Source organism: Panthera onca, chromosome E1 (assembly GCF_046562875.1).
Source record: "Panthera onca isolate mPanOnc1 chromosome E1, mPanOnc1 haplotype 2, whole genome shotgun sequence".
Classification (NCBI taxonomy): Eukaryota; Metazoa; Chordata; class Mammalia; order Carnivora; family Felidae; genus Panthera; species Panthera onca.
Genome location: NC_138352.1, coordinates 52083542 through 52221937, shown reverse-complemented (window position 1 = coordinate 52221937; position 138396 = coordinate 52083542). Strand labels below are relative to the sequence as shown.

Below are 138396 nucleotides of genomic sequence, written 5' to 3'. Positions count from 1 at the left end.
ACTGTTTAAACAGATCTTGATTACCTGGCTGATGCAGTGTTTATCAGGTTTCTCTAATGTCACCCTTTCATCCTTTTCCATACTGTACTATTTGGAAGAAAGTCGCCATGCCCAGCCGGCACATAAGGAGTGGGGAGCTAGGCTGACCTTGAGAACAGAGTATCTACATAAATTATCTAGGATTCTTCTGCCTGGGAGATTTGTTAAGAATAGTTTTGGGGCGCCTGGGGGGCTCAGTTGGTTGAGCGTCCGATTTTGGCTCAGGTCATGATCTCACGGTTCCTGGGTTCAGGCCCTGTGTCGGGCTCTGTGCTAACAGTCCAGAGCCTGCTTCAGATTCTGTGTCTCCCTCTCTCTCTGCCCCTAACCGCTTCCCGCCCCCACCTTTCCTCCCCACCTCGCCCCCGGCTCACACTGTCTCTCTCTCTCAAGAATAAACATTAAAAAAATTTTTATAATGAAAAATAAAAAAATAAAAAAAGAACAGTTTTTACATTTTTCAAAGGCTGAAGAAGTCAAAAGAATAATAACATTTTATGATATATGAAAACGGTTTGAAATTCAGATTTCAGAGTCCACAAATAAAGTTTTGTTGGAACACAGCTATGCTCACTCATTTACACATTGTCTGTGGCTGCTCTTATATGACAACAGTAGAGTTGATTAGTTGCGACAGAGGCTGTATGACCTTTGACATCTAAGATAGTCACTATTTGGCCCTTTACGTGAAAATTTTGCCACCATGAGAGACAGAGAGTGAATCCCCAGCAGGCAGTGCTCAGCTCAGAGCCTCCTTTGGGGCTCAGTCCCACGAACTGTGAGATCATGACCTGAGCCGAATTCAAGAGGTAGATGCTTAACCGAGTGAGACGTCCAGGCGCCCCACATTTTATTCTTTTTGATTTAAGTAGTCAATTACCTATTAAACAAATTTTTAATGGAGAAGAATATTTTTTACATTTAACCCCATATTTTCCATTTGAGGTTCTATTCATTCCTCTGTGTAGATCCCAATTTCCATCCGGCATCACGTCCCTTCTGCTTAAAAAAACGTTAACATTTGTTATAGTGCAGGTTGACTAACGATAAATCCCTTTATTTTTGTGAGTGTGGAAAAAAATCTTCTTTCGCTTTAATTTTTAATCTATTTTCACTAAGCTGGGGAGCCTGGGTGGCTCAGTCAGGTTAAGTGTCTAATTCTTGATTTCCGCTCAGGTCATGCTCTCACAGTTCCTGAGTTCGAGCCCTGCGTCGGGCTTTGCGCTGACAGCGCGGAGCCTGTTTGGGATTCTCTGTCTCCCTCTCTCTCTGGCCCTCCTGTGCTCTCTCTCTCTCTCTCTCTCAAAAACTAAATAAATAAAACTTTAAGGAAAAGAGATATTTTCACTAAGCTTACAGATCTAGGTTGATAGTACCTCATTTACTCACAACTTAAAAAAGTGTGTTCTATTTTCTTCCGGCTGTATAGTCTCTGACAGTAAGGCTGTGATCATTTTATCTTTGTAACAAAATGTCCCTTTCCCCCCTCTAGCTTCCTTTAAGATCTTCTCATTGTCACAGGCTTTCAGCAATTTGATTATAATGAACCTCGCTTTCATTTTGTGGTGAGTGTTGAGATTCTTGGATCTTTGGTTTCCTAGTTTTGGTCAAATTTGGGAAATGTTGAGTCCCTATTTTTCTGATCTCCCTCTCTTCCTGGACTTAACACTACAAGGGTGTTAGGGTACTTGATATCTTGTCATAGGTCGCTGGTTCTCTTATGTTTTCGGTGTGCTTCTTTTCAGAAACGTTCTGCTGATACGTCCTCAGATAGCTTCCAGTCCACTGATGGCCTCTTCTGCAATGTCTAAAATGCTGCTAATCCTATCTATTCAAGTCACATTTAGATTTTGCATATTTTTCATCTCTTCAGTGTGTCAGTCATAGGGCTGTTTCTTTGAAGCGATGCGCTTCTTAAGATTTGTCTCTGTTTTTAATTTTTAGCGGTTTAACTACAATGTGCCTAAGTATGGTTTTCTTGTAATTACCCTATTTATCTTGATTCTTATGTCAAGTATAGAAAACTTGGGGCTAGTAATATTGTTTCTGCCCCATTATCTCTCCTCTTCTCCTTTTTTGGCCTCCAGAAACAGATGTTAGACCTTTTATTGTGTTGCATGTAACCGTAGCGCCATTTTCTGTGTTCTCCATCTTTTTTCTTTCTTTTCCTGTCTGTGTTTCAATCTAGGTATTTCCTACTGAATTCTTTTCCGGTTCCCTAATTCTCACTTCTGCTCCGTCTGTCCTGCCTTTAGATCTGCGTAATAAATTCTTCATTTTAGTTATTGTATTTTTCCCATCCTAGGATTCCATTTGATCCGTTATTGTTCATTAAGCCCCCTTCTTTTATGAAACTCTACAGCTTTTCATCTGTTTTGTTATACGGTATGATCTTAGTTATTTTCAAACTGTGTCTTCATGGAAACAGCCAAGTTTGAGCATCAGAAGACCTTCCAGTCTACCTAATGCATGACCACTGTAGTTTTGAGAAGCGAATGTATAAAGTAATTTAAAACAATGAGGCTTATGTCTGTGGTGTGTGTGTGTGTGTGTGTGTGTGTGTGTGTTTATTAAGGTGACAGTGGATAACTGAGTACTTGCTGATGGATGAATGACATTGGGTGGGTGCTGATGGATGAATGACAATGAAGATGTGTGTATATAAAGGCTAATCAATTCTGAACAATGATGAAAAGATTTTACAGTTGGGGCACCTGTCTGTTCAGTTGGCAGAACATGTGACTCTTGATCTTGGGGTTGTGAGTTCGAGCGCCGGGTGCAGCAATTACTTAAAATTAAAATCTTGGGGAAAAAAAGAAGAAAAGGTTTTACAACTGACCTTTCTAACTACGAAGGTTTCTACATTTGATCTGAGTTTAAAACCGGAAAGAAAAAAAACCCAGATAACTCCAATATCTGGATCTCCTGGGAGATTGTATTTTATGTGATCTGTTTCTCTCTTAGGTTTTAGGCATTAGTTCAGTTTCTTCGCATACATGATAATTAATTTTATTTAATGTGAAGCAATCTCAAATTTTTAGCATGGTCCCAAATATAGTACAAAAACCCATTTTCCTGACTCAGCTGAGGTGTTGCCACCATCGCCCAAACGCTTCAACTCATGATTCCCATGAACAAAGACATCCTCCTGGATGACCACAATGCCATCATCAAAATCAGGAAATTACCATTGGAACATTACTCCCATCTAACCCACACCCTCCATTCACTTTTCACCAGTGATTCCAATAATGCCCTTGCAGCAAAACCATCCAGTACAGGATCACATGTTACACTTGGCTGTCAGATATCTCTAGTCTCCTTCAATATGGAACAGTGTTTCAGCCTTTTCTTAACTTTGAGGACACTCTTGTAGATTATAGGCCAGTTATTTTGTAGACGTTCCCTTAAGTTGGACTTGTCCAATGTTTCCTCATGACTAGATTCGGTTTGTGCGCTTTATGTAGCGATATCACAGAAGCGATGCTCTGTGTCTCTCTCATTGCCTCCTATCGGGTAGTGCACGATTGTAAGTTGTCCTATTACTGCGATGTTTATTTTGACCTCTTGATTAAGTTGGTGTCTGCCGGCCTTCTCCACTGTAAAGTTACCCTTCTCCCTTTGCAATTGATAAATATTTTGTAGGAAAGCACTTTGAGATTATGTCAATATCCCATTCCACAACAAACTTTCCGTATTTGCATTCAGTGTATCGGTATGGAGTCATGGATTCCCATTTTACTCGGTAAGTTATAATGTATTAATATCATTATTTATTTGGATGTTCCAAATAACCAGATGCTGCCAATGGAAGTCCCTTCCAGCTGGCTTCTGTATTCCTTTGACATGTCTCCATCATTCTTTGGATGCTTATTTTTAGAACAGCTTTATTGAGTGTAATTCACATACCATACAATTCACCCATTTAAAGTGTACAATTCAGTGGTTTTTGGTACATTCACAGATGTGTGCGACCATTGCCGCAGTCAATTTTAGAACAGTTTCATTGTCTCAAAAATAAACCTTGTAATCTTTAGCTATCATCCTCGTATCCTCCTGTCCCCACTTTAGCCCTAGGCAACCACTAATCTACTTTCCGTCTCTATACGTCTCCCTAATCTGGAACTTCATGTGAATGGGATCATATAACAGGTGGTGTTTGCTGGCTTTTTTTCACTCAGCATAATGTTTTCAAGGCTCATCCAAGCGGTAGCATATAGAATTTCGGTAAAACGTTGGATTGTGAGTAACTTGTTTGGCCGGTGCTCCGCAAGGCGAGCAAACCTTTCTAATACATTTCAACTTGATAAACGAGCGACGTCTCGCAATACGAGTAGCACGTGACACCAAATGTCACAACTGAGCCAGTGGTTCTACTCTCTCTCTCTCTCTCTCTCTGTCTGTGGGATTGTGGGTGATCGTCTCCCATGCTCAGATGCTCAGGTCTCAGGCCCAGGTGACCACCGACAAGCTGATGGATCTGCACCGTGAGCAAAAAGCTCAAGAGGTTACAGAGGACTGCAGAGGAGGAGGGGAAAGGTGGAGGAATCCCTCACTTCAAATGAGATTAGGGAGATGTGTAAAATGTGGGCAACAGTGCAAAATTTTGTAGAAGATCACCACCCGAATAAGGCTGTAACAGTGCGAGCGATGAATCTGTTTAACGACAACGCAACGTCACATTTCTGTGAAATCCTCAAAAGGGGGCAAAAGCAAGTGTCATTGGATAGGTTCCTTGTTAAATTTCAGGAAAAGAGAAAGATTCCATGGAGCCCACAGATAGCAGTGATTCCGTGAGTGATAGTGAACGTCATCCTCCACAATAACCTTCCTCTCCCTTGTCTCCCTCGCACCAGCCACGAAGGTTTTCAAAGGTAAGTGTGGGTGAATTTGTTTCTTTTTCTTTATATTTTGTATTTTCTTTTTTTTTTCAATATATGAAATTTATTGTCAAATTGGTTTCCATACAACACCCAGTGCTCATCCCAAAAGGTGCCCTCCTCAGTACCCATCACCCACCCTCCCCTCCCTCCCACCCCCCATCAACCCTAAGTTTGTTCTCAGTTTTTAAGAGTTTCTTATGCTTTGGCTCTCTCCCACTCTAACCTCTTTTTTTTTTTCCTTCCCCTCCCCCATGGGTTTCTGTTAAGTTTCTCAGGATCCACATAAGAGTGAAAACATATGGTATCTGTCTTCCTCTGTATGGCTTATTTCTATATTTTGTATTTTCATCATTATTTTGTATTACATTACAGTATTGTAATCATTTTTTATATGAATATTTTTGGGTTGTGGAACGAATCATCTGAGTTTCCATTATTTCTTATTGGGAAATTTGCTTTGATATACAAGTGCTTTGGATTACAAGCATGTTTCCGGAACAAACTATGCTCACAAACCAAGGTTTTAGTGTACTTCGTCCCTCTTTATGGCTGAATAATATTCCATTTTATGGATATACCACATTTTGTTTGTTTTCATCAGTTCATGGGCATTTGAGTTGTTTCCACCTTTTGACTATTATGAACGGTGTCGTTATAAACATTCCGGCACAAGTCTTTGTGTGGATATGTGTTTTTATTTCTCTTGGGTATGCTTAGAAATAGAATTGCTGGGGGGCACCTGGGTGGCTCAGTCAGTTGACCGACTTCAGCTCAGGTCATGATCTCACGGTTTGTGAGTTCGAGCCCTGCGTCGGGCTCTGTGCCGACAGCTCAGAGCCTGGAGCCTGCTTCGGATTCTCTGTCTCCCTCTCTCTCTGCCCCTCCCCCACTCATGCTCTGTCTCTCTGTGTCTCAGAAATAAATACACATTAAAAAAATTTTAAAAAAGAAATAGGATTGCTGGATCATATGGTAACTCTATTTAATCATTTCTGAGTATTTTCTGCACAAGATAAGTCAGGCTTGTCTTGTACTTTCCCTGCCCCAGCCCTGTAATCAGCCATTTCTCCAAGAAGTCCTGGTTTCTTCTGGCAGACAGTGGTATTTAGAAATCAAGACTTCAGCATAGCATAAGGTTTAGAGTTATCAAATCACTGTGTTGTAAGCCTGAAGCTAATGTTCACATTGTGTGTCAACTACACTTCAATTTAAAAAAAAAGAAGAAAGAAAGAAAGAAAGAAAGAAAGAAAGAAAGAAAGAAAGAAAGAAAGAAAAGGGGCACCTGGGTGGCTCAGTCTGTTAAGCATCCGATTCTTGATAGAGGCTCAGGTCATGATCTCACGGTTCGATTCATGAGATCAAGCCCTGGGTCAGGCTCAGTGCTGACAGTGTGGAGCCTGCTTGGGATTCTCTCCCTCCCTCTCCCTCTGCTTCTCCCTCACTTGCTCTCTCTCTCTCTCTCTCTCAAATAAACATTAAAAAAAAAAAAGAAATCAAGACTTGGTGCTAGCTATGCTCGTTATCATTAAGATGTCACTGCTCCCCAAGCCCTCGCAGTAGATGAAGCTAGGAAATATACGCACGTATGTACATAAATGTGCAGACATCGACACATACGCACAACATAAACACATATACACATTTGCATCAACAATTATTTTTATATCTACTTACTTTGAAAATCACGAGATCTCACCAATACCTCCAATTGCAGTCTAACACCGTAGGGTTCATTCCAGTTTTCTTCCCTTCCATATTTGCAACACCCTTTGCCAACATGGAGAAACCTGCTTCATTCCCTCCACATATGTATTTACCGGATCGCTCCCACTGTGGGTAACCATGGCCCATTGCCACTGCTTGCCATGCAGACCCCTCCTCGGCCCTCCTGGGCTCCCACACCTGCCTCAGGCCACCCCCACCGCCCCTTCTCCCATCTGGACATGTTTTTCACCTCCACAGGCTCTGACATCCAAGGCTTTGGATGCCCTGCCCCTCTCCAGCCCACCCCTGCAGATGCCCTTCTCATCCCCTGCGGACTCCACTTCCCAGTGCTTGGCCACTACCTTGGTCCAGTGCCCCCTTCACGGCCTCAAGGTCCAACCAATCTCCCTCACTGAGCTGGCTCCATGTGGATATCTTCCTTATCTCGTATGGGCTTTGACATCCCACAGCAGTGCCTTTTTCCTTGGATGCCCTCCTTTGTCTGCTTGAGCTCTGACATTCAGGAGAGGCCATCTGCTTACATGACTGAGCTTTGACTGTCTCCTCTCTCTCTCTTTCTCTCTCTCTCTCTGCACTCCCACCCCCAACACCCACCTGTTCTGCTCTGGCTGTCCCCCCAAGCAGGAAAGCCCTCCTTACTTCACTTGAGCTCTGAAACCATTGCCGGACACACACCCCCCCCACCCCCCACCAAGGGACATTCACCTTGGTCCACTTACCTAAAGGCTTCTGGACTGAACTGTGCTTAAAGGGAAGGGAATAGAAGGGAAGAGGAAAAGAAAGAGAGGGGCGAGGAGGAGGAGGAGGAGGAGGAGGAGGAGGAAGACAGCTGCCTGGCAAAATTTTTTTTTTTTTAATTGAAAGGTGGACGTTGTGTGTGACAGGTGGTGGAGGGTCTGGTTGATGGCCTCTTCTCCCACAGAGAACTTCACTTCCTTCTCCAGACAGAGTCCCTTCCAGGGTCCCAACGGTAAGCCAGATCAGAGCAGGCTGAAGAGTGAGCCCAATGGCAGCGAAGACAGCCTTTGTAAGAAGTGTGCCCGGAAGGGAAGAGAGCGCCAGGAAGGTGATGTGGGGGCTCGGGAGTGCAGGGTGGTGAGACACACCAGCACGCATATGTGGGCATATGTGGGCATATGTGGGCGGATGGGAAGGAGGCTCCACCATGGGATGTGTGGGCAGCCAGCCCCGGGAGAACCGGGGTGGGGAGCTGGGGCAGGAGTGCAGGGCCCCGAGCCCGGGGAGGCGGGCTTTGGCCAGGATGGGGTACCAACCGCCTCATAGGGTGAGGGGAGGAAACGCTAGCTCGGGCCTGCCAGGTGTATGGGACTTTGGCTGGGTCTCCGCCTGCATCTGTGTGCGTCTCCATGCAGCTCTTTCCCGGACTGGCTGAGGTGAGCTCACCGCAGAGAAGGGTAGCCCAGGGTGGGGGGGGGAAGGAGGGAGAGGGAACCGGATGCAGTGGGGAGGGGGGGATATCGACCTAGCGTGGGGGGGTCAGTGAGGGCGGGGGAGTGTGGCGGCAGGGGGGAGCTCCAGGAGGGGAAGGACCTGGGGGGGGGCGTTATTAATTGGAAGGGGACTTGGAGGTCCCATCTCTTTGTCTAGACAGGGAGCACCTGAGAACAGTGACTGTCCCTTCCCCTCTGATAATGGTCCCAGCGCAGAGCCTCCCTGTAGGAAGTGAAGAGGCAGCCTCTTTTCTCATTTTTTTTCCAGGGCGGGGGGAGGGGAGCAGTGTGAGCCCCAGATTTGCTGCTTCATGGCGGGTGTGGGGAAGTGAGGGTCCCTCCCCTCTGCCTCCCTCCCCTCCCCAGTTAGGCCTTTTGCCCCCCCAGGGATACTGGAGCAGACCAGTGTTCTGGGTAGGGGGTGAGAGAGGGGGTAGGGAAGGGGCTGGGGGCTTTCTCTCCCTCTCCCTCCATCCACCACGGGTCAGGCAGGGGTGGGGCGGGGGTGGGGGGGACCAGCAGCCCCAGGCTGGATTTGTTTCTCATTTTGCTCTTGGCTCTTCTGGTGGAAAAATCGAAGCTCTCCCTTTGGTACAGCTGAGGCCGAGAGGAGAAAGGCGAGCGTGGCTGGGAGGCTGTCCTGGCGGGGAAGTTGAGGGGCAGGCGGGGCCTGGCTGGGAGAGACTGTCCCCCCTTCTCAGCCCCCTCTGCTTCTACGTGGCTCTCCAGGCCCAGGCGTCAGTCCTGCAAGGCTGAGGTGGAGGGGGCAGGGCCTGGGAGGAGGCCAGCACTGGCTTGGGTTCAGCCTCAGGCCCATAGCACCCTCTCCCCGGCTTGTCTCCAAAGCCACCCTCCAAAGGGTGACTTCAAGTCCCCTTGGTGTCCTAGAAGGAACCACTGGGAAGCTGCAGCAAAAGGGAGCTGAGTCAGGCTAGAACAGGGCTTTTTCCTAAAGGGGAGGCAAGCTGTGTGCTCAGAGTGTTCCCCAGACAACCACCGGGCCCTTCCTGAACACTTGAGGACACGGGAAGCCTCTCTGTGCATTATCCAGGTCACGTTCACAGACACCCTAAGCAGCAACAGCCATCCCCATTTTACAGGGGGAGGAAACTGAGGCTCTGAGAGGCCAAGGTTTGCAGAGCCTCTCAGTGGCAGAGTCAGGATTTGAACCCACTTGTGCCTGGCGCATTGGATGGTGTTCTTTCCTGGAAACACTGGCAAGCCTTCCTCCCCCGGGGCCCGGAGCCCCCTGAACGGCTCTTGGTGAGCTGCCCCATCAGGGAAAGAACCTTCAGGAATCTGAGAGGTGCTTGGAGCCATGCCCTTGCCTCAGCCCTGCCCCGCAGTCTCTCCCACTGTCCCCAGCACCTTCTTTGGCAGAGAGGACCCTGGGGAGATCTCCCACCCACCCCCACTCCATTTTTCCAGCCACTCCAGTCCCTCACCCAGGCCCCCTTTCCAGCCTGATGGAAAGAGGAGCCCAGAGAGGAGCCCAACCACTTTCCCTCTGGAATCTGCTGCCTCGGCTTTCGGATGGAGAAACCATCTGGAGTGTATTACGGGCGGTGGAGAAAGCCGAGAGCAGGAAAATGTGAGTTGGCCCCCGAGACTCCCGTCTGCAGGAAGAAGGGGCTCAGTGCTCTTCAGAGGATGGGCCAGCAGCTGCCCCCACTTCCCCAGTCCCCGGGGGGGCAGATAAGAGATGTGCCCCGGGGAGAGGGTGGCCTGGGGAGGACCGTGCCCAGGCCTCTGGACACCTCTGTGGAGCCCTGCTTGAACCTGCTTCTCTTACCTACCCTCCCATTTCACAGATGAAACGGAGGTCCAGAGAGGGATAGTAACTTCCCCCAGGATCACACAGCAAGTCAGGAGGAAGCAGATCAGAGGGGTGAGGGCCCTCTAGGCTCTTCCTGGGGGGGGTGGGGGGGGCAGGAGCCCCTCCCCTGCACAGCCCCAGCTCCAGACGTGGCAGGGCCAGCAGGAGTGAGGTTTCTCTGCTCCCTCCCAAGTGCCGTGCTGGCGGCTCCCGAAATAAAAATCAAATGTGGGCTTGGCAGAGCGAGCGGGGTGGGAGAGCAGCCGGCAGCGAGTGGCGGCAACGCTGGGTTTCATTCTTTCCATTGTAACTTCACCTCCTAACCTCTGGCATTTTAATTATTCTCCTACCCGCTTGCTGCTGCTGCTGCTGCTGGGGCCAGAGGGTGAGCTCACCCTTTCCTCCGGCCAGGGAGGGGGCGGCCGCTGCCCGGACCCCCAGCCTCCAGCCTGCTCCCGGGAAGCTGGGGGGCGGTGGGAGGGGGCGGCGCCGGGCAGGGGCCACAGGCCTAGAGGCTTCCTTCTGCCTCTGCCGTCCCCGACGGCGGGGTGGGGGGTGCCCAGAAAGGGCCAGGCTCCCAGACATCCAGCCTGGCACCTAAGGTTCCATGTGTGAATCATTAGGTCCTCACATCCACTGCTCCATTTAACGGTGGCCACCGTCTTCGGCCAACGCGTTACAGGCCCACCGCCCACTTTGTGTGCCGCAGCCATGCTCAGTGTGTGCAGAGCGGGGCCTAGGACCCGGGGCCCCGGGGCTCCCGGTCTGTGCTCTTGCCAGACCCGGGAAGAGGGCAAGAACAGCTCAGGCCTGATCATTTGCCTCATCGCCCCAGAGTGTGCATCCCCCCCCTCCCCTGATGGTAAGTGATTTAAAGCATTTTTTCATATTAAAACATGCAAGGGCATAGTAGGGGGTAGGAAGCAAAGTGGCCTGTGAACGTTTTTTACAAGTTCCCAGGAGAGATCGCCACTTGGGGCTGCCCCCGGATGCCAGGGAACAGCATCCTCCCCCACCCCCCCGGGCCTGGCCGTGAAGTGGGATGACACATTGGGCTTATCTGTGTGTGGCTCGTTTAGTTGGGGCCCCTGGCTGCTGCTGAAGATGCTGGTGGGTGACGGTGGGCAGCCTGGGCCCATCCCAGGCTGCAGAGGCCCGGAGCTGGAGCCCTTTGCTGATTCTTGTGCCTCCCGGGGAGGTCGGTTTCCACGGGACACGTAGCACAGGCCCAGGGAAGCCTCCACTTGGAGCCCCAGGGCCCACCGAGGCCTCCTGCTTGGCCACCAGCTCCCGGAACCTTCCCCACCCCACCACCTCCCTGCCTAGCCCTGGGAGGAAGCCCTCTGTCTTCCTCTTCCTTGCCCTGTCAGTCTCCCCTGAATGCATGTTCCATCAACGAGCAGCTCCTGGGCACCTACCCTGCCTGTGCCGCGCCTCGTCATGGGCAGTTAGGGTCTCTGCCCCAGTAGAGTTTCCAGAAGCAAGGAGCAAAGTGCAGTGCCCTCGGTGCAAACGTGAGCGTCGTGGTGGGGGCGCGCAAGGCTGCGGCAGCCCTGGGAAGGAAATTCCTGACCCAAGCTTGCTGAGCGGAGCATCAGGAAACGCGTCCCAGATTGAGTGCTAACTGGGGGGAGCCCCCGGGAAGAGCGTGGCTGGCCTCGGGAGCATCCCTGCGAAGGCCCAGTGATGAGAGAGAACCCAGTACGGAAGCTGCAGGTGTAGCAGAAGCTGCAGGTGTAGAGGCTGACAGGGGGCGGTGGGGGGGAGGGGTGGGGGAGGGGGAGATGCAGGGGCACCTACGGTGGGGGGTGGGCAGGTAGGATGACGCCATCAAATGGGTGCTTTGGGAAGATTTCTGGGTGACATGTGGAGGACTGGCTGGAGAGCCGTCAGAATGGAGGTGGGGAGGCCGCTCAGGAGGCTGCCACAGAGGTCCTGGTGGGAGGTGACAGTGGCCAGACCCAGGCCAGTGGCAGCAGGGTGGCAAGGGGTAGGTAGCCAGACTGGGCTTCAGGAGGCAGAAGTCACAGGACTTGGTGACAGATTGGCAGAGGGATAAGGGCTGGCGCCTGGGTTTCTGGTTTGACCATCTCGCCAGGGGCTTTATTGCCGAACGTGGTGACTTTGATACACCTGTGCAGCATCCGAGTGGATGGTTCCGGGTGGGCTGGATGCATGAAGGGTCCCTGGAGACAGTGCAGAGAGAAGAGACCAGGCCCACACCCGAGGGAAGACAGAGGAGACAGAGCCCGCTAAGGAGCTGGAGAAGGAGTAGGACAAAGAGGCAGGCGGGAAACTGGGACAGGAAGGGGCCGCCAAAGCCTCCGAAGGAGGAGGCTTTCTAGAAGGCCAATGGCCAGAGGTGAAGCTGGCTGAGGCCCGAGAAGGGACATACGGTCTAGGGACCAAGAAGCCTTTGCCTTTTCCCTGACCCCAGCCTCCCCCAACTCTCTGTTCCACAGCACCCCCATCCTAAACCCCACCACCCTCACCCTTCAATGCCCCTCCCTCTTCCCCATGTGCCCTCTTTCCCCTCACTCTTCCTCTCTGACCCGAGGCTCAACATCTTTCTCAGAGAAACTCCACGCCACCCTTACCCCACTTGGGGCCTGGCTGCCCTCCCTGGCTCCCGAAATCACCCGCCACCCCCACCATCACCACCAACAACATACACCATCACATTCACTTCTCACCAGAGAGTCACCCCGATCCAGAAGCTGGGGCAGAGAGGAGCACACATCCCAATCTGACCTCCTGGGTAGCTCATAGCCTCCTCGATTGAGCCCTAGGGTCAGGCTCCAGGCCAGCTCCAGGCCAGCCTGGCGCTCAGGGGCCTACAGCCTAAAGGAGAGAGAAGCAAGGGCCTGACAGGCCCGTGCCGATTGAGAGGAGAGGCCCAGAGAACAAGCTGTGGCTGTCTGGACCCAGCAGAGGGGCCCTCGTGGACTTCATGGAAAAGGTGACTCTGCCTGGGACCTTGAAGAACTAGCAGGATTTGGTCGAATGGCCATGGAGCAGAAGGAGCCACAGGAGGAGGGAAGGGTGAGAAAGGGTGTGCAGGTGGAAAGGGGTCCACATGTGCACAGCAGCCCGTAGCTCAGGGTGGCTGGTGGCCCCAAAGCGGGGAGGGGGGGCAGGAGGCTTCAAGGTGAAGAGGCCAGATCACAGGGGCCTGGAGTGCCAAGGGAGAAGCCGTCAGACTTTGCTGCCTCTTGACCCGGGGCTTACCGATCTGGTGCTGTTTCCCTACTCATTCATTCATTCATTCATTCACTCGTTCAGGAAATATCTGAGATCCTACTCCATGCTAGGCAAGTGCTGAAGATACTGTGAGGGACAGAACAAAGTCCCTGACATCCCAGAGTTTAAATAAATTCCAGGAAGAGACACAGACTATAATGCCATAAACAAATTAAGACTAAAAATTAAGATCATGATAGGGGTTGTGAGGAACATAATGACTGGCCAGTCTTTGAGGGTAGAGACTGTGACCGAGGGCTCCCTGTGGGCAGAGCCCGCGTCTCCTCCATCGGACTGGGAGCCCTGCGCCTCTGGGGAAGGACAGAGAACGGAGCATCCGGGAACAAAAGCTGAGATTCTCAGTTCCCAGGAATGGCTGCTTCCCCAGCCCAAGGACCCTGCAGCAGGGCCCTCTGTGGCAGTGCCCACATGCTGACCATACCCCCACACCCCAGCCATCACAGTCCCTCTTCTTGGTGCCTGGTGGCATAAGGAGGGCTGAGACCCATGAGCCGGAGCCCAGGCTATAGGAAGCAGGTGCAGCGGGTCCGGGAAGGTCTCTGCAGACGGACTCGGGATCCGAGGGTGGCGGCAATCTTGGAAAGGAACCCCCCTTCCCAGCCAGGCCTGAGGGGGAGGGCTTCCCTCCCCCCTCCCCTCAAACTCCCACCCCATTAAACCCTTAAATTAACCTCAGCCCCACCCGAGCTGGAGAGAGTGCCCCAAAATAAATCTTAAATTACATGCTGCCTGGGGGCAACCACAGCTCTCCTTCCTCCCTCTCCAGCAAGCAGGCCCGCCCCACACAATGCTGGGGGGGGCCTCCCCCCCAAATGGCTATTTATACAGCTCCCCTTTTTGCTGTCTGGCCTGGTTGCCTTTGGGTGGGTGAGGCCCAAGCAGGCTACACGGCTCTCCCGGGAGGGTGAAGTGGGTGGGGGAGGCTGTGAGACCCTCCAGGGTCTGACCGGGCATGGGGACATCATTTATGGGCCCCATCAGGATACTCTGGGGCGCGACTAACAGTTACACCCAGGCAGTGGCATATAGCTGGATCGTGGGCACAGCGGGCATCTGGTCACCTAGCAAAGGGGCCCAGACTGCAGCCTCCCAGAGCACGGCTTTCTCACGAATGAGAGAGAGAGAGAGAGGTGTCCTTGCTCCCTAGCTGCCCACTGAGCAGTTCTGAGGATGGGCACCCCTTCCTCCCCCACCCGGCAAGGACAAGGCTGCTCTGGCCCCAAGGACCCCAAGCAGAGGGGGAGCCTGGTGGGGGTGCTTGGCAAAGAGAGTGGGAAGCTGGATGCGGTCATTTTGAGACCCCAGGCCTAGGCCAAGGACCTCCCTGGAAAAGTCACCTTCCATTCTGGGAACCCGGTCCCAAACTGGGGCCGCTCCCCTCGCAGAGTACAGAGGAGGGAGGGGAGGGCAGAGGCAAGAGAGAAGGAACTGGAGAAGACAGTGGGAGACAGAGACTTGCACACACAGAGGAACAGAAATAAGGAAAGAGACAGACGCAGAAGTGCTGAGGTTTGGGACAACACGGAGGTTGGGAAGACATGGCCTCTCCTGGGTGGCGCCCGTGGGCCTGGACCCCTGTCCCCTGTCCCCTGGCTCCTGCTCTCCGGGAGGGCAGGTGTAGGGCCTCCAGGCCACCCTAGGAGAGAGACTCTCCCGCTGCTCCTCCATGCCCCATCCCTGCCCACACCCCCTCCCCCCCACCCCTACAACCTGCCCCTCAAGGGGCTTCGAGGGGGCTGAGGCTTCTCCTCCCTCTCCATTGCCCTGCGGGAGGGGGCAGCAGTGAGGTCAGAAGGCGGACAGGTAAACAGGTGGCCCCTCTTACTGGGGACTCAGCCCCAGAGGAGGGGAGGGGAGAGTTGCAGAGGAAGGGGGCGGAGGAGGGGTAAAGGAGCAGGAGAACCGGCCGGCGGAGGAGCTAGCTTCCAGGCCTGAGTTCTAGGAGGAGAGAGTGACATGGCCCAGGGATCCGGCAGTGGGTGTGGTACTACTGTGTCCGGAGGACAGGGGGAGGGGATAGAGGATCCCACCAAGGCTGCCGGGGACAGATGAGGACCCCTGCAGCACGGAGGGCAGCGAGTTACAACAGCCCTCCGCCCATACAGGTGGTGACGCGTCGCCTCCCTATTAAACTGGGTTATCCGTCCGTTTACCGGGTCCCCAGGCCCGAAAACACAGTTTTTGGGGGGGGCCCGGGGCGTCAGACCTGCCATTTAGCTGGAGGAGGCCACCCAAACCACCGCAGAGCCTCGAGTGGAGAAGCAGTGCCCAGCTCGCGGCAGGCACCGGCTCAGACACTTAGTGCTCTGTTTACCCTGGCACGGGCAGCTGGCACAGGTGGGGCTCTCCAGGGAGCGGCCAGAGGCGCGGCCAGCAGACGCACCTGGAGGCCAAAAACGGAGGCGAGGACTGCGGGGCTCGGGGAGAGGTGCCTGGAGGGACGTCTAGCCCAGCTGCAAACCTGGGTCTCGCTCTGCTCCCCCCCCCCCAAAGCTCAGCGGCCTCTCAGCTGTCCTGCGAGAGACCATCACGCGGGGCCAGGCCAGGTGTGAGCGGCGGGAGAAACAGCAGCTCTGAGGATTCTGGAAGTCCCCTCCCAACCCGTCCCCAGGAAGCGGGGAGGCTGGAGGAGGTGGAGGAAGCCCCAGGACTTCAGAGCCCCGGGCTAGCGTGCCTGGACACCTCTAGGCTCCCCAGGTTCAAGGCACCACTGACCCTCCACACCCAAAGGCACATGTGGTTTCCCAAGCTTGAGAACACTGTCACAGCCTCCCGCCCTGCCGATCACTACACAGACCCAGTGTCCACATTCTTTCTCCACCGCACAGACCATACCCCCCCCCCAGCCCAACACACCCAACACACACGGAATCTTCTACGACTCAGCTCACAAATACAGCTTATAGGTGTCAGACACACGATGCTCACCCCGACACCCCCTACCCCACATATAACCTACATTCCAGCAGCAAAGTCACATGCACACACACACACACACACACACACATACACACACCCTCCTCCCAGTGCCACGCCCCCAGGTGAACCAAGAGGGGTCTAACATTTCAGTCCCGTTCCCCCCCCATCTCTATCCCCCTCCCACCTCCCTTCCCCACTCCCTCCGCACTCACTGCGTCCCCCCCCCCCCACCTTCTGTCTCTGCCTGTCTCTGGGCGACCTCCTAGCTGGGCCCCTGGCCCTGGGACCTCACTTCTCTCCTCTCCCCCATCTGCACACGGGCTGCACATCTGGGCAGCTCCCTGCGGCTACCACTCCACCAGCCCGGTCTGGGGGCTCCAAAGGAAGGGGAACAGCAGCTGGCGGTGGCTCAGGGGGCCTCACTTCCCCCTGCTTGTCATCCACCGCCCCCCCCCATGGACCGCCCACCCCTCCCCATTCCAGGCTGAGTCATCCCCACATCTGGAGCCTCAGCACATCTGGAAGAGCTGAAGCCTGTGCAGCCAGCTCCACGTGGACACCCCTCCCCCAAACTGCATTTCACTCCCCCCCCCCCCGCCCCCAACAGAAGCTGGGGTCCAGCCCCTCCATCCCCGCCCGGGGCCAGGGCCCAGATCACCTAGCAGGCAGGCCAGCACTCCAGTGCCAGCCTCTGCAACAGGACGTCCACTGACCACAGGACCTCTCCCAGGTGACGGTAACTTTGGCCACTTGGTGCCCACCCCACTGAGGGGGCAGAACAGCGCTGGCCTTGGGGGAGGCCAAGCCCCAGGCCGGGGGAGGCAGGCGAGCCAGGCAGTGAAGGAGGCAGTGGTTTGGCCCAGCAGGCAGAGGGAGTTTATCCTGGCTCGGGGCCCCTAAGCCAAACATCCTTCACTAACCTCGCAGACACATCAAAGCCGGCCAGGAAGGGGCCCTTCAGTAGAGGAAACCTGCAGTCCTGGCGGCCTAACAGCCTGGCTCCAGGCACAGGACCACCCTGTCCCACTCGGCAGCCCAGGCGCAGGTTGGGCACAGCGGTCCCAGAGCCAGGGGGCAGAAGACATTTCTACCCCCCCACCCCACCCCCAGCCCCGCCAGGGCTGCAGACAGGGTGGTGATTTGCCCTGGTGACGGTGGCACAACTGGCACCAGGACTTAGCTTCGGCCCCAGACTTGCCCCCTCCCATCCTCGGGGCAGGAGAGGCCGGTGGGCACACTGTGGCCCGTAGCCTGGAGGGGGAGGGCGTGCTCAACTGTAGGGGCTCTGACTTCATCCCCCAGCCTCCCTTGTTCAGGAAAGGACCTCTCCGCGTGGATGAGGGAGGCCAGAGAGGGCAGGGGGCTTCGGCGCTGGGAGGAGAAGGAAGCTTCGGGAAAATAGAAGACCGAGTGGGAAGAAGAGAACTGGGCTGCCGGCCACGGGGCCTCTCTCCAGGGACAACAGGGGCTGGAGGCGGAAGGGGGGCTGGGAGGCGCTAACAAGGGAGGGAGGAGGTGCTAACAGGGCCACTGGGGTGAAGGGATCCTGGAGGCCGCCCCCTAAAGGCTGGCCTGGTGATAAGGCAGCGGCCGGGAGAGGGGGGTGAGTGGGGGGCCGCCGCATGAGCAGGGGAAGCCGGGAGGTGTGCATCCCCGTGTGCACGTGTATGTACACACAGGCAGGCCCACCGCGCGCGCCCACACGTGGGCGCGTGCACACAAGTGGGGGCCCAGTCTGTCCTTGGCTGGGGGCCGGATGATGTGGCTGCTTAGAGGGTCTGCGGAAGAATGTGATCGCTGCCCACCTCACTTCTCCCGCCCCTCCGCTCTCCCTCATTCTTTGCCTGACCCCACGTCCCAAAGAAGCGATTCGCTTCAGGGATGTCTCAGGCTGTGCCTTCTCCCCCGCTGTAGTCTAAGGCCCCAGACCCATTAGAGGCCCTCCTCTCCATGCGGCCAGCCCGCCGGAGCAGTTCTTCTCTCCCGCACCCCCCACCCCCCTCCACCGGCCACCCAGAACTCCCGGCTTCTTTGGGACTGGGAAGTTCTTCTGAAGTCTGCCTACAATGACCGGCAACATCTGGATCTGAGACAGAGGCAGCCACCAGCCGGTGCAGGAGAGCCCTCTTTCAACCGGCCAACCAGAGCAGAGTTAGAAAGTGGGAGATAGGAGGGGATCCCCAACCCCTCGCTTCTCTCTGGCGGCAGGGTCCCGTGGAAAACAGTCAACACAGAGTGTGGGTGGCAGTGGGGCTGCAGGGAAGGGGAGGGGCAGGGAAGCCCTGGGGAGAAGGAACCCTAGAGGGAGGGGACCAGAGCTGGGGTAGGGGGGTCTTATGACCTTCACCCTGGTCTTGCCTCGTCCCCTCCCACCTGGGGCTTGGTGGCTCTGCTCAGTCTGCACCCCAGACAGCCACAGCTCACTGGCTCAACCTTCACCCTGACTCCACCCCACCACTTGAAGGTGTTTCTCTCTCCACCCACCCCTGGCTGTGCCCCGGAAACCTACACTTTGGAAGGATAATGGCTCCCAAATGCCGTTTTTGTCTCGCTAAGCCTCCGGGCAGGTGAGTGTTAGTGGAGCTCCTCAAGCCGCTCATTAGGATAATAAGCTCCCTGCACCGTTAATTGTCAGGTGGCACGCCTCCCTCCACCCGCCTGGCCCCCAGCTTGGTGGCTCAGACGCGAGGTCAACTCTAGAAGTCATCTCCCCACCCTGGGCGCGTGAGGGACGGCTGGACTTCAGTTTCCAAAGGAATGCTGGGAAGGAGGCTCAGATCCTGGTTCCATGGCCAAGCATTCCTGTTGGCGACCCAACGTGCATCCTGCCTCCTCCTGGAAGGTGGGCAGCGAGCCAGGCCCTCCTTGCAGCGCACCCTGTGGGAGTTGCTTGATCCCTAGGGAGCCGTCTTACCCACTTAAGAGGGTATGTGGACACTTGGTGGGGCGGGGGGCGGGAAGCAGAAGTGGATTCCCGAAAACACGCAGCCACTGAAGATGAGAAGCCAGGCAGCCTGGGACAGGACCCCCCCGCCCCCGCCGCCCCAAAATGAGAGCCCCCTACCAAGGGTTGGGGACTTCATTCCCTATCCCCTTAGAGAAATCTGGCCCCTGACCCGGGGAGGCCCCCAACCAGCTTCAGTTCAGTGACAACAGCACCAGTGTTTACTTGGAACAAAGCACCATGGGGAAATGAAAGATGAATCAGAACTGGGCCAGCCCCCACGGACTGGTGGGAACATTAGAACATGTATACACATCTTCTAGGGAGAATGGCCAGGGGCCAGCAGAGAGGCCCAGAGAAAAGGCCTGGCTGGTAAGATCCAAGTCCTGGGAGACTTACAGGAGGAGGTCGTATTTGAGCTGAGCCTTGAAAAATAGGTGAGAATCTGTGAGGTTTCAGGGAGGGGGTCTGGGAACAGGTGTTTCTAGGTGGAGAGAACTGGCCGCAACCAGTCCCCTGTGAGTCTCCAGGAGACTCTCTAGGTCTCTCTCTGAGGTAGGTCACGGGCCCCGCGCTCTCTTCCTTGGCCCAGACTCACTTGACCAGCAGCAGAGGGGGCTAGGAGCCGGGTGTTCTGGGGGGGACCGTAGCTGGACTTTGGTGGCCCATCCAGAGGGGACCGAGAGAGGTTCTCAGAGAGGAGCAAGACCCTTCGTTCCTTGGTACCTCACTCTGCCTCCAGGGGAAATGGAGAGAAGGAGTTTGGGGCCCCTTTGCTCTGCCGGGAGTTAAACATTTATTGCTCGTTATGATTAAGCTAACATTTATTTACCATCACGGTATGCTGACAGCGAGCGGTTTACATCATCCTCACGGTGACCCCATGTGACGAAGGAGGCCCTGTCTGCCGCCCCCATGCCCCTCCACAGGGTTCACAGAGGCAAAGAGAAGGTTAGAAGCTTCTTGACGAGGATCACACGGCACACGGCAGTGGCAGACTTACCGACGCAGCATCATACTGTCTGTCCCTGCCGGCAGAGCTGGGCTAGAACAGAATGTTCTGCAGGCTTTGAAAAGAAGGATCCCAGCCCAATGCCATAAGCCATTATGGGTGTCCGTGGCCATCACAGGACAGGGGAGGGGCTGAGACGATCAGAACTCCAGCCAGGCTCTTCCCTCTCACCCAGGGCTGGGCAAGCCTTCCCACCCCAACCACCCCCCCTGTCAGGAGTTCAACCGGAGAAGCGGGCCCCCCGGGCAGCTTCTTGCTCGGGGGCTGCCTCTGGGTGTGGGGGTGTCGAGACCTGCCTGGTTCTGGTCCTGACTCAGCCCAACAGCCCGTGTGGCTTGGCCTTCCCGGCCCTCGGGGCTCCGGTTGGCTTCCCCGAGAAGGGAGCCGGTGGACCAGCTGACCTCCAAGACCCTTGCAGCTGGGCGTTTGTAGGATGTAGACAATCAGCTCGTTCTTTGGTGAATGGGCCGAGGAGGCAGCTAGCGAGTATGAAGACATTTCGACTCGGCCGCTCTTGGGAAACCCCACATGGAATTTGGCCTGGAATCTAGAGGGACCCACAGACTGCCTGAGGTCTCCGGGCCTCCCTGCCCTCCTGGCCCTGCGTGCCTGAGCATACACGTGCACGCATGTACACGCTCCCCACCCCCCCACCCCCCCATTGCCAGATTAAGCGTTGAACAGATGTTGTCCTTGTGCCAGACGGTCCTGCCTCTAGACAAGAAAGCCCCCTGTCTGCTCAGGCTGGGGCCCCGTTGCGCCCCCACCACCACCCGACCTCACCCACCAAGAATGCTGGGGCCCTTGGGAGCCATGATGGATGTTGACATCAGGGCTTGGTGTTCTTGGCCTGACTGAGCTGGGACCACCCGCCTCCAGTTCCCTTGCCCTGTCCCCAACCGCAGGAAGGCACGCAGAAAGGCAGTTTGGTGTCATGAAAAAAAAAAAATGCGTACCCAAGGGGCAGGTGCCAGATGCCCTCGGGACCCCGCCCCATGAGCCTCACTTTCCCACTGGGGAGATGTGGGGCAGGGGGTGGGTGGAGTAGCCATTCTCAGATGTCTGTCCCTATGACATTTTAGCAAGATGGGTAGGGTTGCCAGGTTTGGCAAATAAAAATGCGGGACATCTAGTTACATTTGAATTTCAGAGAAGCGACAAACAGATTTTGGCATAAGTATGTTCCAGATATTGCATAGGAATATTTAGTATATTCGTACTAAAGAAATTATTCAGTTTGTCCGAAACTCAAATTTCACTGGGCATCCTGTATTTTGTCTGGCAACCCTAGATCTGTGTCAGGTGGATGCCAGAGAGCCAGAGGGGAGCCATGCCAGCCTCCTGCCCTCCTCCTGCCCCTCCTCAGGGCACTGGTGCCTGACTGGCCCCTTCACCTAGTCAGTCCTCACAGCCTCTCACGTCTACCCCTCCAAGTCTTCTGTCCCCTTCTCAGCCCTGCCATTCTCTGCCCACCCCCCAACCCCACCAAGATGCCCTCCTCCCTTAAGCTCACCCATCTTTCTCTCCCCTAAAGGACACGACTCTGTAGGTCTCCAAGCCTGGGCAGAGTGGCAGGGGACCCAGCGAAACACCCTAGGCGAGGTGTGTTGGTGCGACAGGGCAAGGGCAGGGGCAGGAGGGAAGCCCAAGTGAGCAACAACCCCACTAAGGAGGCAGCAGTAGGGGTGCTGCTGGGAGAAGGTTCCAGCACTCCCTGGACTTGTTAGAGGGGCTAGCTGGGGCCAGAGCCAACTGCATGGGTAGGAGAGAAGAGGTGCGCCTGCCCAGGACCTTCTCCAAGTTCAGAATCACCAGGAACTGGAAATAGAGGGCATTTTCTGGGGCCAGACCCTAATTCCACCAGGATCAGGAGACTGGAAGGTTCTGTCCTTAGAGGCAAAAAAGGGCCAAGAGATAATGAGAAACAGAGACAGGGAAGGAGGGACAGACAGAGTCCAGGAGAGTGAGTGAGAAACACAGTCAGGGAGACACAGGACCAAATCAGAGACAAAAGAAAGAAACACACACACACAGAGAAACAGACTCCAAAAGAGACAAGCGGTGATTAACAAACAGAGGAGAACAGAGATGGGAAAACAAGCGGAAATGTAGACAAACCGCGTGGAGACAGTGATGGGCAGAAACAAACAGGAGGACAGAGAGAGAGAGAGAGAGAGAGAGAGAGAGAGAGATGGGGAGCCACAAGGAGAGGTTAAAGACAGAGATGGGAGCCAGAGATAAAGAGAAAGCGGTGAGAGAAAAAGAAAGGACAGTCCGAGGAGGAAGTCTGTCCGTCCCTACTAAGTTGGGGATAGTTTGCAGTGGCAAAGTCCGACTTGAGACCCAGCAGGAGACGCCTAAGCACCCGGGAACCGAGCTTCTCCGGGAGCCCTCCGCGTCTCCCCAGGCCGGGAGCAGCACCCACCCATCATCTCCCCTTCGCCCTCTCCCCAGGGGGCGGGCTCCATCTCTCCGATTCCTGCACGGTGTCCCCAAGTCTCATCCGCCTTTGGGTGTCTGGCTCTCACCCTGCGCCCAACGCCCATCGAGGCGTCCCCGCATGCCGCCCGCTAGCCAGCTCTCTCCCTCGGGGAGACCCGGCCCCAGGTCCCAGCCGCACGCTGTGGGGCTCCGTGGGAATCCCTCGTTGGGCGATGCTGCCACCTGCCGGCCGGAGCCGGGAAGCACAGGACGCCTGGAGGGCCGGGGCGCGGCCGCCGAGGGTCGGAATCCGGCGCTCTCAGCCGGGACAGCCTCCGCGGGGTCTTTCCAAGGAATCCGGATGGGCCTGCTTCGCCGCGCCCCTGCTCGCCTGGCTTCCGCTTGGCCCCAGCGGCCGCGGCTCTTAACCCTGGGCCTTAATTTCCCCCAAGTCAAATGGAGGAAGTGTGTCCCCACATCCTCCCAGGATTGCAGGGGACGCCGGGGGACGCGAGTGTACTAGCGCTGTGCTCCTGAAATCAACCAGGCCGCCTCTCCCTCCTTCTTGGCCAAAAATGAAGGTGACACATCCCCACCCCCCACCCCACCCCATACAATGCCCTCAATCCACTCCCGAGCCGCCTCCTCCCTCTCCCGCAACCACTGCCCCCCGCAAACCCAGGTGGAAAGGGACTTACAGCGGGCGGGTCGCTTCGCCGGCATCCTCCCCCGCCCCGCCGCCAACCCCCTCACCCCCCATCCCGGCCCCGGGCCAGGCGCAGCACTGTCCCTCTCAAGCCGGGGCTCACTTAGGGGTGGAGGAGCGGGGATTGGCAAGGAGTGGCTCTGCAGTCTAGCACTGACCCCACAATTTTTTTTTTTTTTTTTTTTCCCAGTTAACCTCTTCTACCTCCTAAAACCCAACCCAGATTTCTTCCCCTCCCCCGCCCTGTCCCACGACCGGCCCTTCGCGGGTGCCTAAGCTCCGCCCCTGCCCGAGGCGGGGCCCCATAGGTGGAGAGACGTGGGAGAGGTCGTGGCCCCGCCTCTCCCCTCCTCCCCCCTACACACACGGAAGCTCTGTGGCCCCCACGCCAGGATGTCCGACACCTGGGTCCCAGGCCTCGTACCCACCTTGCTGCTCAGCCTGCTGGCTGGCCCCCAACAGGTGAGCGCTTGGGAGGTAAGCTACAGAACTTCCAGGGCCCTGAACTTTGTGGGTCAGGGGTCTACCTCTGGAGCGCCGTCACCACCTTCCTTTGTCAGGATTCCCTGGTGACCGTACACAGTTAGCAACTTCCTTTCTCTTTTTGGCTGGGAGGTGGAGGTGAGGGCAGCGGAGGAAGGCCCTGAGAAAGCCTGGGTTCCTTCGCCTGTGGGGGGACCGTGTAGAGGGCCCTGGACCCCGCCCACCACCATCTGACACCTAGCGCCTGTCTGTGAGTGGGGACTTTGACCCTCATATTAGCCTGGGCTCATCCTTCCCGCTTCCTCCCGCTAGTCCGAAAGCGGGCACTAGCCGGGACTGAGGTGTGGACGCCCGGCCAGCCCGTCTCCCTAACTGTCTTGTTCCTCTAGTGCTGGGTGACCTTGGGAGAAGCTCTGGCCCTCTCTGGGACTGTGTCTCTGCCTGTGCCTTAGGGGAGAGAAGGCTCCTTCCACCCCTTCTAGGAGCCGCGGGTAGGATTCTAGTCTGTGCAGGACTTGAGCTGGTTGCCTGACCCAAGGCTGCGTTGACCTCTGGAATCAGTGATTCTGAGCCTGAGGCAGGGATTAAGCACCCTCTCCTTCCTCCCATTCCTCCGTTGAACTCTGAAAATGATGCAGGAAATCTGTCCATTCCTGGGATGGCAGATTATCGTGGCAACTGACATGGGTCTAAAACAGGGATTTCTCACTTCTGTTTACAAATGCCTGCGACAGGGGTGCCTGCGTGGCTCAGTCCGTTGGGCGTCCGACTTCTGCTTGGGGCATGATCCAGCCCCGCCTCCTGGGTTCGAGCCCTGCGTAGGGCTATGTGCTGACAGCTCAGAGCCTGGAGCCGGCTTGGGATTCTGTGTCTCCCTCTTTCTGCCCTTCCCCTGCTGGTGCTCTATCTCTCTCAAAAATAAATAAACATTAAGAAAAAGAAAGAGAGAGAATGCCAGGACATCCCAGGCCCCCTCCCCAGAACAGGGCACGTTCACACAACTGTGCAGACTCTCCTGGCTCTGCCCCCGAAGCCTTCGAGCTCCTTCTCCACCTAGTCTAGGCAAGCCCTTTGTACCAACACTAAGCTGAGCATCCTCTTGATTTCTCCCAGCAGCCCCAGGGGGCAGGTGCTGATAATATCCACGCTGCACATGTACGGAAGCTGAGGTTCTTTACAACCACAGTGACGCTCGAAAAAAACTCAGATTGAGCCACCCCAGACAAGACCTGCCCCAGGTTAAAGGGGGGGGGGGGGCGGGGAGAGAATCTGGGAGATCTGCCCTCCCCAACAGCAACTCTTGATTGAACCTTTTTGTGTTCTGTCCCTCTTCGTTGGGAGCCAGAAAAGCCCCAGGAAAGTGGGGTCCGGAATCTGAGGGGGAAGAGGGTCCCACTGAGTGCCTGGACCCCCTTGGTCTGTCCCCAGCTCTGCAGTTGCCCCTGTGTGCTGTGAAGATCTCACCCTCTCTGGGCCAGACATTGGGGAGCGAGGGGGGTGGGGGAGTGGGGGTGGGGGAGTATTCATTCATGATTCCAGCTCCAGTCCCCAGGGGGCAAGGTTTGGGGTGGGGGGAGGCTTCCGCCTGGCCTGCGGCTGAGCCCAGAAAAGGGGAATCAGCCCAACAGTCATTAGTTGTCACTGGTTTTCTTGGCTTTACTGTTGTTAGCAACTGAGATGTGATTGAATTATTTCGAGTAAAGGTACAAAGACACGGTAGTCTGACCAAAGTTGGCTTCTTATGCTCGTGTTGTGGCTGTTTGTCCCCAGAGGCTAGGGTAGAGTGACAGATAACCTCTCCTCCGCTAAGGAGTTCCCACCCCTGAATCCCCCCTCACCCCCGCCATCTCTCACCAACCCCCCCCCCCCCAAGTTGAGGAGCAGCAAGGAGGAAAGGAAACCAGGTCGTCTGAAAAGGCTCTTTTTCGTTCATTCTGCCAATATTGTGGCTGTTGGGTTTTTCAACAGTGATGACAGACAAAAATCCCTGCCCTCTTGGAGTTTACATTCTTCTGACCAGACAATGAACAAGCTAAAAGGAACTGTGTAGTATGTTGGATGTGGGTAAGGACTGTGAGAGAAAACTGAAGTTCGGTGAGGGGAAAGGAGTGCCTTGGGGGAGTGGACGTAATTTTTATTTTTTTATTTTTTTATTTTTTTAATGTTTATTCATTTTTTTGAGAGAGAGAGAGAGAGAGAGAGACAGAGTGTAAGCAGGGAAGGGACAGAGAGAGAGGGAGACACAAAATCCGAAGCAGGCTCCAGGCTCCGAGCTGTCAGCACAGAGCCCGACGCGGGGCTCGAACTCACGAACCATGAGATCTGACCTGAGCCGAAGTCGGGCACTTAACCAACTGAGCCACCCAGGTGTCCCTAATTTTTAAGTAAGAGGGGCAGAAAGGGGGTGCTGGAGCTAGGATACCTGGGGGAAAGAATGCTCCAGGCAGGGCTTATACACATAATTGCTATTAATCCGGTTACATTCTGAAACTGGAGCCTGGATGGGTATAGTTCTGGTGCAGAAGAGAAACGGAGAGAGAGAAACCCGGCCCACAGAGGAGGATCTGGGTGGCTTCAAAGACCGAGGAACCCCCCCCCCCTTCCCTCCACCCCCTGCCAGGCAGGGATCCGAAAGATGAATGCAGATCATGAAGGCACGAGGAAGGTGGTCTGCCTTTACACGCAAGTGTCAAACAGCCAGGCGTGTGCAGGGGACTCCCAGTGGTTGCGGATGTGTGGGCAAGGGGGCAAGGGGGCAGCAGCTGATCGCCGGGCGTCCTGGCACAGGGAGCCACTGAAGGGAGCGTCCAGGAAGGTTTTGGGCGATCGGATTTGCTGGAGACGAACCTGCCTGCAGTGTGGGGAGTGATTCGGGGAGGGGGGTGCTGCGGAGGAGAGCTGCTGGTGCCCTGGACCGCCGTGGTCACACGGAAAGGAGATGGAAAGGAGATAGATCGGAGGGGTGGCGGGAAGGCGCCAGCTGACAGACCTGGGCGTGAGTGGAGGTGTTGTGGGGGTGTGGCGAGGAGAGAAAGGAGGGCTGGGGCCGCAGGTGTCAGCTGGGGCTCCAGCCCTAGACCTGGAGTGAGGTGGAGAGCAGGAAGGGGTTGACCCAATGCGAACCTGCGGCAGCCTCTGCACCTGGGCAGCGGGTGGGTAGAGATGAGCTCCCCAGTTCACGGCCCCTAACCTCTGCCTCTTTTCTTCCGCAGGCTGCAGCCAAATGTGGTCTCTTCTTGTAAGTCTGGGCTTTGGGCTGTAACTTCCTGTCTGAGGAAGAGACACCCCAAATCCTGCCCTGTCTGCCTTCATGGGTTGGGGGGGGACAGAAAAGCATCTCATCCATCATCCTCACCCACTGCCCTTCTAGCCTGAACGCATTTCCCACTCCCCCCCCCACCCCCACCAATGCGTTTCCCATCCCACCCCTGCCCCGCCCTCCTTCTCCAGCCAAGCAGCTTCTGCCTGTGGGCGGGTCTAAAGCCTAATCCCCACCCCTCTCTCTGCTGTCTCTTCTCTGAGGGCTCCCCCCGCCCCACCCCATCACCCTGGGTGGGGCGGGCAAACCATCTGTGCCAACTTTAATATATAAATGCCAAAAAGCCTGAGCACAATGAGGAGGGGGTGGTCCCTGAGCAGATGAATGTTCCCATCAACTCAACCCTGGGTGTTCCGGGAACACCCTGTCCTTCCCACCTCGTAGTCCATGGGCACCGGCAAAGGCTCCTCGAGTTAGCTCAGGGACAGTCGCCCCTGCTCCCCTCCCCAGCCATCTCCTTAGAGTGCCCTGGCACCCACTGCCACATGCTCCCCCACCCCTGCTCAGTGAGGTTGACAGAACATTCATTACACCCACTTTATGGATGAGGAAAAGTGAGACCCAGAAAGGAGCGGAACTTGGCACAAGTAGTGAGATGAGCCTAGAAGCCAGATCCTGGGTCCCGACGCCAGGTGTCCTCCCGCTGGGCCCCGCAGCTAGGGCGTGGCTTGGGCCCCAGGAAATGGGTGAGTTTTGGGGAGGCCGGGATCTTCCTGCCACCTTGGGACCAGCAGCGTCTCTTTGCTCCCCCAGCACCTGCCCCAGAGGATTCAAATGCTGTGGTGACAGCTGCTGCCAGGAGTATGAGCTCTTCTCCAGTCCCCTGAGGTGAGCCCAGGGCCAGCTCCTCGGGCGCAGTCCTCAGGGCACCTGGCCTTCCCGCCCACGGGGGTGGGGGGCGGGGGGCGGGGGTCCGGGACAGCCCAGACACTCAGGGAGATGTTGATGGTTCCTTGCCCTAGGATCTTCGTCATCACCTTCCTCATCATCCTCCCCCTCCTGTGCATCTGCTGTCTCGCTAAGCGGTTCTGTCGCAGCTGCAGAGAACAGGAGCAGGACCCCCCAGCGGATCACCAGGGGCCCCCGGAGCCGCCCTCCATCGCCCCCCCAGAGAGGGTCAGGACGTCCACCTCTGAGCCCCCACCCCCCTACAGCGAGGTAGGTGTCTCTGCCCCACTCCTTGCTCGGTTCCTCAGCTGGCCATACCTCCCTATTGTCCAGGTTACAGGGAGGCCCTCCTTACCCCAGGCCTCTGGACCTAGAGAGGGCCCTGCAGCCACCATTGGGTCCCCCCTCCCCCTGGCGAACACGCACGGCCGGCACTTGGCGGGTGCCGGCCGCTGCCGGGCCCTGAGAAGACTCTGTGTTCCCTCTTTCCCCTGCAGATTATTCTGAAGCCCGTCCTGCCCCCCATGGAGCCGCCCCCTCCCTACAGTGCCAGGCCTGAAGAATATTCTGGGATGCCCAGGGGCATCGACAACCCAGCCTTCTGAGCCACCTCCTGCCTGGAGCTACGACATCATCGGCCACCTCCTCCCCAGTGCTTCCTGGATCAAGCCAGAGACTCTTGGGACCCCCGTGATGCCCCCATCCGTCCTGCCATGTCTCTTGCTGTTCTTGGTTTTAACTTATTGCTTTTCCCGCTCCACCACCAGCCGCCTCTGTTGTCCTGAGTGCCGGTCAGAAGTGTCAGCGGCCACCCCCCCACCCCCATCCCAAGTGAGAGGCTGCCAGGAGGAACATGTCAATGCTTGGAGGTGCCTGACAATAGAATGGGCCACTCTGGGGAGCGGAGAGAACCCCATTTCTGGGGGGTATACAAATCCTGGCTGGGCAGCCAGCTCCGAGATATTATAGAGGGCACTCCTGTTTCGTGCGCGATTGGACTGCGTGGGCTCTGAGCCACCCCCGGGTCTACCTGAATAGGGAAGACCCCATTGCCCCCTACCCCCAAACGTGTACTCACTAAATCTGAGCTGATCGTCACTGAGAGTCTGCCTCTGGCTGTGGGGGGTGGTGACTGGGGAGTGAGCCCAGACACTGCGGGGGTGGGGGGGGATGGTGGGGGGTGGTCCCCACACCCCCAAATCCCACCATTGATGTATTGATGATGAGCCAGGGCGGACAGAACATCTGTGAACCACCCTCTGGTAAAGGATCTTTGGAGATGCTCTGACCCAGCACCCAGGTCTCAGGGTGCTAAGGAGGACAGGAAGTTGGGGACCACATGGGAGTAGCTGTTCTTTTCTTCCCCATCCCGTCCTCCCACTGCTCTCCTCAGGAGATGTAACGCTCAGCTCCCTGCCTTTCTCGCCGTGGGGGTGGGGAGGGGGCAAAGGAGAGGGGTGTGGGGCAGGGTCTCTGGAGATCTCCATCTGCCCCACCCTGGAATCTCCTGGAAAGAGGAGACTGAAAGGGTAGGTTCACCCTTCTCTTCCAGCCCGGTGTGGTTCCCAGGTGCTCCCACTTGAGCTTGTCTGCAGGGTTAACCCCTAAGAGGAAAGAAGCATTCACCACCTCGGCTCAAGAGAAGAGTCTTCGTGGGGCATTAGTCACCATGGGACCTCCGGCAAAGTGTGGAGCTGGGGGACTAGCATTGGGCAAGGCAGAGTGAGAGACACCTTCCATGCCAGTGTCTCGGGGCTCAGGCGGGGCATGGCTCCTCCACCGTGATCCTGCCTTTGCGCTGCTCCCCTGCAGCCCATGAATGCTGGCCTTCCTCCCCAGACGGAGGGCACAGCGGCAAGACTGGCTGAAACTCCTGGGAGGATTGGAGGTAGCACCCTGCTGTAAGCCTCCTCCAGGGCTCTCGATAATACCCATCCTTTGGTGGGGTGGGGGTGGGGGGGGGGTGGTCATGACCCAGGCAGGTGGCAGGGCCAGAAGCAGGGACACGGCACAGCCAGCTCCAAAGACGCTAGGGCTGGGGCTGGGGCCAGAGGTCCAAAGGGAGAACAGTAGTTAGGGCCGAGGAGCAGAGTCGGGTTGGCGGTTAGGAGAATGCGCGCGGCCATGAGATGTTTCCCTTCAATTTCAGGGATTGGTTAGGGGAGCAGAAGGAAGAAGGAAGATCTGTCTGCCTGATGTAAATGAGGCTAGCCCCAGTTAGAGAAGTCTCAGAGCTGATGCCCTCACTGGGTAAGCACCCACCCAGGTGGGAGGATGGTAAGCAATGAGATTTACAGACCTGGAGGAGGAGGTCACCTTCTGCTACGTTCTTTTCATCAAAGATGACACGAGAGCCCTTAGATCCTCCCCCAGCAGCAGGAGAGCGGCCTGGAGGGTAGTAGGCCTCCTGAAGCCCAACCTTGCTGGGACCTGGTGGCAGAAACGGCCAGTTCTAGGTCTCTGTTGTATTGTTGGTGGGAGGGAAAATAGTGTGACCCTGGAGGGCAATCTAGCAGCATCCTTTGATGGCACAGATAGTTACAAATCTCCTACTATGTGTCCGGCACCTGGTATCCATTAACATTTTATTTTATTTTATTTTTTTAATGTTTATTTGTTTCTGAGAGAGAGCACAAGACAGAGGGCGAGCAGGGGAGGGGCAGAGAGAGACAGGGAGACACAGAATCCGAAGCAGGCTCCGGGCTCTGAGCTGTCAGCACAGAACCTGACACAGGGCCTGAACCCAGGAACAGTGAGATCATGACCTGAGCCGGAGTCGGACGCTTAACCGACTGAACCACCCAGGTGCCTCCCCATTAGAATTTTAAATGCTCATGACCCAGCAAGTCTGCTTCTGAGAATGAGCCTTCAGAAAGGCTCCTACAGGGGCTCCTGGGTGGCTCAGTCAGTTAAGTGTCCAACTCTTGTTCTCAGCTCAGGTCTTGATCTCAGGGTCCTGAGTTCAAGCCCCACACTGGGCTCTGAGATGGGCATGAAGCCTACGTAAAAAGGAAGGGAGGGAGGGAGGGAGGAAGGAAGGAAGGAAGGAAGGAAAGAAGGAACAAAAGAGGGAAGAAATGCTCATACAGAAGAGCTCAGAATGATGTGCATTGCAGGCATCGTAACGGGGGGTAAACAAAAACACCCTCAATATTCACTGACAGGAGCCAGTTAAATATACCAGATCCATCCATATTGTGAGTGCAATGCATCCTTTAGAGGGGATGAAGGAGATCTGAAGCACTGACCCGGCAGAATGTTCCTCATTTCATCATCAGAGAGAAAAGACAAGTTGCAGAAGAATAGTCAATGATCTCAATTTGTAAATATACACTCAATCGTGCATTTTGTATGTATATATGTGTGTATATATGTATATGTGTGTGTGTGTGTGTGTATACATTTTTTTTCCTTTGCAAATGTACAGAAAAGATCCAGAAGGATACGAACCGTGCCACAGTCACTCCGTCATTCCCCACACTTAACAGTGGTTGGCACCGTGGGATGGAGGGACGGAGGGAGCCAATTATAAGGGAGCTCTCTTACTTTGTATGCTTTGTCACGGGTTGTATTTTTTACAATAAGCAAGCATTGCTCTCAGATTTAAAAAAAAAAAAAACCTCTAATGAAAATATAGGCAGCTTTAGAAGTTTATGAAGACTTGCCTTGTGGACTTTGATCGACAGCAATTCACATATTATCAGCTCTGCTATGAGGAAGAGGCTAGAAGAACAGACATTTGGCACACACATGACATGCTTGCAACCAGGGAATAGATCATCAGTGGACACGGGAAAGCCTGGACGCCTGCCAGACATTTGAGGGACATGTGACGCCCATATGTTAACCCTGTGCAGATCTGCGACTGGCAGGCGCTCGGTATGTGTCGGATGTCTGGCTGGTTGGTTGCGTGGGTGAGCAAATTTCACAGGGACAGAATTCATTCCTTGCACTTGGCTTAACAGCTCAAACCTAATGAATGAATATCGAAAGGTAGAATCACTGAGTGAATGAACAGACGAACGACTGAAATGACTGAGTGGGCATTGGAATGAGCGAACAAATGGGCAGATCTGCCACCGGACGTTTGTAAGGACACGTGTGGCATGGTTAATAAGAAGGCGCTCCTTGTGGCTGTGGGTTTCGGTCTGCAGGAGACGCCCCAGAGGCTGGAGAGTACGGGGAAAGCTGTGGAGCTGGGGCGGGAGGGAGGTGAGGGAGGGGGCGGGGCTGGGGAGGGGGCGGGGCTGGGGGCGGGGCATGGGGAGACACCAACAAGAATCTCGCCTCACTCTGGGGCTGGGAATCAGAACTTCGGCTTCCGACATTGTAGTTTCTGCAGGTCTCAGTTTCTCTGTTGGTACAGTGAAGAGCTTTACCCCTTCCAGCTCTGGCAGGATGTAGCTCTCAGGCCGCCATGTTGGGAGGGGTTAAGAAGGTAAGAGAATCCAGGGGTCCTCCTGGGACGGCGACCGCCTTGTCTCCACCCCACCTCAGCCACGCACTCCAGTCCTGTCATCCCTGGTAACCTCAAGCCTGAACCCCTGAACGCGACCTCCTCTGCTTCCAGGTCAGGCCCTGCATTAGCCCCATCGCAGCAATGCTCTGAGCTCACGGAGGCCCCCAAGCCACTGGCCTGAGCCCCTTGGAAGGGTCACCCGCCACGTCCCCACTGTCCTCCATGTCCAGCCCAGAGGCCTTGATCCAGCCCGATGGGCCCTGCCCTGCCTCCAACCCCTTAACCCCCTTTTCCATCCATCGCGCTCACAGGGCAAAACCCCAAACTCAGGTTGGGTCCAGATTTTGCTCAAGAACAAGCACACCTGTGCAGCTGGACCCGCTTTAGAATCAAAACGGCAGATCTCAGGCAGGTCCTCGACTCCTCCAACGCGCCTTAGAAGCTTCCCATCCTGGGGGCGCCTGGGTGGCTCGGTCAGTCAAGTGTCCGACTCTGGATTTCGGCTCAGGTCATGATCTCCTGGTTTGTGGGTGCGAGACCCACCTCAGTCTCCGTGATGAGCGCGCAGAGTCTGCTTGAGATTCTCTCTCTCCCCCCCCCCCTTTCTCTGCTTCTCTCCCTCAAAAATAAGTAAGTAAACAAACAAAAAAGCTTCCCTTCCTCATTCTTGAGATGACGTCATTATTGCTTCTGCTCTCTTTGAGTTTCCCACACTCCCAGCCTCAATTTCAGATGGTGGTGACACCACAGACTTCGGAGACAAAAATGGACACGGTGACAGGAGAACCACCTAACACAACCTCACCTCTGGTGACATCCCCTCATACCCTCTCAGGGGTGAGCTCCTGCAGTTATGAAACATCAGCCGTTTCTCCCTCATTAGCGGACCCTTGTCATTATCCCCTGGCCATAAGTATGCCTCATCGCCGACCTTCGAGAAGCCCTGCCCTGATACCCTCATCCCTCTGTGTCTGCTGTTCCATGCCCTTCCCCCACCTCCCCACCCCCTCCCCATCCGCATTCCATCCTGCTCCAGCCAGCCCTTTGTCCCCATCGTGACAGGCAGTGGCTCTTGTCCATATATCACCAGTAACCTGCATCTTTCCGAAGCCAAAAGTCAATTCTCTAGCCTCATTTTCTCAGTCTGTCGGTGGCATTTGACACACTTAGTCACTTCCTCCTTCTGGAAAAGCTTTCTTGTCTGGACTTCTTTGACTCCACTCTCCCGGGTTTTCCTCCTATACTCAACCCGCAGCTCCTTCTCAGGCTCCTTAGCTCTCCTCTCCTCCTCCACCATCTCTGAATGATAGTTGACCTGAGGGACCCGAGTCGACTTTGACTCTGTCTTTATCTTCATTCCCTCCCCCGTAGTGGCTCTCATCTGGGTCTGAGGCTTCAGAGACCGTCTACTGTCTGATGATCTCGAATCTTTGTCTCCGGCCAAGGACTCTCCCTTGAACTGCAGACTTCTGTCCTTAACAACTATTTAACTACCTACACCTCCACTTAGACCCTGAACGAACACACCACAGCCCAAACTAGGGTCTCACTTCCCTCCACCCCGCCCCAAAGCCAAGTCCTTTCCCAGTTGTCCCATTCTATGTAGATGGCAGCCGGCCAGCTGATCAGGCCAAAAATAACCCAGGGATTGTGATTTCCCTCCGGGTTTTACCCTCTCATCCGGCCTCCAGATTAGACCGATGTTACGTTTCACCATTTCACTGTTCAAGCCCTGGACCAAGACGCGGTCAAGTGTAGCCCGTGCCATCCCTAATGACATTCTACCCGGTTTCCTGCCTCTGTTCTTGTGTCCACCTTGGTGCTGCTGTTCATCCGACACGCTAAAGTCAGGGAGAGCTTCCTAAAGCATAAATAAGACACGCCATTGCCCCACTTGGAAGCCTCTGATGGTTGCCTATTGCGGTCACAATGAACGCCAACCCCCTGACTGCAGCCTGCGGGACTTACAAGGCGTGGGGCCTCCCATCCCCTCCAAAATCATCTCTTACCTCTCCCCTCCCTCCTCACTGCCTTCCAGCCACAGTGGCCTTCTCTCTGAGCCTTGACTGTCCCCCGTCAGCCTGGCTCAGGGCCTCTGATGGCCTTTCTGCTTGGAATCGTCCCCTCCCCTCAACTTCTGCCAGAGTCTTCACATGGCTGCCATGTTTTCATCATCCTGGTTCCAGCGCCGAGCTGTCGCCTTCTCCAAGAAGGCTTCCCTGACCACCCTACTCTATTACACGAACCTATTTTATTTTCTTGATAGCGCTCCCCAGTACTGGGAGTCATCTTCTTTATTTACGTGGTTATGTCTTTCCCCCGCCTCTGGGCCCAACCTCCTCAGGGACAGTGATTTGCCAAGTTCGCTGTCCCATCCAAAGTCTAGAAAAATGCCTAGCACGTGGTAGGTGTCAACCAGTCTTTGCGGACTGACTCATCCCGTGGCCACCTTGAAAGCAAAGCCCCAGAGTTCCTGCAGGAGAAACACCCACGTAAGGGGCTCCTCGGCCGTACTTTACTTCACCATATTCCTTCCCATAATCCCCGCGGAACTTCAAGATCCCATCGGCCTATGGACGTTTGAGGGAAATGCTGATGTAGTTCAGCCTCATCTTACTATAGGTGAGATGACCAAAATCCTGATAAGAGAAGTGACTTGTCCAAGGTCGCACAGCTGGCAGGGCCAAGCGCTGGATTTAAAACAGGATCCTCGAGATGATAGAGACGGAGAATGAATCAGCGGGTGCCTGTAGTCAGGGGTGACGTGGGGGGTCGGGTGCGGGGAACGGAGTGGGTGTAGCTATAAAGGGGTGGCAGAAGGGACATCTTTGCGGTGGTGGGACGGCTCCGTACCTCGACTGCAGCGGGAGTAACAGATCCACACAGCTGATAAAATGACAAACAACACACTCAGTGTCAGTTTCCCGAGTTTGATGCCGTGGATAAGATGGAACCACCGGGAGAAACCGGGCAAAGGGAACCTGGGACCTCTTCGTACTATCTCTGCCACTTCCCGTGACTCTGCAATGATTTCGGAATACAAAGCTTGTAAAAAAAAAAAAAAAAAAAAAAATCCGTTTCCTGCCTCCACATGCAAGAGCTTTTTACGTAAAGATCATCAGGGCAAATTTCGGTTCAGTTTATGTGCCCAAAACAAAGCCCCGTTTATTGCTTTTTATAATTTGCGGTTCATTCAAACTGGTGATTTGGGTGTAGAGAGACTCGCGGACTCTCTCTTGCAGTGGCAAATGCCAAGTTCAGGGGATCTTCTCCCTCCTTCACACCTGACCATGACTTTCTTGTAGCCAAGTGTGTATGGTTCCTGCTCACACCGAGACACAGAGGCCAGAGGAAGAAGACCTCAACTTGAGGGAAGTTTCCTGGTCATCTGGGTGCACTTCCGTGGGACACGATTTATGTATCTTATAGATTTGTCCGTATACATCATCTGCTGACTTCTGAACTAAAACGTAATAGAAGTCAGTCTTATTCCTCCATCTCTCACGCCCTACCCGGCTTGCTTGTGCTGTTGGTTGTTTTTGTTGCGGTCTTTCTTCTCCCATTTCACTTCCAGTTTCCTCTATTGTGGCAAAATATGCAGAACATGAAATTTCCCGTCGCCATTTTCACGTGTACAGGCCAGTGGTATCAGAGGCATTTGTGATGTGGTACGGCCATCGCCACATCCCTGTGGTGACCCCTTCCATCTCCGTAGCTTCTTTCATCCGATAGTAACTCTCCCTTCCCGGACCGCCCCGCCCCTGCCCCTGCCCCGTCCCTGGCAACCACCTCCCTGCTTTCTGCCTCCATGACTTTGACTACCCCCATATGACTAACGTTACCTCGTCTGAGTGGAATCATACCGTATTTGTCTGTTGGGTCTGGCTTGTTTCACTCAGCATAACACACTCGAGGTTCATCCGTGTTGTAGCATGTGTTGGAACCTCCGTCCTTTTTATGGCTGAACAATCCTCCATTGTATGCATATGCCACATTTTGCTTATGCATTCATGTGTTGATGGAACTTGGGTTGCTTCCACACTTTAGCTGTTGTGAATAATGCTGCTATGAAGGTGCGGTACACGGAGCTCTTCAAGAGCCTGCTTTCAATTCTTTTGGGTATCTGCCCACGGATCATCTGGTAATGCTATGTTGCGTTTTTTGAAGAACCTCTAGATCGTGTTCCACCATTTTACATTCCCTCCCATGGGGCACAAGGCTTTTAATTTCTTTTATATATATTTTTTAATTTCTTTTTTATGTTTTATTTATTTTTGAGAGCAAGAGAGAGAGAGAGAGAGAGAGAGAGACCATGTGTGGGGGAGGGGCAGAGAGAGAGGGAGACACAGAATGTGAAGCAGGCTCCAGGCTCTGAGCCGTCAGCCCAGAGCCTGATGAGGGGCTCGAACCCACAAACTGTGAGATCATGACCGGAGCCGAAGTTGGACGCTCAACTGACTGAGCCACCCAGGCACCCCTCAAACCCAACTGGTTTAATAAAACCATTTGCCGTTAAAAGGAACCAAAGCATCACACTTAATTTTAGGATGGAACTATAAATGCAAAGTCAATTCTGTGTTTGTGACATCACCACCCCATGCTTCAGTATAAAGAAAGCCCCAATGTAACAGTGGTTGATTTTGTACTCTTAATCTGTTTTACCCATTCCCCCCACCCGTCTCCACTCTGGCAACACCACTTTGTTCTCTTTGTATATAGGTTTTTGTTTGTCTCTTTTTTTCTTTGTTCATTTGTTTTGTTTCTTAAAGTCATCTACGAGTGAAATCATATGGCATTTGCCTTTCTCTCACTGACATTTCCCTTAGCATCATACCTTCTAGATCCATCCATGTGGTTGCAAATGGCAAGGTTTCATTCTTTTTATGGCTGAATAATATTCCACTGTATATATATACCACATCTTCCTTATCCATTCATCTATGGATGGACACTTGGGTTGCCTCCATAATTTGGCTATTGTAAATAGTCCTACAACAAACACAGGGGTACATATATCCTTTTGAATAGTGTTCTTGTATTTTTTGAGTAAATACCCAGTAGCAGAATTATTGGGTCATATGGTAATTTTATTTTTAATTTTTTTTTTCGATTTGATCCCTTTTTTTTTTAATTTTTTTTTAACGTTTTTATTTATTTTTGAGACAGAGAGAGACAGAGCATGAACGGGGGAGGGGCAGAGAGAGAGGGAGACACAGAATCGGAGGCAGGCTCCAGGCTCCGAGCCATCAGACCAGAGCCCAACGCGGGGCTCGAACTCACGGACCGCGAGATCGTGACCTGAGCTGAAGTCGGACGCCTAACCGACTGAGCCACCCAGGCGCCCCTATTTTTAATTTTTTAAAGAGCTTCCATACTGTTTTCCACAGTGGCTGCACCAGTTTACATTCCCACCAACAGTGCATGAGGGTTCCTTTTTCTCCGCATCCTTTTTGTTTTTTCTTGTGTTTTTTAATTTTTATTTTATTTTATTTTTTAATTTTTTTTAACATTTATTTATTTTTGAGACAGAGACAGAGCATGAATGGGGGAGGGTCAGAGAGAGAGGGAGACACAGAATCCGAAGCAGGCTCCAGGCTCTGAGCAGCCAGCACAGAGCCCGACGCGGGGCTCGAACTCACGAACCGCGAGATCGTGACCTGAACGGAAGTCGGACGTTTAACCGACTGAGCCACCCAGGCGCCCCTCTTGTGTTTTTTATTTCAGCCATTCTGACAGGTGTGAGGTGATATCTCATTGTGGTTTTGATTTGCATTTCCCTGATGGTTAGTGATGGTAAGCATCATTTTGTGTTTGTTAGCCATCTGTATGTCTTCTTCGGAGAAATGTCTATTCGTGTCCTCTGCCCACTTTTTAATTGGATTTTTTGTGGGGTTTTTTTGGTGATGAATTGTATAAGTTCTTTATACATTTTGGTTACTAATCCCTTACTGGCTATGTCATTTGCAAATATCTTCTTCCATTCAGTAGGTTGTCTTTTTGTTTTGTTGATTGCTTCCTTTGTTGTGCAGAAACTTTTATTTTTTTTAATTAAAAAAAATTTTTTTTAATCTATTTTTGAGACAGAGAGAGACAGAGCATGAGCAGGGGAGGGGCAGAGAGTGAGGGAGACACAGAATCCTAAGCAGGCTCCAGGCTCTGAGCTGTCAGCCCAGAGCCTGATGAGGGGCTCGAACCCACAAACCGTGAGATCATGCCCTGAGCCGAAATTGGACGCCCAACCGACTGAGCCACCCAGGTACCCCCAGAAACTTTTAATTTTGATGTAATCCCAATAGTTTATTTTTGGTCTTGTTTCCCTTGCCTTAGGAAACGTATCCAGAAAAATGTTGCTCCAGCTGATGTCAGAGAAATTGCTGCCTGTGCTCTCTTCTAGGATATTTATGATGTCGGGTCTCACATTTAGGTCTTTAATCCATTTGGAGTTTATTTTTGTGTATGGTGTAAGAAAGTGGTCCACATTCTTTTGCATGTAGCTTGTCCAGTTTTCCCAGCACCATTTGTCAAAGAGACTGTCTTTTTCCCATTGCATATTCTTACCTCCTTTGTCAAAGATTAATCAACCATACAATCATGGGTTTATTTCTGGGCTTTCTATCCTGTTCCACTGATCTAGGTGTCTCTTTTTCTGCCAACACCATATTGTTTTGATTACTACAGCTTTCTAGTGTATCTTGAAATCTGGGATTGTGACACCACCAGTTTTACTCTTCTTTTTCAAGATTGCTTTGGCTATTTGGGGTCTTTTGTGGTTCCAAACAAATTTCAGGATGATTTGTTCTTGTTCTGTGAATCCCTGTGGGTTTTTAATGTATAGCTTTTATTATGTTGAGGTAGTTTCCGTCTAATCCTAGTTTGTTGAGGGTTTTTATCATGAAATACGGTTGAATTTTGTCAAATTCTTTTTCCGCATCAACAGAGATCATCATGTGTGTTTTTTCCCTTCATTCTGTCAGTGTGGTGTATTACATCAATTGATCTTTATATGTTGAAGCATCCTTGCATTCCAGGAATAAATCCCACTTGGTCACAGTGTGTAATCTTTTTCATATACTTCTCAATTAGGTTTGCTAGTATTTCGTTGAGGATTTTGGCATCAATGTCCAAAAAGGATGTTGGTCTGTAGTTTTCTTGTAGTGTCTCTGTCTGGCTTTGGTATGAGGGCAACGCTGGCTTCCTAGAATGACCTAGGAAGATAATGTCCCCGTCATGATTTTTGGAAATTTTTGAGAAGAATTGGTATTAGTTCTTCTCTAAGTATTGGGTAGAATTCACCAATGAAGCTCTCAGGTCCAGGGCTTTTTTTTGTCTGAAGATTTTTGATTACCGATTGTCTCCTTACTAGTCATTGATCTATTCAAATTTTCTACTTCTTCATGATTTCATCTTGGTGCGTTTTGTGTTACTAAGAGGGGCCCTCCTCTGTGTGCCTCTGAGATCAGAAGCAGCAAACAGCAGTCAGAGCACAGATCCCTGATATTTGTAAGTCAGGGTCCTTTTGGCAGACCTGGGTTCCCACATGTGGTGTGCAAGCTGCTCCAGGAACACATGCACAGCTGTCTGCCACCTGGCTGGGGGTGGGGGGTGGGGGGTGGGCAGGTGCTACTGCGCTAAGAGCTGAAATCGACTGAAATTAACTGCAATTTACTGCCCAAGACTTCCCCTGGAACTTGCAAGCCTCTAACAGACTCCAGAGTTCCAAAATAGTTACATCAGACTGCCAGCAATCAGCTGTCTAGGTGAGGAGAGAGATTCTGGTTGCTTCCTGCACCATTATCTTCCCAGAATCCTCTCAGCTGGATTATTTTTTAATTGTGTCCATTTGGGAAAATCAGCTGTGTGAGCTGAGATTTGACCAATAATTTCTTCAAAACTTGCTTTAATTTCCTGCCAACGTTTTCTCAGAACAAAGGATGTTAAGACCTTTGATCAGAGACTCGAGAAGATAATTTTGTGTTTTGACACAGCCACAGCAGAACTTTCATGAACAATCAACCCCCAAATGTGTTATTTTGCACATTTTCCCGTATGTCCAGTCCCCTAGATTTTCTTGGATCTGTCTCCACCTGCAACACCCATCCCCATTCACGTAATCACCGTGGGACTGGGGAGCAGCCACTTTTTGCTAAGTGGCTATGCCTCTCTGGCCACAGCTGACTGGTTCAGGACAGGCACAGATCCAGTCTGGGCCCGTCAGAGCCCTTCCACGAGAATTCTGGATTAGGAAGTCAGCACAGTCTGTCTCATCTCCGGATGGTCAGGTCACAAAGCTGTTAGATGGAGCAGCTAAAGCCACTGGACCCATGTTAGCCACTACATGAAGAAGCCTGTAGTGAGAACAAAAGAGGCCAACATTAAAAAAAAAAAAAAAAAAGAGGTGCCTGAGTGGGTCAGTCGGTTAAGCGTCCGACTTCGGCTCAGGTCGTGATCCTGCGGTTTGCGAGTTCAAGCCCCGCATCGGGCTCTGTGCTGACAGCTCAGAGCCTGGAGCCTGCCTCGGATTCTGTGTCTCCCTCTCTCTCTGCCCCTCCCCCGCTCATGCTCTCTCTCTCTCTCTCTCTCTCTGTCTCAAAAATAAATAAAACATTAAAAAAATTTTTTAACAAAAAAAAATAATAAAGTGGGGACAGAAGACAGAGAGGAAGTCCTGACGACCATCAAATGCCTGGCCCTGTTTGTTCCTGAGGTCCTGCTGCCTTCCCACAGCCTGGCCACTTCACTCGTCTTTGGCAACCAATTGCCAATAGTTCCTCATTTTGCTCAAGCTAGTGTGAGTTGGTTTATTGTTATTTGCAACCCCAAGAGCCCAGAGTTACCTACTGGACCCACTCCCTCACTTTACAGATGCAGAAATGGATTCCCAGAAAGGCTGTGACTTCCCTGAGGCTATGAGGTTGCTGAGGGTCTAGGCTGGAACTGGACCTTGAGTTTCCAGACTGTAGCTCCCACGTGTTTCTGCACAGCTTCTGCCACTGCAGTGTGCCATGTGACATTTCTAAAGCCCATTGGAGATTTCCAAAACCCTCAGTTGGAAGGAAATGCATCTGTACCTCCTTCTATCCACGAAACAAAAGGGAAAGGATAAAAATAGGAGACCACCAAAACATAACTGGAGGCCTAGAACCTGGAGGGTCGGCACAGGAAATTGAGAGTGGGAAGAACAAAGCCGGGCGTGTTAGAGGGGGAAACTAAAAGGACATCACACTATTTGTGGCTGAGCTCTCACACAAGGAAGGCGGGATCAAAGGAGATCTTTCCCTCTTTGCAAAACTCTCATGCAGGATTCAGATGAAACCGAGCGGATAAATATCCTCCTCACCAAGGCTAAAAGAGAGATGACTGATAGACTCACTCAAGGGTCGACTGCCCGCGGGTCCCAAGCCTCCCGGCCTTCTGAGGTCTCCCTTATAAAATCAGGTGGCTTGAGGGGGGAGGCCCAGATGCTTCTCTCTGCATAGTTGCGCAGCCTGGCTGGCCCCCGTTTGGTCCTGTAGTTCGTGATCTCCTCCTGTTCCCCCACCCCACCTAAGACAGGCGTCCTTCCTGCCTCCCACCTCCCAAGCGCCAATGACAAGGTCGCACGTATGTGACTTTCCCTGAAGGTTTGGGTTAACAAGGGTGATGGGCCCCGGCGGGTCACATGATATATGCAGGAACAGAGTGGTCACTGCTAAATAGAGGGCCTAACAGCCTGGACTGGAAATGTGTGGCAAGACGATGTGTGTAGACAACCAAGAACTTCAGTTTGATCCCAGCGACCTTGCTAGAAGCAGCTTCTGCAGCACCGCGAGGCAATTATGCAAGGGTTTCAGGAAGAAGCGGCTGGGAGGACAGGTTGTTTGGCGACACCCCACCCCCTGCTCCTAAAGCTACATAGGACACGGCAGGTCTCTACCCAGGACGGGCAGAATCCCTTGGCCAACACTCCAGTAATCCGGGGCGACCCAAGAAGCCACAATCCCTGTCGCCTCTGAGCCTGGTACAAATAGTACTTCAGTGTGTTCCTGGGGCAGACGGCAAGTTTTGGGCAGGCCCGAACCCCACCTTCTGCAGAACCTGTCCAGCGGACTACATTTCAAGCACGTACATGATGTGTATCAATCATCGCTGACCTCGAGACACCAGCCCTCCTACCTCAGGTATTCCTGGGGTTTCCCCGGGGCCCTGCCTGCAGCTGGGTTTCTCCTTTTCCCCTTGTGATCCCCAAAGAACCCCAAACTGCAGCCGGCAGCCCACTCCGGCATTTTAACTCTTTTTTTTTTTTTAACGTTTATTTATTTTTGAGACAGAGAGAGACAGAGCATGAACGGGGGAGGGGCAGAGAGAGAGGGAGACACAGAATCGGAAGCAGGCTCCAGGCTCTGGGCCATCAGCCCAGAGCCCGACGCGGGGCTTGAACTCATGGACCGTGAGATCGTGACCTGAGCTGAAGTCGGACGCTTAACCGACTGAGCCACCCAGGTGCCCCCATTTTAACTCTTTTTATCGAAGACTTTGCATTACTCCGAGGTCTTGCGTTCCATGAACAAAAATGTTAGTCGAGGTGCCTTTCCCCATCCCAGGAGTAAAAGTGATTCTCTGTAAAAGTGATTCTGCCTGATTCTGGACCAACAGATACAATACACAGGTCCCAGCAAAGCACACGTCCCCCCATCTCCAAAACATTAACCTGGTCCACGTGTGTGGTTACAGCATTTCCCATACCCAAAAGTGGGACACATATTCTGATGCTGGCCTAGAAATCTGCACCATCAGAATACCCTAGAAAATCCAGGATGTACTGTCTTACCTATTTTGCCATGTATCTACCACTCACACCAACAATGGAAACACTATCAATTGTATGACTCCCCCTTAACCTTGGAAATATCGGGACCCCTCGGGGTAGCTTCTCAGTCTCAGACACAGGAGACAGCCTCGGGGAGCCTCTAGAATCCTGATAAGCCGTGGGAATCAGACAGGTTTAATTTCAAGGTGCTTGGCAGTCCCCCGGAACCCCTCAATGCTGGTGACCTGCTCCAGCCAGGTTCCTCGGAGCACCCAGAGCACCTGCCAGGCTGGCCACATTGCTCCTTGGGCTTCCCCCTCTTTTTTTAAGCTCCTACTTGAGGCCAGTTCCGCCAGGCCCTCTGCACGAGAACCCACAAGATTCACGGAGGACTCCAGCTCCGTCTCCGTGGGGAACCCTTGAGAATCCTGGCCACGAGGGGTAGGACAGCCCCCCCACCCCCCGCTGCCACTGGCTTTGGCCTCCTGCAGTGAGCAGTGCCCAGACAGCTCATGAGCAGATGGCATTGTGAGTGTGTTAAAATACCTATACTCAGAACTACTTTAAGATCAAGTTAGTTATTAGACTCACTACTAGATCTCTCTGTTTAGTGTTTTCATAAAGAAGCACGTGCATCATTGTATCACAATGTTTTCAAAATATTTGCATCATTACATTTGAACACAACTGTTTTTTTTTTTTTTTTTTGTTCCAAAGTATTTTGCTTTATACATCTAAAGTGCATTTACGTATTTTTCTGGAAAGGGGCCCATAGACTTCAGATTGCCAAACAGACCGAGGGCAAAAACAAGATAGAAATTGGGGTGCCTGACTGGTTCAGTCGGAAGAGCGTGTGACTCTTGATCTCGGGGTCATGAGTTCGAGCCTCACATCGGGCATAGAGATTACTTAAATAAAAACTTTATTTCTAAAAAAAATTTTTTTAACGTTTACTTATTTTTTGAGAGAGAGAAAGACAGAGTATGAGTGGGGGAAGGGCAGAGACCCAGAATCTGAAGCAGGCTCCAGGCTCCAAGCCGCCAGCACAGAGCCCGATGCCGGGCTCGAACCCACAAAACCGTGAGATCACCACCCGAGCCGAAGTCCGACGCCCAACCAACTGAGCCACCCAGGCGTCCCACTTAATTAAAAACTTTAAAAAAATAAAACACAATAAAATAAAAATTATGTCTGTCTGAACTCTGGGAAGAGGGTCCCGCCATAAGATACTTCGCAGGGGGGACATTCTATGTTTTTAAGAGAAAATAAGAGTTGTATGTTTGGGAAGGGCATCTGTTTACGCAAGATAATGAAGAAGGCCCAGGAGGTTGGGGCAGTAGCATTATTATGGTCAACATGGTCAGCATATAAATAAATGAATAGGTCTAACACCTGAATCAATAATATAGTATGCTACCAGGTGATGCATGCTGGGAAAACACAGGGCAGGGTAAGAGAGATCCGGGTTGGGGCGCAGAGCGGATGCAACTGTAAATCGAGAGGTCAGGGTAGGCGCCTTGAAGACTCATTTGGGGCAGAGACTTGAAGGAGGGGTTGACATGAGCCTTGATGTTATCAAGGAACCGTGTTCCAGGGAGAAGGACAGCAGGTGCAAAGGCCTGGGGGTAGGAGTATGTTTGGTATGTTGGAGGATGTCAAGGAGGCCAGTGTGGCCAGAGTGGAGGAAATCATTAGGAAACAATAGGACTGAACCAGTTTCGCTCCCGTCTCCAGGAAGTTTGCTCTCTACCCTCCACCCCTGGCACAGTGTGCCACACACCCACCTGCTCTGGGGCCTGCGCAACTATTGTGGAAACCACGGCCCATTGTGGTCCCGGCTCATTTGGCACACTCTGATGTGTTTAAGCTCAAGGGGTAAAGACAAAAAACCTTCTCTCTGCCAACAGGTGGGTATGGCCGCTGGACCAGAAAATAAAAGTCGTGTTTGTCACCGGAGGGAGACGGAAGGATGCAAGGGGGAGGTCCCAGCTCTGCCACTTAACAAGCTGAGGGGCAGCGGTCACCATGCTCGCTTCGTTGAATCTGTTGCCACGTATGTAAACTGAGGTAACAACCCCTGGGAATGCAAACAGTAGCCGCCGGGTCCCAGCCTGGCTGTAGCTGGCCACGCGGTCACCCCCTCCAATCCTGGCCTGGAAGGCCCCTGTGCTTCTCCTTTGACCTCACCTCCCTTGAAAGTCAACACCAACTTGAGGACCCGAGGGTCGGCTCCGGTGCAAGGTAAGATCTCCGCATGGCCTCTGTTCTATTTTTAATCCTGAAGTCTCCCACGTCATTTAATGCTTGAAGTCTTTTTAGGGGGAAAAGCCTAAATCCTAAATAAATAAAAATGTGAATTAGGTGGGGCGCCTGGGTGGCTCAGTCGGTTAAGCGTCCGACCTCGGCTCAGGTCATGATCTCCAGGTTCGTCGGGTCAAGTGCCGCATTGGGTCTCCGTGCTGACAGCTCAGAGCCTGGAGCCTGTTTCATTTCTGTGTCTCCCTCTCTCTTTGCGCCTTCCCCTCTTGCACTCTCTGTCTCTCTCTCTCTGTGTCTGTAAAATAAATAAAACATTTTTTTTTATAATAAATAAATAAATATGTGAATCAGAACTGGCACAGTCTTGTAATCATTTGAAAGACGTTGGCCAGAGCTCACCCTCTGGGACTCCTTGTCCTCTGCTGCCATCGTCTGGAAGGAGGTGGGACTGCAGGGACATGGAGGGACAGAGACCCACAGGGCAAGGTGTTGGGGGCAGGGGGCGGGGCGGGGCGGCGGTGTGGGACCACAGGGACTGAGCCCCCTTCCAACTGACTAGGAGACACAGGCCTTCTCCGGAGAGACAGCAGTGCACCTCACAGGAAGAGGCAGGAAGCGTGGCTTGAAAAACTGGTTTCTAGGTCCATTTCAGGGCCCCCGAGAGGGCCCAAGGTCAGAGGAGGGAGCTCCAACAAGGACAGGTGCACTCCTCTTTCCTTCTACAAAAGAGGAAACCAAAACCAAGGCAGCTATGTAGTTTTCTCCATGCTGAACTACACCTTAGGGACAGAGTCAGCATTCGAGCCCGGAGCGCTGAGCTAAATCCGGGGTCGCTTTAGAGCCTGGCTCCTCGGAGCGTAGTCCTTGGACCAGCAGTCCCCGCGTCACATCAGAACTTGTGAGAATAATGCAGGACCTCAGGCCCCACTGGAAACTCACTGAATCCGGCTCAGCATTTTAACACGTCCCCCTGAACGACCGCTACGCGTGTCGCAGTGTGTCAGAGATTTCCCAGGAAGCTGCATTAACATATTCCTATTTCCCCAAGTTCTACACATTCACTGTAGAGAAATTCAGACAATACAGGAAAATTTAAGGCGGAAAGCAATAAACACTGTGGTGTATAAATATCCTTCTGAGTATTTTCCGTGCACACACACACACGTTTTCATAAAAAGCAGATCGTATCCTCCATACTACCCTGTATCTTTTGCTTTTTACTTAAGATTCTTAAGTATGATTTCTGTTCCGAAAGAGTGGCTGTTAGAGAAATAGCTGCTAAATGAAAAAATTGCCTTAAACAATAGTCAGGGGTGTGTTTGTTATCTAGTGCTGCGTTCAAAATGACTCCCGAACTTAGCAGTTTAAACCAACAAATATTTATCATCTGACAGTGTTTCCAAGACTCAGGATCTGGTGGGTAACTGGGGCTCAGAGTCTCTCACAACATCGCCGTCAACGTGTTGACCAGGTACAGCCACCTGAAGGCTATGACGCCTGGTCTAAGCCAGCACGGCCACTTGCCTGACCTCATACGGTTGCCATTTTGTCCTTACAGGGTTCCCTGCATCTGCCCCGACACTGCTCTCAACCATCCATTCATTCACCAGCCAGGGTGAGCTTGAAAAAAGGCAAATCCAGCCTTGCTGCCCCCTGCTGAAAATCCACCCAGGGCTTCTCATGGCTCTTAGAATAGAGTATAAAAAATAAAACAGGGGCGCCTGGGTGGCGCAGTCGGTTAAGTGTCCGACTTCAGCCAGGTCACGATCTCGCGGTCCGTGAGTTCGAGCCCCGTGTCAGGCTCTGGGCTGATGGCTCGGAGCCTGGAGCCTGTTTCCGATTCTGTGTCTCCCTCTCTCTCTGCCCCTCCCCCGTTCATGCTCTGTCTCTCTCTGTCCCAAAAATAAAAAAAAATAATAATAATAATAAAAAAAATTAAAAAAAAATAAAACAAAGGTCTACAGGGCCCCGGGGGTCTGGCCCCTGATGAAGGCCCCCTCTGTCCCCTCCTGGCTTTATCCCTTCCATGTGTATGGTCCAGCCCCTCCTGTGTGCCAAACTCCGTCCCATCTGGACTTCCTCCGACCGGGACTCCCTCCACACACCCCCACCACACACACATTTACAGAGGTGCGTGAGCACACACAAGACAACTTCACAACTGTGCTCCGGCCTTAGTTCTGTGTCCCGATGCCCAGCGAGCGGTAGGCGCTCAATAAATATTTGCTGAACACACTATCTTTGTGGCAAATGCTTTCCCCGGGTTGTGGTTTGCCTTTAACGCATTGTTTCCCTAACCTTCCGAAGTTTAACATTTGATGTAGTCAAATCGGTCCGTCTTTCTTTTGGGATTTCTCTGTTGCTTTGTGCACAGAACATTCCAGAGTTTTGTCAGAAGGGCAGATGCCTGAACAAGGGCCCACGTTTGAGGAATTCAGATTAGAAGGAACAGGAAGCTGACCCCCTTGATGGAAACTGACGGAGGGAGCTACGTCGGGTGGGCCAGACCAAGTTCATGACCGCACCGGCGGGGTTAAGCATGTCCTGCGCACGGTGTTCTTGGCCCACCGTGTCTTTGTGGCGCTCACCAAGTCCCTCCCTAATGGGCTGGGAAAGTGTTAACACCCCAGGACATGTCCAGGGAAAGCAGATCACAGCCTAGCATTTGCTGGGCATTGACTTGTAAAGTAAGAATAGGAAGGACTGAGGAGTCGTCCGTTAGGGACAGGCTCTGAGTGCGTGTGCATGTGTGTGTGCGCATGTGTTCACAGGCAGAAATGTGTCTAGGAGAGGTTTCAGACAGAGAACAGTATCTTTGAAGAGCCCAAGTTGGTTTGTGCTCAGATGGTCTTCGTTAGGTCCCCAAAGCGACTGCAGTCACCTGCTGTCTCATCCAAAACCCGCCAATGGGACAGGGAGAGGGTGTTACTGGTCAAGAAGTACGGCCGTGTTCTTCAGGGCCTCGGTTTCCACAGAGGACAGGACCACCCAGCTCCGGCCCCACCCTGCTTCTCCACACCCCTGATGAAAATCATGGGCAAAACCATCAGTGCAACACCGCAATTGTCCGTGGGAAGCCCTTGTCCACAGGCATCCCCGGCTCCTGGCTGGCTGTCTCATCCTTGGCCGTGAGAAGGGGCTGCCTTCCGGTGTCCAGAAAAACACCTGTAAACCGCAGCCATCTGGGGACAAGGGGCAGCATTTAACCTAATGGGGTGGGAATGTCAATAAAGGTGCAGCTCAGGCCTGCCCAGCCCTCAGCCCCAGGCGACATGGGGAGGGGAGTCTCTGGCACTGCCTGCTGGGGACCGGTCAGAATAAAATGGTGACCTTATGACTCACAGTTGTTGGCAGAAGCCAGGGCTTGTACTAAAACCTTAGGGAAGTAGGTGTGACCCTTATCCCTACCTTACAGATAAGAACCGGAGGCTCAAAGAGGTTCTGTGATTTGTCCAAGGTCATTCAGGAAGATCAGGACCCAGGTTGCCTGGTTCTAGAGCCCATGAGGGGAACCCGGGTGCCCTGTGCTCTCCCAGAACCTTGTGGAGGGAAGGTCCCCATGGACTGGGGCTGGGCACACACGAGGGAGGACCAGGACCTCAGTGTCTGGCACCTGGAGTAGGAGCCTGATGCTGGGGGAGGGACTTCGATTCCAAAAGGGAAGAGCTTCTTGGGGACGTAGGGATGCTATTCAGACATTTCTTTGAAGACAAGTACCTCCTCGAGGCGCCTGGGTGACCCGGTCGGTTAAGTTTCGGCACAGGTCATGGTCGCGGAGTCCCTGGGCTCGAGCCCCACGTCGGACGCCACACTGACAGCTCAGAGCCTGGCGTCTGCTTCAGATTCTGTGTCTCCCTCTCTCTCTGCCCCTCCCTCGCTCGCGATCTGTCTCTCTCTCAGTAATAAATAAACATTAAAAATTGTTTTGAGAAAGAAAAGACAGTAGTCCTCTGCCCCATCGCAGAGCTGGAAGATTATTTTAGTAGAAGCAGAACTGTGTGGGCCCCCAACGGCTGGCAGGGAGCCGGCTAAGCCAGGTATGGACAGAGCTGGGAAACACTGAAACGGCACTTGTTAGAACATCACGTTACCCGCAAGGAAGGCTGGTGGGGTTTGGGCTGCGCAACAGCTGGAGGCAGGAGGCCACCCCCCCCCCCCCAGGGGGACACAGGACAAAGCGCCAATCCGGGCTGTGAGAGGCACAAGGCTGCTGATGGAGAACAGAGAGGGGCTGCCTCCTCTTGGAGCAGGACCCCTGTTGCCTGCCTGGAGGAGGGGGGCCTTGCAGTGAGGGCTGGCAGCAAGTGGGGAAAACAGAGGGGTGACGCAGCTTGAAGGGAGAGACCTGGGAGGGCGGCCAGCACCCCAGACCCGCTCTCTGGTGATCCACCCCTCCCCATTCCAGAAAGCCTGTCGAAATGGCCCCTCACTGAGAAGCGCAAAAGAGTGCGACTCCAGAAAGAGTGTGTGCGTCTGTGTGTCTGTGTGTCTGTGTGTCTGTGTGTCTGTGTGTGTCTATAAACTTCCCCACTTCCAAGCTGGAAACGAGACTTACCCGGCAGAGAACGTCATCTTGGGGAAGGAGAAAGACCGCCCAGAAACAGGTGGAGTCGTTTCTCAGAGCTCCGCAGAGGACTTATTTGTCCAAGGCTCTGGTATCTTTCAAAGATAAATAATGGAATTATTGAAACTGAAAATGTATGGTTGCACAACCTTTGAGAGGATCGGAGCGTGTGAGTCCGGGGTCTGCGTCAGCTAAAGCTTGTGCCTAGATAGCTGGCTTTAAGCGTGATAAAAACCAGGGCTTACGTCATTTGTTTCTGTGCGTTGAACGGTTTTCTTTGCAGAAAACAGCCATGTGTTGTGAGCGTTCATTGGAAGGGATTAGAGATATGTCCTTGTATTAATAGATTTGTTTTGTTTTCATTGATAGATTTCATTCTTTGAGAACAGTTTTAGGTTTCCAGAAATATTCAACGGCAAGTGTAGAGTTCCCACATACCTCCCTTCCCCCCACACTCAGTTTCCCCTATCATTAATATCTCGCATTACTGTGGTATGTTTGTCATAGCTGAGCCGATACTGATGCATTATTATTAACTAAAGTCCACATTTACATTAGAGATCGCTCTGAGTATCGTACGTTCCGTGAGTTTTGGCAAACGCATAGTGACCTCAATCCACCATCACAGTGTCAAACAGAATAATTTTACTGCCCTAAAATTCCCCTGTGCTGCCCCTATTATCAATAGATTGCTTGAAGGAAGATTTTAGATTTAAGTGATTCCCCCCCCCCCACTTTCTTCTAGAAAGTAGAGGTTATATTGTGTCCCTTCCCTCCTCACGTCCACCCCCTCTCCATTCCAGAAAGCTGGACCCAATGGTTGGTGCTGACAACCCCAGAAGAGGTGGCCAGCACATGCGAGTGCAGGGTGGCCATGCATCAGGCCCCTGAGGAATTGAGGGGACGGTCACACGATCGTCTCCCAACATTGTAGTGGGACGTACTTACCCACAGTCCCAGCTCAGAAGCGCCCGGACGGACTCCATTCCCTTCGTCCACCTGCCGGCGGTTGCTTCTGGTTGGTCTGGTCGCTCTGTCTCTCTCTGTCTCAAAAATAAATAAACGTTTAAAAAAAATTTTTTTTTAATTTTTTTTAATGTTTTTATTTATTTTTGAGACAGAGCATGAGCAGGGGAGGAGCAGAGAGAGAGGGAGATACAGAATCCGAAGCCGGCTCCAGGCTCTGAGCCATCAGCACAGAGCCCGACGCAGGGCTCGAACCCACGGACTGTGAGATCGTGCCCTGAGCCGAAGTCAGACACCCAACCGACTGGGCCACCCAGGCGCCCCCGGTTGTCCTTTCTCCAGCCCCTTCAAGTCACAAATCGTTGTCACATTAGTCACTAAACATCTAATTCTGCAAAATAGTGGAAATCATCCATCTTCCTTTTGAGGAGATTGCTCTCCAAGCTGGGGCCCAGACGTAGAGAGAGCTGTGACTGGACAAAGGCCGGCCACCAGTTTCTTCTGGCTTCCGGCAGGGACTTCCGGCCCAGTGGCTGGGAGCGCCGTCATTTCTCTCAGCGGCTGCCTCCCCAGCAGCCCGTCCCCACATCCAGTGACTGGCCACAGGCCCACTGGGAGACGTCACAGGTCACCTGGCCCCTCTGTGCACTCCTGCTCCTGCCCTTCCTTTATTCAGGCATCTTTCCCCATAAACTGCCCTGAGAAATGTCCTGCAGGCCAAACTCCCCCACAGCGTCTGCTTCCAGAGAAGCCAGGCTGAGAAGCCCTTCTAGCCTCTCCCTTTCTGCTGGCAGAAGTTTCGGACGGTCCAGGGCCAAGCAAAGTCAAGGAGCAAAGCTGCCGTCATGCTGATCCAGCCTCTGTGCTCTCCGGAACTGGGATGCATCTCAGGACAACCCCCTGGCTGGTACTTAGCATGGGTTTGCAGGGGTGAGGCTCTACCCTCTCCCCATCTAGAAGAATCTCCCGTATTTGCTGATGAGACAAAGCTCAGCTTACTGCTCACTGTGGTTGGTCGTCATAAGCAGGTCACCGCCTTGCAAAGCCCAGTAGTGTCTCACAGAAGGAAAGCTAAGGTCGGGAGGTACCGAGAATAGTAAGCTTGGGACAAATCAGGCCTGGGGGGTGCTAGATTAAGATTGGGTAAGAATCGTGATACAACAGTCCAGGATTGGTGGGGGTGGCCAGGCTAGGATTTTGAGCCACGGAATCTTAGGCCCCAAAGTTGATGCTTCCCATTGGAGAGCTGGTCAGTTTTTCTGGAAGCCCCTCTACTGAATCAACTATTTGCTTGGGCAAGACAATCCCAGGAGAGCAAAGAAACGCAAATGAAGGCAGTGGCCAGCCATGTCTTGTTAATGGGGATGATGAGGCATGCTTTCCCTTCTTGGCGTCCCTTCCCTCCAAGTGTGGAGGAGAGAGTTTTGGGTTACAATTAGCTCCCTCAACAAGCCAAATGCATCGCAAGCCCCAGCCCTGGGCCTTTGGCTCTACCGCTAGCTTCTCTCTGCCAAGATGTGTTTGCCACTCTTGGACTGGACTGCAGTGACCCCTCACGAGCACTTTCATCCGATCCACGGGAAGCACTCACCCTTCCTTTCCCCCAGCAAACCCTAGAAGCATGGGCCCTGCAAGCCGCACCTCTTCTCAGGCCCAACCCTTATGTCCTCCATCCAGGAGTCAGGCGCCCTGGGCTCTGAATGCCAGCGGACACATACTGAGCATTCAAAGCGGTTGGCCTCTAAGCTTAGGGTAAGAGGCAGGGGGTGTGAGGAGAGGGGCACTCGTGGCATACCAAAGCTTTCTCGAACATGCCTTTCTCACCCAGCTTCCAACCCTTCCATATCTACCCTTAGGAATCACGCCGCCATGTTGGTATCTTGGCCGAACACCTAACTCTGAAGTGAAGTATCTATTAACTCCATGCTTCAACCAGAACTCTCTCTCAATATCCTTTTTTTTTTTAAATTTTTTTTTAATGTTTATTTATTTTTGAGACAGAGAGAGACAGAGCATGAACGGGGGAGGGGCAGAGAGAGAGGGAGACACAGAACCGGAAGCAGGCTCCAGGCTCTGAGCTGTCAGCCCAGAGCCCGACGCGGGGCTCGAACTCACGAAGTGTGAGATCGTGACCTGAGCTGAAGTCGGACGCTTAACCGACTGAGCCACCCAGGCGCCCCTCTCAATATCCTTTTAATGGCATCAGGACCTCATGCCTAAATGGCATTAAACTCACACCAACATCGTTACTCTGGGTGTTCTCGAAGGACTCTCAGCCCAACGACGATAACACCTGCTCTCAGCCCTCCGTCACCCAGATGCCCGCCTTCCGAGAACCCCTGGAAGCAGGATCCAGAGGTAGATTCATAACGTCTACAATTCTGGTGGTAATATCTACCATTTAGCAAGACATTATGCTAGTCTTTTTATAAGTGTCATTTCAAATAGTCCTCATAGCAACTCTGTGAGACAGGTGTTCTTATCATTCTCTTTTCACAGGAGAGGAAACAGGAAACTCTGAGAGGTTAAGTGACCTGCCCAAGATCACACAGCCAGTGATTGGGAGGTTAGGATAGGAAGCAGGTCCATGGGACTCTTGTGGACATGCTTCCTAGTGTCTATTCCCCTCTTCTTCCAGCCCCAGTGCCTGTGTTCATTTTGGGACCCATCCCCCCTCCCCGGACAGCCCTCATGGTCCTGGTGGGCATCGCCACCGGCCATAGAGGAGGAGCACGAGACCAGCAAGGTGCACTCACCAGAATTCAATCATTGGTCCAGGAGACAGATAGGTCTGAGGCCAGAGAATCGGCAACGCACAGGATGCAGCTATTTTCAGCAGGACTTGAACTTAACAGTATCAGGTCTCACTGCTCCCGGCAGCCACCTGCCTGAGAATGTTGTCAGCACAGGAGACAGAAGCAGAGTGATGAGAAGAGGGGCGCTGGCCCCCACCAAGCTCCTGTGCCCCTGTGTTCAGCTCCCCCACACACACACTGGACAGACACAGCCCACACTCTCCTTCTCCGACTAAACCCAAAGGAGCGAAGTTTTCTCCTCTCAAGCACAAATGAGTAATCTTGAGGACCTAACACAGAAGCCCAGGCAAGATCTGAGAAGCTCTCCGGCTACCTCTCTGGAGCAAATAAAAGCCCAACAGAAGAGGAAGTCTAACATCCAAAATGCTGCTGTGTTACCTCCGTGTTTCTCGATCTCGGCACTACTGACATTTTGGAACAGATAACTCTTTGGGGAGAAGGGGGCGCTGTCCTGTCATTGGAAGAAATTTATTTACCGTGTCCCTAGCACCTGACCACCCCCACTGCCAATCATGACCGCCATAAATGTCTCCAGACATTGCCAGCTGTCCCCTGGGGATGGAACTGCCCCCGGTTAAGAACCCCTGTGTTGGGGTGCCTGGGTGGCTCAGTCGGTTAAGTGTCGGACTCTTGAGGTCAGCTCAGGTCATGATCTTATGGTTCAAAAGTTTGAGCCTTGCATCGGGCTGCGTGCTGACAGCACAGAGCCTGCTTGGGATTCTCTCTCTCTCTCTCTCTCTCTCTCTCTCTCTGCCCCTTCCCCCCACTCTCTCGCTCTCAAAATAAATAAACTTTTTTAAAAATTTTTTTTAATGTTTATTTATTTTTGAGACAGAGGGAGACAGAGCATGAATGGGGGAGGGTCACAGAGAGGAAGACAGAATCGGAAGCAGGCTCCAGGCTCTGAGACATCAGCCCAGAGCCTGACGCGGGGCTCGAACTCACGGACCTCGAGATCATGACCTGAGCCGAAGTCGGACGCTTAACCGACTGAGCCACCCAGGCGCCCCATAAATAAACTTTTTTAAAAAAATTATTAAAAAAAGAACCCCCGTGGTAACTGACCACAAAGAAGAAGAAGAACCATCCTAGATGCTCCAGCCTTAAGAGCAAGGGGAATGCACTGAGATTGGAAAGGCAGGCCACGGGGGGGCAAGAGGGGAGTGAAGATGTCTATCCCAGAGATACTTGTGGAGGCCGGGAGTTGGCGGGCGATGTAGGGGTCCCCAGCTCATGGAGTGAAGAGAAATAAATGTGGTGAGTACATGCTGAGTCAGGCAGGGTGCGGATCCAACAGGGCAGCCGGGGGGACTTCGGTGATGGAATCGTGTACAAGGTACGGGCAGCATCCGGAGATACCAACGAGCGACAGCCAAGCATCATCAGATTGGCATCTGCCAGGAGCTGTCACCTCCCTGGTGACTGAAGGAGCGACGGCAGGAAGAGGCCTCTGGACATGAGCGGTGGCCTGTTGCCGTGGGTAAAGGAATTCAGCCACTGCTCCCCCAGCCCATCAGACCAAATAAACATCCCGGCCTCATCCCCTGCCTACTGTCTCATCTCCTGATGACGCTTCCTGAAGCCCAAATTCAACTGGCAGCCGGAAGATAAGAGAACCCGATAGCTACAGCTCATAGAGTTTCGCTTCCCAGAGCACTGAGCAAGGTGGAAAGTGGGTCTGGGAGTAAGTGGCAGGTGCCCAGCACACACACCACGGAGAACTTTGCAGGGTTAGAAGCAATGGGTTGGGGTGGGGGGGGGGCGCCTGGGTGGCCCAGTCGTTTAAGCGTCTGACTTCAGCTCAGGTCGTGATCTCACGGTTCGTGAGTTCCAGCCCCGCATCGGGCTCTGTGCTGATGGCTCAGAGCCTGGAGCCTGCTTCAGATTCTGTGTCTCCCTCTCTCTCTGTCCCTCTCCTGCTCACACTCTGTCTCTCTGTCTCTAAAATCACAAAATACAAAATACAAAGCAGCAAGACTCTTTTTACAAGGACACCTACAAAGAAAAGATTCATTTGCGGGAGTATTTGCCTATGGCAGGAGAGGAGCTACAGAATGGCAAAGGGGAATGCGGATAACAGAGAATAAACTATCACAAACAAAAGAGGGGTCTTGCGTGGACTAGAGATAACAGAACCACATGAACTAGGCATGTGATTAACTCAAATTTCTGCACAGAACGCTGAAACGGTATGGGGCGCGGGGACATAAAAGCAAAGGAGGGAGGAAGGAGGACAGGAAGGAAGCAAGCTGATCCAGGAAGGGAGCAGGTGGGTGTGAGCAGGAGCTTCCCAAGGGCGCCCCCCTCCCTGGTCCACAGGGGCCCCAGCCCAGATGGGGAAACGGTTGTTTCAGGGGGCCTCTCGGCACCTTCTCCATGTTTCTCTGAAAATGGAAGACACGTCAAGAGATTGTACAACGTCCTCATTTCCCAAAATGATTCCAGAATTTTAAGGCCACTAAGCTTGACACCTTTGATTTTGGAATGAATTCAAGTCCCAAGACCCAAATCGAGCCTCGACTTTGCAACCAGCCAGGCGTAAATCAGCCAACAGATGGTGGGTGTGCATTTAGAAATGAGCCTGGTGAGCCCTGGGAGCTAGAGAGGCTCCCAAGACGAGGCCTGCCAAGCTCAGCCTCTTCTGCGAGGGGCTGAGGGACCAGGGGCCGTGTGGGTCCCACTCTTTCAGGCTGCTGGGAGTTGTGGCAGTGGGGGTGGGGGGGGGGGTGGCGTCTGTCTCTCAGGGCCTTCCCTAGCATCTCTTTTTGTCTGCTTCTCACCTCCAACCTTCCCAAGGAGAGAGGGTTTCAGTGGATAGCCCGGTCACCATCCAACATGGAGACTCTTGATTGGGAAGCTTCAATTGGCTCGGCCATTGTTAGCTCATCTGGGGCAAACTGGTTCTCTTGAAGCACAGGGCTATTTTCTCTGCATGGCTGGGTGGCACCGAGGCTTTGCACCTGCCCAGAGACGCGTAATAGAGACCGTGGGTCTCAGTTTCGTAAGCGTCACTGCATTCGTTGTCCTGTGCCACATGCTGGGACACCACATAACTGATGTTGCCCAGGCCGCTCCTCTGGAGGTCTGGTTAGTACAGCTGACCCTTAAACAGCACCCATATGTACTGTGGGGGTTCACTTCCATGTGGATGCTTTTATAGTCCAGCGCCGGAAATGTGTTTTATCTTCCGTCTGATTTTCTTAAGAGCACTTTCTTCTTTCTAGCTGGCTTTCCTGTTGAGAACACAGTATGCAACCCATATAACAATCAAAATACGTGCTAATCATCTGTTTATGCTATCGGTTAGGCTTCCGGTCAAGAGTAGGCTATTAGCAGCAGTTAAGTTTTGGGGGAGTCAAAAGTTATAGGCAGATTTTTGACTGTATGGGAGGGAGGTGGCACCCCTAACCCCCACATTGTTCAAGGGTCATCTGTACAAGGTAAATGGAAGCCCCTGGCTCTAGGGTTCGTCCCCACCAACATGGCCACGCGCCATCACCTCCTGCCTTTGGCGCCATCCTCAGCGAGGAAGGCTCACAGGTTCCTCCTGGTCCATGCTTGGGGGCAGAGTTTAGTGGCCAGGACCTTCTACTTTGATCCCCTCTAGACTGAACCAGACTGTTCCATCTAATGTTTCTTATTAGTAAAGCTTCAGGCTTTATGGATTCCCACCCTCTAAGCCCCCACGGGAAGAATAAGATCCAGACATCAGTGATGGTGACAGTTTTGCCCAACGATGTCCAGAATAACTTGGCCAGCAGTGACCTTCTGACTGGGTCTCTCAGGTGGGTTCAAGCATGGAAACAAAAGGCAGACCTTCCCCAGAGAGGCACGGGGCTCATGAGGCTTTCCAACCCTACCCACTGCGTCGTCCTCTTCAAGGCAAAGAAAAGGACCTCCGGAACCAGATCAAATAATAACAGTGCAAATGTCTCCTTTCGATATGGCCTTGCCCGCAGGTTTTCAACGGATGAGATTTAGAAGGTTTAGAAAGGAGCCTTCTGCCCCGAATAGCCAAAGTAATTTTGAAGAAGAAGACCAAAGCAGGAGGCATCACAATCCCAGACTTTAGCCTCTACTACAAAGCTGTCATCATCAAGACAGCATGGTATTGGCATAAAAACAGACACATAGACCAATGGAATAGAATAGAAACCCCAGCACTAGACCCACAAACGTATGGCCAACTCATCTTTGACAAAGCAGGAAAGAACATCCAATGGAAAAAAGACAGTCTCTTTAACAAATGGTGCTGGGAGAACTGGACAGCAACATGCAGAAGGTTGAAACTAGACCACTTTCTCACACCATTCACAAAAATAAACTCAAAATGGATAAAGGACCTGAATGTGAGACAGGAAACCATCAAAACCTTAGAGGAGAAAGCAGGAAAAGACCTCTCTGACCTCAGCCGTAGCAATCTCTTACTCGGCACATCCCCAAAGGCAAGGGAATTAAAAGCAAAAGTGAATTACTGGGACCTTATGAAGATAAAAAGCTTCTGCACAGCAAAGGAAACAACCAACAAAACTAAAAGGCAACCAACGGAATGGGAAAAGATATTTGCAAATGACACATCGGACAAAGGGCTAGTATCCAAAATCTATAAAGAGCTCATCAAACTCCACACCCGAAAAACAAATAACCCAGTGAAGAAATGGGCAGAAAACATGAATAGACACTTCTCTAAAGAAGACATCCGGATGGCCAACAGGCACATGAAAAGATGTTCAACGTCGCTCCTTATCAGGGAAATACAAATCAAAACCACACTCAGATACCACCTCACGCCAGTCAGAGTGGCCAAAATGAAGAAATCAGGAGACTTTAGATGCTGGAGAGGATGTGGAGAAACAGGAACCCTCTTGCACTGTTGGTGGGAATGCAAATTGGTGCAGCCGCTCTGGAAAGCAGTGTGGAGGTTCCTCAGAAAATTAAAAATAGACCTACCCTATGACCCAGCAATAGCACTGCTAGGAATTTATCCAAGGGATACAGGAGTACTGATGCATAGGGGCACCTGTACCCCAATGTTTATAGCGGCACTCTCAACAATAGCCAAATTATGGAAAGAGCCTAAATGTCCATCAACTGATGAATGGATAAAGAAATTGTGGTTTATATACACAATGGAATACTACGTGGCAATGAGAAAAAATGAAATATGGCCTTTTGTAGCAACATGGATGGAACTGGAGAGGGTGATGCTAAGTGAAATAAGCCATACAGAGAAAGACAGATACCATATGGTTTCACTCTTATGGATCCTGAGAAACATAACAGAAACCCATGGGGGAGGGGAAGGAAAAAAAAAAAAAAAAAAGAGGTTAGAGTGGGAGAGAGCCAAAGCATTAGAGACTGTTAAAAACTGAGAACAAACTGAGGGTTGATGGGGGGTGGGAGGGAGGGCAGGGTGGGAGGGAGGGCAGGGTGGGAGGGAGGGCAGGGTGGGTGATGGGTATTGAGGAGGGCACTTTTTGGGATGAGCACTGGGTGTTGTATGGAAACCAATTTGACAGTAAATTTCATATATTAAAAAATAAAAAAATAAAAAAATAAATAACAGTAAAAAAAAAATAAATAAAAAAAATAAATAAAAAGGAAAAAAAAAAAAAAAAAAGAAAGGAGCCTTCTGTTCTTATTTTGTGAGTGTTAGAGGTCACTGCAGAGCCATCCGCTGTCCTTGAAAGCAATCTCTGTTGTTCCCCCATGCCAATCTTGCGTGCTCTGGCATGAATCAGCAATGTGGATTTTACTATTTCACGGAGAAAACTGAGCAGGGTGGGGGTTTACAACACTCCCTGGATGGCAAACTCTTCAGATTCCTTGTCGCCCATGTCTTCTTCCCAGTATCTGGTCAGTGGGTCCTTGGGGCTCTTTTCTGACCCTCCCCATGCAGCCCCTGGCATTGTTCAGCACCCCCACCTCCTGCTTCCTGGGCCCTTGCTTGTTTGTTTGTTTATCTAATCTTTATTAAACCTGGGTCTTCATGTTGATCAGTCTGACCAGGGGCGTGCCAGGGGCCCACCTTGCCCTTGGCCCTTTCTGAGGCTCTTGTCCCACAAGGAGAGAAACCTGGGACAGAGACAGCATCACCCAGCCTTCCTGATGCCTCCCTGGGAGTCCCGCCCTCCTCGTCCTTCCACGCTCTCCACCCCCACCCTCCCAATTACCTCGCTGACACTTTTCCTGCCACTCCTGACTCTTCCCATGGACCTCCCCCTTCAGTGCTCTCCTTCCTTTTGTGGAATGGGTTGGCTCCTCTCTGGGCTTCTAACCACATTCCTACCTACTTCCCTTTCCGTGACCTTGCTCAGGAAACTCCACTTACCAAGAACAGCGTTGAGACCCAGCCCTCAGGCCTTCAGAGGAGAAGCCTCTGATTGGCCAGTATTTGTCACGTGTCCACCTCTTGGCCCAATCACTGTCTCCAGGAAGATGTACGGCCAAGTTAGGGGCAGCCGGAGGCACGAGCCCACCCTGCCTGCAGGAGTGGGAGGGGCCCAGTGATTGACAGCACCCCCACGGTGCCGACAGGGCGTCAGGTGTATTTCCTCCAAAACAAAGGGGATGCTGTTAGCCGGAGAAGGTCGATGTGCACGCAAAACCAATAGTTATCCCGACTTGGGGATCCCCTTGGAAGTGGAAGTAGGCTATGGGAGAGGGGGAGGAGAGATTCCCCTTCTTACTTTGCAACAGAACATTTTGGTTACTTTAATCGCCCCATCACCCTCTCTGCTGGATTTCTACCACTTGCCATCAAAAGAATCTATACTTTCACAGCAGCATTGCAGGGGGGAAAAATACCAGTTTTCGCGCTTCTTTTTAATATCCGCTTGGCGAAAAAGTGCTTTTAAGAATTTTAAACTATTTTGGGGCGCCTGGGTGGCTCAGTCGGTTGGGCGTCCGACTTCGGCTCAGGTCACGATCTCGCGGTCCGTGAGTTCGAGCCCCGCGTCGGGCTCTGGGCTGATGGCTCAGAGCCTGGAGCCTGCTTCCAATTCTGTGTCTCCCTCTCTCTCTGCCCCTCCCCCGTTCATGCTCTGTCTCTCTCTGTCTCAAAAATAAAAAAAAACGTTAAAAAAATTAAAAAAAAAAGAATTTTAAACTATTTTAAAGTTTGTTTTGAAATTCCACAGCTTCCTTCTTGACACGCGTTTAAAGATGGGCTTCTGGTGGTTTATCCTCTCTTATCTTCCGCATAAAACTTTTGAATTACTTATGACTAAATACGGCTTAACTTGGTGGTTTCTCAGGAAGTAGACGGAGCGTGACAGCCTGTCAACGGGAAGATGGGCCACCTGAAGAATTCAGGTCCTCGCCTTCCTGACAAACATGTCTCGCCCCAGTTCCCACAAGAACACTTCTTGCTTCAGCTGATGACCTTGCTTCTTTAGTTTTATTTGAGCTTCAAGCACTTGTCGGAGCAAGCCTGTTTTTTTCATGGGTGGCTGCAGACCCTTTATGAAGAGGAACACTAAGCAAGAGTTAATGACAGAAAGCACTGTCAAAATCCAAGACGTGAATATAATTAAAATCACATGGTGTTCCCTGTTGGCTGCCGCGGCACACATTAAGAAAGTCTTATCTTCAAGAGTACATTTAGGACGCCCTGTCATAGAAAATTAGTTTAAAATGATAGCTCAGAAAAAGAAATGTAAAAAGCTCTCCTGCCATTTATTATTAATGTGATTTATGTTAAGTCTCTCAGCGGAATGTGAAAATGTGCCAATAAATTCGTTCAAGAAATGGTGTGAAATTAAATATTAATGAAGGGCGCAAACAAGCGCCAATTATACCACAGTGTAAGTTTGTAAACATTTCCATAGGTAATTCACACCCCATGTTCAGGTAACCCAACAGTCAAAAACAAAACAAAACAAAACAATCCTCATTAAATTTATACCGAAACCTTTGTGCATTTTCCAATTCACAAATTTAATCTTGGCCTCTGGTTTTGAAAACGGGAATAAAGCGTTGGCGCTCCCACGCGGATCCACGGATCGTGGACGGTCTTTGGGTCGCAAGGGACAGAAAGCCCAACTCACGTGGCCTCAGCGTAAAGGAGAATTTGCATGTTTAACTGAAAAGTACGAAGGAAATGTGACTTCAGGCAAGGTTTCACGCAGCAGCTCAAGGATGTCACCAAGAACCTGGCATCTTCCAGCCTCACTCTTCCCGAGGGGGGAGGGGGGAGGCCTGTGATATCCGAGAACCTTTCCTCTCCCTCCACTTCGGGATCAGGGCTCTCACGCCCCCAGCGGTCAGGTGGCTTGACTGTTGATGGCTCACCGCTTGAGGCATTATTTCATATTAGTGAGCGCTCAGATATTCCCATCCAAATACTCCTCTGCCTCGCCCCAGGTTATGTGGCCTCCTGATGCGCGGTACAATGGCAAGTCCTCTTGCCTAAATTTGAGACCGCTGAAGGGCCAACTTAGCCCCAGGGCTCCCTGCGGGACCAGCTAAGGCCTCTGCTACAACCAGTTGGCGGTTCACCTTGTTACTCTGCAGATTCTGTGTCTCCCTCTTTCTCTGACCCTCCCCTGTTCATGCTCTCTCTCTGTCTCAAAAATAAATGTTAAAATGTTTTTAATAAAAAAAATTAAAAATTAAAAAAATTTTGTTTTAACATTTTATTTATTTTTGAGAGAGAGAGAGAGAGAGAGAGAGAGCGCGCGCGCGCGCGCGCGCGCGCGCGCACAAGTGGGGGAGGGGCGGAGAGCAAGGGAGACACAGAATCCGAAGCAGGCTCCAGGCTCTGAGCGGTCAGCACAGAGCCAGACAAAGGGCTCCAACTCACAAACCGGGAGATCATGACCCGAGCCTAAGTCGGACAGGAAGCAGACTTCTAAAACCAGTTTGGAGCTGGAAGGTCAGGAGCTGGGAGGCCCTGGCACTCTGGACCTGGTGCAATTGTTAAAACTTTCACTGGGGATGCCCTGGGTTGGGAAACCTTGGAAGGAAGGCACTGGTGGAGGCCAATCCCCAGGCGTTTCAGAAGTTGGAGGGAAATAGGACTGCAAGGACTGTGGGGTCACATGGCTGGAGGCTATCAATGCTTAAAGAAAGGCAATGAAAGGCTGAGGACTTAATCATCAATTTAAGGCAAAGTGTAAAAGTCTCCTTGGCAGCAAGTAGAGAGAGAGACTCTTATCTTCTGCAGCTGGAGGGCAGAAAAAGCTAAGAATCGGGTCTGGGAATTCACTAGAATAATGGCGCAGTCACAGGGGAGACAAGATGGCGGATGGTTACCCTTCTCACCCACCCCTTCAGGACTCGTCGCCTTCCTCAGCGATGCCTGGGCCAAGGAGCCAGTGCTGACCCCGGGCCTTCACCACAGGGGGCCTCACTATAATTCTGCGCCCCCCCCCCCCCACCAAGTACGCCATCCTGATCCACCAGGCCACACCCTACCACTACCCAGTGCCCCTCTGAAGTGATGGGAACATACCCGACACGCCCAGCCACCCCAGGACCCCCAGGGCCCAAGTTTGGACAGGCTACAGAAACTGTGAGCATCTCTGTCGACAAGGAGGAGGCCTCCTCTGTGGCCCCCAATAGCAGTGTGAAAACCGACCCCAGCGGAGAAAGAGAAGAATGGAGATCCAGAGAAGATCAAATTCTCAACCGAAGACAAGTCTGTTCTACCAAGGTCATGTCCCAGTAGACAAGGATTAGGACTCAGAGACTTGGCATGGAAGCATCTGGGTCAATGCACTCAAACAGCTCGAGTATCCGGGTTCCACTGAACCCCCTGCCCCTGAGGAAGTGCTCCACCCACCCTGTTAAGGGCTAAAGCCCCCCTCCCCCTCCCAGCTTATAGATGGTGCGGGGTCCCTGCCAGGCAGCATGGCATGCATGCCCTCGCCCGGCCCCCAGACAAAGAACACGAGTCAAGTCGCAACAAAACCCAGCCTGTGAAGGGGAGGAAGAAGCCCATACCGTACCCTGGAGGCGCTACCGGAATGTCCTGCCAACAAGTCCTGGCAGGAGTCCGGAGAGTGGATCTGAGGCTGGGCCCCAAGAACGAGGGCCCCGGGGGCAGAACATAAGGTCTGATTGGAGAAGATTTTTGTTTTAAGTGTATTTTTTTAATTTATTTATTTTGAGGGAGAGAGAGAGAGAGAGAAAGAAAATGCAAGTGGGGGAAGGGCAGAGAGAGAAAGGGAGAAAGAGAATCCCAAGCAGGCTCTGCTCTGTCAGCGCAGAGCCCCAATGTGGGGCTCGAACTTCACGAACCATGAGATCATGCCCTGAGCTGGAATCAAGAGTCAGACACTTAACCGACTGAGCCATCCAGGGACTCCTGCTTAGAGAAGATTTAATAATATGGGAGCACGTTGCTGTGATACAGGATTCCGCCAGGATGGCTTGGGTGGGCCTGGACACAGCAGTGGCACAAAGTAAGTGAAGCAGAAAAGCCAGAACTGTGGTGGCAGGTGGTAGAAGGAAGGATCGAACGGCTTACAGGACAGGGCCTGCTAGGCCGGATTATCCTACAGAAGGCCTGAAGAACCCCCAGCTGGCTCTTCTCCAGAGACCCCACAGGACACGCTGACCTTCTGGAAGAAGTTCATTGTTGACCGTTTCTGCCACTGGCCGGGGCTGCGGGTGGGAGATGCTATTCCAGAGCAGACTCCCTGAGAGCAGCGGGGATGAGAAGAACCTATAATGACAGAGACCACGTGGTAGCACTTGACTGCTGCAAAGTGGGCACAATTCTCATGGGAGCAGCAAGGTCACAGAAGCAGCCGGAGGTCCGGACTCCCAGGGGGCCATGGAAATGGTTAAGAGCACATGATATTCCTCGAGGCAAGATACGCAGACAGACAGAAAGAGCATTGCTTGGGGCGGCTGGGTGGCTCGGTTGGTTGGGCCTCTGACTCTTGATTTCGGCTCAGGTCACGTTCCCAGGGTCACAGGAAAGAGCTCCACGTTGGGCTCTGCGCTGGGCATGAAGCTTGAGATTCTCTCTCCCTCTCTCTGCCCCTCCCCCGCTTGCATGCGCGCTCTCTCTCTTTCTGTCTCTCTAAAAAACAAAAGAAAGAAAAAAGAACATTGCTTATTTAAAAACGATCAGCCACCCCAATAAAAAGTCATGATCCCTTGCCAGCTCCCAGCCTAAGGTAAGACCTAGAACCTACTGAATAAAGAAGGCCTTATATCATCTGGCAAACGTATAGGGTGAGGTTTCCCCACGCTTTTCCATAGGAAGAAATTGGGTACTTGAGAATCATACACTGGGGAAAGGGGACTACACAGACATTTTGGAAACTGTTGGACCCAAAGTCCAAGTAGACATTATTGCCCAGGCACCCGAAATGTCATTGTGGCCCCTTCCCAAAGGGAGAGCATGAAGGTCAGGTAGTAAGCGTAGTCCAAGTTCATGACCTGCTTTACAGTGGGTCCCCCAGGTCCACAGAACCACCTGGCAGTCATTTTTCTGGCCTCTCCATATATAATTGGGATAGACGGAGCTGATTTGGATCCTCGTCCTATGGGGTAAGGGCCACAAGGATGAGGCAGGAGAAGGGGAAGCTTCTGGAACTGCCTCCCACCCCAGCCAACCAATAATCCTGTCTCTTCGGGGCAATGGCAGAAATGAGTGCTGTCCTTAAAGGACAACCTCGTCATTTCTCCCATTCAGTCCCTCAGTCTGACCCTCTGCCATCCACCGCCATGGGATCCGCACCTCCCGCCTTGGCCGCATCTATAGCCACCTTGGGATGGAGGGATTGGGCTCACAACCAGCTAGCTGGTGGGAGAAGAAAAAGACAACGTTTGGTTCACGGATCAGTTGGCTGGGCATGTGGGGGAAAGCCACAAAGGACTACAGCTGCCCTATAGTCTTCTCAGGGGCGGTCCTGGAACTGTAGGCAGGAGAAAACTGTCCCCCGTGGGCAGAGCTTCAGGTCCTACATCTGGTCATCTGCTTTGTGCACAAAGAGAAATGGCCTGAATTGGGGATGTGCGTGGATTTGAGGGGGAGTGGTAAATAGTTTGGCTGGTCAGTCAGGGACCTAGGAGTAGCATTCGAAGATTAGGAAAAAGGCGGTCTGGAGAAAGGCGTGTGGACAGACTCCTGGGAGGAGGCACAAGGTGTGAACATTTTCTATCACTCGTTAATGTGATCATTGAGCCCCGCATGGGGGCTGGGGTTGAAGCCAATCCCTCTCGGGCCAGAGAGAAGGGATAAAGGGCAGAGGGGGACAGAAACAGTAGATGCCTACTACCATGACAGATTTGTTTGGGGAACAAGTCGCCAAGAAAAATGTGCCTAGATTCTTCTAGGACAGAGCAGAGAGATCATCGCGTCCAAGCTCTCACCAAAAAGGTAATTAACCAGCCTCCGCTTGAACACTTTCAGACAGCACGTTCGTTACCTCTCCCGGGAACCTGCTTCTCTTGAGGACGTTTGTGGTTTTGCCTTACGTGGCCAGTTGGGGTTTTCCTCTTCCTGTCCGCCAAGGAGGTGCGCCCCCTCCCCCTCTGTAGGTCCCATGCCGAGCAAGGACCTACAAGAAAGTATTTGGGTAAAATGGAGAGAAGTGAAAGATACTTTGTTAGCAGAAAAACTCCACGAAGTCGCCTGCAAGAAGTGACCCATTTTAGCCAGAGAAAGAATTGTTTCACTGGTCAGTGTTTCACTCAGAGGGAACTAAAACCCTCTCCCTCAAACACAAACCACCTCTGCTTCCATGGAGAGAAAACCCAGAAAGAACCATTTGACTAAGGGCCTGGAATGTAGCACATGGGATAAAATGGCCCCAGGACTAGCTGTTTGGGGGGGGGGGGGGGTGTGCGGGGAGGCGGGGTAGGGGGCAGAGGAGAGAATAAGGACAAACCAGAGAGGGAGCTTTCAGATGTCTGCTGGTCTGAGCTCAACAAAAAATAGGGTGAAATTTTCTGTACCATTCTTGAGGCTCAGACTCAAGGATTGGTTGTCTAATGATAAGGGTTTACTTTTAAATTTGAAGGGTTATTCTTTCCTTTAGCTTAAACTGGTACCAATTCTTTCTCTCTCTCTCTTTTTTTTAAGTTTATTTTTATTTTGAGAGAGAGAGAGAGAGAGAGTGCAAGTGGGGAAGAGGCAGAGAGAGAGGAGAGAGCGAGAATCCCAAGCAGGTTCCTCACCGTCAGCGCGGGGCCGGATGCGGGGCTCGAACCCACAAACCGTGAGATGGTGACTTGAGCCAAAATCAAGAGGACTGGCACTATTTCTGAGTATAACCAATGTCTCTTGATAGGGCCAGTTTAGGAGGAAGGCCAGCATGGCAGCTGCCTGCTGGGAGGAGAACCCTTGACCCTAATCAGAAAAGCGGTCCCAGCTAACTCAGGTTTCCACATGTGACTCTGTACCTTAGAGGCAGGATATAAATGACCCCCACTCTTGCCAGAGGGGGCAATGCCTGTGGTGCAAATTTTAAAATAGTGTTCATCGGCCCCCAAACAGTTTCTGTTGAGTATTTCCTCTGACGTGGAAATCACAAGGTGCAGCCATGGTCATGACAGGGGCCCTAAGCCAGCCGGCTCTGAGGAACTTCCCTAAAGACCGCAGCTGCAGTCAGCTGAAATTATGAAACCAAATCACACCAGGGGAAGACTGCTTACCCAGAAGGCAAGATTTATTTTATTGTCTAATATTTAAACAGTTTAATATGCCTCCCAGTACATTGTCTGAATGGTTCAAAAGAGACCCTATAACAAATATATGCAGTAAGTCCCTCATTTTTTTATTAAAAAAATTTTTTTTAACCTTTTAGTTTATTTTTGAGAGACAGAGAGACAGAACATGAGTGGAGAAAGGGCAGAAGAAAGGGAGACACAGAATCCGAAGCAGGCTCCAGGCTCTGAGCCATCAGCACAGAGCCCGACGCGGGGCTCAAACTCACGAACCGAGAGATCACGACCTGAGCCGAAGTCGGTCGCCCAACCAACTGAGCCACCCAGGTGCCCCTATTAAAAAAAATTTTTTAACATATTTATTTATTTTTGAGAGAGAGAGACAAGCATGAGTGGAGGAAGGGCAGAGAGAAAGGGAGATACAGAATCCGAAGCAGGCTCCAGGCTCTGAGCTGTCAGCACAGAGCCCGACATGGGGTTCGAACCCAACAATTGTGAGATCATGACCTGTGCCGAAGTTGGACGCTCAACCAACTGAGCCACCCAGGCGCCCCAATAAGTCCCTCATTTTTAACGTAAAGGAATTTATATACAGGTTTTATTGACAGAGCACCTGTTTCTCCCCATCTACAACTAATGTGTTTGGGGAATGTCGGTTTCAAGGGGCACCTAGGTCTCTCAGTCCCCCTGGCCCCTGGCCTCAATAGCCTGTGGGTCCAAGTGAGGACAGACACATCATCATTAATGCCCCAAACACAAAAGCTCTTTGCTCTGGCCTGCAGCACCCCAGATGGCCGGCCACCCCCTCCACAGCATGTCCGAATGAGGGACCTCTCTGTGCCCTAGGACAAGCCTCCCCGTCTGAGCCTCTTCCCCAGCCAGCCACTGCCCGCATGTCTCCTCGAAGACGGTTCCAGCACCGTCTCTGCTCCGGGAGCTTTGCAGCGACCAAGGCCTCTCCTGATGCCTGCTAGTCTTTGCTGGGACACCCAGAGCCCTCCCGCTGGGAAGCTGCTGACGCCTGCCCGTGGAGACCTGGAAGGGGAAGGGGAGAGGGAGGACGGCCCCTCCGCAGCTCCACACCGCATCCTGTCACCTGGGCTCCAGAGGGACAGGGGCGTGTGCAGTCTCCCCACATCCTTCAGCTTCTGGCCCCCCGCACCTGTCACCGTGGAGGTTCTAAACCAGTTTTGCAGGCTGGGCCAGGAGGCATGGGCCATTCCATTCCTTCCCTTCTCCACTCTCACTTCCTCCCTCTCCTGGATCTCCTTCCACACGCTGTGCATGTGTGTGTGTGCACACGTGCACACATATGCATACGCACACAGACACACACACACGTGAATGTAAGCTCCATGAGCGCAGGTATTTTTTTTGCCCGTGTTCTTCACCATCGGCTCTTCAGTGCTCGGAACAGTGCTTAGCGCCTAACGGATGCTCAAGAAACTCTGTAGATAGAACAAGAAAAAAAAGTGAATCCCTCCTGCCTCCTCCTTCAGCACAAGAGCCCATGCCCCCATGTGTATCATTTCAGACAGAAGAGCCCACAGGGCCCCCAGTTCCTCCAATCCTGCAGCTCAGCGAGGCTCAGTGAGGATCCCCAGCCCTCAGGGTTATTGGCAGGCCCTGGCCTCAGCAGCCTGGGCTCCCGCTCCCCTCCCATCAGCTGTGGGACACCCGGCCTTTCCCAGCCTTCTGCCCCTACCATGGCTCTGCTTTCGCCACCCATCCCCTGCCCACTGTGTCACAGCCCATCCCCGGCCCCCCGTCAGGGTGACCCTCCTCATCCCCAGGACTGGCCCAGGTGCTCCCGGGAGTTTGACGCGATAATAGGAGACTGGGTTCTACCTTGTAAAGACCCTGCTGCAAGTGTGAGGGGAGAGGAGGCCAGCAGAAGAGAGACACTTTCTAAATAGTTCTTTTAATGTTTATTTTTGAGAGAGACACAGACAGAGTGCGAGCAGGGGAGGGGCAGAGAGAGAGGGAGACACAGAATCCGAAGCAGGCTCCAGGCTCTGAGCCGTCAGCCCAGAGCCTGACGCGGGGCTCGAACCCACAAACCGTGAGATCATGACCTGAGCCAGAGTCAGACGCTTAACCGACTGGGGCACCCGGTCATCACTTAGGGTTGAAGACCGCTGTCCGAGACACCAGCAGTCTGGTCAGAATTAAGTCCTGCCAGATCCAGGCCAGATTCTTTTAAGTCAGAGTCCATCAGGGTCAGGCCTGTGTGAGTTTCCCCAGAGTTTCAGGGCCCCTGATCCATGAGTGTATGAACACACACACACACACACACACACACACACACACAGGCGACACAGACCATTGAAATCCGTTCTGAGAAGCTTCTGAGTCTGTAAACCGAGGTCCAGTTCTGCACAAACGCACCGCATTGACATTTGGAAGCAGACCGCTCGCATTGTGCTCGGGGTCGGTGTGGTCAGTGACTCAAGGGTCCTCCCCAGGAGGGACAAGTGGGAACCTGCGGGTCAGCCAAGTAACTCGTGTCTCCTGGTGTTTGGCCCAGAATAAGAACGAGCCTTGGAGCAAGGGGAATTCGAATGTCCTCCACAACTGCTTCTAATTTGCAGACGGCGGTTTTTTTCCCCCAGGCCCAGCCAGCAAGGTTTCGGGAGGCTTCCAGCCTTCCACGCCACCCACCACAGCACCGCCCTCCCTGTCCCTAAAGTGCACCTCACTTGCGTTATCTCCTCTGCGGCACAAATACCCAGGAGGCTTGGTTCACAGGGAATGGCTTTAGCTGTACCAGCCTCTCCCTGAGAACATTTAAAATGTTAAAAGCTCAGAAGATGACTCCTTTAAGTGCTTTTGCAATCAGAAATCAAAGGGGAGGAGGAAACCTTTTGAAATCAGAACAGGCCTGGGGGCACCTGGGTGGTTCAGTCTGTTAAGCTTCAGACAGCGCTCAGGTCACGATCGATCTCGAGGGTTGGTGAGTTTGAGCCCCGCATTCAGCTCTCTGCTGACAGCTCGGAGCCTGGAGCCTGCTTTAGATTCTGTCTCTCTCTCTCTGCCCCTCCCCTGCTTGCACCCTGCCTCTCTATCTCCCCAAAATAAATAAACACTGAAACATTTTTTTAACTAAATAAAAGATAATAATCAGAATAGGCCAGGAGTGGACCACATGCCCCCCAAAATGCATGAGCACACACTGATGGGAGGGGATACGTGCACGGGGTTTGGGGTGCGGGGGAACATGTGGCCACTTCTGCTTGGGGAAGGAGGAGGGCCCAGGAAGAGAAGGACAGAAGGAGAACTTTAAACGGCACTTAAGGGGCGCCTGGGTGGCTCTGTCGGTTGAGCGTCCGACTTCGGCTCAGGTCATGATCTCGCGGTCCGTGAGTTCGAGCCCCGCCTCAGGCTCTGTGCTGACTGCTCAGAGCCTGGAGCCTGTTTCAGATTCTGTGTCTCCCTCTCTCTGACCCTCCCCCGTTCATGTTCTGTCTCTCTGTCTCAAAAATAAATTTAAAAAAAAAGTTTTTAAACGGCACTTAAAGATGACGTGGCGTTCACCAGGTCACAGCCAGCCAGCTGTCCAGGGGCCAACCAGGCCTCTGTCCTCAGTGCCTGTGCGCATGAAAAAATCCCATCACCGTCAGGGGGAAGGGATCCAAACCCCCGAAACATCGAATGTTAAGAGTGAGAAAACATGGAGGTTTCTTGTTTTCAAATGTTCAAACAGATCTAAGAATTGTGAGGAAGTGAGTAAAACTTGGCCGGGAATTCCTGGCAGGAGGGTGGCGTGGACACTGCTCCCGGGATATCGCTCTCAGCCTTCCCTCCTCCCGTCCCGACAGAACACTCCCGAAATGGCCACCAGAGAAAGGGGAAGATGTGCGTCGGCCCCGGGAACCAGCCATCTGCGCGGAGGAAACCAGAACTTTCTGTCAGGGCCAAATAGAAGGCATCTTGAGAGAAGGCAGGCTGCTACCCCATTGGACAGAGGCCACGTGTCCAGGACAAAGTAGGGGACGCTGGCCACCCAGGAAGTGCCCTCACTCAGCAGGCAGGGTGGCCCGAGAGGTGGGGGGCAGAGGGTCACCCCTAAGCTTCCCTCCTACCTCTGCACGCCTGCAGCTTTCTGACCACCCCGAGTGTACTTTGCGTGCCTGGGCTGGTCGCACCTGGGCACAGCCACGGAGAAGCCCTGAGAAGCTACTGGTAGTTCTCCGAAGCAGAAAAGCCTCCTTTTCTGTTCCTTTTCTTCCTGTTGCCAGGAATTCCCCCAAACCTTTGATGAACTCATTTGCAATGGTTAATGGCTTCTTGAGAATTTAAAAATAATACCAGCCCATTTTTTTCCCCCTTTTCTGAGAATGCATCCATAGAGGTGGCACAAACTCAACCAGAAGTGGCCGCTTACCTCCTTTCTCTCACACCTCCTGGGCTGCACCATGTCCGACATGATCATTCCCCCTCTGTTCTATTTTCCTCAATTCCTGTGGCCTGAACCTGGTGACCCTCTGAGAGAGATTCAGGCAGGAACTCTTACCAACCTCCCACTGAATGTGTCCTGGTTCCTTGACTTGAGTCATTGTTGGATAGGCCAAAAAAAAAAAAAAAAAAAGGTATCCCTTTCTTTCCCTCCCCTCATTGGAGACAAAGGTTACAGGAATTAGACAACTGAAGATCAAAACCCCAGGTTTATCACTGACGAAGGGGACTACAGAGTGTGGCTTTGGCTCCTTAGACACATAGGCTCCCTAGTCATTGACACTTGACCTGGACGGACTTGGCAGGCAGCCCCTGACACTGCCCCCTGCAGGGCTAAGCCTGCTATTGCAGGCACAGAGCAGCCCAGGAAACACTGAGAAGGAGCTGAGCCGCAGTCACCAATCAAAGAAGACACTCCTCTGAAGAATGGGACAGACGCCTCCCCTTGTCACCACCCCTAATCTCACCCCCACGTGGAAAATGAAACTGGGGAATAAGTATTCTACCCTGACATCCATACCGGGCAGACTTCCCTCTGTGAAGATGAGGCAAATGAAAGCTCATAGGATCTGGGAAGTTTCTGCAACTCAAAAGATAAATATCCCCGGAAGGGTTCTGTAGAAGCTGCCTCCCTGGGGGAAAATTTTTTTACTGCAGCACAGGTTCAAAAATATATATATCTGAAAAAGAGAAAAAATAATAAAAAATCAAAAAATATATCTGAATATCTGATTTGAATTTTCAATAAGATTCCAGGGCTGGGCACCTGGGTGGCTCAGTCAGTTAAGTGTCGGACTTCGGCTCAGGTCGTGATCTCCCAGTGGGTGAGTTCAAGCCCTGCATCGGGCTCTGTGCTGACAGCTCAGAGCCTGGAACCTGCTTCGGACTCTGTGTCTCCCTCTCTCTCTGCCCCTCCCCTGCTCGCACTCTGTCTCTCTCTCTCTCTCTTAAGAATAAATAAACATTAAAGAAATAAAAATAAAAAAAGATTATGGGGGCTCTGGAAAAGATCTAGAAACTAGAAAAGGTCATAATAACGAGGCAGAAATCTAAGAGCAGGAAGTAAAGCAGGGAGACAGAAACCACAATAGCTGGGTTAAAACCCGTGATGGAGGCTGTAAATAGATGAGACACCGGAGACAATACAATTAACATGGTCCAGGGTCAGACGATAAAGAGATGAAAAGGAAAGGGGCAAACAGTCAGGCACAGGGGATACAACCTGGAATAATAGGAATTCTGGAGAGAAAAGAATGCGTACAACAAAAGTAGTGATCAAAGACCTGGCAGGAGAAAACGTTGCTGATATACAGAAAGAACTCAGTTGGAAGCTGAGCATATGTTCGGAGTCCCGAGCAAAGTTGACAAGAAGAAGAAGGCCACATTTAGACACACTATGGTGGCATTCTCAAAGTGAAAAATAAAAGTTAAAATTTCTAGAACACAGGCACACGCACACCGCCCTTGGAATGAAATTAAAGACAGATTTTACTTTTCTTCTGAGAATCCGTTGTTCTGGGGTATGTTGTGTGTGTGTGGGGGGGGGGGGCGGTTTAAAAAACACCACATGCAGGGATGCCCGGGTGGTTCAGTCAGTTAAGCGTCTGACTTCAGCTCAGATCATGGTCTCGTGGTCTGTGAGTTCGAGCCCCGCGTCAGGCTCTGTGCCGACAGCTCAGAGCCTGGATCCTGCTTCGGATGCTGTGTCTCCCTCTCTCTCTGCCCCTCCCCCACTCTCACTCTGTCTCTCTTTCTTTCTCAAAAATAAAACAAACATCAAAAAAAGCTTAAGAAACACCACATGCATGTATTTCTTTTATATTTTAAAAAATAAGCTTAGATGGGGGAGGGGCAATAAATTAGGATCTTACAGACAAAAGGGGAGAAGAAAAAATAAAAGCCTAAATTACAATGATCTCAAAGTTCTCACGTCATCCAGAGAAGTAAATGTCAATATCTTTTCTTACCTAAACTCATTGCTAGAAATACAGTTTTTACTTTTGGGGGGCCTGGGTAGCTCAGTCGATTAGGTGTCCAACTTTGGCTCAGGTCATGACCTCGGGGTTTGTGAGCTCGAGCCCTGCCTGCGTCGGCCTCTGTGCTGACAGCTCAGAGCCTGGAGCCTGCTTCGGATTCTGTGTCTTCCTCTCTCTCTGCCCCTCCCCCACTCATGCTCCTCTCCCCCCCCCTTCTCTCTCTTTCAAAAAAAATATGAAAAAAGAAATACATTGTGCTTTGTAAACCATAGATAAGTATGGACAAAAGATACAAAAATTCTGAATCTACCTCTTACTTAGATCTTCAGACATTCATGATGCAAAAGTTACCTTCAGTGCACTTCAATATTTTCTATTCTTGTCTCTGTCCTTCTATGCTTTTTCAAATGCCATCGCAATGTATTAAGTTGAGTGCGTTGTGACCCGGGTTGGAAATCCACTGATGTAGAAAACCTAAAGGAAAAGCCATGCTGTCATTCATGAATGAAGGCCAACAGAAAGACCTTCTTAGGTGCGGAAGTTGTTTAAAAAATAATCCCTCCCGAGTACTTTCCTTGAATAAATCAAAAACTCCTCTTGAAAATGTCTGGTAGGAAACTACAGGAAAAAATCAGATGCAGGAACTCGTGAATGAGAAAAAAAATCCACCTGGAAGCCCTTGCTTCGAGGTCTAGGGAAAGGACAACTTTCATATGTTCTCTCAGAAGGATTCAGATACTGCAATCTTCTGGTAATGTCTTTTTTTTCAAAAATTGAAATGTACACACTCATTTCACTCTTGCAAATCTATATACAAAATTAAAGACAGCAGTATAGGAGGAAAGATGAATTAAGATGGTTCTTAGAGCAATGTGTGTAACTGCAAAGTAATTAGCAATGATCAACATGTCCAATAGCTAGTTCATGGTTTAATAAGTGACGGTATATCCATACTAAAGTAGTATACATCGCGTAGCTGTTTGTAATAAATTAGCTATGTACACATTAACCTGGAAGAGTGTCTGTGATGAAATAAACCTAGAATAGTGTCTGGGATACAATGATGTTAACAAGCAAGGAGTTGAATCATTTCTGCGTGATCCCATTTCTGTAAAACGTAGAGGGGGACCTATTCAGGGCTTACATCTGCATGTATTTACAAGAGCAGAGAGAAAAATGTGGAGGGAAGAAAACAAACTGTCAAAGCTGGTTAATTCTATATTATTCAGCCATAAAAAAAAAAAAAAAAAAAGAAAGAAATCTTGCCGTTTGCAACTACGTGAATGGAGTCAGAGGGTATCATGCTAAGCAAAATAACTCAGAGAAAGACAAATACCATATGATTCTGCTCATATGTGGAATTTAAGAAAGAAAACAAATGAGCAGAGGGGAAAAAAGAGAGAGAAACCAAGAAACAGACTCTTAAACATTGAGAACAAACTGATGGTTACGAGAGGGGAGGTGGGTGGGGGGGATGGGTGAACTAGGTGATGCGGATTAAGGAAGGCACCTGTCGGGATGAGCACCTGAGCACCAGGTGATGGATGTACATGTTGAATCACTATATTGTACACCTGAAACTAATGTAATACTGCACGTTAACTAACTGAAATTTTAAACAAATAAACAAGGGGTGCCTGGGTGGCTCATTCAATGAAGGCTCTGACTCTTGATTTTGGCTCAGGTCATGATCTCAGGGTTGTAAGATCCAGCCCCGAGGCTGGCTCCTCGCTGGCAGTGCAGAGCCTGCTTGGGATTCCCTCTCCCTCTCTCTCTAAGTTTTTTTAAACTTAAAAAAAAAAAAAAAAGAAAGAAAAGAGGGGCGCCTGGGTAATTCAGTTGGTTGAGCATCTGACTTCAGCTCAGGTCACAAACTCATGGTTCATGAGTTCAAGCTCCGCATCGGGCTGTGTGCTGACAGCTCGGAGCCTGGAGCCTGCTTCCGATTCTGTGTCTCCCTCTCTCTCTGTCCCTCCCCAACTCATACTGTCTCCCCCTCTCAAAAATAAATAAACATTTAAAAAAAAAAGAAAAGAAAGAAAGAAGAAAAGGTGGGAGTGAATGGGGGCAAACTGATTTTCCACAACAGGGAGTTAAAATCATAGTTCCCTACAGACAATGATCATTAAATATCACATCCACAACATCTGAAAACCTTCAAGGTAAACGCAAGTAGAATGAACAAAGAACTCTAATTCTTTCCTTCTAAATTATTGAGCATTACAGTAAACAGTCTACACAGCACTAGAAAGGAAATTAACAACAATTTTAAGCGCTGTTTTGGCATGTGGTGAAATGAGGAGGACCTTGAATGGCTTGACTGCCGAGTTCCCCTCCCCACTTTGCTCCTCAAATAATGTCCCCCAGCCAAAGAACTCTCCTTATCAGGGGTACCAAGAGCAGGTGCGGCTTATTCCTGAGGAACAAGTTTCAGTTCCCTGCTAGCCTGCATAATTATTCAAACAAGCCAATAATGTTCTCCCATGAAAACCAGGGGTTATCACACCCCTTTGATAGTGTAAAGCCTGCCTTGCACGGCCTGTTGGTACACTCTGTTCCTGAACACAAACCTCCTATGACCCTGCACAGTGTACTGTTTCCCCCTCCCCTGGGCAGTGAGTATATGTGACTAACAAACTGCCCAGAATTGGGCATCATGTGTTCGGCCATCCCAATAACCCTAGGGAAGGAATCCCTCCTTCACCAAAGAGGTGAATAGAAGGCAATTAAAACACAAGAAGATATAAAAACAAACAAACAAAAAAAACCCAGAAAGCTCAAATAAGTTGACAAAAACAATATCAATCCTGGTACTGCTAGGAGAGAAAAGGAAAATAGACTTTCTCAATTCAAAAGAAGGTAGGAAAGGAGGAAAAAAATGTGGAGAAAATGGAAGGTGAGGAGAAAATATAGCATAATAACGGAAGAAAGTTCAAATAAATCACTCACAGCAATACATATGAATGGATTAAACACACTTAGGAAGATATGGCTTATGAGATTGGATAAAAAATAAAATCTCTATTGTATGTTACGAGTTTTTTTCTCCAACTCTGGAATAATCTCAGCTATCAAACCTTCAATACTATTTCCCTGCCATTTTCTTCATTCTTTTCCTTTGTAAATCCTATTAGAGGCTCTAGATCTATTCTCCTGTTCTTTGAACTCTTTTCTTTTGAATCTCTCTATTTCTTCTTGCTGAATTCTATGTATATCCTTCCAAACTATCATCCAATTCACTAATTTTATTGTTAGCTATATCCAGTCTAAAATTCATCCCATCTTTTGAGATATTTTTTTTGTTTCATGACTAAATTTTATCTCTGAGTTTTTTTTGTTGTTTTTGTTTATTTTTTTATTTTTTAAAATTTACATCCAAATTAGCATATAGTGCAACAATGATTTCAGGAGTAGATTCCTTAGTGCCCCTTACCCATTTAGCCTGTCCCCTCTCCCACAACCCCTCCAGTAACGCTCATGTTTTGTTGTTTAAGAGAGAGAAAGAGCGGGGCGCCTGGGTGGCTCAGTCAGTTAGGTGTCCAACTTCAACTCAGGTCACCATCTCGCGGTCTGTGAGTTCGAGCCCCGCGTCGGGCTCTGGGCTGACTGCTCAGAGCCTGGAGCCTGCTTCCGATTCTGTGTCTCCCTCTCTCTCTGCCCCTCCCCCGTTCATGCTCTGTCTCTCTCTGTCTCAAAAATAAATAAACGTTAAAAAAAAATTTCTTTTAAAAAGAGAGAGAAAGAGAGAGTGAAAGCAAGCAGGCAAGAGGGGCAAAGGGAGAGAGAGAATCTAACCATGGGATCATGACCTGAGCCAAAATCAACCAACTGAGCCACCCAGGTGCCCCTATTTCTGAGACTTATAGTTGCTTATATTTCATTTCATTTTTTTTTTTTTAGGATTTTTTTAGGTAACCTCTACTCAATGTGGGGCTTGAACTTACAACCCCAAGGTCAAGAGTCACGTAGTCTCCCGACTGAGCCAGCCAGGTGCCCCACTTATATTTCATTTCTGTATGTTCAGTTTATTTTCATCTGCATTGTTTCATAATTTCTTGTTTGTCAAATGATGTCCTCATTTATCTCTCTGAGCATCCTTATTTTCAAGTCTTTGCCAGATTAGTCCGAAAATGAATCTCATCTGTGAGTGCATATTTCAGTTGTTGAGTTGGCTGGTTTATTTAGCATTTGATTTCTTCATGTGCTTTGGAATTTTAGTTTATAGGCTCATTATGGCTGGGAGTTTTTGCTTTGACTTTATGCTATGTTTTTCTCTCTCTCTTCTTTCTTGTCTGGTGGTTTTAGTTTTGTGACTGCATCCACAAGATGATTCCAGAACTGGTCTTGTGACGGCAGCTGCGAACTTGTGCTTTTCACTGACTTGGGGGTCTTGCAAACTCAGTCATGGGCTTAGGGGAGGGCTTACCCAATTATTGGCCCGCCGTGAAGCTGTCTTTGCTATGCTGCTTCCTCAGGCCCGCAGTTTCCGCCAAAGCCCCTAAGAGCTGGTCAGTTGCCATCCTTTTCTTTTTTTTTTTTAATGTGTTTATCTATTTTTGAGACAGAGAGAGACAGAGCGTGAGCAGGAGAGGGGCAGAGAGGGAGGGAGACACAGAATCAGAAGCAGGCTCCAGGCTCCGAACTGTCAGCACAGAGCCCGATGCGGGGCTCAAACCCACGGACTGCGAGATCATGACCTGAGCTGAAGTCAGACGCTCCACGGACTGAGCCACCCAGGCGCCCCAGTTGCCATCCTTTTTTTTTTTTTTTTTTTTTTTTTTTTTTTTTTTTTTTTAAAGAGAGAGAGTGTGCACAAGCCGGGGAGAGGGGGCAGAGGGAGAGAGAGAGACAGACAGAGAGACTTAAATAGGCTCCACGCTCAGTGGGGAGCCTGACTCGGGGTTCTTTCCTATGACCCTAGGGTCATCATCTGAGCTGAAATCAAGATTCAGATGCTCAACCACCCAGGCGCCCCAGTTGCCATACTTTTCAGCTGCTTTTTCACAAATCAGGGGCCTTACTCCAGTCCCTGGCTTTAGCCAGAGAGTCTGGCTTTATCCTCTATTTAATGTGCAACATTTTAGCTTCCATTACTCCGTAGGCCCTTGACTTTGGCTCTACTTGCCATCTTGGTTTCCAGTGAGATGTTTATCCTGGTGTTTTGTTTTGTTTTTGTTGGTTTGTTTGTGTTAGTCTGTTTATCCTTTTTGTCTCTTGCATGCGTTTGGAACATAGAGCGTATGTCAAAGCATGAACTCTCCAACGTTCCTCCTGTTAACATTTTTGTTTAAGTCACTTGGAGATGGAGTTTCTGCTTCTCACAGTGAAAACGTGCTGGCAGGTAGCGTTTGGGGATTAAAGAGATGGGTGTTGAAACCACAACCGTGGAAGTACAAGTAATGGGCTTTCGTGTGGGTTTAGTGGGCTGGGCAGGGCTGTGGGTCAAACTAGGAAAAGCCCTTCTGGGCACCTTTTAATTACTGACCAGCTTCGTACAGCGCCTCCACGTGGCAGCAAAATGATTTGCGGGAGCAGAAGGTTCCAACCAAAGTGCTCTCCTGTTTGGGGGGGAAACCCAGCTGCCCACCCCCCCCCTCCTTTTGTGAACTGCATGTGCCCAGCACGGGCTTTTTAGACAACTCAGAAGACCAAGAAAAAGCTAATCCTGCATATGGGCCCTCAACTGGTTAAACAGAAAGATAAGCGATCTGACCCTTTCATTTTTGGAACAATTCATACCGTTGACATACACTATAAACAAAATAACTGAGAACGAAAAACAAAAGAGACATAGTGGAGTGTTTAAATCCTTCTCCAGAAAAGAGATTCACGAATTTCAGGACCGGCCCAAAATTTCAGCACAAAATTCTGAACAGACCAATAACCAAGAGGTGGGAAATAAAGAAGTTATCAGAGAATTAGCTCCTTGAAGACTCTTGGTTTACATGGTTTTTTTGGGTGTTTTTTTTTTTTTTTTTTTTTTCTGACAAGGCTTTTCTAACATTTAAGGAACAGCAGTGTCTATTGTTGTATAAATTATTTCAAACACAGAATAAGGAAAGAATGTTCCTCGATTTGTGTTGTAAACTGATCTAACTCTCAGATTTACCAAAAAATAAAAAGAACAAAGAAAACCATCGACTAGGGTTTTCAAATACAAGTGTCTATAAGCCAGAAAGGAGTATAAATGGGTGAAGTTGCTTAGGTGTGAAATGACAGGGGAAAGTGGGGGGTGCTGGAACTAGAGAGAAATTCAAATCCAGACACCTCAGGGGCACCTGGCTGGCTCGGTCGGAAGAGCGTATGACCCTTCATCTCAGGGTCGTGAGTTCGAGCCCCGCGTTGGGTGTAGAAATGACTTAAATAAATAAACAAACTCAAAAAAGAAATTCAAAGCCCTGGGCTGCTGAAACAAACAAGTCCCATGAATCACCAGTCTGCAGCCTCTGGTGTAGGTCGGGCTACGTTGTAACCACAGATGCCAAAATTCTAAAATCAAATACTAGCAAATCCAATTCAACCTATACTACAATTAAAAAAAAAAAAAATCTGATAAGACCAAGTTACATTTACCCTAAGAGATGTAAAAAAATGTTTTAATATGTGGAAATTGTTTTTTGTTTTTTAAATAACCCATTATCTCAACAGGTCGCCTAAGAAAAACCCACAGGATCATTTCAATAGATGCTGGAACTTATTTCCTGACAAGCAGAAGCCCCGGGACCCAGAGCTGCATTGGCCGTGGGTTGGCAGAAGGTGTCCCAAAGGTAGCATCGCGGGATGAAGCCAGCACCGGGCCCAACAGACAGCCCAGTGAAGTGTCCATCCAAGAGAACCAGACAGAGAAGTGGAAACCAGAAGAAGGCCAGAAGACAGAGCTTGGGGAGATGCTGGGAGGCACAGCCTCCAGGCTTCACTGCAGGGCCCTGCACACCCTCTGGTCCTGAGCCAAGTTTGGACGCTAGCTGTTGAAAATGCATTTGAAAACATTCAGCACCCAGGTCTTTTTTTTTTTTTTTTTTTTTTTTTCAACGTTTTTTATTTATTTTTGGGACAGAGAGAGACAGAGCATGAACGGGGGAGGGGCAGAGAGAGAGGGAGACACAGAATCGGAAACAGGCTCCAGGCTCCGAGCCATCTGCCCAGAGCCTGACGCGGGGCTCGAACTCACGGACCGCGAGATCGTGACCTGGGTGAAGTCGGACGCTTAACCGACTGCGCCACCCAGGCGCCCCCAGCACCCAGGTCTTATAAATAGCTCCTAAAACCGAGACTAAGGAGAAAGCCTTCACACAAGAAAGACTATGTCATACAAGCAGTCCACTTAAAATGTAAAAAATGTTTTAAAAAAACAAACGTAAAAAATGTTTTTCCTGTTCTGAGTTTTAAGGAGCCATTTTGTATTTTCAAGAATTCTCTACAATAAAAGGAAAAATAAAAGGATGGAAGTTATAGGGGAACTGGAAGAAACGAGGAGACCGTGGGGAACAACGAACCTCGCATTTTCTATGGTCAAATCTAAATCAATCTATGCATATTATAGCTCAGTAGCAAGTGTCTTAGAAAAATTAGTAAAATCTAAACGGGTATTGAGAGAGTAACCGAAAAGAAAAGCTAAATAAAGACTTCTGCACCTCTGCCTCATACCATAACACAAAACAAATTCCAGGTGGGTTAGGACGTAAATGTAAAAATGTAAGATAAAAATCGGAGGAGAAAATGTATGACACCGAATTCCTCATGAAGGACAGGAGACATCTGCTACACCAGAACGGAAAACGAGAAGCCATAAAACGAGAGAAACATACTTGATCCTCCAAAAAGTTAAATATTTTTAGAAAGGTCTGAAGAAGTCCAAGTGCTGTGATAAATTGAGGGACACTTTCAATTTTTAAAATGATGAAAACCCCTTAAAATGGATAAGAAAAAGGTAAATAATGCAATTGCAATAGATAAACTCAGGGAGACGGTGAAGAGGCTGTTTTGGGAGGAGCAAACCCAAACAGTCAAGAAACCAATTAATACGCATCCCCGCAGCAGAGAACTGAAAATTAAAAAAACCAAGGAGGTCACTTCTCAGTTATCAGATTAGCAAAAATTAAAAACAGAGCTCCTGGGTGGCTCAGTCAGTTAAGTGTCTGACTCAGCTCAGGTCATGATCTCACGGTGCCATGAGTTTGAACCTTGCATGGGACTCCCTGCTGTCAGCATGGAGGCTGCTTCAGATCCTCTGTCTCCCTCTCTCTCTGCCCCTCCCCTCCCTCTCAAAAATAAAGAAACATTAAAAAAAAGATAAAAGTCTGCCGCTGAAAGGAAAATTAACACTCTCGGACAGTGCTGTTGGAAATGTGAATTGTCACAGCATTTGGGGAAAGCAAGTTGGCAATGCTATTAAGATTTTAAATTCTTGGGGTGCCTGGGTGGCTCAGTCGGTTAAGCGTCTGACTTCAGCTCAGGTCACGATCTCGTGGTTTGTGGGTTCGAGCCCCCCATCGGGCTCTGTGCTGAGAGCTTGGAGCCTAGAGCCTGCTTCAGATTCTCTCTCTCTCTGCTCCTCCCCTGCTCTCTCTCTCTTGAAAATGAATAAACATTAAAAAAAAAAAAAAAGATTTAAAATTCCTTCCCCCCTCCCCCCCACCCAAGCCATTTCTGGGAAACTCTACCATAGAAATAAAAGCATCAATGCATAGGGATATGCATAGAACCAGGTTTACCAAAGCCTTGTTGGTAGTGGTAAAAGCTATAAACCAAGTGAATGCCCATTCAAGAAGCGATGGAGGTAAGATAAAGGCGCCTGGGTGGCTCAGTCGGTTAAGCATCCGACTTCGACTCAGATCTGATCTCACCATTCACGCGTTCAAGCCTCGCATGGGCTCTGTGCTGACAGCTCAGAGCCTGGAGCCTGCTTCAAATTCTGTGTCTCCCTCTCTCTACCCCTCCCCCACGTGCACTCTGTGTGTCTGTCTCTCTTAAAAATAAACGTTCAAAAATTTAAAAAAAGGGGGAGGGGCGGATGGAGGGGTGCCTTGGTGGCTCAGTTGGTTGAGTGTCTGCCTCTTGGTTTTGGTTCAGATCATGATCTTGCAGTCAGCGCATCGATCCCTGAGCTGGGCTCTGCACTGAACCTGAAGCCTGCTTGGGATTCTCTGTCTCTCTCTGCCCCTCCCTTGCTCACACTCTCTCCATCTCTCTCAAAAATAAATAAACTTAAAAAAAAAAAAAAGATGGCCCTTAAAAAAAAAAAAAAAAAAAAAGAAGGGATGGGATATTATGTAGTCATTTAAAAAAATAATGGGTTAGGGGCACCTGAATGGCTTAGTCGTTTGAGTCTTGACTTCAGCTCAGGTCATGATCTCGCAATTTGTGAGTTTGAGCCCCACATCGGACTCGCTGCTGTCAGCACAGAGCCTGCTTCAGATCCTCTGTCCCCCTCTCCCTGCCCCTCCCCCGCTAGCTCTCTCACAAACAAATAAAACGTTTAAAAGTAAGAATTAAATAAATAAGAAAAGAATGGTTTACACCTGTCTCATCCGACTTGGGGGACTTTCTACTATGTATTTATGGTTAAGGGAAAGAAGCAAAATACAGAGAAGTGAGTGTAATATGATTCAATTTTTTAAATATAATGACACTCCTCCCTCCCCCACCAAAAAAGTCTGTGTGTGTGTGTGTGTGTGTGTGTGTGTGTGTGTGTGTGTGTGTTATTAGGAGAAAGATGAAAGGAAGGAAATTAGGAAAGAAAGAAAGAAGCAAGGAAGTAAACCAAGCTGTTAACATGGTGGGAAAGTAAGAAAAACCCTTGAAAATATTTGAAAACCATGTAATATGACCCCATCTGTGCAAAGTTATGTACACATAAAGAGATGGCAGAAAAGAGGGTCACCAAAATATTAATGATGATTATCTTGAGGGATGGGATTGCAGGTGACTTTTACTTTATTATATTTTTTCTGTGTTTTAAATGTCATACGATGAGTATATATTATTTAAATAATCAGTGGAAAATAAAGCTATTTTCAGTGTGTGTGTGGGGGGGGGGGCAGTATTGGCAGGTAGAAGTCCCTAGGGGACCTGATTTAATGAGCACACAAGATCAATATTTAATTAACATATCAATTGCTGGCGTGTCAACTGATGTTTTCCAAAATCCTTGAGGTATAGGTTCTCTTAAGTAGCCAAACTGTCATCTGAAACATTGTTTACAATTCTCCCACTTAACTAACGCTGAAGAATGGAATGATTACAAATACCAAAGGGGCAGGAGATGATTAAAGTAGGTCTTAAATTTAAGTGCCATCAAATACTGGATCTCCTGTACTCAACACAGCTTAGAATTCCCTCATCAGGTTTATCTCCTGGCCACTTGCAACATTTACATTGCTTTAAAAAATATATATAGGGGCACCTGGGTGGCTCAGTGGGTTGAGCATCGGACTTCGGCTCAGGTCATAATCTCAGGGCTGGTGAGTTCCAGCCCCGCATCGGGCTCTGTGCTGACAGCTCGGACCCTGGAGCCTGCCTTGGATTCTGTGTCTCCTCTCTGCTTCTTCCCCTCTTGCACTCTGTCTCTGTCTCTCTCTCAAAAATAAATAAACATTCAAATATATATATATCTATATATATAGATATCTAGATATATATATATCTAGATATCTAGATATCTAGATATATATGCATATATTAACCATTTCTTTTTCCAGACCACTCTGTAGTGGATCTTGAAGTCTTTATTTTCAATCCTCCAATTTGGTTTTGCTCTTTTTATTGCTTCGTCCCCACGGTGTTTGGCATTGGCTGGGCATGCACTTTTCGGTGGGCACTGCTTTCCCTCCTCTTGGCCCTCTCTCTGTGGACATGCCAGGTTCAGGGGAGGGCTGTGGGTGTTTAGACCTTGTCTACACTGTGCTTGAACATGCCAGACTCTCAAAAACTGTTAGGGTCAGCTGGTTAAACAGCAAGTTGGGCTTCGCCTCCTCTTTCTTTTGAAACATTTCTTGAGCACTGCTAGGTGTCCAATGTCAAGCCAAGAATTCAAAGGTGAATGAGGCAGGATCCCAGAGAAATCACGACCCGCTATGTAGTTAGTGCTCAACTGCACAGTGTTGGGGAAGCACTTGGTGGGAGGGATGTCACTGATGGGGAGGCGGAAGGAGGCAGGCAACAGCTGCTAGCACTTGGCAAAGAGATCAGATATGCAAAGGTCTAATGGTTCTCCAGGTGTAACCCCAGACTAGCAGCATCGGCATCACCCGGGAACTTGTTGAAAATTCTAAATCTCGGGGCCCCACTCCCGACCTACCAAAGCAGAAATTTTGGGGTGGGAACCTATCATGGTCCTCCAGGAGCATCCGATGAACCCTAGAATTTGAGAACCCCCGGCTCCAGTAGAGGCCTTAAGATCCTTAGGATGAAAAGAAGAGGCAAGAGGAAACGAGGCTCTGTGCAAAGCCTCGGGTGCCAGTCAAGGGGGTTAGACTTTGCCCCGTGGGCGCGGCCCTCCAGGGTTTCTAAGCAGGGGCCTGTGGCGTTTATACACTCTCTCAACTCGGCATTTCTGGGAGCTTTAGCATTCTCTGCGCGCCCAGGGCGGAGAGCTGATCAGCAGGGGGCTGAGTTGCCCCACCTCCCGCGACACCAGGCGGCGAGCAAGACAGAGGTCGAGCCGCAGACCTCTCCGCAAGCCGGTTTGCCATCCTGGATCAGGTGTGCGCCCACGGGGACCGGGCCACGGACGAAGACCGGGGAGGCACCACCAGGGAGGCGGACCCCGCACGGGCCGGGCCCGCGGCTCTGCGACCCCAGGCTCCGCCCCTGGCCTGCGGGGCGCGGCATTTCTGGCCCGTGGACCCCGCCCCCTGCCCCGCCCCGCCCCGGCGCGCGCCAGGCCCGCCTCCTATGGGGGGGCCCACCGGCTCCGTCCGCGCCCAGGCGCGCGCCCGCGGCCGGGTTGCAGGGCTGGGCGCGCGCCCCGCGTCCCGGGCAGGAAGATGGTGGCGAGCGCGCGGGTGCAGAAGCTGGTGCGGCGCTACAAGCTGGCGATCGCCACGGCGCTGGCCATCCTGCTGCTGCAGGGCCTGGTGGTGTGGAGCTTCAGCGGCCTGGAGGAAGACGAGCCGGGCGAGGTGCTCCGACGGCCGGGAGGGCAGGCGGGCAGGCCGGGCGCGGGGGCGCGCGGGGTCCTGGCGGGGCTGCGGGCGGCCCGGGCCAGGGAAGTGGGGCACCGGCCGCGTGCGTGCTGGCGCGGGCGGCCGCGGGGAGCAGGACATCAGACCCCTGGTGCCCCTTTCCCAGGAGGGCCCCAGGGACTGCGCGCGGAGGCGGTGCGTGACCCGGAGGCCCGGGCCTCGGGCGGGCAGGGGGCCGGGGCGGGAGGAGCGGGTATCGGTGGGGTGGTCTCCGTCCCGGGGAGCTATGAAGGTCAGGCGCGGGGAGCAGGACCGGGAGGCGGGGCCGGGCCCGAGCCTGCTCGGAGGTGGGGAGCCCCAGGCCAAACTTTCTGAAGTTGGGAGGGGGCGGGGGTGTGCGTGTCGTAGGCGGAGGAGCGGGGCCGAGGGACCCCGGGCATCGGCGCCCAGCTGCGCCTGACGGGCTGCCGCCAATGGGGAGGTGGAGCCCTGGGCTGGAACTCAGTACAGCAACTGAGGGAACAGGGAGTGACCCCGAGGAAGAGAACTGGGAGTGTGTCCCCCAGGTGTGGTTTTCTTAGCCTGGGGTCTGAAGAAAAGTCGTCGGTCTTCAGGAGGAGATGGTCGGGAGAAGTGAGCCGGTGAGTGGCCTCAGGACATTAGGGAATGGGGGTGGGAGGAGTGAGGGGGGCCTCTAGCCCTTAGGGAATGGGGACGGCATCAGCTGGTTCAGCAGAGACTCAGGCCCGGGAGCAGGGACAAACCTGTCCAGCTCAGTACCCAGGTCCCTGCCTTGAGGGTGTCACTCACTCGTGGCTGGGTTCAGCTGGAGGCCCATACACGTCCCCTCCCAGGGTGTTCAGGAAGGGTCCAGTGGGGTCTGAGGCCATTCTAGAGGGTCCAAACCCTGGTCCTAAGCTGTGGACCAGAGGACAAGGCTTCCCTGCCCCTACCCCCACCCCGTCGGTTCTGGTGCCTCTAGGGCTCTGAGTCAGACACTCTGCTTGGCATCTCCTCTTGGGCCTCTCCACCTGGCAGTCAGAAGGCCAAGAGAGGCTCCATGTTCACTTCCCCTTACGGCATCTCAGTGGTCAGGAAGGCCTGGTATGGAGACTGGGAGAAGGGCTGCCCTTGCCTTTCTGGGGAGAACCAAGAGGCTGGGAGGGTGAAGGAGCTGGAAGAGTCAGGTGAGACCACAACTCCAAGAGGAGCAGAGGGGGGTGGGTGGGGTGGAGGGGGGGAGGCTGGCTCTGTGACACCCAAAGGGAGTGAGCTTGTTCTATGTGGACCCATAAGTAGGAGGAAGACGAAGAGTGTTTGGGGGTCAGTGTGAGGAGACTGGGCAGATGAGATGTTCCCAGGCGCCCTAGGCTGCTGAGGCAGTTAGGGAACCCTCTGATCCTGGAGTCTGTGAGTAGACGCCAGTGACCACTGTGGGGAGGGCTGTGGCACAGCATCGGAAGCTTCTCAGAAACAAATGGCCCTGAGCTGCGTGGCTCCGTGAGTCTCCCAATGGGCTAAGAGATTGTCCAGGCCTCAAATCCCGGCTGCCCTGCCCATAGCCTGGGGCGGAGAACTGGGGAGTAGAGCAGTTGGGGTCCCACCACCCCACCTCCTTCTCCCAGGTTCCTGGTAGAAGCTGACAGGGCTGGACTGGACTGGAACAGAAACGATGCCCGATGACCTAAACGTTGGGCGGTCCAGGCAGCCATTGGTGCTTGGACCCCTTCAGCGGCCACCTCGCTAGAGCTCAAGGCTTTCCAGGCAGCCTAGCATAGAGCTTAGGAAGGTGGGTGCTGAAGTTGTACCGCCCCAGCTCCTCCACGTCCTGTGTGTGTTTCCAGCCTTGCTGCTAAGTGGCAGGGAGACCCCAGGCCAATCACCTAACCTCTTTCCGTGTCCTCATCAGTGCTCCTTCTCGGGAGGGGGTAATAATAGCCCCTCTCTCATTGGGTGATTATGAAGACTAAAAATGAAAATGAAAATGATACCTGGGAAGAACTTGCAGGAGTTCCTGGCACAAGCTAAGCCGTCAGGAAGTAACTCTTGCTATTATCTCAGTGCTACACACTGGGAATAGGGATTCACTAGCCAGCCAGCCATTCAGTCAGTCAGTCAACAAACACTTGTTCACTCCTCCTTCGTAGCAGCAGGTGCTGTGCTAATACTGGGGCTACAAAAATAAACAAAGCAGGGGCGCCTGGGTGGCTCAGTCGCTTAAGCATCCGACTTCAGCTCAAGTCATGATCTCACGGTTCGTGAGTTCGAGCCCTGCGTCAGGCTCTGTGCTGACAGCTCAGAGCCTAGAGCCTGCTTCAGATTCTGTTTCTCCCTTTCCCTCTGCCCTTCCCCCACTCTCTCTCTCTCTCTCTCTCTCTCTCAAAAATAAATAAAACATTAAAAAAATTAAAAAAAGAAAAAAAAGAAAGAAAGAAAGGAGACAAGGCCTGGGCCCTGAAGGGCAGACAGAGTGCAGGGAGAGACTGACAGCAGAAAGGCAACTCAGTGGCAAAGGGGTTGGTGGAGCTTGGTGAGGGAAGGCTTTGGCAGGAAGTGGTATGTGAGCTCAAGAAGCCAGTCATCCGAGTTTGGGCAGAGGCCCCGAGGAGAATGGGCTTAGCTGGGTGCCTTCGAGGAATGGGAAGAAGGGTGTGGCCTGCTCCCTGGAGGAAGGTTCAAGAGTTAGCCTGGGGCACATCCTAGAGACCCTTAGGGAGGGCTCGGGGTTTTGCTGTAAGTGAAGTGGGAAGGTATCGGAGGGGTTGCAGCGGCGTTGGGGTCAGATGGTGCCTTTCAGACGCACACTCTGTCCATCTGTGGAGGGGCTAGAAGGCAGACCAAGGCTGACCATTACCATCCAAAGAGCCACTTTACGGCTTTAAAAGCTTTCACAAACATGGTCTCACCACTTAACTTTAAACACCGTCTGAGAAGTCTGAAGGTGGTAGGATGTGGGGTAAGCCATTCTGCGTTGTCTGCCTCCCAGGCTCAGAGAAGGATTCCAAGCAGGACTGCAGGGCCAGGAAATGGCAGAGGACTTTGAATGCCTCCTCAGTGGGGAGGAGGCACCTTGGAGGCCAGAATGCATCCAGGTCAGAGGGCGAGTCCCTCCCCCTCAGTAATCAGAGGGGACCCTGACCTCCGGGCTACTGAGGATCGTCCCTTTGGGGGCACAAGTAGGGGCCCCGCTGATGCCCCCATGAACGCTGGTGGGAGGGAGCAGAGGTGGGGGCTGGCTGCCCAGCAGGGGCCCCCTCCCGGTCCTCACTGCTGCCTCTAGGGCCCCCAGCTTCCTCTGGGATTGACCTTCTCAGGGTCAGCCAGCTCCCTGCTGCAGTGCAGGGCACCAGCCCGCCCATCTCCTCCCACATCCCGTCCCCCACCGCAGCCAGCCTGGCCGTGTGCCCCGTGCCCTGCCCTCTTGACCAACTTCCTGCCTCGCTGGTGCTGGCTTCCACCCCGAGAGCCCACAGCTGCTCTGCCGTCTCTGTCCACCTGACTTCTGCCCACCGTGCCGCCAGGCCACCCATCACCGGGTCGACATACACTCAGCGCCACGGAGCTGCTTTCTCCTTTCCTGGGGGCTGCCCAGGCCAGGGCGCCCTCCCCACCCTACCCGTCGCTCTTGTAGCGTCTCCTCAGACGGGGACAGACGCCCGGAGCTCTCATGGGGCACCTCTCAAGAGATCAGAGGGCTGGCTGGGTGCCGTGCATGGAGAGTGCGGGCGCCTGGGTGGAGGAGTGGGGCACGGACCCTGCCATGCGAGGTGCCTGCCGTGTTTTGACAGGGGAGGGGAGAAAGGGCCTAGGGAGGGGAGGGGCAGGGAACACTCACTCAACCCAGCGTCCAAAATGTCTGAGCGCCTTTGCGCCTCTCCTGACTTCCTCCAGTGATAGTAACAGCGGTAATAATAAGGATGTCAGGAGCTACTGAATGCTGAGCCTGTCTCAAGAACTTTATATTCATTCATTCCTCCATTCGACAAATATTTTGGGAGTGTCTGCCTTTGCCAGACATGCTTCTGGGCGCTGGAAGGCACTGGTTGAGGAAACAGCGAAAGCCCTGTCCTCGTGGAGGTTGCGTTCCTATGAGCGGAGAGACACGGGAAAACACAATATGGATACATTATAGGATAAGAGGAGGAAGTAAGTGCTGTGGGGAAGGTAAAGTGGAGGCTGAGGGAGAGCTGGAGTTGAAATGCAGCGGTCAGGATGGGCCTTGCTGAGAAGATGCCATCTGAGCAAAGAATTGAAGGGGGCAAGGCATGAGCTATGGAGACATCTGTGGGGGGGGGGGGAGGCATTCCAGGCACAGGGGACAGTGTGTGGCCAGTGGTGTGGAGGGACAGCGGGAAGGCCACTGTGGTTGGAGGAGAGTGGGCGTGAAGAGAGGTTAGTAGGAGATGAGGTCAGAGGGGGAGGGTGGTGGGAGGGACAGCCAGACCGCAGCTCTTATGGCCTCTGTGGGCTCCTGGAGGGGCTTTGGGGTTTCACGCTCGGTGGGGAGGCCAGGGGTGGTTTGGAGCAGGGGGTTGGCGAGACGGGGCTTGTTTTAACAGGAACACTGGCTACTACTGCGATGGGAACAGACCATCGGGAAACCAGAGTAGGAGCAGGGGGACCAGGGACACCGGCCAGGGAGGCCGTGGAAACCCCGGGAGGGCACCCGGCGGCTGAGTAGGGAGGGTGCTGTGGGCCAGCAGGTGATGCTGCTGAAAGGCCAGGCCAGAAAAGGCCTGTGGCCTGTGCGGTACTGCTGGGGGCTGGGGGGACCCACAGAGGGGTCACAAGGGAGCAGCGGAGGGCCGGTGGAGACGGCTCCTTCCAGCACACTCTCTTGTGCTCTATCTCACTTACGCTCACACCTCCGTCCCCCCTTTAGAGCTGAGGGACCTGCTCAGAGGAGGTAGGTGGCCAGGGGGACAGTCACACAGTGCCTCCTGCTCTTCCCACGTCTCAGCCGCCAGACAGCAGCCAGGTGTCCTACTCCACCAGACGCTGGGAGGTGGGGCTGGTGTGACAGTCTCTCACCTGGGAGCTCTGCCTGCGCCCTCGGGGGCAAATGGGGTGTTTGCACGAGGGGGCTTGGAGCTGGATCATGAAGGATGGGTGGGATGGGGGGTGGAGGAGGGGACAGAGGGAGCTGGGAAGAGAGTGCCGGTTTGAGAAGAGGCAGGGGAGCCAGGAAGCAGGGTGAGGTGGCCGGGACAGATTTCCTTCCGGGAGAGAACCCACCGAGAGGAGCGGTGAGGGGCCGGCCTCCAGCTGCGGGCGCCTTGAGGCTCGGCCTCAGCCCTCCGGCCAGTGACGGCATGCGGCAGTGGTCCACGCCATTCGCATTAGCTGGCCACGGCTCCCTCCGAGCTGCGCCGTTGCCTGAAGCCCTTCCTTCTGCCCCCCTCCTAACACCGGAGTCAGGCCTGCTCGGTGGTCTGACGGCTTTGCCGGCCCAGCTCCGGCTCCCGCCCCCGCATCACCCACGGGTCTTACCCCCCAGGGAAAGTCACACACTCTGACTCCCTCTTGGTCTCTGCCTCCCAGAGAGCCCAACGAATACGGTGTCCCCCCACCAGGCACGGTCCATTCACTCGCACGGCCTCCACACTCCCACGTGGAAACGCTGTAGTTGGCGGGATGCTTTCTTCCTGTCTCTTCCCAGCCAGACCTGGGTGGGACCCTGGCGTCCTTGGCTGGGCCCGCCCATCCTTCTTTTGTGACATACGCGGACATCGTATTTGCTGGGAAAGAGGGTGGTATTTGATGCCCAAGCACAGGGGGGACGCACAGGTGCCCTGTGGTCTGGGCATGTGGGGACAGGGGTGCAGTGGTGCCGTGGACGTAGGATGGCACTTCTTCGGCCAGCTGGTCGGAGAAGCCCCTCGGCGGACATTGTTGCTCGTGCAGAGTCCTCCCATGAGGAGCACTCACTGGGTGCAGGGTGGCAGGGGCCAGCAGGGAGCTAAGGGAGCAGGAGGAGGGTGACCGTCCCTGTGACCTGTGTTTGCCTGTCTCTTACAGAAAGGAAGGCAGAGAAAGCCGCGGCCGCTGGACCCCAGCGAGGGCTCCAAGGACACAGACAGTTCAGCTGGGCGGCGGGGCAGCGCGGGCAGAAGACATGGGCGCTGGCGGGGTCGCGCTGAGAGCCCCGGCATGCCCGTGGCCAAGGTGGTACGGGCCGTGACCAGCCGGCACAGAGCCAACCGCCGGGTCCCGCCAGCCCCACCCCCGGAGGCCCCAGGCCGCCAGAACCTCAGTGGGGCAGCAGCCGGGGAGGCGCTGGTCGGGGCAGCTGGCTTCCCGCCACACGGAGACACGGGGAGCGTGGAGGGCGCCTCCCAGCCCACGGACAACGGCTTCACCCCCAAGTGTGAGATTGTGGGCAAGGACGCGCTGTCTGCCCTGGCCCGGGCCAGCTCCAAGCAGTGCCAGCAGGAGATCGCCAACGTGGTGTGCCTGCACCAGGCTGGGAGCCTCATGCCCAAGGCTGTGCCCCGGCACTGCCAGCTGGCTGGTAAGAGTACGAGACAGGCACGGGCGCAGGGGTGGCAGGGTCTTCACCTCATTTCTCAGAGGAAGAAGGCTCAGAGGGGCTCACCTCCCTGGCTAAGCCGGTGACAACCTGTGCTGAGTGGCAGAGGCAGCGCTGGGACCAGGGAGCGTCGGGCGGGCGGTCCCTCTTCCCATCTCGCCCCCGCCCCGTGGCCTGGGGAGGGGCCTCACTGATGCCCCTGGTCTCTCCTCTCAGGGAAGATGAGCCCCGGGATCCAGTGGGACGAAGTCCGGGCCCAGCAGCCCGTGGACGGCCCCCCGGTCCGAATCGCCTACATGCTGGTGGTTCACGGCCGTGCCATCCGCCAGCTAAAGCGTCTCCTCAAGGCTGTCTACCATGAGCAGCATTTCTTTTACATCCACGTAGACAAGGTACTGTTGGGGGGGGGGGGGGGCGGGGGGTAACCACACAGGCATCTGAGCGAGCGGCACCAAGACCCAGAAGGTCACAGATGGACAGGGTCTCTGATCTGCTCAGGTGGCCCGGAGAGAGGCGAGCAGGCCTAGAACATGGGGAATGGCCAGCACAAGGCGACATAGCCAGTTAGGAGCTGAGTCCTGCCCGGTGCTCTCTCCATTCCACGTCACTTGTCCCCAGGGGTGGGGTGGGATGGAGTGGGGGAGGCTGTGATACCGGGGGTCCCCTATGGCTACTGAGTCTCGCCCACCTGCCCCCAGCGTTCCAACTACCTGCACCGCGAGGTGGTAGAGCTGGCCCGGCGGTACGATAATGTGCGGGTGACGCCCTGGCGCATGGTCACCATTTGGGGCGGGGCCAGCCTGCTGAGGATGTATCTGCGCAGCATGCGGGACCTGCTGGAGGTGCCTGGCTGGGCCTGGGACTTCTTCATCAACCTCAGTGCCACCGACTACCCGACCAGGTGCGGGGCAGTGCTCTGAATCCCTCAGAGCAGAGGGCGGCCCTTGGGGGTGCTTGGGGTGGGAGGGGCCTGATAGACTCCTTCCCTTCCCCCCACCCCCCCACACCCAGCCTCATTCAGGTCCCTGGACCACAGCCATGTGTTCGGAGAGGGGCTGGTGAAAGGTGATGTCAGGACTGAGAGTGACAAGGGACCAGGGAGCAGGCAGAGGCCCGGACCTGGGTGCTAGCTGAGAGGGCAAGGGGCGGAGGGAGGCTGTGGGTGCCCCCACCCCGGAGCATCATCCGGGGGCAGGGCCAGTGGCTAGGATAGCTCTCCATGAGGCAGGGAAGGGTGGGGAGGGAAGGCAGAGGGTGCTGAGGGGGCTGTGCCCCGGGCCTGAGCCAGGCCCCCTACCCACACCACCCACACCCCTTCCCTTCTCTAGGACAAACGAGGAGCTGGTGGCTTTCCTGTCTAAGAACCGGGACAAGAACTTCCTCAAGTCACATGGCCGGGACAACTCCAGGTGAGGGGGCGGGGCGGCAGGGGGGGGTGCCCGGCCAGGGGGCTCGTCAGAGCCCCTCCCACACACGGCCGGTTTGCAAAGCCTGCAAACCAACCACAGACTGAGGCCCACTGGTCCCAAGGTGCCCGAGCGAGCTCGTCTGCCACCCGCAGGTTCATCAAGAAACAGGGCCTAGACCGGCTCTTCCATGAATGTGACTCGCACATGTGGCGCCTGGGCGAGCGGCAGATCCCGGCGGGCATCGTGGTGGATGGCGGCTCCGACTGGTTCGTGCTGACGCGCGGCTTTGTGGAGTACGTGGTATACACGGATGACCCGCTGGTGGCCCAGTTGCGCCAGTTCTACACCTACACGCTGCTCCCTGCGGAGGTGGGTGGCCCAGGTCCCCGGCGAGGTCAGGGAGGCTGCGTGACGGGGTGCCCGAGGCTCACCCTCCACCCTGCCCTGCCCACCTCCCCCCCCCCCCACAGTCCTTCTTCCACACGGTGCTGGAGAACAGCCCAGCCTGCGAGAGCCTCGTGGACAACAACCTGCGGGTCACCAACTGGAACCGCAGGCTGGGCTGCAAGTGCCAGTACAAGCACATCGTGGACTGGTGCGGCTGCTCCCCCAACGACTTCAAGCCACAGGACTTCCTCCGGCTGCAGGTGCTTCCCCGTGGCCCCTGCCCCAGCCTCTCTGCGCGCTTCCCAGGGTCGGAAGGGATTCAGGGTGAGCCCACCCGAGCATCTGGGGGGGGGCCTCCCCTGGAGCAGCGCCTGGGGCTCCAGGGGGCTTCCCGCGGCAGCAGGAAGGGCCCCAAGAGGCCGGGGAGGGCCCCCACTCCAGCCACGCCATCTGAAGGGGCCTCTGGACCCCTTCACCCTCCTTACCTCTCCCGCTGCAGCAAGTCTCCAGACCCACCTTCTTCGCCCGGAAGTTTGAGTCGACTGTGAACCAGGAGGTACTGGAAATCCTGGACTTCCACCTGTATGGCAGCTACCCCCCGGGCACGCCGGCCCTCAAGGCCTACTGGGAGAACACGTACGACGCGGCCGACGGCCCCAGTGGGCTCAGCGATGTGATGCTCACCGCTTACAACGCCTTTGTCCGCCTCAGCCTGCGCCATGCTGCCGCCGCTGCACCCCCGCTGGCCACCCCCCTCTGCAGGTGAGGCCTCCTTTTGACATAGCTCAGGTCCTCAGGGTGCCCCGTGGGGAGGTCAGTCAGAAAGCGACAGCCCCCACCCCAGGGAGCCCCCAGTCTGAGGCAGGGAGAAAGGCAAGAGCCAGGCGTGCAGGTGCTGGGGGCGTGAGATTTGGGGTGAAGGAAGCGCCTGGGGACGGGACTCCCCAGAGCCCCCTCCCTGGGACTCCAGGCCAGTCGGGTGTGCTGATGGCATCTCCCTTTCTCCCTGCTGGAACCTTCTTAGGTTTGAGCCCAGGGGCTTGCCGTCCAGCGTGCACCTGTATTTCTATGACGACCATTTCCAGGGCTACCTGGTGACGCAGCCGGTGCAACCCTCAGCCCAGGGGCCGGCAGAGACGCTTGAGATGTGGCTGATGCCCCAGGGGTCGCTGAAGCTGTTGGGGCGCAGTGACCAGGCCAGCCGGCTCCAGAGTTTGGAGGTGGGACAGGTCCTCCCCCTTGCTTTCTCCTGACCCCCAGCAAGACTCAGGGTAGTGGGAAGAGAGGGACAGACCTCAAGGGAGGGAGAAGGACTGGGCTGGGCCTCTCAGGACTGAGTCCATGGGCTCTTTCCCTGTGATGGAACCCTGGTGATGCCCTGCGCTCATGCCTGTGTCTCCCCCGCATGCGCACACTGAGAAGCACCTCCCCACTTGGGGTGCGCCGAGGACGTGCAGTGAGCAGGGAGGGGACCGTAGCTGCTCTACGACACGAGCCCAGGCTTCAGAAACTACAGTGATTTTCTTCTGGAGGGACTTTGATATTCCGTTAGACGTTTGAGTGTCCTCTTGCTCTTAGAGGCCTTGGCTTTGTGTGGAGATGGTCTCTGGGCAGGACCTCAAACTTCATCTCTGCCTTACCGCCCCCACCACTGCAGAGCAAGCCAGGACAGGAGTGTAGAACAAATCCGAGAGCTGAGAAAGATACTGAGGAAATCCTAGTCCAAGCCCTTCGTTTTGCAAATGGGGAAACTGAGGCCCAGAAAGATACAGTGCCTGGCCTGAGGTCACACAGAGAGTTAGAGGCAGCATCAGAGTAGAGAGGACTTGCTCCCCAGGCTCCTGCCCAGCTGCCTCCCTCCCTACAGGTCGGCACCGAGTGGGACCCCAAGGAGCGTCTTTTCCGGAACTTTGGGGGGTTGCTGGGGCCGCTGGACGAGCCTGTGGCCATGCAGCGCTGGGCCCGGGGCCCCAACCTCACGGCCACTGTGGTGTGGATTGACCCCACCTACGTGGTGGCCACATCTTACGACATCGCGGTAGACGCGGACACCGAGGTCACGCAGTACAAGCCCCCACTGAGCCGGCCCCTGCGGCCAGGGGCCTGGACTGTTCGACTGCTTCAATTCTGGGAACCCCTGGGCGAGACCCGCTTCCTCGTGCTGCCCTTGACCTTCAACCGCAAACTACCTCTCAGGAAAGGTAAGGATCTAGGCCCAGAAGCCGGATAGAATAGGATTTGCCTGGCAGGTGACCCCGAAAAGCTGACCATCAGAGCTGACCCTCGAGTAGGGAAAGAGGCAGGGTTGGGGCCCTGATGGTCTGGCCCTCAGTGTCCCCGCACTGAGGTAGGGTAGAGAGGCAAGCTTTGGAGTCAGGCAGACTTGGCTGTGAGGTGTAGCTGACACTTTACTTGGTCCTTTATCCTTGGCGAATTATTTGGCCTCCTGAGCCCCAGTCTTACTACGTGTAAGGTAGGAGTGGTACAACTATTGGAGACCTCCTGGGTGTGTGCAACACAAGTCCCCTCAAACTAGCTCAAGTACAAAGGGAAAATTGTTGGAAGAATGCAGGGCGGTCCCCCAGAACCCAGGAAACGTCTCGGGTTTCACCGGGAACCGGAGGTGCTTTGTCTGTCTCTGTGGGGCCATCTTGTCCCTCATCCTGTCCCGTCTGTGTGGCAGCCTCAGGCTCTGGCTTCTCAGTACATGATACGTGGCCTCTCAGCGCAGCAGAAACTAACCAGGGCCTCTTGGGGCCCCCGCTCCTCATTCTTGGGACGGCAGATCCGATTGGCCCTCAGTCCGTTGTGTGGCTGGGTGGGCAGGGTCACGTGGCCCACCCCCCACTTGGCTGAGGCTAAGCGAGCAGGCTCTGAACACAGGCAGAGACTGCAGGTTCCCTCGAGAGGGGCCTAGTACAGCCACCGCTCGGGAGATGTGAGGGATGAGTATGTGGGTGAAAATAGCCCGTATCCAGTAGGTGAGCAGGTGCCCAATGGGTAGGTAGAGGTTGCCTTCCTCTGGCTACATCTTATCACAGAGAAAGTGGGTCAGAGCAGGGGTAATCTAGAGAAGGAAGGGTGGGGGGCGCTGTGGCAGATCCAGAGCAGACAAGCCGCACCCCTGCTCTCCTGGGACTCCCAGCCTGATGCAGGAGATGCGGACAGATGGAGGCCGCTGTTGGAGCTGAGCCTTGATGGACTGGAATTTCATAGACAGAGAAGGGCTGTCCTAAGCTGAGGTGTCTGGTGCACAAGGGGAACAGAGAGTCGCAGGAGTAGGATGTAAGGAGCGGTGGGAAGGGAGGCTGGACAAGCGAGCTGGGCCCCAGAGCTGAGGGCCTGAGTGGGGGGCCGTTCATGGCTCTGGGAGCCACTGGAGGTGGTTGAGAAGGGGCACAGGGGACACAGACCAGACCACTACAGGAACGTCACCTTATCATCCGTCGTGCCTTGAACCCACCGTTCTACTTAATCCCCAAGTCGGGGATTCAGAGATGACCGCCGTGATTTTTTCAAACTAACAGTTTTACAGGCACAGAAGGTTCAGCAGATGAGCCCGAGGTCATAGGTCACTCAGCCGTACGTGACTCAGTGGTAGAGTTGGGACAGAAGTGGGGGTGCCCAGACCTGAATCTCAAGAGTCTGGCCTTCGTGGCCTCAGTTGGGCGGGGCATGCTTACCACCTATTCTGTGTCGTCCCCCCCCCCCCCCCCCCACCGCCACCAGATGACGCCAGCTGGCTGCACGCCGGGCCACCTCACAACGAGTATATGGAGCAGAGTTTCCAGGGCCTCAGCGGCATCCTGAACCTGCCTCAGCCAGAGCCCGCGGAGGAGGCCGCCCGCCGGCACGCGGAGCTCACGGGCCCGGCACTCGAGGCCTGGACAGATGGGGAGCTGAGCGGCTTCTGGTCTGTGGCCGGACTGTGTGCCATGGGCCCCTCCACCTGCCCCTCCCTGGAGCTCTGCAGACTGACCAGCTGGAGTTCTGTTTTCCCCGACCCCAAATCAGAGCTGGGGCCCGTCAAAGCAGACGGGCGACTCAGGTAGCAGGGCCCCAGCCAGCACCTCCGGATGACCCCGGGGGAAATTGCACCTTACAGACAGCGGAGGGATGTCCCCTCCCTACAGGCAAGAACCAGAGGCCCAGGCAGCACACCCACGCCAGCCATCACGAACCCGCGCGGGCGGCAGCGAAGGTGGGCATCATACTTCCTGCTAATGGTTTTGCTGGGGACCAGAGGTTGGCAGGAGTGTGGGGAGAAGGGCTCCAGCTTCCACGCCCCACTCTTCCTCACTTTTCCTTCTAGGTTTCTTGGGTTTTTTTGTGTGTGTTTTTGTTTTTGTTTTTATTTTTAACGGGTGGTAGGGGGAGGAACTGGAAACGAAATTGTGCAATAGGGCTCAGGGCAGCTCCAGGAAGTGGGCCATGGCTCTGGGGAGCAGGGGCCTGACGAGCCCATCTGTTGTTGTTCTGGAGGAGGCTGGGCCTGCCTCACTCTCCAGGGCGTCGTCTCCCAGCCGAGGCCTGTGGTGCTCGTGGCTGAGGCTCTACAGGGGTGCAAGTGCCATGCCAGGCTCTGAGGCCCGGAGAACAGGTGATTCGGGGGAGCGCTGCAGAGCTGGACTCTAGCGGGACAGCCTCTCCTCTTGTAGCCAGGGGACCGTGGAAGAAGGGGTGGGGCTGGTTCTAGGGCTTTCCAGCATGTCCTGCCCCTTGATGGGCAACACAGGGCACCAGGGCCTGCTGAGACCAATGCAAAGTCTCCCAGGTACCCAGAACTGCAAGCAGGGCCTGGGCTCCCGCCCAGGAGGGCGAGCCCTCACAAGCAGTGTGGGAAGAAGGCTCTGTCAGGGCTCTCAGAAGAACCTAGAACAGCATTGTGCCTGACGCTCAGTGTGAAGTCTGAAATATGCAACAGAAGAAATATATCTCTATCTCTCTAAGTCGAGCCTCTGTGTTTTTCCTCCTGGGTGTCGGGAAGCCATCACTGTCGGGCCTTGGAAACGTCTTCGCTGGTATATCTTGGCAGCCGTGAGAAGGTGGAGGTCCCATTTGCCTAGAGTGGGAACGGTTTTAGAATCCAAGAGCCAGAAGGGATACAAGAACCCATCTGAAGCAGCTCCCTCTTTTTCTGGGGGCTAAGCAGGCCCAGAGAGGCTTGGGAGACTTGCACATTGCCACCCAGTAGGCCGGCACAAAAGCCAGTTCAGTTCTCATGGGTCCTGACCCAGCGCTTCCCTGCAGATGCTGGCTTCTTTGCCGTTGGCATAATGAGGGCCCATCCCACAAGCCCTCCTCACTCTCCTGCCCAGCTCTGAGTTATGGAGCATCCTTGAGAATGGAGGCAGCCCCAGCCACGCCTGATCGTTACTGTTGGAGCTTTAGGGGCAAGAGCCACGGCCCTAAGACCTGGGAGGGCCAGGCTGGAAAGGTCTGTCCAGCCTCCCTCCTCTGCCCAAGGCTTTTCTCCCTCCAACTCTCCCTCCGTTGTCAGCAAGGGCTCCGTATCAGCCCCTCACACCTTACTTAATGCAGGCGCGAGGGTTTCTCAGACCTTTAAAACCGTCCTAACATCACGCCTGGGGACAAAGGGCTCAGTTCCTGCCTAGGTGGCCTCACGCCCAGTTTTCCTAGTTGCCAGAAGAGGGCACCCCTGCCTGCCAGGAACAGCCCTGGGGTTGTGCTTGCAGCCCGCGTGCTGACCCTGCGGGTGGCGTCCCGTGGCATCCTCCCAACCTGTGAGGCAGGAACTTTTATTACCAGCATGTAGCATGTAGCACATTAGGAAACTGGAATGACGAGCCCACAGCTATCAGGTGGTGGCAGCAAGCCTCACAGACGCCTGCCTCCTGCCTCCGAACCACTCACTACACCCTGCTGCTGTCCTTAGGGCGGCGAACCAGGAAGGAGCCCATAGTAGGATCTCCCAGGAAATAGTGCTCGGGTTAGGGGCTAGGATGACTTTCTTTCCGGCTGCTTTTTTTGTGAACATCTGAAACTCCCCTCCGATTCTCTAGAATTTTTTTTTTTTTTTCTTTTCACATCGACTCTCGGGTCGATAAAAAGAAAAATTGCTAACTGGGCCCAGCCTGTTACACACAGGCAGTAAGGGTCAGAACATGAGACTCTGCTGGCTGAGGACTTGCCGTCCAGCGGGCAGGTTTCACCCGGGCTGTGCTGCTGTTAGGCTTAGTGCAACAGTTTCCAAAGTCTTGTCTCTTTAACTTGGGGGGGCGTGAGCGCCATCTCGGCCCCTGCCACACTCACCCCATCACACCAGGCCCTCTGTTACTTATTACTCCGGACTGTCCCTGGGTGTGGGCATTCTGAGTTTGCACTTTTAGCCTAGTGGCCTGGCATCCTGACTGAGGGTTCAGAGTTCATTGGTGTGAGGAGGGAACCCAGGGAAAGTATGGGCTCAAAGCTCCCCCAGGAGATTGTTTATTTTGAGAGAGAGCGCGAGAGACTGTGCCTGTGCGCACAGGCGGGGGAAGGTCAGAGAGAAGGAGAGACAGAATCCCAAGCAGGCTCCACACCTTCAGAGCAGAGACCGATGCAGAGACCAATGCGGGGCTCAAACTCATGAACCCTAAGATCCTGACCTGAGCAGTCGCCCCTCCCCCAGGAGACTCTAACGTGCAGGCCAGCTCCACCCGCACTGCTCTGGCGGGCCTGCTTTGGCCTCCTGAGCTGGAAGCATTGCAGGACCTGGGCTGGTTCAGAAGGCAGCTCTCCTCTCCTGTCCTCTCTGCTGTGCAAACCACTGAGGCAAGAGCGAGTGCAGCTTCTCCGCCGTGTTCCTCACCCCCATCTGTCTGTAGGGTGAGCTCAACCTGGAGGCTTGGGCTTTTTGAGGCTTCTTTGAAATTCTCTCCTGGTGGGGCCCCTGGGGTCAAGATCAGGATTCAGGGCAGGCAGGATGTGGACGGGGTGGGGGTGGGGGTCTTCTGGGGCAGGCTGGCCCCCTAGGCTGCTGGGATAATTCCTTTGGACGGAGGGGGGAGATCCCTCGCAGAGAGGCTTTTGTATTTTGTGGCCCATGCCCGGTTTCCAGAGCAACCGTGGACGCCTCGGTTCCCTTAGAGGCAGGAGCAGAGACCAGAGGACAGCCAGTTGGCATCCGGAGCCCAGTTACCTGGGCCAATGGGAAGTGGCGGGCCAGAGTTCCTGCGAGGCGATCTGGAACGAAGGAGTACAGAGGTCTGGGCCAGTTGGAGCTCCCCTGGCTGGCCATGGGGTGTAGAAGAAGCTGAGCCCATTCCTGCCAAAACCCCTTCTGAAGGTTGTAGAGGGGACTTGGTGGCTGCCAGGTCCACAGAGGGGAGCGCCCTCTGTGGGACAGGAGGTCCTGGCACCGTACTGGCAGGACCAGCAGGGGCAGACCTGCTCACAGATACCCTGCCTCGAATGCAGTTGCTCCTCTGGGCCAGAGTTCCTGGGCTGGGGGTGGCCTGGTGACAGAGCAGTCCTGTGGCCCTGCCGACTGTCTTCAAGGTGGCTCAAGGCCGACGCCCTGTCTTGGCACCCCTCTGCCACTGCTGTTCTGCATGCAGAGACCACCATGGGCACTAGCCTCCTTCCTCGTCCTAGTTGTGGCCACTGGTGAGTACCTACTACTGTCTTGAGTCCCAGGGTTGGATCAGATGTACCCTTGACCCCTCACCGTAGGCCAGAAGCCCAGCCTCTTCATCTATAGGGTCACCTAGGGCAAGCCACTTGGGAAGAATGCTGCGTATGGCTAGTCCCTTCCCTGCCGAGTTCTGAGATGCCACAGTCTGCCATAGTGGAGAAGGGGCTGGGCACTGGGGTCAGAGTTCAGGCTCTGGAGTCCTCCCCTTTCCCTTCAGACTCACAGCTCCTAAGGGTGCCACAAGTTCCTTCTCCTCAAGTTTGTCCCTCTCTAAACTCCTTACACACATCACTTCCCCGAACTGAAGAAAGAGACAGGATAAAGCTACATCGCTCTCCTAAATAAATCTCTGCCCGCAGGGGGTTGATGCGGCAGCAAAAGGGGAGCTGCCCGCACCCCAGTCTCCCCTGCCTGTCAAGCTGATGTCAGACTGGCCAGCTCAACCCTACTAAACTTCTGGAGCGGGATTCCAATGTGAGGAGGTGAGGTGGGCCTGTGCGTGCCAGGTCCAGGCTGGACCCTTGACCTGTGCCCCTGGGGACGGGGGGAGAGGTAGGGTTATGGACTCTGCACTCCCAGCCTGGGTTCCCTTGGGGCCAGAGCATCAGCATGGAAAAGATTAATAACGTTGTCAGCATCCTGCCTGGTTATTAACTGGGACCCAGTGCTGGGAGCTGCTGGTGAGGACAATGGTCTCATCCCAGCTCTACAAGCAACTGGAGGCCCACCCTCTCCCTAGTTCCCAGGGGAAAGCCCAGAGCGCTGCCTTCACTGGAGAGAGGTGGTGACTACAGTCAGGCCGCTCCCCAGGGACAGGATACCGTATGGGAGCCTAGGTACAGAGAGCAAAAGGAATTGTCTGACCTGCAACCTCCCCAGGGCAGGAGGAGGAGGCTCTCTCTGACTCTCAAAGGTCATCAGAGCCGGCTGCCAGACCATGTGAGAATGAGCTAGTGGTCAGAGAGGACTGGGATCTCTACACCGGGTGCATCTCTGAAATGCAGAGGATTGAGCTCTGTGCCTTGGCCTGGAGACAACTAGAGGGGAGAGAGCCATAGGGACAGAAGGGGTTGGGCTCTGCTCTCTTGCTTGCTGACCCCAAATCCTGAATTTACTCAGTCATCCTTCATGCTCCCCAGGACGGCCACCCTCCCTGCTTCCATACCACGGGACACCCTAGCGAAGTCCAGGCAGTGGGAAGCTGCTGAGATTCCCAGGGGACACACGTGAGGGAGGATCCTTGGGGCTGTCACCCGGGAGTCAGCAAGGAGATGTTGCGGGGGGGGGGGGGGGGGCGAGGGAGGGAAAGGGAAGGGAGGCTGAAGTCAGGCCAGGGGCTTAGGGTAGCTAGGGATGGGATGATGCCTAGAGACTTCTGGGAGCGTAGGCCGAGTGGTACCCCAATCTCAGACTCACCCTGGGGAAGAAGGTCTGGATGGGAGCTAAAGGGTCATGTGTGCCTGCCTGCCCCCCTTCAGCTTTTCTTGGTCACAGGGCTATTCTGTGCGTGGCTTCCCAGCAGCTACCAGCTGCCCCTGTGGCAGCTGGCTCGCCTGCCCAGCTATGAGAGTATTCGAAAGAAGACCCAGCAGCAGCAGGTTCACCAGCTGATTGCACGGTGCTTCAGGATCTGGGCCTGCAGAGAGGCGAATGTTCGGCATTCCTAACCTTGGGCACCTTGGACAACTGAGCTTTAGTTCATATTACTCTGATACATAATGCCCAGTTAGAGCCCAGGATGAGGAAGGGGTCACTGGTGGAGAGCCCCAGGCTTTGAGAGGAGGCCCCACTTCACCTCTTCGGGTGGAGGGAAGGATGGCAGAACCCAGCCCAGGGGGGGGGTCTGCCCTGGGATTCAGAACAGGCTCCTGCGGAAGGGATTCTGTGCAGCCAACAGCTCCACGACTCAGCTTGTCTCCAGGAAGGAACATCGCTAGGGGAGAGGAGACACAGAAAGCTGAAGCCAAAAGAAAGAAAGTGTGTACAGGCGGGCAGAGAGGCTGGTGTGTCAGGGAATGGCTAAAGCCTTTACGCTCCTATCCCTCAGCTGTCACCAAGCTGAGGCGGCGAGGCCCTCAGGTCACTGCCTGCACCACGACCGAACTGCGGCTCTGCTCATCCACCCCATGAAGCGACACCTGCTCTGCTCAGGGAAACACCACTGTTTCCCTGTGTAGGAGGTGTAGGAGGAACACCCTCTTCCATCCTGCCCCTTTCTGCTTTTCCAGAGGACTGGCAGGGACGGTGCTGAGCCTACAGAGACACCTCCAGCCATCTCCCCCAGCTGGGCCTTGGTACGTGACCCCCACAAGAAGGAAGCCAAAGTGAACCTCAACAAACCCTAGGCCACCTCTGCCAAGGATCTGCAGGAGGTGGAGAATCTGGGGTCGTGTCCTGAGAAAATAAGGTGACAAGTTCAAGGCAGACCTTCTTAGGTTGGGAGGCTTCTGTGCCCCGGTCCCTGAAGCTCCTGCCTGCAGGGCTGAGAGTCCTTGGAAGGAAGCCACTGGACTCTACAGGCCCTGCTGGGGCTGCAGCTCAAACTGCCCACCCCCAACAGCCAAGACAGCCCTCTGCCCCAGCTGAGACTCTTCCTGGCCCTGCCACTCGAAGCCAAGCGTCTAAGGTCTTGGGCTGGACTGACAGTGAAGGCCCCAGCCCAGTCCAGGCCCAGATTGAGTTCCTAAAGCCAGATCCTTTGCTGTTTATGGTTTGTGATAGATCAAGAACCAGAAAACGATGTGAGGTGGGCGTGTCTTTCCCCAGGAGATGGAAAGCAGCCCATTTATCACCCATTCTGCCTCATCAGTGAAAGGACCTGGGTATTCCAGGGTAGATGGGGACTTTCTACGCTGGACCCACAGAGTCAGACAGGGGTTGGCCATGTGGCCACTCCTGGGGCTGCAGCCCCAGCTCCCTCCAAATATGGCTCCAGGAGAGGACATGACCATGTTGCTTCCTTTACAGCCCCTCCCCCACACCCCCACTCCCCCCAGGTTCCAGCCTGGGATGGGTTCCTGGGGGAGAAGGAGCAGTAACACCCTCAAGCACAAGCTCTCCTCCTCCTTCCCCTCGGGGAGATGGCTCTAAAGCAATCCCTTCTCAAACACACTCCCCTCTTCTCTTTTCCTCACTCTGGCAGGCCGCTTCTCTGCTTTCAGGGTGCTCCGTGGTGCACACTACAGAACGTGGGTAAGGGCCAAAAGACCAGTAAGCAGCGCCATCCAGGTTTATCCCCACACAGCACAGACTCATGACTCCAGCACACTTTATTTCTGGCCCCAGGTCAGGTCTCCCAAAAGCCAGTCACTTCAGAGTCTTCTGCAATCACCACCAAACAGACGTCCTCAGCAGACCTTGTCGTGCCAACCCTTGACTTCTGCCGCTGCCATCCTCTCCTGTCACCTGGGCTCCAGTCTCTGTCCGGCGGCCTCGACCAGGAGTTCAAAGCATAGCCACCAGTTTGAAGGTGCCCTCAGGCTTGGTAGGAACCACATGGACAAAAGTCTTATAGAGCACAGCACCCTTGGGCAGCCTGGTGACCAGGTCCACAGCCTCCGCGTTGCTGGGACTGGGCACATAGACCTCCTTAGTGTAGCGGACTATCCCCTCCTCCAGGGCATAGAGGTACTTCTTCTTCCCCAGCCCCACCTGCAACACAAAGACCCAGTCAGCTGGACCGACGGCCAGGTGGTCCATCCCAGGGCTTCAGAACAAACTTCTCGTAAGGATTCAGGCCCTGGGCCCAAACGGGAGATCAGAAAGCTCTATCCTGGGTTCCCTTTCCTACTGCTTGGCACTTCCTTGACTTCTACTTCTTTACCGACCCTGGGACAGAAGGGGGAAAACAAAAACTCCGACAGCCAATCCACGGGGTTGCTCCGTCCCCGAAGGCTGGTATCTGGACCCGTGTCCGTGCAGCTGGCCAGAAGCCACACCAGACAAATCCCCGAACCCCAGGCCCGGGGAAACTGCCCCTAATCACTGCCCCTGGGAGCTTGCCTCGCTTAAAATGAAAAAGCACTGGAATTGTCAGAGTAAACACGTTTGCCATATTTTCATCCAAACAGTGATCTCTAAAGTTCAGGCTTTACGGGAAGGACGGAGCAAGGCCATATCTATGGCAACACGTACACTAACAAAACAGCAGTACCAATGGTATCTGCTGATATGTGCATCAGCTCGGTTAACCCTCACCTGCCGGGGCAGCTGTTTATTTCTAGCTGTTCTTTGGGCGAAGACTATGAGCAGAGAATAAACTAAATAAACTACGAGTTGCATACACGGTTTGTAAGCTGTATGTATTTCGGCATTTTTCTTTAAGAGCTTGAGATTGGCAACACGGTACTCAGTATTTCTCTGATTAAAGGAATGAGCCCTGGAGCGAGAGTGCCTGGTTCAAATCCCAGCACGACTACCTACTATTGTGTGACCCGGACGAGCTGTGTTACTTCACTGTGTCTGGGTTTTCTCATCTGCAAAACGGGGGTGACATTAACTGCTTTATGGGCTCAACTCGAGGAATTAAATGAGTTCATCGTTAAGAGCTCAGAATACTGCCTAGCTCAAAACACGTTAGCTTTTGTTATTGTCGCTGTTATTACTTTGGCAAGTCCCAAGAGTTAACACAGCCACACAGCCAATGTCTCAAGTTCTAAAAGACAAAGCTACTGCAAGGACAATCAATTCACATACAAATTAGCATTTCTGACATAAGTATTGGCTACTATCAGTCTTTCGGCGCCTCCTAAAATTGCCAAAAAAGGGGCGGTAGGGGAAACGGATTCCAAAGGAAACCAAACCAACATTTAAGATAACGTGAAGAGTCTCGTACCGATCTGCGTTGACAAAGATCTTTCCTACGTCAGAAAGTAATCCCAGCTTGCTGAAGCTGAAATCCCTGCCTGCTGTAGACCTGATTTCTTGCACGTCCGCTGTATTTATTTAAATTTTTTTTTTTTCAACGTTTTTTATTTTATTTTTGGGACAGAGAGAGACAGAGCATGAACGGGGGAGGGGCAGAGAGAGAGGGAGACACAGAATCGGAAACAGGCTCCAGGCTCCGAGCTGTCAGCCCAGAGCCCGACGCGGGGCTTGAACTCACGGACCGCGAGATCGTGACCTGGCTGAAGTCGGACGCTTAACCGACTGCGCCACCCAGGCGCCCCACGTCCGCTGTATTTATTAAATCCACACTATCTTTTTCAGCCATCTATTAACTTCATGCAAAAGAGCGGTTAGAAAGAAAGAAAAAGGAATACACTGGAATTAGCTTCCCCAGATTCAAAAAATATCTCAAATCACTAAGTGTCTCCTCCTCTAACAGGTGGGGGTTAGAAAGGAGACCCGAGAGAACCAGGCTGCTGCTACACAAGGCAAGGCACAGTGACCGGGAGTCAGGCATCCCTGGCATGAACCCCAGCTCTGTCACGTGGACCCCTCCACTCTCTAAGTCTCTGGCATCTTACCTGGACAATGGAGGTGCCATCTACCGCATCACAGGGATGGGCTAAGGGTGAAACGAGATAATGCAGGCCCAGGAAGCAAAATGATGATTGGCATTTGATAGGTACCCAATGAACGCAACTGTTTTGTTATTTACTATCATGCTTAGGAGCACAGAGAGGTGGTCCTGGGAAAGAAAAAAGGGGAAAGGGCCACGGAGCAACTCACATGGGCGCCCGGGTGCCAACGGAAGTGGCGCTGAGTCGCAAGGATGTTGCCGGCATGAACGTAGTGATCTAAAAGAGAAGTCCACAAGCACACTGACTCTGGGCCCCAGTGCTGGGGCAGCACAGCTAACTGCTGGGAAAACACACCGGCCCTCGCTTTCCTGGACCAAGTGCCGCACGCCGACCTCTAAGCCTGACCCTGGACAAAGTCAATTTCTTCATGCAGCAGCAGCCCCGGGTCTCCCTCTGCCAGTTTTCTCTCTCCAGTCACGTGGCCCAGGTTCACAGCTATCTGCTCTTCCTCAGGACCCCCTCCCCAGGTCTTCTCTGCATCTGGAATCTGGAATCAAGTGCTCTGGCGAGCTAAGTGCAGAGCAGAGGACCAGGAGTGTGCGTGGTTTTCCTATTCTGCAAAGGAATGCTGGGGACAGCATGGGAGGGGGCAGCTGGGAAGTGGAAGCCAAGGCCCACCCTCACCTTCCATTTTCTTGAGGCCAAAGCGTTTGCCTGGTGACTTTCCACCCAGGTTTTTGGAGCTGCCGCCTGTCTTCTTGGATGCATGTCTGACGGCAAGAGACGCAGTCTGAGGGGGGCCCAGCAGGGTTGTAACTGCAGACAGAACAGAAAAGTTGTTCAGAGAGGCTCCCAATCACTCCTCCTCTGCCTCAATGGGCCATCTGCTAAGCTGAGAGGTGACGGGGGGGCAGTGGCAGGGGAGGGGAGGAAGATATGTGAGCAGAAATGCCACTTGACTGTGTTGGTTTTCAGGGAGTGTCTGCAAGTCCTTGGCCTTCTCCCACGGCAGGGGACAAGTCGTTCCTTGTATTGTCCAGGGTGTATGCACTCATGCGAAGAGTGTGTGTGGCCAGGGAAGGTGGTGGGTAGTGAAATATTCACGGAAGATAAATAAACACCATGTGCCCTGGGTCCTGACACATTCAGTCCTGTTGAGGAGAGACAAACACCACAGAAAGGTAAGCCATCAAGAGGACACCACAGAGCTGCTGGCTTCAGCCTCACTCACCACATGTCGTCAAAGCTCCAGGCACTGTGGAGGGGCCAGACCACAGGGCCCAGCAACAGGACACCCAGACAGAGGGTCCTGCTTTGGCCTCACCCACCACTTTCTCAGCCATCCACCCATCTACTGCACACCAGATACGTGTAAACAAAAAAGGGCAGCTTCTCTGAGGGTGGCTCCCACAGGCTCCCAGCCATTTCAGAAGGCTAGATTCTCTTGGGCAAGCCTATCCAGCACAGGTCCTAGCCAAGACTGACACCCTGCCCTTGACAACCTGACCTCCCCATACGCATTCCGAAATGCTCAACGGCATTTACTTTTGCAAAAGGAAGTGAACTAAAATTCACACTAACCAAGCTAGAAGCCCCTTGCTATATGACAAGCACAGGGCTGGCGGTCCTTGCTCTCAGGTCTCCGGACACAGCCAGGGCTATGCCAGAGTCTTTAGAGAAGTCTTGTGAGTCCCCGGAGCCTTCAAGTTCAGTGTTCCTGAAACCAGGTTTCTGAAGTTTTAACGAGCACAGAGAGTAGCTGGGGCAAAGGACCAGATATAAATACTCAGAAAGACATGTTATAATACCCAGCACCGGGATCTATCTACCTTTAAACCTATTTGTTTATTCATCCTCTTATTAAGCTGAAGAATGGGGCTTTTGTTTTACCTACATTTTCTCTTTCCTAAATCTTTGCCTTTCAGCCTACTCCCCATCCTTCACCTCAAAGTAAATGATGCGACTACCTATGCAGTTGCTCAGGAAGAAATCAAGACCTTGCAGATCGCTTCCCTTGGCTCATCTCACATATCCAGCTCACCGGCAAACTCTGGGCTCTATCTCCCAAACAGATCTTAAAAACCACCCACCATTTCCCTCCAAGTTCACTGACACTAGCATCTTGGGGAAATCCTCTCTCATCAAGGCTCCCATTTCAGCTTCCCATCTGGTTTCCTCATTTCCACTCTTAACCCTCTTTAAATTCACGTAAGAGCAGCTGTTTGCTTCTCAAAATGTAACACTGGCGTGAGTCACTCTCCTGCCCCTCATTCTCTGCCAGGGCTAGGCCTCCTATCGTGCTTTGGGTCTTAACTTAGATGTCACCTCCTGAAAGGCCTTCCCTAATCACCAACCCCCCGCGCCCAGAAAAGACACCCCCCACACACGTATTTTTGCTTCCCTTAACAGCACGTGTCACAATTTAAAACCATTTTGTGTACGTGCTTATTATGTATTGGCTTCTCCACTAGAAAGAACCGGTCCGGGGGACAGAGACTGTCTTCATCTTCTCTGCTGAGATCCCCAACACCGAACCACAGTCTAGCACAGAGACCGAGCGGGTTATTTGGTGGGAGGGGGGTGGGCAACGTACACTATTTATAGATGAAGGGATCCAAATACACCAGGGAGTGAAAGCGAGGTGCCCAAGTCACCAAGCGCCAGGGAAGCTGTACTGGCGCGCCCGGCAAAGGAAGAACACGTGCTCCCCCAACCCATCCACCACCCACTGCCGGCCGCCCGAGACATGTCACGTGACCGGTGACAGCCGCCACTCGAAGCTCGTGGGCCCTCCCACACGCCCGACTCCGCGCCCAGTGTCCTCCGCAGAGAAAGGCCTCCACCCCCAGGCTCCCTGCAGGGCCCCCGCTCCGCCGGCACCCCTCGCCCCGCAACAGCCGCGGCGTCCCGTTACCGGCCACCCGCGTCCTCAGCGCCAGCGCCGCCGACGCCATATTTGCCGTACATTCGCTTCCGGTCTCAGAGACCTGCTTCCGCTACCGGGAGATCTACTTCCGGGGTCTTCGCGGCCGTTGAAAAAGTGGCGCGAGGAGTGGCGGGGGAGTGTCGCTGTGCTGGCGCGGCGGGCGGCGAGTGGGGGCCTGCCTCCTGAGCACCGCTCTGCAGGGCCTGGGTGACCAGGGCATCGGGGGCTGTGCCGCGCGGTGCGGACGAGCCGGGCGCGTCTGGCAGGCAGCCTCGTTTTGCCGGACGAATGCGAGACCCAGGGAGGGGACCGGGAGGAGGTCCCTCTGGAGGCATTCAGCGTGTTTACTGAGTGCTTAGCGTGTGTGCCTCGTGCTGTACCGAACGCTGTAGACGCACGATTTTACTCCTCAACAATGTTACCACGTAGGTATTGTTATCATCCCTATTTTGCTACATTGGAAAGCGAGGCTGGGGAAGGTTAGGTGGCTCATTCGGGGGTCACACCTACAGTGCTAGTGAGTGTTTATTCAAAGATACGGATTCTTGTACCCGACCCAACAGTTGCACTCCTAGGTGTATGTGCAGGAGGGTTGAAAACACGCCCCCACGAAAACGTGGAGATGGATGTTCGCGGCAGCATTGTTCATAATGGGCAAAACCCAGAAGCGAACCAAATATCCAAGAAAGGATATTTGATAACCTGCATGTCAAACGCAGAGATCAACCAGGGGTGGTGTTGAGTCTTGGCGTTAAAATTTTCTCATGGTAGGGGCGCCTGGGTGGCTCAGTCGGTTAAGCGTCCGACTTTGGCTCGGGTCATGATCTTGCGGGTCATGATCTTGCAGTTCGTGAGTTCAAGCCCCGCGTCAGGCTCTGTGCTGACAGCTCAGAGCCTGGAGCCTGTTTCAGATTCTGTGTCTCCCTCTCTCTCTCTCTGACCCTCCCCCGTTCATGTTCTGTCTCTCTCTGTCTCAAAAGTAAATAAAAAAAGCGTTGAAAAAAAAAATTAAAAAAAAAATTTTTTTTCTCATGGTAATCTCCACTTTGTTTATAGGTCGCCTTGACCTAGAAGGGATTTGAGGCGTCCCGTTCGGCTACAGACAGCTGAGTTCCAGGTTGAATGTGTTGGGACCGCATCCTGTCTTTTCTGTTTCTCTAGATACCGTGCGTATTTCCGTAAAGTTGGGCCACAGAACGTGTCCAATGGACTGAATTCGGTGCTAGTCTGTGTCTCATCTCTTTTTTTCCTTTTAGGGAATTAATTTGATAGCGCCTATCGATGGCTCTAATGAAGTCATCACTGTCGCTGGAGTCCAGTGAGAGTGACTCTGAAGAGTTGCCAACGTTTGCCTTTCTGAAGCAGGAAGCGTCTTCAACGAAGAGGGGGCAGCCTCAGAGGGAGAAGATTGTTATGGTTGATACCTCGGATTCTGAGGCCTCCCGTCCTCCATCACCAAAGTTGAAAGATACACCACCTGTCCCAGACATAGCGGAACCTGTCCCACAAACGGAGCCAGTCAGGGTGCTAAGCAGTGGAAGTGAGGATGAGGAAGAATTGATCCCCCTGGCCCAGAGGCTTACATGTAAGTTTCTGACCCGCAAGCAGCTGAGCCCTGAGGACGCTAGCTCCCCGATTCAAACTGTGTGGGGTCATCGGAGTACTGAAGGAGCATCATGCGGCTGGAAAAAACAGTCCTTTCCAAAGGTCCCTGGTGCCTCCTTCCGTGACACCTCAGAGAGACGTTCATCAAGTAACAGGGACCCTGTGGGAGACCGTCTGTGCCATCAGCTTCCAGCCTTCCAAGCCACCTGCCCTGTGCGGAGCGACAGCTTGACAGCGACCAAAACAAATGCTGAAGCCCCCCCACTTCAGAAGAGAACCAAGCATGGTCAGAAGGTCCAGAGGAGAGGCTCACGGGGATGCCAGCCGCGGGGACAAGCAAGCCAGAAGGAGAGCACCCTGAGACAACCGGAAAGGCAGAAGAACGCGGCCCCGGTGAACAGGCTGAAAACTCAGAGGCCCGAGGAATGCTTAAGGCACATCATTGTGGGGCTGGATCCAGGTGCTCCTGGCAACTGTCTTCATCCTGTGCTGGGCCCTTCCTGCTCCTGGGCCACCCACTGATAGCGCCTTTCCTGTCGTCTGTTGCAGTGCTCTTACAGATGGAAGGCGGAGGCCAGCTCCTCGGGGCGCTGCAGTCCATGGAGTGCCGCTGTGTGATTGAGGCACAGGCCGTGCCTTGCAGCATCACCTGGAGGAGAAGGGCCGGGCTAGCTGAGGTAGCAGCTTTCTGGCTGACGTCTCTCCTCCCCTCTTCGAGCCACCCGATACTTGTGCTTTTATTGTTAAGAATATTAGGCAAGGTCCCAGCAGGAAAACAGAAGGCACACTCAACTTAGGGTAATTTGAGGAAGATTTAATAATAAAGGATCTGTTTTTTAAAGCGTGGGCAGGCTACAAGGAAATGACAAGGGACGACACAGTACCTCAAGGTAATAATAACACCGTTAACTCAGGATTTCTCCACCTCAGGTACAGTCGGCGTTTCAGGTCGGATAATTCTCTGTTGTGGGGGCTGTCCTGTGCACTGTAGAACGTTGAACGGCATCCCTGGCCTCTATCCACCAGATGCCAGTCAGCATACTCCCGGGCATGACAATCAAAAACGTCTCTAGATGGTGCCAAACATCCCTTGTGGGAAAAACTCACCCCTGGTTGAGAACCACTGACATGTTTCTTACCATACCTTGGCCTGAATGGATGAAGGGGAGAAGTGGTTATCAGAATCCAGGAGAGAGAAATGTAGACAGCACCCACCTTGAGAGAGGCTTGACCTCCAGTAGAGGAAGGTAGCAAACCCTAAGTGACCCCATCTCGAGGGAGCCAGGGAAATATCTCGACTTCGCTCCTCCCTCCCTCCCTCCCTCCCTCCCTCCAATCTCCTCCTGGGTTCCCCGCCAACCTTTGCACCAGACAGCCTGGTGATGCGGCCTCCTGCAGGGAGCAGAGTGGGGATGGAGGGAGAGGGGATCCGTGGGGGGCAGAGAGAAGGTAATTCTCACAGGATTTCTACTTCTCTCTAGCTGGGCTTTGGGAATGGGTGGGCTTGTGCTTGAATCTCAGCCCCCAGGCCTTTATGGCTATGAGCCTAGGCAAATTATTTCATCTTCTTGTGCCTCATGTGTAAAATGAGGACACCGTTACATCCTTTTGGGTGCCCCGTGTCGTGGGGACTAAGATAACCAAGCACTGGCCCGTAGCAGGCACACAGCAAATGTTCCTTCCTTGGCCCGGGCTCCCAGGTTACTACAGCTGCTGTGCCTTCCACTCATCTGGTCTGTGAATCCACAATACTCCACCCCTCATTTAAGAGTTTCTAGATGAAAACGTTAAGATTTTTTCCTCTTGGGGCACCTGGCTGGCTCAGTCAGTAGAGCACTTGACTCTTGATCTTGGGGTCATGAGTTCAAGCCCCACTTAGGGTGTGGAGCCTGCTTAAAAATATTTTTCCTCGCATTTGGCTCTCATTCGCTCAATAATTTAGGGCAATTGCATACTTTTTTTTTCTTAATTGATTTTATTTCTTTTGAGAGAGAGAGAGCACACACAGGAGGGGCAGAGAGAAAGAGAGAATCCCAAGCAGGCTCCACACTGTCCGTACAGAGGCTGACCCAGGACTCGAACTCACAAACCGTGAGATTGTGACTTGAGCTGAAATCAAGGTTCAGACGCTTAACCGACTGAGCCACCCAGGCGCCCCTAATTGCACACTTTTTAATTTGGGTTGTTAGCAAATCTTTATATCCATGTCGCAGCTTAACCTTTCAAGGCACTTCCACATTCTCCCTCGTGTGTCAGTCGCGGTCACCCCAGTCACCCCGCACAGAGGGAGTTCTTACCCCCACATCACAGGCGGGGGGAGGCAGGTCAGAGGAGCACAGCTGAGCAGGAACTAGAACCCACAGCTCCTCCCACTGCACTTTGCTCTGTTCTAGGCCTTGGCTTTTGTTTCCAGGGACCCAGTCAGAAAACTGCACTGGCCCCGCTCCCGGTCACTGTGTGACACTGCATTGTTGGCCCTGGTGAAGAGAAGGTGCTCTCCCAGGCGGAAGTTCCCCTGTGGCTCTTACCTCTGTCACACAAAACCTGTGTGTGTGTAAGGGCCACTCAGCTCCCAGTCAGCATCTACCCTCAAGGGCCAAGTTACTTATTTGTACCAACCCCTCTGGAAGAGTTTCCTTCCCCTCCACCCCCCTATCCAAAGCGCCCAGAAGCATTGGCAGTTCTCAGCATTTCCACACCTTTTACTCACCGCCTCTGAGATGCAGTATGCCAAGGTCGAGCAGGGGAGGACTGGGAGGGACAGGATCACGGGTTACCGTTTCTGGCCACCACGGCTTCATTCCTGAAGAATACTGCACAAGTGGGCTCGGCTGATGGGAATAAGTTCATCACCCAGAAGGCCTGGGTCTCTCTCACGGGTGCTGAGCGCCTGCTGAGCTGCCCCTCTCTGCTGGGTCCCGGGTCCTTTGGCAGGTTGGAGAGGAAGGCTGGGTGGAGGAACCGATGGTCCTGGTGCTGCTCCTGGCAGAGGCGTTTGTGTCCATGGTCTACAAGTTCAAGCAGGTGGGCAGAGAAGAGTGTCCCGCGAGGCACGGGACGGAGGGCCGACTCTAGGGAACAGACGTTAACACAGCGTCTGCCTTCGCGCAGGGAAGCCTGGGTGACTCTGAGAAAGGGAAGGAAACACTCCGGAGCTTCGTAACTGACACTGCAGCGAGGACAGCTGGGAAGGCTCTGTCCCTGGTGATTGTGGACCAGGAGAAATGCTTCAGGTTTGAATTTGTCCTCGAGACAGCCTGAAAAGGGGCAGCTCTTGGGCCGTCGGGGTGCACTTACTCATCCCAGATCTGGGTCCTCCCTGGCAAGCCCTGTGGGACCCTCTGGTCTGGTCTTTTCACCCCTTTCCTGCCTGAGCTCAGCCTGGAGCTGCTGCTCTTTGACCTCCCCCACCCCAATTCCAGCGCTCCCCATCTTCCGAGAAGAAGGAAACCAGGAGTGGCAAACAGAGAACAGGCCAAGGAGAAGAAGCGGAGACAACCAGAGGCCAGCGCAGGGCAAATGGTGTCCAGGGTAGACGTGGAAGAGGTAAGAACTCGGTGTTGCCCGAGTCGGGCTGGGCTCTCACTCTCCCCTAACCCAGTTTGCTGTGGATAAGGAACAAAGTGCCTGCTGGACACGACTCTCTGCCTTGGCACCGAGTAGGAGAGAAGGGGCTAAAACAGGGAGCCAAGGCGCTGGGGTGCAGCTTCGGCGGGTGTGAGAGGGCAACTTCGACGAGGCCGAGTCCCTCTGCCCTTCCAGCCCGTCCCGCTTTTGGGTGTCTAGGCATTGGTGGATCTGCAGCTATACACCGAAGCCCAGGCCCGAATCGTGCAGAGCTGGAAAGAGCTGGCCGACTTCGCCTGCGCATTTACAAAGGCTGTGGCCGAGGCGCCCTTCAAGTGAGTGCCCCCAGCAAGTCTCCGCCCCACCGCCGGGCCTGGTTCTGTGCGGATGTCCTCTTCCCCCGGGGTCTGCTGCCGGCTCATTGTCGGTCAAGCTGGCGGTGGAAGGAGCAGACCTCGTGCTGGGGATTCTCATGAGGAGCCCTCAAGCCTAGCGCCTGTAAAATGTTCTGCTTTAACTCATGTGTAAGTTCGTGGCCTGCAGGCTGCCCTGGGTCACCAGTAAGCCAAGTTGCCAGGTTTCATTACATGGCAGGTCACAGTGTAATAAGCCCTCATGAAACAAACTTTTAGCCTACTTAGTTCTAGGAGTGTTCATGGTCGGAATTTAGAGTTAGTAAAAGACCTCAGAGACAATTCAGGCCAAGTCCCTCCTCATTCTATACCTGAGGGAAGTGAGGCCTTAAGAGAGTGCCTTGTCTAAGCTCCTAGCAAGTTAGAACTGGACCAGGTTCCCCGATTGCCTGACACCCGGTCCCTTGTGTCTGTCTGTCCTTGTGGACACTGCTATCTGGTCAACACAACCCAATTTCAGCATGTGAAACAATCTGGTGCTTTCCTGGTGCTCTCTCTCTTAATGGAAAGGACTAGGTGTTGTTTTTAAGGGAACCAGCAACTAGCGGTGTTTGGGAACAAAGCACTCAAATAGGCCAGATACGACATTGTGCCTGCCTCTTGGGGGGGGGGTCAGTGGAAGGAGGGAGGGTTTTTAAGTTCCCAGCCGAGGGGACAGGTGGAGTGACTGACTCATGACTCTTCAACTGCTATTCACAGGAAGCTTCGAGATCAAACCAGTTTCTCTTTCTGCCTGGAGAGTGACTGGGCGGGAGGGGCAAAGGTTGACCGAGCTGGCAGGGGGCTCGCGCTGGTCTGGAGGAGACAGATTCAACAGCTGAACAGAGTCAGCCTGGACATGGCCAGTGCCATTGTGGACACCTATCCCTCCCCGCAGCGTCTGGTCCAGGTATGCTGCTGCAGGGGTCACCCCCCACCTGGCACCCCGTGGCCTCGGTGGACTCCCAGGCGGCTTCCTTGGGGCACACCGGTGGTCCACAGTGTGGGCCTGCTAAAAGCAGTTAACACTGACCCGGGGAGGACAGGTTCTCCTCCCCAACACCCTAGCTTACTGCCCCCTTATGGATGCACAAGGGTGACTGGATGGTACAGTATTGAGAGGTCACTTGCCACTTGCAGGCTTACAGGCGGTGTTTTTCGGAGCAAGAGCGCCAGAATTTGCTTGCGGACATACAGGTTCGCCGTGGGGAAGGTGTGACCTCCACCTCCCGCCGTGTTGGACCAGAGCTCTCCAGGCGGATCTACCTTCAGATGACCACTCTGCAGCCAGCTCTCTCTTTAGACAGTGCAGACTGACGCCAGCCCTCGGGGACAAGGATGACAAAGTTTGCATCTCCTCCGCCTTTGGCCACAGGAAGAGACCGGACACGCCTCCTTGAAGCACAAGCCTGGGTCGGACCACAGGCTGTTCCCTGGGCGCCCTTATCTGCAGAAGTCTCCCTGTCAGCTTGGGACAGATGGCTGAGATACTTGTGTTTCCCTTCACAAGCCTTTAATTTTCCTCTCCTAGCAAAAACCCAGCTGCCGTGCACAAATCACCCCTCCCCCCTCCCCCAGCCAGCCCTCAACCCTCAAAACACAAAGAAACAAAGACAGACCACTCAGACACATATTTAATAATTGTAGAAATCCAGAAGAACCTCAGCATCAAATCTCGAGATCATGAGTGAACTTCCCTCAGCGGGTTGACTTGACTAGGGCCGGGTGTGCCCTGCCTTCCTACACCCACTGAAGCCGCCTCAACCAGCCCCTGTGTGGGGACTTCCATATCCTCTTAATCTCATGTCACGTACTGTTTAGTTTCAATAAAGCATTTGTACCAATGGCTCTGGAGCTTGGAGGAAGACTAAGGAATGTGTAGTGATTCTGAGTAAAGTATGGGCTTTTGCAGCAGAGCTATCTGGGGAGGGAGAAAGGAACAAGTCACTTCTTCCAATAGGACGGTCATAAGTGGCCATCCTATCCAAATGAGCCACTAAGGCTAAAAACCCTGGACCTCACTCTGTCTCTGAACCATGACAGGTTCTTGTTCCCCTGAGGGAGAGACAAGAAGCTGGTAACTGGGACCTTTCAGTGAATGAGCACCATGATGACCATTTCTTTTTCCTTCATCCGGCTTTTGTGAAAAAGAGAGGCCAAGGAGGCCACAGAGCAAGCAGAGGCATAATCTGGGAGACAAGAGCATGGACAGTCCTGCCCGTCTGTGCCGGTCATTAGGAAGTGCACCACTTTTAAACTCCGTGGTGCCACTCGCTTCCCTTCATTGCGGAGGTGGTTCTAGGTCTCGACCCAAACAATTCTAGACGTCCATCTCCATGAAACTTTGGAATTTTCAGGTTGACTTTGACTTACTTGGTCGCACCAACTACCAACAGCTGCCCGAGACAATATGGCTTTGCAATGGTCCACCTCGTTGTTTACTGGCAATCAGGGAGTTAATGCTCTAAAATTGAGGCAAGGAGCCTGGGCCGTCCCCATTTTGCGAAAGCCACATGAGCCGGGGGCAGGGCTCTACAGGAGCTGCCAGGACCCTCGTGGCTATGAGATTTCTATTTGTGGGACATGAAGCTTGCCTACCGTCAAAGATTTTACACCCCAGCTGAGAGACACTCAGTTCTGGTGTGACTTCTGTTCTCTCCTGACATTATTATGGAAGCAAAATGACAAGAGAGAATACTGGAGCAGGAGTTCAGTTCTGCCTCAACTAGCTGGGAGACCATAGGCAAGTCACCGAAGGCCTCAGTTTCCCTGTCTGCAAGTGTTCTATTGGACTGGGTGGTCCTGAAGTCCCTTTCACAGCCTGAGGTTTTATATGGTCATTAAAAATGTCTGAGGTCCTTAAGAAAATAGGTATCCCCCCCCCCCCTCCCAATTTAGGCTAGATTTGCCGAGTATGGTGTTCCCGTAGTCCCCAATCACACTGCCTCCTGATCTGCCCTGGCTGCCCAGGGAGGAATGAAAGAAAGAGTTTGTGACATACAAAAGTATAAATGTAGTGACAGCTGACCTGACCGTTTAGTAGAAACGAGCCTTGCCTTTACACAGCTTTGTAGAACAACTAGAAAAGGCCGTTTTTCCCTCTCCCCACCCCAAGCCTATTCCTTTAGGCATGCAGGTAACTGTCCCCACGTCTCACTTCTTATTCCGCCAGGGGACCCTGACCAAGGAACGGAGAAGTCCTACAAAGAGGGGATCTCAAGTACCAATCGGCAGCCATTTGATGATGGCAGGTAGGTCGGACGCTAAAAAGAGGTTGTGTCCAGCAGAACCCAATTCCATAGGAATCCAAGCTCCAAGGCTGGGAGGCAGCAGGTGTGGAGGACAGGCTCACTGCTGAGAATCGGCCTGCAGCACCCACTGCAGGATGTCGTGGCTGCGCAGACCCCGGACCGCGTTGTCGTAGATGGTGTTCACGCTGGTGCACAGGGGCTGCCGCTGCAGCTCTGTCACCCGACAGGCGACCAGCCCGCCGGCCACACACAGGAGCAGCAGCAGCAGCAGCTTCAGCACGGCCCAGGACCTGGTGTGTTTCCGGGGGGGCGGCTTGCGGGGGCGAGAGCCGGACTTCGATTCTGGAGGGACAGAGTCACAGCGGACAAGAACGTTCAGTCAGTGGGAGACGACCCGTACTCTACCCATTGAGGCAGATCCGCCAGAACCCCCTCCTCAAAGGCAAACTCCCAGGCCCTGACGAGAGGACTTTTTAAGGCCATCTGAGTTCTTGAAACCCTCTGCTTATGCAGAGCCCGAAACAGAAGTCCTCCTCCAGTGGATCTCAAGAGGATACACTCAGAACGAGGAGTTATTCCGGGCGCCACACGGAGCTCAGTCCCCAGGGTCCCTCGGGATCAGGGGAGGGGCTTTTCAGGGGGCAACAAGCACAGTTAGAATGCTGCTTCAATGCTAGAGTGAGTGAGTATATATATTACATTTCTAATTTTTTTTTAAAAATTGGTTTTGAGGGGTGCTTGAGGAGCTCAGTCGGGTGAGTGTCTGACTTCGGCTCAGGTCATGATCTCATGGTTTGTGAGTTCAAGCCCCACATCGGGGTCTGAGCTGACAGCTCGGAGCCTGGAGCCTGCTTCGGATTCTGTGTCTTGCTCTCTCTCTGCCCCTCCCCCATTCATGCTCTGTCTCTGTTTCTCTCAAAAATAAACATTTTTTTTTTTTTTAATTTTTTTTAACGTTTATTTATTTTTGAGACAGAGCATGAACGGGGGAGGAGCAGAGAGAGAGGGAGACACAGAATCGGAAGCAGGCTCCAGGCTCTGGGCCATCAGCCCAGGCCCGACGTGGGGCTCGAACTCACGGACCGTGAGATCGTGACCTGAGCTGAAGTCGGACACTCAACCGACTGAGCCACCCAGGCGCCCCTCAAAAATAAACATTTTAAAAAATAATAAAATTTTTGAAACGCTTTAAAAAAATAAATACAATAAAATAAAAACCGTTTTTGAGATTAAAAAAAAATTTTTTTAGCGTTTATCTTTGAAAAAGAGAGACAACACGCACACGCGCGGGGGAGGGGCAGGGAGAGAGACAGAATCCGAAGTAGGCTCCAGGCTCTGAGCTGTCAGCACAGAGCCCGGTGCGGCGCTTGAACTCACGAGGTGAGACCGTGACCTGAGCCGAAGTCGGCCACTTAATCGACTGAGCCACTCAGGCGCCCCTGGTTTTGAGATTTTTAGCCAAAACTTTTAAAAACTTGACTGAGCACCCACATGCCAAGAACTGCATGATCCCGTCACATAGGTTTTCTTGCTTAATGCTGTCGCTACCCTGTGAGGAGGTGGAATCCTCGTTTTACACAAGGAAACGGGGCCAGGCAACCTGCTCCAGGCCAGCGAGGGAGAGCCGCAGCCGGGCCCCACGCCTTCACCCTCCCTACAGAATTCCTTCCCCGGCTCAGGGGCCTCTCCCTCACAGGCCCCATTGGCCCAGAAGGTGTACAATCCTCCCCTATATATGGAGCCATGTCCCTACACAAATCCAACTGGAAGTATTCAGGCAAAACACTGTGTTTTTTATATAGCATGGCTCCCTGAAGGCAGCAAAACGATTCCTCTGGTGTTCAAGCAAAAAGAGGGCGCTCTGTTCCGACTTGGAGAGAAAACCAGAGGTAGTGCTGGCATCTCTGAGACGGTACTGTGCACTCAGAATGCCCAAGTGCACTTCACAGATGATGCGAGGGACTTTTAAGGGCAGTGTGACCACATGCAATCTTCGCTTTATGGCGATTTTGCCATCCAACCCTTACAAGAAGGAAGGGCAGCTCCCTATTCTGGGAACGCTCTAAGCCATGGCTCACCAAACACCTGCACGTAAGCACCTGCTCCCCAGGACAGCCCCCCCACCCCCCGTAGGCAAACCCTCCACGTGACTCCCAGGACTGAGAGCATGCTGGATCTGACCAGGTCTGCAGCCTCGCTCACTGCCCCCTCAGTGCCCCCGCGGCACCCCCGCCGGAACCCTGCAACTGCGAAAACATACTCGGAGCCTGATTTGCTTCCTTCTTCGGCTTCTTCTCCTGCTCCCGCTTGGCTGCTTTGAGGGCGTCGTACTCCTTTCTCCGGCGCTCCTTCTCTTCCGCCTTCTCCCGCTTCCGCAGCTCCCGCTCCTGCGCCTCCTTAGCTCGCTGCTTGGCCTCCCGCTTCTTCTCGGCCTCTGCAGGAAAATCCACCCCAAGATGACTTCTCACCCACAAACCTGCAAGAGTGCTTTCCTGAGTGACTAAAAGCACGGGCTTGGCCTTTCCCTTATGCCACAGGTCACTGAAGCAGTCCTAAGGAGACAGCCGTCTTCCTGCTCTCCAGGAAGTAAGCCCTCCCTCAAATACAGTAAACTGCTCTCAGGGTTTGCTCGATGGATTATTGAAAGGTTCCCAGCCCCGTGCAGTGGAGAGATTAGGGGAATGTAACAAGGGTACATGAGGAAGGCACGGGTGATGAGCCTGGTGATTCAGAAAGCACAGAGGGACACCCTTATTATACAACTTGGCTGTCAAGAGAAGAAGCCATGATTCTATGGGATTCCTGTCTTCCCAAGCTTCAGAAGGGAACGTAGCATGGGAAGGGCAAGTAAGAAGACAAAGTGAGCACTCAAGTTCACAGTTAGACACGATGGAAATGTTTTCCTGAGAAAGCAAGACTAATCATTTGTCAGAGGGAACCTCTAGGCTCCCACTCAGGAATCTGTGACACATTCTGATTTACTTCACGGTTCAAGTACGTTTACATCCAATGCCCAGCTTACAAATTACTGGGTTCTAAAAATGCACTTCCAGATTAGTTATTTGGAAGCCTGAAGTACATTTTTCCAAAGCCAGAATGCCACAAATTAGGGAGTTAAATGTCTTTCTGGGCTTAAAAGCCCATCTGACCCATAATGTAGCTGAATTGTAGTGTGCGAAGTACTGGAGCTTTCCACTGCTTTTCTGTGTACAAACAAGCTCCAAGTTCCAGCTGGGCAACGACAATGCCAAGAGCACATTCTACCCCACCCGGAGAGAACATGTGGAGGCAGGAAGTCAAGCAGCAGTGGTCCAAGGAAATACAGCATCACAGCAGCCACGCACGTGAGAAGGCCCGGTGTCACTCAGGCTCTTTCAGGATCTGCCCATGACCAGTACCAAGCACGTCCTCCCCCCCTCCAACCACGGAATCCTCCAGTAAGGGGGCTCAGACGTCTGCCAGTCAACGGAGCGCCCGCTGTGCGCCAAACCTTGTGCTAAGTGCTTGAGATACAGCAGTGAAGACAAATCGGGTTCCTGCACCTAAGACCTTCTAGAGACGGAGACAAACGAGTGAACAAACAGAAAAAAGACAACGACATGCGCCTCAAAGAGAGTAACAGAGACTGTGATGGAGTGACGGGAGGGATGCTGCCCAAGTCTGGGTGGTTCGGAAGGGGTTACGGTAAAGCTACGGCAACATCTGAGCAGACAAGGACATGAACCCAGCCGCGTAAAGACCCGAAGAAGAAACCAGGCACAGCCCCTGCAGTAAGACCGGACTCAGCGTGTTCGAGCAACAGCAGAGGCTCGTGTGGCTGAAGTTAACAGCGTTCTCTCCCCTGGGTGCCGGACACAGCTGGAGAAGCAAGCAGGCCTGGGGCCATGGCGGGCCCGGTCGTCTGTGGAGCTAAGTTTGAATTTCATCCTAAATTCAATCAGGAGCCATTAGAGTGTCTTAAGCAAATAGCAGCATCACCGACTTATGTCGTAAAGGGATCCCTGTGGCTGCCGTGCGGAAGGGGCACCAGCGTGGAGACAGGCCACAGAGCTGGGAGGGGTCTACAGCGCGGAGGCTGAATTACAGTACGGCCCGGGGGTGGAGGAACCATCACACACGGGCCTTGCTGACACACTGGATGCTGGGGAACTGAAGACAGACGTCCGGACATCTTTCCAGTTTCAGGCTTGAATAACTACAGGAAGGTGACAGTCTAGTCCAGGGGACCCCCGGGAGGGCTCGCAGGGGACTGACCGTCTCGGCCACGCTTAAGTTGAGCTGCCTCTTAACCCTCCCAGCCGGCTGCCGGACTCTCGAGCTCAGTGGAGAAGCCAGGACTGGACACAGATGACACCATACACCACCATGCTACTCCTCACGATGCTTCCACGGACCCCGGCTCCTGACCCGTGGAAGCCAGTGGCAGGGCGAAGACGGGAAGATGGCTGGCGGAGGGACGGCACCTACCTCGTTCTACTTCCAGCCGCCGCTGCCTCTCTCGCTCCTGGTCAGCCTGCACGGCCTTCATGTGCTGTAACACCTGCAAAGGGGGAGCGGAGATCTGAACTAGCCCAAGCCGGGGGCTCCACGGCACACATGTCTGCTCAGGAGGCTCAAAAGCACGACGGCTCCTTTTAGGTGAGCACAGCCCCGCGGCAGCGCGGAGCTAATGGAGGCCATCCTGTCTTCGTCTCCTACCTTACTAAGCCGGCCTTAGCTGGAGAAGGGCCAGCTGAGCCCAGGCCACGAAAGCTGTGAGCAAACACGTTTGTGAAACCCACTGCCGACTGGAGCGTGGAAGGAGTCCTGCTCTTTACAGTCCCTGTCACACGCACGATCTCACGTGTGCCCCAGGCAACTCTTGGTGGTGGGCAGGACGGCACTTCCACCGAGACTTTCTGACTTCCTGACCTCCCTCCCTCGGCCACCTTACAAAGTTCCGCTCTTCCCAGTCCTCGGGAGGCCTCTTACCTATGTCAGGTGTAACGCTAGTTTCCCTAAGGGTGGCGACTACCGTCCCATCTGCGGGCTAGACACTCAGTATGTGTTTGATGAACGACTGACTGGATCCCCACCTCAAAAGGAAGAAAGCCAAGGCTGACGGGGGGTGATCTGTCCACCTCGCGTGGCTGGAAGGTAGCACAGCTCAGAGGACTGGTCTTCTGAGCTCCTGGGCCAGAGCTTGTCCCACTCAGGGCAGCACACAAACTAAGGAAGCCTCTAGGAGGAAGCCAAGAGCCATTTGGCCCATACACCGCTCAAAGCCGTGGCTCCCAGAGCCCCTCAAATCCTCGTCCAGTCAGTCGTGGACAGCCCCTGACAAAAACAGCCCCAGAGATTCTCACTACGGGCATGGTTAGGGGAGGAGGTAAAAGACTTTATTTTTTCAGGCTGTGTTTTTAGAAGCTATCCCTTGTTTGTAGAGGAGAGTGAAAGCTTAGAGCCCGGCACAATCCTAACGCTACCACTTACGGACCCTGTGACCTTAGCAAGTGACTCAACCTCTCAGGCTCCCTGCAAGAGCCTGCTTTGAAGCCACAAGGAACCCTGTCCTGAGCAACCCAGGCCTTGAACCTGCTGCAACCTCTCAGAAGGGAGTCAGTCTTACTAAAAAAAAATGGCCACTCAACAAGGAGTGCAGGATCTGTAGGAAGGTCAAGCCTGATGGTGAGAGGCAGCCCAAGTTCAAAGTCCCTGTCTCACTCTGAATTCCAAATACTAAGTAAGCACCAACCATTCAGGGGGTTTTAAGGGGTGTACAGGTCGCTAAATAAAGAGCTGAGAGGTTTAAGAGACCTCCCTTTTTCCCCGGGCCCTAATACATCAGGAGTTAGCTGAAAACAGCCAGTTCAGAAAAAGGAGCGACTCCTCTGGTGCAGACCGTGAGCCCCGAGGGTGGATTTTGTCCACCGGTCCCAGTCCATCAGCACTTGATGAATGCTTTCCAGCTAACAAATTATTTTTAAAAGGTGCTGTACTACGCACCAGGCTTATCAGTGACTACAGCTGACCCATGCAGCCACAAGGTCAGGGCTGGTGAGATCTACGCTATCTCCCGGGGACAACTGACCTCGTTCTGGCTGGCCCAAGCCACGCTACTACGACGCCTAAAGGTGTGCCAGAGACTGCTCTGGGCAGCAGTGCCGGGGAGCGTGGCTCTAGTTACCACATCCACAACGCAGTGTGCTACCTGGAGCTCCGTCTGGAAGGTATGTGCTAACACTAAAGACCTCTGTGCTCAACAGAAGTTATCCTTGTAGAGTACGAGCAATTTCACGAGGTTTCACATATTACTAGTTGAATGAATAAAGGGAGAAATGAAACGTGTGCGTACTGGGCATTTCTCGGGTCAGAGAAATGGAAGTCATATCTACTTCCCGGGGTTATGAGGAGCATGAGGTGAAATACAAAGCATGCAGGACAAAGGGAGAGTCATCCCTTACAGCTATCGTTCTTCCTCAGAACACACATCACTCCTAAAGCGCCAGGAGTTCACCGATCACTTGTACTGTTCTCAGCTAAGGGCAAGCTGTTGCCGTGGCTACCTGGCTGCACTGACCTTGTACTTGGATCTCCTGTGCCAGTGGATGACAGAGATGATGAGACTCTCTCAGAAGCCCTGAGCTAATGACAAGACAAGGCCATTATTCTTGAGCCTCACCTAGAGACCCACACCCCCCACCCCCCCACCGTGCCCACATCTCACTGACATCAATTCTAGGATTTAAATCTAAAGCGTTTAAAGTCTATTCTGTTCATCAAGCCTCCTCAACATGCCCAAGTAAGTCATCTGGTGCTCAGCTGAAGCAGCAGCAATCTGTTCTAAAGCTGGAGGGAAGAGGGACTGTGGCTGGAGTGTGAGAGATGCGTGGTGTCGTTCTTAAGAAGCAGCACAAGGCCCCCTCAGGGTTGCTGGCTGTGTCTGCTTCCGTGCCGCCTTTGGTTCCTCGCTCCTCTATCAGATGACTTGACTGAAATAAATCAGATCTGCCCAGGACGTGTCTGCCTATCGGTACAGCACCCAAATGTTGACACCGTTATCAAAATTCCTATAACCACCGCGACTTAGAAAGGCCACAGCCCCTACCCTTCTTGTCCCATTTGAACAACTGTCAATAGTGTAATGTGGGATCGGGCAAGGTCCTGGTTTCTTAAATGTTTATTTATTTTGAGAGAGACAGAGAGAGAGAGACAGAAAGAGAACGCACGAGAGAGCAAGTGCGTGAGCGAGTGGGGGAGGAGCAGAGAGGGAGTGAGAGAATCCCAAGCAGGCGCTGCGCTGACACATGGGGCTCGATCTCACAAACCAAGAAATCATAACCTGAGCCAAAATCAAGAGTCGGATGCTTAACTGACTGAGCCACCCAGGCGCCCCAAGGTCCTGGTTTCTTAAGAACGGAAGTTTTGCAGCAGAGAAGACAGTCTTGTTCTGCTACTTGTAACGTCAACATAGAAACAAAGGTCCCTCTGCCTGACAGGCTCATAGCAGACGTATTTCACTGGGACCTCAGTGCTCAAATCAACACACGGCTACAGGTGCCCTGGGAGGGAAAAACAAGAGGAGGCAGAGGCTAGTCCCCGGGGAATGGCAGAGGGGACCCGGGGGAGCTTCGTGCTTACCTTGTTGGCACACTGCTTACACTGCTTCTCATCCAAGCAATCCCCTGCCACTTTGGCCAGGACAGGATCCAGGGGGTTATCCTTCAGGTCCAGCCACTTCAGGCTCTGAAGGGATAGAACAGAGAGGCTGGCTAAGCCCAAGTTCACAAGAGAGTCCCTCAAGGCGAGCAAAATGAGCAGGAAGAAAGCCCCTGTGTGTTCCAGCTGCAGGGAAAGCCGTGCGAGGCAGCACCAACAAGGTGGCATTTCCGCCAGCCTTGCTCACAGCCATGCTCCGTCGGCCCCCGAGCCCCGTGCCTCACCCGACCGTGGAACGCTGCTTCGTGAACCGTTACCTTGAGCTGGGCAAAGCTGACGGGCAGGGTCACCAGCTTGTTGTTGAGGAGATCCAGGTGCTGGAGGTTGACCAGACGGCCAAAGTCTGCCGGCAGCTGCTGCAGTCTGTTCTTACTCAGGTCCAGCTTCACCAGGTGTGTGAGGCCACAGAAATCCGACTAGGACCCGAAGAGACAGCGCCTAAGCCTCGGGCGCACACTCTGGTGTAGCCACTGCAGAAGCCCGCGAGCCAGAGGCACCGACGTGTAAACCCTGACCCCACCTGCCACCGGCTGTTCCACCCTGGATGAAGTGCGGCTAACACTCAGCCCCTCTGGTGCCAAGCAGTGAGAAGTACGTGGAAAAGGACGTAGCACAAAGTGGGCACAAAATAAGTGTGTTCCCTCATGCTCTGTTCTCGCTGCGACTGGAGCCATGAGGGGGGTCCCTCCTGTGCCCTCATAGCACCCTGTGTTCTCCTTTCACAGGAGCTGTCGAAACACAACGGAACCATCCGCCTTCCTGGAAAGATGATGCGCCCCTTAAGCACTCAGTGTCATTCTTTGTTCTTCACGGCACCTAGCACAGTACCCACCTGAAATCAAGCTCCGGCCTCGGCTAAGAGACACTACTCATGCTCTCCGGGGACCTGAAACCGCCAGTGATTCTGCACTGCCGAGGAAGGCACAAACAACTGAGTTCAGACCGAAAAGAGCACCAGGGGCTGCTGGAGTGACTCCCGGCAAAGTGTGCAGCAGCATCAGGCTGCACGGAACTGCCACCATCCTGTCATTAGACATGGAATACTTCCTAGGAGCAGCGGGACCTCAGCTGCTTTTTCAGTGTGAAAAAACGGTTCCCGATGAGCCGCAGGAAGACGCTGCGGATAATGAGCGAGGCCCGGGAGAATACTGAGAGGGGAACAGACTAATGACCCGATGAATAACCTGCCAACTTCTGAGACTCGGTCCCTGAGCCAGAGCCCAGTGGAGTGCGTCAGGGAGTGACACGGCCAGAGTGATGGATGGAAAAGGCAACGAGGAAGGAGCACCGCTCTGGAGGAGAATGGCTATCACCCCGGAGAGGCTGAAGGGCTCAACCACTCCAGGGCCTAGACGGGGATAAAGGATGGTGAACTGAAGAAATCTCGAAGCATATGAAAGAGGAGAACTGGGAGAAGTTGTGCAAGAAAAATCAAAAGGATCTGACCACAGACTGGCTGTGTTGAACAAAAAAAGTGTCTCGAGTAATTCAAGGGTTGGGAGAATAATATGGTAGTCCCCCAAAACCACACTTTTTTCCTGTTCCCCAGCAAAAGGAGGGAACATAAAGCTGTTCATAAACAGCTTTCTCCCTGCGCTGCACAGCAACTTCCGGAATGGCTTCTAATCTCCTCTACCCAATAGAGAGGTAAACTGTTCTTCAAAGGAATAAAATAAGGCAGAAAAAAGATGAGCCCAATAAGTGATTCAGCCAGCATTCTGCTGCCTTTAGTGTTTCGTGGCCCGACTTTCCCACTGTTCTGAAGAATGAAGCCTTGCTTCCCTTCTTGCTGAGACAATCCACCCCACCTCACCCACCCCCCAGCATGCTCCGATTCAGTCACAGCCTGTCTGCAGGGCCTGTCCTGAAATTGCGCCTTATGACCTAACTCCTCTAAACAAGAAGGAGAGGGGTGCCTGGGTGGCTCAGTCAGTTGAGCATCTGACTTCGGCTCAGGTCACGATCTCACGGTTCACGAGTTCGAGCCCCGCGTCGGGCTCTGTGCTGACAGCTCAGAGCCTGGAGCCTGCTTCAGATTCTGTGTCTCCCTCTCTCTCTGCCCCTCCCCCACTTGCACTGTCTCTCTCCCTCTCTCTCTCTCAAAAATAAATAAACATTAAAGAAATGAAAAAAAAACAAACAAACAAACAAACAAGAAGGAGAAGCGGCATCAGGGATCTAGAAGGAACTGTGCTTGCTTGCCGATCTTACCGGTAGACTAGTCAGTTTATTGCAGGACAGATCCAGTATGGTGGCCTTTGGCAGGGCAACCTAGGAAAAGGAACAAGAACAAAATGTCAGACCAGCACATGGAATGATTCAGTGACATCTGCTAATGAGGCACTTTCCAGAGAAAATTCCCACAACTAGGAAAGGCCTTTAAAAATCGGCACTGAAATATAACGTAGTAAGAGCAACAGCTGCGTGCATCAGCACTTGCTACCTGGCGAGTATTTTACATTACAGTCTTAATCCTCATAACCCTAGAAGATGGGAACTATTATCACCATTTGATAAATGAGGAGGTCTAGGCATAAAGATTAACTAGCTTGCCAAGGGCACTCAAGAGATTAAGCAATGAAACTGGAAATCTGTTCTAACTTCCGCACTACAGAGCCAAGTGCAATTCGTTAAAGGCAGTGGGGAAAACGTAGGTCATCCCAAGTAATGCTAGGGTGGGGGGTGCAGGTAGGAAACCCGGCGGGAAAAGCGGGGACTAAGATCTAACTCTACCCTGGCAACAATCCAGCCGTGTAACCTTCTGGGACCTCAGGCCTCAGTTTCCGGAGTGGGAGCCTGGGAGGAGCGGGGTGGTGGGGTGGGCGGCAGCGCCCGGATTCCAGCCAGTTTAAGCTGGAATTTGGGAAGAGCCCTCGCCGACCCCGCAGTGACACTTCGCAGAGTTCAAGGAAGGACGCCTCAGGGCTGGGACAGCCGGCTGGGATGGCCGGCTTCCTAGAAATGCACGGTTCTGGGCCACACCCAGGTCTACCCAGAGGCCTACTTCTCGGACGAGTCATTCATTCATTTGTTCATTCATTCTCCCAATGCAGCCAGCCACCACACCGTGGGCGCCTACTTTGAGTCAAGCACGGAGCTGAGCGCTGCGAAAGCCCCCAGACGAGGGGAGATTCACTCCCGACCCGTAAAAAGCTCAGGGCCGAACAAGCAGCTCCTTCTCATCTTCTGGAACTGCGCCAAAGTGACACGTGTACATCCAAGGAAGAAAACTGGGGGCAGAGGTGGGCGCCCGAGGACCGAGTCCCACTCCTCCCACCTGGTTTTAAGACCTGGAAACTGAGGCGTGGGAAAGGAGGCGGCCCGCGCAGGGGCCAGCGCCAGTCTCGGGTGGGCACCTGTGCCCCGCGGGACTGTACTGACCAGCTCCTTGATGGGGACCTCATTCAGGTCGCTGAGGCTCAGGTCCAGCTCGTTGCCGTCCAGCTTGTCGCGGAGGTTCCCGCCCTTGCTGCCGGCCTTGGTCATGGTGACGCCGGCTGAGCGGTGCCGGCTCCGGGGCTCCGACGGGCAGGAGAGGCGCTGAGAAGCCGCTCGTCGGTTCAGCGGACTCGCACCCAACCGACAACGCCTGCGTCCGCCGCCGCCGCAGGTGCGAGACGCCGCCGTCCGCCCGACCGCCCGCTGCACTCTGAGCCCCGCGCCCCGCTCCCACCGGTGCCGCCGCGACGACGACCACTTCCGTGTCCACGTCACCTTCCGCGGCCACTGAGACGGGCGGGGCCAGAGCGGCCCGAGTGTGCGCGAGACCGCCCTCTGGCGCTTAGGAGAGCGCACTGCAGTCGCCTCCACGTCCGGAAGGGTGGGGTTCAAAACCTTGAGTTCTGCTGCCGGGCGAAGCCGCCGCTTTCCCCCACCCCCCCATCCCGGGGCCCTTGGTAGGCCACTGTCGCTGGCAACGCCAGGAGGCGAAAGGGCACGGGCCTGGGTGCCAGAAGACCTGGGTTGCATCCCAAACTGACCTCACCAAGTCACCCCCGTTCCCCTGGATTGGGAGCTGAAACCTCATGTCCTTCAAAATTGCTCCCTGCCCTCTTTAACTTAATCCCCAAATCATTATCACTCGGAAAATTCGAGCCTCGGAATCTCTCTTCTCTCCTCTTCCCTGCCCCAGTCCTTGTCTAGGCCGCCGTTAGCTCGTGCCTGGATTTCTCTTGAGTCTCTCTCCCCTCCACCTCTACCCAGCTGCCCAGATCTTGCTAAAAATCTAGCCAAGTCTTTCCTCTGCCTAAAACCCTTCCAACCTTGGCTACCTCGAGGATATGGACCCTCTCTTTTCTAGACCGGTCCTTGCCTGCTTCTGCAGTCTCCTCGCAAACCCCAGGCCCTTCCTGCCCGGTGTGCTGTGTAGACTGCCATTAGGTGGCCTCCACACCTTTCCCTGTCCTGGGATGGCCTTGCTTCCCAACGCACCTCTGCCTGGCTAATTTCTAGACCTCCGGGAAGCCTCCCTGTCCACCATGAACCGCAGACTGAGTTAGGGGTCCCTCCTTGGGACTCTGGCAATGTCCTGTGTGCTGCCTTATTATCAGGAGTGGCAGAGTTTGGCTACAGTGGGGCCTCTGGCTCTGCCAGTTGCTGTTCATGAAACCTTAAGCGATCGCCGTGCCTTATTTATGGATAGATGAGAAATGTGCATAATAATGATACCCACTGGTAGCGGCGGGGAGGACTGAATGAGTGAAACACACCAAGAGCTTGCCACAGTGAGTGGCACTCAGTGAGTACCTGATAAATATTTGCCTTAATTCATAATCTGCCTTGTGTTATCTTTAGGTGTCTGTCCTCCACTCTGGACCGTGAGCGAGGGATATGGTCTTTGTATCCCCAGTGTCTGGGTGTCAGAGGCACCACAGTTGCTCATTCAAAGGTGGCTGAATGAATGAATGAACGAGTGAAGCGCTTCACCCGCTTCACACCTCCGTTTGCTCATCTTGGAAGTGGGGATACTGAAGCTTATCTCAGAGGACAACTGTGACGACCAGGTGAAGTCCGCGTGCAAATCCTTGCGCACACGCCTCCTACCCCCAACAAGGCGCCGTGCTGGGCTTCTGGGAGCCAGGCAGGACAATTGGATAAGAATACATTAGCATTTGGCAATCTCTAAAGCCGCTGAGCATCCATTATCTCATTCTGATCAAGTACACGAAGAGATGATAGGGCACGTTTTGTTGTTCTCTCTCTCTTCTTAAGGAAGAAACTCGGGGAGAAGCAACTGGTCCTCGGTCACTTAGGGGCAGACCCGAATCTTTTGATTCCAAATCCTGTTTCTTTTCACTCCACCCTATCATCCCTATCCCCAAGGAGCCTACAGTCTACGCAAATAATTATTCTAGAAGGTAGAAAGGATAAGGGCCCTAATACATACAGATAAAATCTGTGGAGAGGTGCAGAGCTGTGCGGGTATGTGTTAGAGCGTGATAACGTCAGACTAAAGTATTTGAGGGCATTCTGTGTGACTATGACCATGATTTTCATACATTATCTCTTTTAACTCACAACGGCAGATACTCTTTCGGTTTTCCAAAGACAGTAATTGAAGCTCAGACAAGTCAGCTACTTAGCTATCGAAGGACAGTCACAGCAAGTCAGTGAATGTATTCGGGGGAAGGTGGGTCATGCCCAGCACAGAGGGGGACAGGAGCCTGGAGGAAGGGAAGACAGCAGAAAAGGCACCACAGGGGAGGTGGCTTGGAAGAATGGGTCAGGTTCAAACAGGCAAAGCAGGGCGGAAGAGCGAGCACTTTGACAGCAGCTTGTCCCCACGAAGTTTCTTCTTTGAAAAAAAGAGACTCAAATAGCCCTTGAGGATGGGAGCCCCCAAAGTACTTTTTAATGCAAGTGATCTCTCTCTATGGTTTATTTCTTTACATAGACTTGCTTTAAACACTTCCGCAAATAGAGAGGTACGCCATGTTCACTGTAGATCAAACTCATCTGGAGGGATGGACGTACAAGAATTGCCAAGAACACTTTGTGGAATAAAAAAAAAAAAAAATAGCCACAAGGATCCTGCCAACCAGATGGTAGACCTCGTAGTAAAGCTCAAAAGAGTATAACATGGTCATGGGCAGGTACCAGTGGAACAGCATAGAGAATCTGGAAACAAATACAAATGCATATAGGTCCTTAATATATAACTGAGATCACATTTAAAGTCAAAGCCATCAAGGGGCGCCTGGGTGGCTCAGTCGGTTGAGCGTCCGACTTCAGCTCAGGTCACGATCTCGCGGTCCGGGAGTTCGAGCCCCGCGTCGGGCTCTGGGCTGATGGCTCAGAGCCTGGAGCCTCTTTCCGATTCTGTGTCTCCCTCTCTCTCTGCCCCTCCCCCGTTCATGCTCTGTCTCTCTCTGTCCCCAAAATAAATAAACGTTAAAAAAAAAATTAAAAAAAAATAAAGTCAAAGCCATCAAAAGGGGAGTGGTTGAATACAGCAGAGTGCATTTATGCAATGGAACATTACTGCACAACATTCTGCAGCATGAAAGAGAATGAGTAGAACTATATGTGTTGACCTGCAAAAAAATATTGTATATGGTCAAGTAAAAAGATGCAAGTCACTGAGTAAGATAGATGCAAGGCACGATCTCATTAAAAAAAATTTTTTAGGGGCACCTGGGTAGCTCAGTCAGTTAAGCATCCAAAACTTGACTTCAGCTCAGGTCATGATCTCAGGGTCATGAGATTGAGCCCGTGTCAGGCTTTGCTCTAGGCTTGGAGCCTGCTTGAGATTCCCTCTCTCCTTCTCCCTCTGCCTCTTTCTCTCCCCTCAAAAAAAAAAAAAAAAAATTGACTTTGACATTATTTCAGACTTCCAGAAAAGTTGCAAGGATAGAAGAAAGAATTCTTGGATACCTTCTACCCAGATTTGCCAACTGTCAACATTTTGCTACAGAAACAGATGTATATTTCTAATCTATTTAAGAGTATGCTGGAGGGGCGCCTGGGTGGCTCCGTTGGTTAAGCATCTGACTCTCAATTTCAGCTCAGGTCATGATCTCATGGTTCACGAGATCAAGCCCCACATCGGGCTCTGTGCTTGGCGTGGAACCTGCTTTAGATTCTCTCTCTCCCTCTGCCCCCTCTCCCCCGACTCGTACTCTCAAAAAATAAAAAAAATAAAATAAAATTGCAAAATAGAAGTATGCTGCAGACATGATGCCTCTTTATTTGTAAACACATCAGTGTGTTGTCTCCCAAGTATGAGGAAATCTCTTATATAACTACAGGACAATTATAAAAGTCAACGAATTAACACAGATCAATACTACTATATAATCCATGGACTTAATTCACATTTCATCAAATGTCCAACATGGTCTCATTTTTTGGAAAAATATATATATAAAGGGAGGTCATTGGAGAAACACTTATATATATGTCTACATGTTTGTATGAGCTTAGGAAAGGTTTGAAAGAATATCTATCCTTTTAATGTGGGTTGAGTATTTGCCACAAGGCGCAGGTATTACTTTTGTAATATATTAACGTAGAAACTGGGGCGCCTGGGTGGCTCAGTCGGTTAAGCGTCCGAACTCTGCTCAGGTCATGATCTCACGGTCCGTGAGTTCGAGCCCCGCGTCAGGCTCTGGGCTGATGGCTCAGAGCCTGGAGCCTGCTTCCAATTCTGTGTCTCCCTCTCTCTTTGCCCCTCCCTCGTTCATGCTCTGTCTCTCTGTCTCAAAAATAAATAAACGTTAAAAAAAATTAAAAAAAATAAACATTAAAAAATGTTTTAAAAATGATTCCTTTAATCTGCTGAAATACCTCGTGTGTTCCCACCTTCTCCTCTGTGCCATGCCATTCTGTTTGGAATGCCCTTTCCTGGAAGGGTCACCATCCTTTCATCCTTCAAGGCCCAATCTAGATGCCACCTCCTCCAGAAACACTCCCCTGATTACCAAAAGTGAGCCGTTTCTGCAGATGTTCAATGGCTACCCCGTGCCCACAGTACTGTGGCTTGCTTTGCACTGGCGTTGTTCATAGGAATAACAATGATGGCAATGGAACCCCAGGGGAGCGTGGTGGGTGGCCCTAGGGAGAGGCCTTCCTTGCTCATCAAAGGCTGCCATGCCTATTTGCTGGTTCTTTCTTGTGTGATGCCTGGAACTGCCATCTTGAAACCGTAAGGGAAGACACTACCTGCACACCGAAAATAGCAAAGTGGCAAGAAGGGTTAGCTCGGGTCATTGTACCAGCTCTGGAAGCATCCTGACACAACGACGAAGGCCTGAAAGGCCTCACTTCTTGATCATAGGGTTTGAATCCCACCAAAGGGGATCCTTTTTATTTGATTTGATTTTTTTTAACGTTTATTTATTTTTGAGACAGAGAGACAGAGCATGAACAGGGGAGGGGCAGAGAGAGAGGGAGACACAGAATCTGAAACAGGCTCCGGGCTCTGAGCTGTCAGCACAGAGCCCGACGGGGGGCTCGAACTCACGGACCGTGAGATCAAGACCTGAGCCGAAGTCGGACGCTTAACCGACCAAGCCACCCAGGCGCCCCTATTTTATTTTTTTTAAGTAAGCCCAATGTGGGGCTTGAACTCCCAACCAGCCTTGAGATCAAGTGTCACATACTCTCCTGGCTGCACCAGCCAGGTATCCCTGGAGATCCTTTGTATATTTCCACCTCCAACAAATGTACAGGAGGCATTCTATGAATATTATTTGTCTGAGTCATTCATTTGACCCAAATCAGCAGAAGTATATTGAATACCTATCACATGCCACACTCTAGCTACGGGCTCCCTGGGAATAAAATCCACAATCATTGTAATATATGCCCTGACTGTCTCTCCCATAAGACTTTACCTTATCTCCCACTCCTCCCAAAAAAGCGCTCTTTGCTCCCCTAACAAAACCACTAGCAACTTCCAAAGTGCACATGCTTTCTGTCTTCACATACATTTCCTCCATATTCCCTTCATATGTATTCCCCCTAGAACATCCCATTGGCTGTCCACAGTTTCTCCTCCCAACCTGCCTGTGGTGGCTGCATGATGGTCCGCGGTGATGTCCACATCCTAATCCCCAGAACCTGGGAATCTGTTACTTTCCATGGCAAGAGGGACTTTTCAAATGTGATCAAGTTAAGGATCTTCAGATGGAGAGATTATCTGGAATCATCCGGGTGGGCCCTCGATGTAATCACAAGGGTCCTTATAAGAGAGGCAGAGAGGGATTGGACATACAGGAGGAGGGGGCAGAGATGAGAGTGACATGGCCACAAGCAAGGATGGCCTGGAGCCACCAGAAGCTGGAAGAGACAAGGAACAATTCTCCCCTGGAGCCTCTAGCAAGAACCGTTGCAGGACTTTTTTACCTCAATACCCAGAATTTGTTCTCTCGCCTCTTCGAAGAATGAAAAGGCAGACACAAAATGACCAGCATTATACTCTATAATCTTAGAGTAGAAGATTAGAAAGGAAGAATAGTATGAAAGCTCTCTTTACAGAGAGGGGACCTGCAGAAGTGAATGTCCCCGTCTCCAGGCACGAGCCTTTGCTTTGTAAGGTTCTGATCGTCACCCTCCCTTCCCTTCCCCCTCGTTCCTTCTCAGGTTCTGCCCTTACTGGCTTGATAGCTCTGGGTGCTGGGTTGTCCATTCCTGATTGGCTCGATTCCATTGTATGAGGGGTGATCTATGGCCATATCATTTCTTGTGGGTCATGTGTTTTATGGTCAGTCTACTACCATATCGTTAGGTCTTCTTTCAAATTCCTGAGGAAAATCTGAGGGGAGTAGGTGGTGTCTGTTACATTCTTTTTTTTTTTTTTTTTATGTTTATTTATTTTTGAGAGAAAGAGACAGAATGTGAGGGGGAGAGGGAGACACAGAATCCAAAGCAGGCTCCAGGCTCCGAGCTGTCAGCACAGAGCCCGTCGTGGGGCTCGAACTCACAAACTGCGAGATCATGACCTGAGCTGAAGTCGGATGCTTAACCGACTGAGCCACCCAAGCACCCCAAGTGTTACGTTCTTAAGAGGAACCTTATGCTCGAGGGGGGTTTGCTGTGGTCAGACACTCCCGGCATTGTTCCAAAATATGTGTTTTTCCCCAGCCCAGGTGATGGGGTTTCGGGGTGATGGTGGGGTTTGGAGCCGATAGCCAAGAAAGAATTCTAGGAAAGGTCTTGGTGCAAATAGGTGATTTCATTAAAGCACAGGGACCTCTCAACAATAGCCAAATTATGGAAAGAGCCTAAATGTCCATCAACTGATGAATGGATAAAGAAATTGTGGTTTATATACACAATGGAGTACTACGTGGCAATGAGAAAGAATGAAATATGGCCCTTTGTAGCAACGTGGATGGAACTGGAGAGTGTGATGCTAAGTAAAATAAGCCATACAGAGAAAGACAGATACCATGTGTTTTCACTCTTATGTGGATCCTGAGAAACTTAACAGAAACCCATGGGGGAGGGGAAGGAAAAAAAAAAAAAAAGAGGTTAGAGTGGGAGAGAGCCAAAGCATAAGAGACTCTTAAAAACTGAGAACAAACTGAGGGTTGATGGGGGGTGGGAGGGAGGGGAGGGTGGGTGATGGGTAATGAGGAGGGCACCTTTTGGGATGAGCACTGGGTGTTGTATGGAAACCAATTTGACAATAAATTTCATATATTAAAAAAATAAATAAATAAAAAATAAAGAAAAAAAAAAGCACAGGGACAGGGCCTGTGGACAGATAGAGTTGCACTGGGGTTGTGACGGGTAACTGATTATATACCCTCAGATTGGGAGGGGCTCAGGGCCAGCTCAAGTCTCTAAGGAATTTTGGAAGCAAGGTTTCCAGGACCTTGAGGGGCTAGCTGTGTTAGGAAAATGCCATTTATTACTGAGGTTAGCCTGTACTTTGCCTTCAGCTTGTCCCTAGGCTCCCTCAACACAGGGATCTCAGGTCCTAACCTTTCCCCTTTCCCTCTCTGCCTCCTGAATCCTATCTTTTCCTATCATGGAACCAGCCCCCCAATTACCTTGATTTTAGTCCCATAAGACTCACCTCAGACTTCTGGCCTCCAGAAATATAAGAGAATATGGTTCTGTTGTTCTGAAGCCACTACATTTGTGTAATTAATTCCAGCCCTAATAGGAAACAAGCACACACTCGTTTTCCAAGGACTCAGCTCAGATATCTAGGAGACCTTCTGTGACATGCCCAGGGTAGGTGCCTGTCCCCTGTGCCCCCTCTCCCACAGCACTGGCCACATCGCATGCCAGCGTCTGTCTCAGGGTGAGTGTTCTTTGCTAGACAGTGAGTTCTCTGAAGGCAGATGTCCTGCCTCATTCATATCTCCAGCTTGAGGACCCAAGGCTGTGCCTGGGACCAAAAAAGGACTCAATGAATGTCTGCAGAGCCAATGAGTGAGTAAAGGAAGATAACTTTGATTTGATCTAATAACACTGGGTCTTTACCCAAGACTTCCCAGCTGACCTTCCTCCTGACTTTGACTCAGGAAAAGTTAACAATTACATCATCCAGAAAAGATTTTCACCCTAAAAACTCTTTACGAAAGCAAGGCTTTCACAACCTTTGGCAGCTGCGAGGATCGCGGCTTGTTTGGTTTTTCCAATTTTGAGCTGTGGGCAAGAAAACAGGGAATGTTTTAAG

General features: G+C 52.8%; 5 protein-coding genes, 2 non-coding genes and 1 pseudogene across 12 annotated transcripts; 6 read left to right on the top strand and 2 right to left on the bottom strand.

Annotated features, from left to right (window-relative positions):
• The first annotated feature begins 2449 nt into the window (after nt 1-2449).
• Nucleotides 2450-2529, top strand: LOC132688675 (small nucleolar RNA U2-19). Its single transcript, XR_009614654.1, has one exon. It is a non-coding gene; the product is annotated as a small nucleolar RNA U2-19 (small nucleolar RNA).
• Nucleotides 2530-2848: 319 nt separating this feature from the next.
• Nucleotides 2849-2918, top strand: LOC132688674 (small nucleolar RNA U2-30). Its single transcript, XR_009614653.1, has one exon. It is a non-coding gene; the product is annotated as a small nucleolar RNA U2-30 (small nucleolar RNA).
• Nucleotides 2919-20319: 17401 nt separating this feature from the next.
• Nucleotides 20320-28965, top strand: TMEM92 (transmembrane protein 92). 2 transcript variants are annotated; one of them, XM_078437292.2, is made up of 6 exons: nt 20320-23052; nt 23368-23654; nt 26873-26898; nt 27733-27807; nt 27942-28137; nt 28365-28965. In XM_078437292.2, the coding sequence occupies exons 2-6, from the start codon at nt 23571-23573 to the stop codon at nt 28470-28472; spliced, it is 489 nt and encodes a 162-aa protein (XP_078293418.1). In that variant the 5' UTR covers nt 20320-23052; nt 23368-23570; the 3' UTR covers nt 28473-28965. The 2 variants fall into 2 exon arrangements, with proteins under 2 accessions (XP_078293418.1, XP_078293419.1); XM_078437293.2 differs by having other exon boundaries at nt 22768-23052; nt 23368-23639.
• Nucleotides 28966-62932: 33967 nt separating this feature from the next.
• Nucleotides 62933-63235, top strand: LOC132687060 (NADH dehydrogenase [ubiquinone] 1 alpha subcomplex subunit 3 pseudogene; annotated as a pseudogene).
• Nucleotides 63236-85680: 22445 nt separating this feature from the next.
• Nucleotides 85681-99173, top strand: XYLT2 (xylosyltransferase 2). Of its 2 annotated transcripts, XM_060646379.3 has the most exons (11): nt 85683-85896; nt 91918-92410; nt 92645-92820; nt 93127-93329; nt 93757-93837; nt 93990-94206; nt 94308-94484; nt 94724-94986; nt 95249-95444; nt 96092-96425; nt 97954-99173. In XM_060646379.3, exons 1-11 carry the CDS (start codon nt 85762-85764, stop codon nt 98274-98276), a joined length of 2598 nt encoding a protein of 865 aa, XP_060502362.1. In that variant the 5' UTR covers nt 85683-85761; the 3' UTR covers nt 98277-99173. The 2 variants fall into 2 exon arrangements, with proteins under 2 accessions (XP_081647379.1, XP_060502362.1); XM_081791253.1 differs by lacking the exon at nt 96092-96425 and having other exon boundaries at nt 85681-85896; nt 97954-98142.
• A 5938-nt stretch (nt 99174-105111) lies between these two features.
• On the bottom strand, nt 105112-110347 carry MRPL27 (mitochondrial ribosomal protein L27). Of its 2 annotated transcripts, none has more exons than XM_060646408.2 (4): nt 110240-110347; nt 108010-108141; nt 107534-107601; nt 105112-105511 (listed from the first exon to the last, which is right to left on the bottom strand). In XM_060646408.2, exons 1-4 carry the CDS (start codon nt 110277-110279, stop codon nt 105305-105307), a joined length of 447 nt encoding a protein of 148 aa, XP_060502391.1. In that variant the 5' UTR covers nt 110280-110347; the 3' UTR covers nt 105112-105304. The 2 variants fall into 2 exon arrangements, with proteins under 2 accessions (XP_060502391.1, XP_060502390.1); XM_060646407.3 differs by lacking the exon at nt 110240-110347 and adding an exon at nt 108557-110047.
• Nucleotides 110348-110362: 15 nt separating this feature from the next.
• Nucleotides 110363-117669, top strand: EME1 (essential meiotic structure-specific endonuclease 1). 3 transcript variants are annotated; one of them, XM_060646388.3, is made up of 10 exons: nt 110364-110676; nt 111308-111417; nt 111508-112316; nt 112406-112533; nt 114791-114880; nt 114968-115089; nt 115279-115402; nt 115643-115758; nt 116536-116725; nt 116956-117669. In XM_060646388.3, exons 3-10 carry the CDS (start codon nt 111533-111535, stop codon nt 117130-117132), a joined length of 1731 nt encoding a protein of 576 aa, XP_060502371.1. In that variant the 5' UTR covers nt 110364-110676; nt 111308-111417; nt 111508-111532; the 3' UTR covers nt 117133-117669. The 3 variants fall into 3 exon arrangements, with proteins under 3 accessions (XP_060502372.1, XP_060502371.1, XP_060502370.1); XM_060646387.3 differs by lacking the exon at nt 111308-111417 and having other exon boundaries at nt 110365-110676; XM_060646389.3 differs by lacking the exons at nt 111308-111417; nt 114791-114880 and having other exon boundaries at nt 110363-110676.
• Nucleotides 117432-130476, bottom strand: LRRC59 (leucine rich repeat containing 59). Its single transcript, XM_060646406.3, has 7 exons — nt 130146-130476; nt 128976-129035; nt 127022-127180; nt 126687-126791; nt 123534-123606; nt 121327-121500; nt 117432-119408 (listed from the first exon to the last, which is right to left on the bottom strand). Exons 1-7 carry the CDS (start codon nt 130248-130250, stop codon nt 119164-119166), a joined length of 921 nt encoding a protein of 306 aa, XP_060502389.1. The 5' UTR covers nt 130251-130476; the 3' UTR covers nt 117432-119163.
• Nucleotides 130477-138396: the final 7920 nt, after the last annotated feature.

Bases quoted from the DNA above. Each gene is read 5' to 3' on its own strand.
- TMEM92 (XM_078437292.2), top strand. From the start codon at position 23,571: ATGTCCGACACCTGGGTCCCAGGCCTCGTACCCACCTTGCTGCTCAGC. The intron at 26,899-27,732 runs GTAAGTCTGGGC...TTGCTCCCCCAG, and splicing joins GCCAAATGTGGTCTCTTCTT to CACCTGCCCCAGAGGATTCA. The intron at 27,808-27,941 runs GTGAGCCCAGGG...TCCTTGCCCTAG, and splicing joins CTCTTCTCCAGTCCCCTGAG to GATCTTCGTCATCACCTTCC.
- XYLT2 (XM_060646379.3), top strand. From the start codon at position 85,762: ATGGTGGCGAGCGCGCGGGTGCAGAAGCTGGTGCGGCGCTACAAGCTG. The intron at 94,485-94,723 runs GTGCTTCCCCGT...CTCCCGCTGCAG, and splicing joins AGGACTTCCTCCGGCTGCAG to CAAGTCTCCAGACCCACCTT. The intron at 94,987-95,248 runs GTGAGGCCTCCT...GAACCTTCTTAG, and splicing joins CTGGCCACCCCCCTCTGCAG to GTTTGAGCCCAGGGGCTTGC.
- MRPL27 (XM_060646407.3), bottom strand. From the start codon at position 108,668: ATGGCTGAGAAAGTGGTGGGTGAGGCCAAAGCAGGACCCTCTGTCTGG. The intron at 108,142-108,556 runs GTGAGTGAGGCT...TTCTGTCTGCAG, and splicing joins TGGAGCTTTGACGACATGTG to TTACAACCCTGCTGGGCCCC. The intron at 105,512-107,533 runs GTGAGTTGCTCC...TTTGTGTTGCAG, and splicing joins GTTGGCACCCGGGCGCCCAT to GTGGGGCTGGGGAAGAAGAA.
- EME1 (XM_060646388.3), top strand. From the start codon at position 111,533: ATGGCTCTAATGAAGTCATCACTGTCGCTGGAGTCCAGTGAGAGTGAC. The intron at 115,090-115,278 runs GTTTGAATTTGT...CCCCAATTCCAG, and splicing joins GACCAGGAGAAATGCTTCAG to CGCTCCCCATCTTCCGAGAA. The intron at 115,403-115,642 runs GTAAGAACTCGG...TTGGGTGTCTAG, and splicing joins CCAGGGTAGACGTGGAAGAG to GCATTGGTGGATCTGCAGCT.
- LRRC59 (XM_060646406.3), bottom strand. From the start codon at position 130,250: ATGACCAAGGCCGGCAGCAAGGGCGGGAACCTCCGCGACAAGCTGGAC. The intron at 127,181-128,975 runs GTAAGATCGGCA...TTCGGGTCCTAG, and splicing joins ATAAACTGACTAGTCTACCG to TCGGATTTCTGTGGCCTCAC. The intron at 119,409-121,326 runs GTATGTTTTCGC...CTGTCCCTCCAG, and splicing joins GGAAGCAAATCAGGCTCCGA to AATCGAAGTCCGGCTCTCGC.